Here is a 120,610-nt window from a genome sequence, read left to right on the forward strand (position 1 = left end):
AATGCTGCTGTTATTCTCCAGGCAGTCCCTTGATCCTATTGAACCGAAGGATGTAATTCCCTAGTTCGGTACCTGGGGAAGGCTGCTGTAGGGGAAAAAAACAACAGAGAGACAACTGAGAGCCAAGAAGGATCACAAGGCTTTATCATGCCTTGTATTAAGCTGCTGAAGATGGAAAAACTAAGAGGAGCTGGACGGTAGGTCAGTTATGGCAGAAAGAGGTCTTTCTCCGGGGAGCTGAAGGTGTGATGAACCCTCTGCTTCCCCTGGGATCAAAGCACGATCAGTAACTCAATGAAGTTCAAAAGTGAGAGAAAAGAAGATGGTGGAGCAGATAGGACGCCTGTCTGACCAGCCAGCTCCCTCCTGAATTTACTGCTGTACACAGACCACCTGTTGCTGGGGCCATCCCAAATCTCTACTAAAACAGGGCTTAAAAACAAGGCAAAGGCTACCGCCATCCCTTTGCACTCAGGTTGCCGGAATGCTGAAGGCAGGATCCTGTTTGACCGAGGCTTCACTTGCGGTCAGGGAAAGAGGCAAGCCACCATGCTGAAGGCCCAAATCGCCTCTGGGAAGTGTCCCTGTCCCTCTGCTGACTTCTGAGGCTGAGCATCCAAACTAAACATTTCCGCTAAGCGTCTCCTGAGATGCAGTCAGCGTGCGTGCCGTCCACGTCAGCAAGCGCAGCGACGAGCCGCCTCGCTCCGTTTATGTGCGGGACTGAAATCCCGGCACGACCTGTGCCGACATAAATCACAAAAGCTCCCCCTGACTTCAGCGAGTTCAGGGTCATACCACACAAACAGCAGCACATTTGTATGAAGTGCAGGATTTATCATTTATTGCTCCAGTATCACCTGTTTAGTTCAAACTGGGAGAGGCTGGGTTATATCAGGGGGAAGAGCAGCTTCCAGAAAAAGGACCCGTATTTCTCCTCTTCCTTGGCAGCTCTCTAACCACTTACAGCACTGATCAATCTCATCGCTCTCCTCCTCTCCAGCTTGCAAAAGACTGGTTTCCTTCTGCTTATCTGATCACACGTATCAGCCCAACGTCTATTACGCCTTTCTGCTCTCACCAGCAGCGTTGTAGCTTTGAGGCCTTAAAGATGGAAGCGGTTTTGTGGGGAGAATATGATTTATTTGACCAACTCCTGCTGTTGGAGGAAAGAAAAAAAAATGATTTGCAAGTTTCAGGGCAAACAAGTGATCTTTGTTATTCCTTCTCTCTCCCGTCTCTCAGACAAGGATCCTTCTACCAGTTGCTCTGGTTGACTTGCCACCATCCCACACACAGAGTAAATACATCTCTCGCTGCACAGTTGGGTGCCACTCTGCGGTTAACGTACTCCCTCTAAAAAGCGTGCTTGGGCTCCAGTTTGTTAGAAGGATGCATTAAAAGACACACTGAAAGATCTTTTAATGACTATGTGGGAGGTTCGCTAAGAAGAAACTGGCAGTTTAACACGTTCTCATCTCCGAGAGCTAATAATAGACAAAAACGTCATCGCCACTGCAGAGATTACTACAAAACTACACTTTCCCTTTCACAAGGACTAGGCGGCTGGGCTCCAAACACCGACAGTTGACAGAAGGATGGGAGGCAGGAACAGCCAGGGTCCTTACACTTGAAAAGAAAAACGCTCTATTTATACTTTGTGCCAAAAGATTGTACACTCAAATGAGCCGGGGCGGGGGGCTGGGGGGAGGAGGGAAGTCATTTCAGGTCAAGAATTGGGAAGTGATTCAGCTGACACGCCTAGAGAAAATTTCAAAGTCTAAATAAAATTGTGATTCTTTCGTTGGGAAATATTTTTTAAGATTTACTCAGTTTCCACTTTTTAAGAAGTCCAATAAATTCACTAAAACATCTAACTATGGAGTTGAAATTTAACGCTTATTCAGAATCATTTTGTTCAGCCTTGAAATTAAATGCCTTGTGTGGAAAAATATTTCAACTGGAAAAAAAAAATGAAAAATCAGTGATTTGCGTAGCTCAAGTGATTGCAGAGAGTCCTTTGCTGTCTCAGCCTTGTCACTCCTCTTGTGTGGCGCTCCCACTCCAGTCTCACGTGGGAAAGACGACCTGTAAGTACGAGGAAAAGCTTCAGTACATTCTGTCTGCCTTGAATATATTTGGCTTTGTATTACAAAAATAAGAAGTCCTCCTCTTCGATTTGCAAAGTACCTGGCAACCCAAGAAACCACTGGCCCGACGCAACTGCTGTCCTCATGGCCTCCTGGAGATAAAGAATATTTTTCTCGCTTCCACGAGGATCGCTGTGCCTGTGGTGAAGGTGTGTTATGGGCTGTTATAACCCATCCTCTTTGCGCCCACCCAGCTACCAGCAGGTAGGAGGGCGACCCATTCCCTGCGAGAAACATGCCACCCCAAAGAGTCACCTGCTATCTATGGTTATTGCCGTGCTAAAGCCACAGGTCCTCTTACCAAAACCAAATTTCACCCGTGCCGCTGGATCATTCCTTGTCTACGAAGTGTCCCCAGGCGCCAGGTGGATGCCACATTTTGGATTTGTAATATTTTTTTTTTTTTTTCCTTCCTACGGTTCCTGCAAGTTGGATGTAGACAGAGGCAGAAGCGTTACTGCTGAACAAGACTTTTCTGGCACCCATTCTTTTGGCAAGTACAGTAGTTTCAGTAATTTCTGTTCAGAGGGGGGAAAAAAAGCATAAGGAGGGTAGAGTCCTCACAAGTACTACTTTCTTACATTCATTTGTCTTGGTTACTCTTGCTTAGCCCACGTCACTCAGAGACCTAAGAAGTCAATGCATTAAAATAAACCACTTTTTCTAGATAACCGCATCAAGTGTGTTCCTGTGCGCAGGTGCTCCAAGTATCTGCAAGGCTGCAGCCAAACGGTTGTACCTCTCCTGGGGAAAGCAACACACCCCACAGCCAAACCACCCGCTTGGCCCTATGCCAACCCCATCCCACCAGAAAAAAAGCTGAGACCAGCAGGGCTTTGCTCTTGACCAGCCCACAAATGCCCTTGTTGAAAAAAGCACAGTCCTCCCACCCCATTGCATGGGCAGGACCCAACAGATGAGTAGATCTGGTAGATCTTCACACAATGCCAAAAACCAAGGATCTGTCTCTTTGATGACTTAAAAGTTTTGCTCTAAGGAAGGATCCTGCAAACCCTGCTCAAGGCAATGCTTTCGGGTGTTCTCTTCTATATGCACATGAAAAACCAGGCTCCATTTCCCAACGCAGATGAGGACGTTGAGGAGCCAGGCAGGATTGCAGCTGAACGCTCAGCAGGAAGATGCACAGAGGAGATCATTACTTTTGCTGTCTATTCTTTATTGGTAAATTCTGCCAGATAGCAGCTTTCATTATGTTGCCACATAGTTTTGGCTACAGTTCCACTACTTCTTACGTTTATTCAGTCAGACTGTTAAAAATTAATGAAGTGGATGCACTATTGATTTCAAAAGTGCACTTTGCATCGCATCCCAACCCAAATGCCCCTCCATACTGCCGGGGAAGCCCATGGAGAGGAGGTACAGTTAGCATGTAACCCAGCCCTGTATTTTAGAGAACAAAGAAAGCCTTCTCTGCAGACACAGCATACACAAACTAAGCTTAAGAAAACATTTTGAGAGGCAGAAGACTTTTTTTTTTTAAAGCAAAATCCCTCCCTATAACTTCAAGCACAAAAGGTCTCACATTTAAGCATCCAACGCACAGGTCACCTCGGGAGGGGAAGTCTCCCACTGGTCCTGGTTAGGTGCTAGTAATTTTTTTCTGTTTCCCTTTGCCAGCATTTTAGTTATTGCTGGCAAACAATTAAATGTTTTTTTATCAGCTACACACGTTCTACTTCCTATGTAAGCTGTGTTAATGTAGAAGACGTGGAACCAGAGCCCCACGTGGCGCAGAGCAGGGTGGGGGAGGCTGCAGGCACATGAAGGCTGTGCAGAGGGGAAAGAGGAATTGATGTTACTCCAAAAGTGCCAGGAAGGATGCAAAGGTCAGACAGAACCACAGGAGGGAAGAAGTGATGGAGTGAAGGGAAAAATCAAAAGAATTTCACAGACACATAAACTCCAATATATAGATATATACAACATATACAATATATAGATATATTCAAATATATATATGAGAGCAAAACTGTGAGTCTAACAATGCTTATCTGTAATCACACACCTGCTGGGGAATGATCATATCCAGGCTGGATTTAATCACTACTGTTAATCAGGGCAATGAAATAAAACAGTACTAAAAATTAAATCAAATATCACCATACCATACTCCGCAGTAAGACCACTCTCAGGGCGATGGGGAACTGGGGACTTCAATCCTATAACTATGGGGCAGGGGAAAGGGGGCTCCTGTACTGTGGGAGAGGGATCTGCCCCAGTCACAAGCGTCACCAGGACGGATCCAGTTGTACTGTGAGTCTTCAGTTGCTGACAATGCTTTCATTACACTGTAGTTAACACCAATGTAAACAGGCAGTTGAAAAAATTAGTCCACAGAACACATACTCGCCCCCACATTAACACACAAAATCCAGAATCATTGTCACATGATAAAAGAATGATTTATTAGAGCGACTTTATGATAAAATTATATAAAATAACAATTTATTTTTTTAAAGACGTCCACAATATCACCTTGAAACAAAATGTACAGATACTGCCTATAATCCAAACAAAAATAAATTACCATTCAAAATAAAAACAAAAGCAGAAAAAAAAAAAACAGGGCAGGAGAAACAAATCAAAATTGTACACAGCATTTCAAGAGGGTGTGGAAAAGAGAAAGTCATTAATTGATTCAAGTTATACAAACGTGTTTCAGCTTTACTCTCAGACAGCTCAGCTTGCACTTGTGTTGCATGCAAATGGAATGATCCAGTGAACAGTTCAGAAGAGCAGAATCAGCAGCATAACAACAGCAGAGAGTGAAATAGGCACAACGCAGCACGGGGCACATCGAAGTGAACAGGTAGTTCTGTCTGGTCTTTGCAAAAGTTATACACATTTACTGAGCTTCAAAAATAGCTAGTGATCTGCAAACCAAGAAAAAACTAGCAGAATCTTGCACTTAAATACTTTACACTTTTTAAAATCTTTTTTTGTCTCCTCTTTTTCTTTTTCAGTAGGCTGTATGTAAACATTCCACTAGTTGTACCTTTAGTAAAATACTCAAAGATGATGCAGACGTCCTTTTCTCCTGGAGCACGACCACCACATGACATCACCGTAGATACATTTAGGTCCTCCCTCACAAAGCTCGTACACATTCTCGCAGGAATTTACATTCACGCCATCAGAACAGAGTAACAGGTTTTTTACATTTGAAAGCGTCAAACTGAGAACATGGTTTTCAAGTACAGCGGAAGGGCTGAGGGCTGGGATTTTGAAAGGTGCTCACGGCATTAGGCAAATCCAAAGCATATGGAAACCCCAAAGGACCTGAGCACTTCCTTCCCTAAGACTTTGAAAATCCCACCCTTCATTACATTTCTTTAGTCAGATACAAAACACATGAAAGCAACACGGTGCAAGAGTGACCCACAGGTCAGCGTCACCCCTACCAAGCTCGATGCAAGGCCCATCCGTAGCTCACAGAAGCTAACGGGTACCTTACGCACTGATCCTGGGTCACCCAGATACACCACTACACATCTGTTACGGTCACACTGGAGTCGCACAGAGGCATGTTTTCATGGTTGCATACAGTACTGCTTGTAAGAATGAACAGTCGATGAAGGAGTAATAGTCAGGTGGCTAGCTCTTTGGCTTATCTGGAGCAGACAAGGGCAAATGGGATGTCCTTCAGAAGCAGTGAACGCAAGAAAAAACATGTTGCGTTTCATCATTGACTAGCGAAACTGTTTTAAATGCAAAGATCCAAGGATGAATGTTGTGTCAGGACACAGAAGCATTTTGTAGTTTAGCTGAGTCACAAACAAAAACAAATCAAGCTATGCATCCTCCCCACCCCTTCACACACACATTTCCGAATTATAAACAGACACCGATTGTTGTACCCTTAATTAGCCACTTGAAGAGGTACCACGTTTTGCAGGTTGATTTAATTGATGTAAGGTGTCTGTGGGCTCTCTCTCAAGTTCAGAACAGAGCAACCAAGGAAGAAAATCAAATCCATTCCTGATGTGTTCATGAATGAAAGAAGAATCAAGCCATTTTCGAGTGAAAGTAAACAGAAGTCCCACCAAGGACATATTGTAGAGAAACAAAATCCACAAGAGCATAGCCAAGAAGATGTGGAAACATGGGTGACAAATAACAATAAAAGTCAGATGTCTGAGTAATTCACATGTCTCTACAAGCAAAACTGAAACTAACATCAACACCTTATCTGTGAAGGTCCTTCAACTCCTAGTGAGTTGGGGTAGCACCTGGTCAGTTCAAACCCTAACCAAGAAGGGCTTGAAAAATTGTGTCTCATATGTCAGGAATGATACCACCACTTACGATATTCATCAAGGACACAGTCAGGTATTTCAAGAAAAGACAGGTCAGAATAAACAACTGAATGAACACATTCAGATAGTGCGTATATTACAGGCAGAAGAACACCAAGGTCAAATTACTTTTTTATTCTGCATTCATCTATGTGAAATCCAGCAGATTTCTTCACAGAAGAGCATCTCCACACAAGCAGATGAGTCTTATAACCTACTGGAAATCTTGGAAGGATATGTGCACCTATTGTTTACCAGCCAGCATCTTGCACACTCAAAAGAAACTAATGGCCTGTTGGCATATGGCCATTTGGGACCAATCCTTTTTCTGCTGAAATTGCTAGGAAGCTCCCACCGGCTTCACCAGGAAAGCAATCATGGTCTTTGCCAGTAAGATTAAATACTTTGTGAGCATCCCTACTTATTTAAATTATTTTAACAGTTATTTTAACAGGTTCCCACTGTTACAACGTTCTAGCAGAAAAGCTCAGGTAACTACTGAAGCTAACTAAGGAATCCACTACCCACCCCAAAATATAAAGTCAGCACACAAGAAGCAGTCAAGCTTGGGAAACCATTTTCACTGGTTAAACTACACACTGTATGAGGGCAAAGTGGAACTCATCTGCTCACCTTCCCCAGTAAACCTATCCTCCACAGCTACAAAAGAATTTCTTTACCTGATTACTGTTTATTGACCAGGAAGAATGAAAAAGGAATTGATACAACAGAAAAAACTGGGAGCAAACACATCTAGAAGAGGTCCCCTCAAAAACAAAACTTTTGCTCTTAAAGCAAAAAGAATTGCTTAGTGTTCTGCAGTTTAACTGAAAGACAGAATACAAAACTCAAATTTTTTTAAACAAGAAATTGTTCAGTGCAACTGCACATAATTCTTCGCTTTTCTAGGATCATAACAGACCAAAAATAAAATCGAGACAAAAATCCCAAATATACCAAGTGCTTGATACTGTTGAATAGTTTCTGAAGAATACCACAGAACAGCGGTCTTCAAGCACTTTTGCATTGAAAAAAATTCATAACAGAACTAGCCATAAAGGTGGAGCTACATTTAAGCCATTATTTTTTCAGTGCTGTCAAGTGAACTCTAGTTCACAGCAACTGTGCAATTAAGTCTATTACATGAGCCATTGGAACAGGTGTTTTTCTTAGCAATTAGCTAATCACAAACACCTTAGTCTTTGGCCCAGCCAAGAGCATTTCTAGCTCATTTTAAAAAGATTTATATTAACAAAAAGGAAAAAAAAAAAAACCACCAGCATTTGTACCGAAATCATGAAAATTTGGCAAGCTAAACTGTAAAATGTGTCTTTTTGTACCTACCCCAACTTTGGGCCTGAAACATCATCAAAAATAGAAACTGTATTAGTAGTCTTTATATTCATACCATTATTAATGTTTACACTTTCCCAAGAGAAAAAACAAAGTGTTTATTCTGTTTTGTTTTGCTTTTTGGACTGAAAAAAGGATGCACAACCTCAGTGTGGTTGCCTTTTTATGACTGCTGAAAAGGACTTCTTACACAACTGTACTAAGAGTTTCTCCTAGAAACCCCTGATATTGCACGATCATTCTGTTGGATTTGCACGTTGATTCCAACAGAGTTGTAATGCTTCACTTGTACATTAAAAAAAAAAAAAAAAATCAAACAAACAAACCCAAACCAAATATAGTACCAGAAAAAGTGTTTTTAAATTGCGCCTCATTACAACTGAATAATTATAAACAGGCCAACGCAAGAACACTTTCGCTTCACCAGTACTGAATGGAGCGTATGCAAAGCCTGTTTTCTTATGGCACACTGGAAGAAGTGAGTAATTTTCTAAAAATCAGTTTACCTCTATGCTGAATGTGTGCTGCTCCACAGTGCTAGTCTTGTTTAAAAGGCATACGCAGACTTTCCATTCACCCTCACAGCATAGAATATTTTTTTTGTGCAATGTGTTAGCAATCTAAACAACTGCTCCACACAAACTGTCCACAAACCACTCATACACAATACTAATGCGACAGTAGATTACAATATGATAACAATACAAAATATTCTATCAGATCACATATTTCTCTCCATCTGGAATGAAATTTGAATCTTGTAAGCTAGAAGACCCACAGTTCGATTTCTGTGTGTAGTTTCTCATCTGTGCTGGGGACAAAGTCTCCAGGGTGGACCCAGAAGTGCTAGCAGTCCTGACTTTATTGGCTGTAGATTGTTTAGCAGCAGAAGATGCTTTGTTACTGGCAACTATATCCAAGTTTCCAGTAGGGTCAACGATAGCGTTTATGACTGAGAGGGGAAGAGGAAAAAAAGAAAAAAAAAAAAAAAAAGTGAGACATACACAGACATATTAGCAGTACTCAGCAGAGTTTCTAGACAGAAGGATGATGCCTCTATGAGGACGTTCAACTTTCTGGTTAAATCACAAAAGACAAACTACAGCAGCCAAATAGCAAGCATTTAGCAGCGGCCCAAAATGACACCTGTATGGTTCTGCGTCTTTATTAAGCTTCCAGATGATGCAAGAGCTTGCCTTCCCTCTTCTATTGCACAGAGCTCTATGTGCAAATTCAAGTTAAAAAAGCATAGCACAGTGTATTGGCTGAAAGAGCTGCTAAATATTATTTCAGCAGAACAGACCTTTGCCAGTTCATCTTATGGGAATATGCTAATTGCCACAAACAAAGTACTGCCACAGCAACAGCTTCCACATTGCAAAAGTCAATAATTTTCTAAAAAATTGGCAGCACAAAATAAATCTACTGTTATTCCATATGCACTCATCAGTAAGCACTATGCTAACAAACCAAACTTCCGCATCCTTTCCCAGCTTTCACTGGCAAATCAAGCCACGTTATTTTAAATTTGTGCAACTTACTGGCATTTGAGAGACAAAAAGAACATTTTACGTGACCAACCTTCAAGCTGTTTTTGAACTCTTCTGAGCTCCTTCAGGATAGAACTGATTTCCTAGAAACAAAAGCATCAGAACAGAAAATTAAGCAACAAAGAACTCAACTGACACAGGAATCCAGTCTTGCTCCCTCAGCCTTATCTGATCAAGCAGATGCAAACTCAGTTCCAACCTTGCTTATTTAACAGAAAAGACAAAGCTAGTATCCACAAAAACCATCAGAGGGATGGAACAGCCCTCCTACAAGTCAAGGCTGAGAGAGTTGGGGTTGTCCAGCCTGGGGAAGGAAAAGCTCTGGGGAGACCTTAATGTGGCCTTCCAGTACTTAAAGGGGGCTTATAAGAAAGACAGGGACAACCTTTTTAGTAGCAGGCTCTGTTGTGATAGGACAAGGGTTAATGGCTTTAAACTAAAAGAGGGAAGATTTAGGCTAGATACAAGGAAGAATTTTTTTATGATGAAGGTGGTGAAACACTGGAGGAGGTTGCCCAGAGAAGTGGTAGATGCCCCATCCCTGGAAACATTCAAGGTCAGGTTGGAGGGGGCTCTGAGCAACCTGATCTAGTTGAAGACGTCCCTGCTCATTGCAGGGGGGTTGGAATAGATGACCTTTAAAGGTCCCTTCCAACTCAGACCATTCTATGATTCTGTGATGTGTACCTAGGTGCATCTGGTCAGTGCACAGGGACCTCTCCTCTGCATCATTTCACCAGTGCTATTACACCACTCAAGTTCATAGCCACAGTGGATTTTAGATTTGAAATGATAGCCAGATTAACTGCACAAGAGCTCCTCCACATCCTCCTTAATACCAAATGCGTATTTGCAAACTCAACTCCTAGACCAGACAAAGCAATTGGCCTCATAATATATTGCTGTAGCACCAAGCTACACGGGTCCCGCAGAGTTATATGTTAGCTTAGCACTAACCATATTTGCTGGGTCCATTATTGTACTTAAATCCCTACTGGTAGTCCCCATAAATGACAATAAGACATCATGATAGCACTAACACAACCCGAGCGCTGAAGCTTTTTTATTGCCCTGTTATTGAACTGTTACAGGTGAAGAAAACAAACATTTATGAGAAACACCTGTCTACAGCTGAAGCTGTGGCAACTGAATGGTTGGTGATGCTTTGGTAGATGTTTAAATGAGGCCTAATGACCCTGCACATGAATATCTGTTAAGGGACTGGGTCTTTGAAGATAAATCACAAAGGGAGAGGGAAAAATTTGGGTGAAACACAAAAGCTGGAGGAACTCACTTTGTCACACTTGAAACAGCAACAAAAAACAGCAGTTCAACACATGTAAACAGACTAGAAATTTCAGAAGTGGATTTGAGAGGGGCCAGAGCTTGTTATTTTAGTTTCTTACAAAGCTTTCATGGACATGAGCCTTCGATGTTTCACTTGTTTGCATAGTCTTACCTTGTTTGATGTCTTCAGAATTGGCACTTCATTTTCTGAATTAATTTTGGCCTCCATCTCCTCCCAGGTCCTTTCCGAGTTTTGAAACAGAATCCTACAGCACAAAAAGTTGAGCAGGTCTTAAAATTGCCATCCAAAAGCTGCCTGTTTAAAAGACTTAATTATTACAAGATGTGGCAACAAAGGAGATTAGTGGATTAGCCATCGGACAAAGCGCCTTTCAGCTGATTTAGGAACAATCCAAAGTCCTTCTCTCACTGATGTGTCCTAGAGCAACAACACATTTTGAAGAGCTTTCACAAGCCTTGGTGACCTGCAGGCTTTCTAAGAGCCTTGGGACAGGGGAGGAAAGAGGAGACAATCCATCCACAGGAATACATTTTCTGCTAACTCTTTGCAGAGGCAACATTTCAAAGTTAAGGCATCAACAGGCACTACAAATCCAGCAATAAAATTCCAAAGGCCAAACATATGAAGAAAAGCGATGGCAAATAATCATGTTACCTCTCATTCCCTACACACATAGTTTTCTACATCTAGATTCCCTGCAACTTGATAACAAGACTTTCCAAGACAACAACGTGTTATCTTCCACAAGTAGCAAGCCTCAGACTCAGCAACAAGTCAACGTTTTAGGCCAGGCTAAAAAGTTACTTACTTCATTTTTTCAGCCAAGTTTTCTGTATTTTCACGGATTGTATGTGATAACTGGGACACCGGGTTCAACATCAGATTGTCAAAGATTACCTAAAATATAAGGGCAGATCAGAGAACTTTTAGCAGAAGTGGCATATTACAAAACTGGAAATTTTTACATTAAATGATCTCCACTGAAACATCTTTATCTTTGGGGATGATATTTGAAGTTCACGGGAGATTAAGATGACATGCAGCTTTGCTGCAGCACCTTGACAAAAAGATTAATACCTTGTTCGGTTTTGGTTTGTGGGTTTGTTTTTTTTTCTCTCCTCGAGAAGTGTACAAAGAGACAGAGTTGTCTCCAGTAAGATAACTATTTAAGCATTTCTGAAAGAAAAAGTTTAAGACTTTCCAAGCCTCACAGGCACCTTCCCCCTCAAATATAAATCAAAATATAAATCAAAGCCAAATCACAATGCAAGAAGTTGCACAAGCAGTCTCACTGAAACCATCTAATGTGATTTATGAGTTCAAGCCACTTTCACAGCCCTGTAATCCCACCCTGTTACATTCTGCTTTATTAAGAACAACAACAAAAAACCCACCAAACTTTGTGGTTCAAAAGGGCCCTCTGGCTTCTGCCAGGAAAGCCCACATCAGCTGGGGGCACACTGAACCTGCACCTTTTTTTCAGCCTTGGCACGTCTGTACAGGGGAGTGAGGGGTTGCTTCAAGTCAGTCACAGGACAGGATCGGCACATCAGTGGCTCAGCCAAAGTTCCCCTCCATCAGCCTGTTTGAGTCACACTCCCCCTCCAGAGCAGCAGAGCGACTGTGCAGGAGCTCAGCTCTCCCCTCCTGCCTGCATTGCCTCCCCGGAGCCTCTGCCCCAGCTCTTCCTTCTCAACCACAGCCAGCAGGCAGAAAGCGAGCAGAAGCAACAGCAGAGCGTTGCATCGCAATAGTAGAGCGTTGCACCAGCAGCCTGATACTCCACTCTGTCACCATCACCTCGTTACAGCCGTCACTCTCACACCTTCCCCAGCCTCAATTTTCAGGCCAGGCTTCCTCACCTTTTAGCATCATCCCAGGGGTTTCCAGGTTACCCTGCTCTCTAACCCCAGAAGAATTGCATCAAATTGCACACTTAGGAGGGAACAATGCAGAACAAGTGGCTTGCTGTGCAGACAGCAAGCCGGCTGTGCCACGGCACTCAAGCCCAGCTGCAGAAACTCCCCATAAGGTGCCACTGCTGCTGTATGGGCAGCTCTGACCAGCATGCCCATCGCAGAAAAACAAGGTTCTTTTATTGATTAGGAACAACGATTTTCATGTCATGATTTCTTGCCATTAAACTATCGGTGCTGCAGGTTTCCAAGCTGACATTTTTGCACTTTTCTTTAAAAGAGCAGTGAAATAGCCTAAATGGGCTCTGACATTGAATGCCTCCTCCCAAACAACAAGTGACCAAGCCTCAGGTTTTAATGGAGTTTTACACAAGACAGGAAATTTCCAGTTAGTATTGGCAAGAAGGGAGATTCTGTTCCTCTTTTTTTCTTTTTAAACACTGTTTCTATACCTACAAGTCAGGGCTCCTGAGAAGTGCTTTTTTTTTTTGAGTAGCCTTCTTTGGCAGCTTAGAAAGAGGGGGTATACATACTGCAGCTTAAAGCAATGTCATATATGAAATAAAGAAAAAGGTGGCCTGCCTCCTCACGGTTTCTTGTCCTTGTTTTTCTTGAGGGATCCTCTTCTCTATTATCATTCATATTTTGGTCAAAATCCTTCAGTTCCACTGATCCCGGAGGCACTTTCTGGTAGTTCAGACTTGCTTCTGGAATGTGCTGCACCAACTTGGAAATAATGAGTAATGAGTCATTAAAAATTAGTAGGGAAGGAGGCACACAGGCACTCACTGCAGGTATTGAAGATTTTCTGGCAAGTCCCAGAGGAACACTGATTCGTTTAAGACTTGTTCAGACAGGTATGGGTCCCTAAGCAAATTACTAGACCCCAATCCTGCAATCTTCTACCCACTGGAGTCATCCTACGAAACTCAGTGGGGCTATTCCACTTTATAATTTTGAGACTCAAGCACATAGTTGAAAAGTATGTCTTTGCCTTTTTCGAATTTAGGCTAAAACTCAAAAAGGCCCTGTTTTCCCATATCTTATATTTTAATATATCAATGCAACATTAAAACCACACTAAAATTAATCAGTAACCATTTAGTAACACATGGAAGAGATGAAAAAGCAATACAAAACCACTGATAATGCAAATAGTTAACAGGAAGAACAGAAAAGGCAAGACACCTACTCCTGTCTGGTTGACTGACAGACAAAAACTCCAAAAGAAGGGGAGGAAAATAACAGTGACAAGCCAGAGATACAAAAATAATGGGATGGAAAGTGCACCTGAGATGGATATGCCAGCCGAAAAGATCTACGAGCAATCTGTGTTAAAACAGAAACAAAGAGATCAATGCTAGTGAATGACTGTGACAGCAGGTATCAAAGAGAACACGTGGTTTGGGGTTATTTTGGGTTGACTTTCCCAAAAAGCGCATTCCTGAGGACCAGCAGTAGATGCCCACCCCCCAGCATGCACTGAAGCCCATGGAGGTCCTGGTCACCAACCAGTTCTGCAGAGGTGGTCTCGGGCAGCTCCCCAGTTACTTCAAAACGGACTGTGCTGAGTGAAATCCAGCAGCCCTCCAAGCACAGAGAATGGGCTGAACATACAGCTCAGGAGGCTCTTTGGTTGGCAAAGCACACAGCTCTTGTGAGAAAACCATGTGCCATCCAAGGTCCAGGCTCCCCACACTATGCAATAGCACTTGGGTTACACACAGGCAGAAGTTATGAGACTTTACAGTACAGGGGCACAACAGCCAAAATGTTTAGCTAAAAAGCTTCTCTTTTTTACGCATCCTTTAATGAAGTGCAGGAACAGTAAGTTAGGCTGGTTGCAGCAGTGAAACAGCGTCAGAAAGGAATGAGATATTCCTACAGTCCAGCAGTTCTCAGCACAACCAGTTAAAAACACCCTAAGGGCAGCACCTGCTCCCCCATCACCAGGAGATTTTCATATATGACCTGGTCTGTTCTCATGCTTTCTGTTGTCACACCTGTAAGCATTTCCTCTCTCATACCAACACTCATACTGAGTACATTAAACAACAACTTAACAAACATAATTGCGCTCTTAAGTATTTGCTATATCATTATCAACTCTAAAAAACTACCAACCAAAAGAATGTTGTGCAGGGTTAAAATTTGCAGAAGTGGTCAGTGATTAGGGATGACCCACTTGACTCTGCTTGCAGCAGCTGAGCCTTCAATTTGACTACTCTGCTCTACAGAAAGCTAGGTCCTGTAAAACCCCAAAACCCACAACCCAAGGAATCCCAAAGAAACCACAGCTTTGGTAAACAGGAATCACAAAAGTTTCACCCTTGCTGGACCCCTTTTTTGTTTCGTTTGGGGTTTTTTGCTTAATTTGTAGCAGTACTTAGCTCACTATGCCAAGAATCTAAGTTATTATAAACTATACCACTACAAAAACAAACAAAAACATCCCAAACATGCACTGGGGAAATTGAAAACCTCCCTGGCAAACATCCAAGCCAACACTGGACGTGAAAGGACAGAACATGAAGAATAAGGTTTAAAACCAAGGCTCCATCTTAACTTTTAAAGGGAACACTCATGATTTTAATCTTTAACCAAGCTCCATAATAAAAGTAATTTAAAAAGCAATTCATTTGAGGCTGAGAAATGCTGTGCCACACGCTGGACCCAAGTGAAGCTTCTAGTATGGCACTAAAGCCTCAAAAGTGATTCCAGCATCAGCAATTACTTTTCCTGCATTTTCCCCCACTGTATTAGAATAAATATAAATAGTTAGTAGTATAAAATAAAGAGCTAGCAGAATGGCATACAACACTGCAAGAGCCAGAGCAGTATAAGAGACAGTCACACACAGCAAATATTTCTCATTTACATATTTCCTTTTATGAGATGTTTCAATACATTACTATTATAACTATAATAGCTATTTCTCATCACTATGTCCTTTTCTAGAATATTTAATATAAAGTTGTTTAATAAATACTCACAAAATTCAGTGTTTAGCATCATACACACTGATCTTCAGATATTTCCTAGCAACTTCCCTGCATTAAGCCAAAATAATCATTTTAGCACAGATTCCGCAGCACCCAGACTGAGGGAAGCGTGTCCACTGATTCTACTCCAGTTCCATAGACATGATGTGGGTTTAATAAACCCACATCAGTTTTTATCACTCCCATTCATAACATGACCCCAAGACACACAGTTCAGGATCCCAAGCCATTCAGGATTCAACTCTACATCTCAGCGTTGCCAGTAGAAAGTCCTGCCAATTTAACCTGTTCCTGACTATTGTTAACATACAGCGGCTCCACTGATGCATGGTGGCATTTTGGGTGTAACTCCAATGGCTTCCCAGCCGCTGGCACTGCTGAAATCACAGTGCCGTCCAACCCTCTTTGGAGGAGTCTAGTTAAAAGCCTTTATGGCGTTTTCAACCAACACTGGCTGAACACACCAAAGGTTATGGCTCCTGATCCATCTTCACAGGCTCCCACCAGTGCTTCTTCATTTACACTACTGTAAGATCTCAAAACGTGCTCTAGCAGCAGGTACTGCCAGGAGCACTACCTACAGCACGACACAGCCCTACGTTTGCTCTTCCGACTACTGTGAGGGGACTAACCAACACGTCCCACGTCCCAGAGAAACCCTCAATTCACCTGGGTCCAAGCAATCCTGGCTTTGTGATCCTGCCATTCGGCATCACAACCATGTGCTTTGGAGCCCGTCATTTCGCACAGAGTAGAAATATTGTGTTTTGCAGGTGCTCTTCCTCTAGTGGCAGAGGACATCTCTCTGTAAGCTAACTTAATCGTCATACCGTTCAGTGGCACCGGACAAAAAAGCAAGTATGCTGATTTTCTGGAAGGAAGCAGGAGCTGAGTACTGGTCATTGCCAACCCACTGCAAACATTTCATTTGCAAGTCAGAAGTACGGTAGGTTTGTCACCTTAACTGCTCAAAAAGAATACAAAAGGCAGTTTTGCAGGTGTGGCACTTGCATGGACACAAAGCAATAAACCACTTTATCTCAGAGCCTGAAGTTATTGCGAAACATTTGTGTACTGTGGCTCCAAACGGCCTGAGGAAAAACCCCTCCCCGAGCAGGCTGTAGTTGACATGGATTTAACATAAGCACAGCCACACTCGCCTGATCTTGTGGGCATCTCCCTAAACTTCTGCTCTGCATCTTCAGTGATGAACACAGCAGGGTCACAGGGTCTCCATGTACTCCCTTGGCAGGGTAAGAGATTTGGTTGTCAGCTTCAAACCCTGCTTATGACAGGTCTGCAAGTCTCACAACAGTCAAAGACAACAGAGGGCAAAGAGGCCCATCTGAACAGCAAATAAAAAGAGCTGTGTATTTTTTTAAGCCCACGCTGGTGGTAGACAGGAGGGAATTTGGATTTAAACAGCAGCAAAGGCAATTTTGCTTTAGCAGCTGGAGCCTCCTGGTGACCTTGCAGACAAGTTCGAGCTGAGCAGAGTCCCTGCGCTGTGGCACTGGTGAGCCAAATTAAGAAATCACTCCCTCCTCCCCACTCTAGTGCAAACAAACTGTGTTACAGAATTCAGGAAGAAGCCACAGCTTCACTGAAGAGCTGGAGGACAGCACTTCCCAAGTTAACTACCTTCCTCCTTGCGCACCTCGCTGGCTGGAGAGCAGAGTCTCAGCCCTTGCCATCAATACACAGATGGAGGGAAGGGATTCGAGTAACATCTGCGCTGCATTTGAACAGCCCTGGCAGAAGGGAGACAGCAGAGGTACAAAATACACAGCTGATACAGAGTGTGTAACCAGAACATGTCTTCAGTGAAGCACGTCTTCAGTGCCTCGTCTGAAACAAGGAGGGAGACTGGCTCCGTAGTACAGCAGCACAGCACAGCATGCCCACCCCATTACGTTCCTTGGATGCAAACTTCAGGGACCAAAGTGCAACTACAGGCCATGAAATCCTTAGGAAATAATATGAGGAATCTCTAGGGCCCCTCCTGCTTCCTGGAGGCACAGTAAGGAACCCCCAACAAAAGCCAAACCTGCCCAGATCTGATATAGCTCTTGACTCATGCAGCCTGCTCCCACCTCTTGCAAGGCTGGCTGTCGCACAGGGGAGGGCAAAATAAAGAGCACTGCAGTCAATCTTTCTGCTGGTGTTTTTTTAGAGGGAGCAAGTGGTGAGATTTCTTTAATGCTGCAGCAACTGGCGATGCTGCCCTGGTCTCCCACCGCAACTGTACCCTGCACACTTGCTCGCATTCAGAGGCGGAGATTTCTGTCATTCAGGATCTTACCTCTTCTCTCGCTGATATGGTAGAAGCAGGAGTGTTGGGCACAGAGCTGAGGGTGGTGCTCGGTCCTGTCCCCGATGAACTCTGTGAGTCCCCATCTCCAGCAACATCATGAATCTCTCGAGCAAGGATGGCCACATCCTTCACCAAGGTCTGGCTGAGTCTGAAGCACAGGGCATGCAGCAGAGCCATTAGGACACATGACACAAGCCTCGTACTCAAAATATAAAAGAAGCAGCCACTAAAAGTTTGTATGAATTATAATTTCTGCAGAGGCTAGGGAAAGCAGTTTTTCCAGGGGGTGCCTTGGCAGAGAGCTGAGGAATACTCTGGCTGCATACAAGAGAAACAAACTAAATCTCTTCCCCTCCTGAACCCAGCTTCAAAGTAGAGATTTGATAAAAAGCAAGTTGTAGCGACTATACACTACCAGAAAGTATTGGAGACAATCCATAAAGAAGTGTTATGTTATTCCTCCCCCACCCATCCACTCGACTTCCTCCTTTTTTCTTTTTTTATTTAATAGAACACAGCCACTTTTTCTTCTTGATACTTCTTTCTTTTCCCCTAGAAAGCCCACGCGAGGAAAAACTTTTTTCTTTATTACTTGAATAATAAAATTTCAAACTCTCTTTCCTTCTCCTTTGTGGTTTATAGACTGTAAATCAAAGTACACCTCCACACTCTCCAGGAGGGCTGAGGGATTACCAGGGTAAGCACAGCACACCTTAGAGGGATCTGGTTTTCAGAAACCAAGTCTTGAAAAACTTCAAGCCTCTTTGACAGGTGTCCAGTTAACACTCAGCAATTGCAGCACTCTGCTCTACTTGCTCTAGATCTCAAAAACAGTTTCTAAGTCTCTGGATTGTTGCTAGAAGAGCTTAAAAAAAAAACCCCTTCAGACCAAAAGTAGCTGTTGTCGTAATTCTAAAGAAAAGCTTCTAAGAGAAAAAAATAGTCTCCCAAGTCTCCCAGCTAGCTAGCTTCATCTGAAAGAGACTTTCTTCTTTAATTTGAAAAACCAAGCAATGTAATAAAACTGTCAGTTCATCAAAATATTTCCTCGAAAAGAAAATGTATAATTGAATAATAAAAAGCAGTTTGATCTGCCTGCCTAAGGTGCCCCCTATCCATGCTGATTTGGATAGAGCTGTCACGGAACACATCCATTATGTGATTCACTTACTGTAAACAAGTGACATGTTCCCTTTTAACTCTCTCCGACTCCTCTAAACCCCTCCCAGTTAATTTGGGAGCAGCAACGGAAATCAAAACTGCAATTATGAAGCAGACTCTGTGACCGAGCCCTGCAACATGCATCGCCAGACAAGTCTGACGCAACCATTTATTTATAGCTGCTGCAACCCAAAGCGCTCGGAACGCTGCTAGGAGGGAAGCCAGAGTCTCCCACACGCACGCTTCGTGCTGCACAGGTAACACAGCTTGGTTTGAAGGCTGACACGCTTTCTAGCAACATGACAGCAATGTTCAGGCAAGAAAAGCCCGTTCGAAATCAGTGGGCCAAGTGATAAGGGTGACATGGAAATGCTGACCAGAAGCAGACAGAAGACAGCTTTCTCAGTCGAAAGTATTTCAAGTATGGCCAGTACAATGGAAGACCAGTATTTCTGGAAAGTTGGCATAACACAGTTGCATATTAGAGATGTCAAAACTCAAATGCCACTGTTTAAAAAAAGAATCTATTTGCTTTACTGCCGAGGTCCTCCAGGCAACCATCAGACCACCAGTATGCAATAGGTCCCGTATCCAGGGACATCAAGCTAAGCAACAACTCATTTATACACAGGGGCCAGACAGATTTGGATTCAAGTGTGCCAAGCAAAGAGGTTTCTGCCCTGCAGCTACTGCTTACTGCTTCCTCACTGTCTTCAGGCAAAGCAGCTTCAACAGTTTACATGTTCAGTCTTTGCTAATCCATTTGACTTCCTCTGCAGAGAATTAGGACAGTTCACGCCAACTGGTCTGTGCACACACAGTGACTTCCAGCAGAAAGCAGAGATAAGCAGGTATAGAAAGTTAGATCTTTTGACAAACTTCAAGCTACAAGAGGAGACCCATCCACAGCTTGAACAAGGAACAAACCAAGATACAATGCCCTGCACCTTGGCACTTTCTAGAGAGAAGGTACAACCAGCACATCCGAGCACAGGCTGTAAAGCTTCATGGAAACATTCCAAGCCTGACCAAGTTGATGTTCAGACATGAAGGAGATGGAGGGCACACAAACAGCAGGAAAGAGTACCACTCCTTCTACCTCCAGAACTGGATTTGACTTGAACACCAAGGAAAACTCAACCCATTTTCAACATGTGGGTCAACACATAAAGCCCCACCTCACCTGGCTATTTCTGCTATCTCTGCTGTTTGCGCCATGAAGTTGTAGGGGTCAGGGTGGTCATCAAAATCTTCATCATCATCAGTTTCTCTGCCATTGTGCTTCTGCTTGCTCAGCCCAGAGCCACGTATCCTCGGTGTTTGTGTGGCTGTTGAAGTATGGGAGCGTTTGTGTTTAGGGGAGCTGTGATTTGAGCCATATTCCTCCTCCGAAGTAGAAGTGTAATCTGAACCCTGTGGTCTCCGCCTTGATGCTTATAAAAAATGAATTGGTTTCAGACCAAGGAAAGTAGTAAAGAATAACTACAAAAGGGCAAAAAGGTAACACAAAACTAGCCCAAGAACACAAGGAAAGGAGAGTTTCTGTGCAGATTTTAAGTTAAACAGCACATTCTCAGAGCTTATTTCAAAGTTTAGAATTTCTATGGCTCCCATTCACTATACAAATTTGTAGTGGGAAATTCCAATGGAAAAGCAAAGTGACCGTGTTAACACCTCCAATGTAGTAAATTATTACCACAGACTTGGCTTTCCATGCACAGAAGCTCTGTGTAAAGTAGCGCACATTTCAGACTCCTCATAGTCCCAGAAGTCCTTTTCTAAAAAGAGCCCAATTTTCAAGCCTGCAGACACCTTTCCAATTAGATGTGAGTACAAGCAAAAGGAGGGTTTTTTGAGTGAAGAAAAGACTATAGTGATTGGTGTTATTTGCAATAGTCCACACCCCCCCAATTTGCCTCCTGCCTCACAATTCACCATTAATGACATGCAATGAGAGTCAGGATCAGCTCTAACCCCTGGAGCCAAGTGGAAGCTGTCCACTTATCCTGAACAGTTCTGCAGATCTGTAGACACCCAGGTCCTCCTTGCACGGGAAGCACTGAGATGTCCTTATTTGAAAACTGGGCTCCAAGTGCTCACTGCTGCACTACACTCTCTATGGATACTGCTTCATTCCTTTCCGTCTTTCCCTGAAGAATGAAGACCCACCAAACACAGAAGTAGTCGAGTTATTTAAAATTACAACACCTAAAAGCTTCCCTGTTTTACCAAGAGTATCGTAATGCTGAACCACTGCAAGTGAATTAAGCCAGCATCATAGACCATACAAACAAAAATAACTAATTTGGCATATAAGATGCAGGTAGAAACTACAGATACTTACTGTATAGTGAAAAAAACATTTCTAGACATTGCTATCTCAGCTATAGCTATATAAATGTCTTGTATTAGGATTAAATATATATATATGCAGATAAAAAAATTGCTCATATTCCAGCAGTAAAGATTTATTTATTTTACTTTTTAACACAGGTTTAAAATCAAGGTCACCCTGTCACTGAACAGCAGTTTTAAAAATAAGAGCCTTATTTTCCATCCCTGTACGCCAAGGGAAATCAGTATCAACTCCCTCAGTACCATTCAAATAATACTGAGTAAACAAATCGTGTACACAGAGGAGCAGGGGAGACAGGCCCTTAGCTTTCGGAACTGGTAAGGTGGATTATTCTGATGTTATCTGTGCATTTCACAGAAAGTTACTTCAGATGGCCTGACAATCTACTGGCATTTCTGTCTCGTAGCCAGATAGTTCATTCTGTTCCTCTGTTGGCAAGATTAACTTTCTCCCACTGGGAGAGTTGGAAACTATTGTGGTTAGCTAAATGCTTTAAGAAATCCTTGAATAAATCAGCCACATCTGCCTCCTTACTCCCAAGGCTTGACAGTCAATGTTTTCAAGGGTTATTGTATCGTGCTCAAAAATGTCTTGATGGTACAGTGCAATAGTTCAGTTTATCAATGTTTCACTTTTGTTCCAGGAATGGATGGGATGCTAGGTGTTGATTCACTATAACAGCATTAGTATCGGAACATGCATCACACACTTGGTACAGCACGATGAAGCACGAGGTACACGAGTATACCTAGAGCTTGTGCAAGGTCCACAATCCTATCAAGGAATTAGGAGGTTAGTATTTTAAGAGCAACTAATTCAAAGAAAGGATTAGCATCATTTGCTGCAACTATGCACAAAGAAGGGTGTTAGCATGCTGCTACAAAGCTCTGGAAATCAAAAACCAATTCATTTAAACCAAGAACTGGCCAACACTTATCACTTTTCTCCAAATGATTTGAAGTCTGTGGTCCAATGGCAGAGGGAGCGCAAAGAGTGCCTCCTGTTCGGAAAACTCTGACCACATTATTTTGTTTTAAATTTGTTATTGTTTAACAAGAAGTCAACATCATCTCAAAACAGGCAAGAGAAGAGACTGTACATAATCTTTTAGCTTATTCCCATTCTGATTTACATGCATATACAAATGTGTAAGAAAAAAAAATCATTAAAATAAAAGGGAAGCTGGATGCACTAAAACAATCCAAATCAAAACAAGCAGCAAATAACATTTTTAGCATGCAATAAAAATGAATAGTGCAAGATGGATAATTATTTCAACTATATGAAAGTATATGAAAAAGATACACCCAGAATTCTAAGACTCCTTACAAAACACAGATCTGATGAATATAGCATCCCTCTCAACAGGCCTGAGCAACCCAGCCAAAGGGGTTCTTCCCGTTCCCATCACTACTAAAAACTTAAGCAAACAGATCTGCTTTGCCACATTCATGGTAGGTCAAAGAGTATGGGCACAGGCCAGGACTTAAATCAAAGGTGTCGAGGACAATTTATGATTACCAATTACCATCTTAGAGTGGTCATCTGCATTGTCCACACCATTTAATTGAAGGCTGATTTCAATATGACGGATGCTGATATTGCAAGGGTCTGTTGAGTGCACAGCTATGGGGCAAGACAGCCCCCAAACCACTGCTGCGTGGGAAACTACTGTGCACCTGCCTTACCTAAGGCAAAAGTGAATTAAAACACACAGTAGAGGGAATTTCTTGGGGCAATCAACATGTGTCCAGCCTCGCATTTGCATTTACAGGAAGAACAAGGGAACAGCCTTCAAAACACAGGGGCATATTTTTAATGTTTTCCTGTTTCAGATGCCTTTGAAACTGCCACCTTAGACATCAGCTGTCATCGATACCATAATGAGCTTTCTTGGCGCAAACTTTGACTCTCAGAAGTCAAAGAAAAGCAGAACAGAATTCCTTGTAGCACTGGAAAGGCATTAAATTCTCCTTTTTTTTAACAGAAAAATGGCGAACATGCTCTTGTCAAATGGCAACTGGGTGCCAAGAAGCAAATTCACTGGTGGTGGCAGGGGGGGAAATAGCCATTTGCAGTATCCTCACAGACAGCACCACAATAACAACTCACTGGGTATAAGAAATGCTCTGCTGTCTCCAAACCCACAGGAAATTTCAACCACCCTAACGGTCATTAATGCAGACTTTTGTACTCACCAATGCAGCACTTGTATTACTGAGATACCAATCCTTGGCAACCATGTGCAGCCTATAAATCAGAAAGAGGAGAATAGGGGAGAAACATAAAGCATGAGCACTTACTGGACGAGGAGGAGTACTTGACACTGCTTGAACGAGTCCTGCTGAAAGGCTGCTTCGCAGAGGCAGCGGCCGCTGTTTTTCTCGCTGCGGTTCTAACCTCTGAAACACCCGTCTTCCGATAGGACTCCATGCTCCGGCCTGAAAACCCTGACTTTGACTGCGCCGTTTCGGAGTCACTGGGCACTGTAAACGAACCTGCCCGTTTCCTTGGCATGGCGAGGATGTCCAGCCGGGAGAGCTTCTTTGTCTCTGTGGACTGCTTGGAGCCTGGAGTGGCAGCTTCAGGGTTGGAGGCTGTTTTCTCAGTATCAACGCACTCATTGTCCGAAGCATCTCCCAGCCGGGCACGACGTAACTTTGAGGCCCTTGTGGGCCGCGGGGTGGATAAACTGTTGGAGCGGGTGAGAACTTGCTGGATCTTCTGCACATTGGAGGTTGTTTTGCTGGGGTCCTCCTTGGCAGCCTGAGTAAAAGGTTTCCTTCTGGGAACCGGCCGGGTTACTGAGTGCTCATGGTCAGACACAACTGCGTCAGGAACCGGCAAGTAAGGCAGGCTCGAGCTTCTCTCGTCATCCGTGAAGTCGAGCGACCCTCGAGTCCCAGCACTCCGCTTCATCTGTAAGCGTTTGGCAGCCTCCGCGCGGTTTGTTACCTCCGGCGCTTGCGTTTTCCGCTTCTCCGTCAGCCTGTCCCGAGCGCTTGGCTGCCCACACTGATCCTGGATGGATGGCGTGGAGGAAGATTTCTCCTTCTGCAAGCTTGCGATTGCTTTGCGTTTCGGGGCGCTTGTCGGGACATTTTTGCCACTCACCAAGCTGACCGTGCTGGCAGTGTCCACGTCCGAGTCCCCCGACAAGGAGTCCTCCAGCTGACCAGCAGTTTCCGAGGGCTCCAGCTGTTGACTTTGACCAAGTAATTTGGCTTCCAGTGCCGCCAAGGCAGTTTCAGTGTCCTTAAGGAGAAGATGAGTCTCCTGACCAAAGTCCATACGGGTTGACCGAACAGCCTCTAAATCTTTAAGCAGAGGATGACTTGAAATATGCGGGAGTTTATTTTGAGGAACACCACTGCTTGATTTATCTTTGGTAAAACTTTCCTGCCTAACAAAAGATGATGTCTCCTTTCCTGCCATGTTTTCCTGATCTTGAGGAAGACTCTGATGAAGGGAAATAACCACTTTTCCTGCTGCATTAATGTAAGCACTAACATCTTTGACCTGTGGCTTTCCAGGAACTGGCACACCAGCAGTCTTGAAGGAAAACTCCTGATCCTTGCTGTCTTTGTCTGCTCGAGCATGGGATATGCTTAGAGAGAGCTTGGAGGGAATGCCCACGTCATTGCTGTCATCACCAATGTAGAACGAAGTAGAAACTGGCTCACTTACAGCTCTCACATTTGAGACCCGGGAGGCTCCTGGCTGCCGACTCTCTGATTTTGTGTCTTCCCCCATCTGCTCTAGTGTTTTATTGTTCTCTTTATATTTCTTGCCTTTTTCCATGCTGAAGCCATCGTCAGATCTGCTGGCATCACTGAGGCTATCTGGATCCAAGTCTTCTTGGATGAAGAGGCGGCTGCTGGGATCACCATAGGCTTCCACGCAGTGGTCCTTCACGATGGTTCTCTTGGTAACCTCAGAGTAGGACTCCTGGCAGACCAGGACCGCAGGCGTGGGACTGTCTGATTTATCGCTTGGTGGGAGTTGGGGAAGAAGGCGCCTTGTTCTCAAGGGCACAGCATTTTCTGGTTCCCCAGATTTTGGGGCTACACTGCTTTCTGAAGAGAGTTAAGTGGACAAGAATCAGCTGTTGTACAACTAGACCACTTTTTTTTTTTTTTTAATTTAGGAAGAGCTTGATCTGGTAAAGTGCAAGTCCACAAAAGCACTCACAAGATATGTGCTTAGAACTCAGCTTTTATGTAATATGAACACCAACAAGGCCTGGATCCTGTTTGGTCCCTCAGGTTTATCGATACAGACACTTAAGGTAAAATTGTACTTAATTCCTTTGCTGGATCAGAGTGCTCAACACCTTCCCTCTGTCAAGGTACGATTTCAGATTCATTCTCCTATAGTCTACCTCTCAGTACATGCACATACGTTTAGAGGCTAACGGCGTTGCTGGCATCAGTCTACCATAAATCAGGCCACAGGAAGGAGATGAAAAGCCACCAGACAAACCATTGCAGTGATGCACCGGTTTAAGCGCCATTCTACACAACACAGACCATTTGACTAAGTATATAGCATTTTTCACAGTACAAGTTTTCATATGATTATATCCCACAGGAAAGTCCCAGAAGAAAGACCCTGTAACAACGAAGAGGCTCTAAATTAGAGCTCACCATCCCAGTGTGGGTGGGCCTCTCAGTATGGACACACTTCATAGAAAGAGTGCTTTTATTTCTCCCATGCCGCTGGCCAGGACTTCATATCTGATACCGCCTTTAAATACCAGGATAACTGGTTATTTGACTATGGTAATATTTCAAATGCTCCAGGAGTCAGGTTCTCACACAGTGTGAAAACAGTAGCAGTGACCTCCAAAACACAGGTTTCTTCTAATTTTACTGAGTCTATATATCACTGTTGATGGCATGAAGGTAATAAGAAATATTTCCAAGCAAAAAAGGGTGAAAATGTTTACAAAAGACAACAAAGTGCTGTTCTCCCTTTCTCACATACTAACAGGACCAAGGGGTCTGTAAGCTGTCTGGCCAGCTACGATGGGAGCCTGATCTCCTCCCACTCCCCTTTTCCGCTCCATACCCAGTTTTCTACACTAATCTCCACACTTCAAACCTGCCACCCAACAGCAAACCCCAGAACAGCCTAAAATTCTCAGCACAGCCAGAAACAGAAGTACACAAAAAAAGCACAAGTCAGCAATGAAGTCCAAGACAACTTGCAAAGGGCTTTCATCTGGCATCATAAGGCAATCTAAAGAATCACTTCTTGGGGCTAGTTAACACCAAGGCCCTTACAATCTTTCTCCTTCCCAGGTGCCCTTTAGTCATGACAAACATAACATTTAAGAACTTCTTGGATGACTCTGAAATGCAAACCAGAGGCTCTCTCCATCTTTACTCCACTAGAAACAATTCACTCTGTCCTTCCCACCCCAAGTACATTAGCTAAAACAGAAAATAAGCCACAGCCAGATTCACAGAAGCTCTTAATGCTTGCCTTTCATATCATCCTGGCTTAGATTCAGCCACCTTCAAACAGTAATGTCAGGATGACTTACCTGCGCCTCCATCACCCTGCCCTGAGACAGATCCAGAGTCAGAATAACTGTCCGCAAGGCTTGCCCACCTAGACACCCACTTCTGGCTCCCTTGAGATGCCGCAGACATCTACAACAAGATGGGGAAGGCAGTGTCAGAAAGAGGGTTTGTAAACCAAATCCTAGCTGCAAAATCTCTCCTCTCATACACACATCACTCAGTCTCCTCAAAATGGAAATCTATCTATGCATCACATTTCCATCCAGACAGAAAACCCATCTACATCTCCACCATCCCAGCAAATCCACCTGGACTGCCCGTACCTGCGAATCAGCCTGAGACCCGTTCACAGCTTTTGAGGCAAATGCCTGGAGCAAGGGTGACTTCTGACTAGTGCCATTTTCACTGATTAGATGCTGATGAGAACCGGAGTCGTCTTTTTCACCTTTAATTATTGGTCTAAAGGCTGAAGAGATTCTGGAAAATTCGGGCGACTCAAGAACACCAAAAACCTGAAAAGGTGTTTGCATGGGAAAGATTAAAAACCAAGAAACTAGAGAAATATTAGCCCAAAATCCAAATCCACAAAACATTAATCACACACAAACTATGATCCCAAAGGGCCAGAAACGCTTGCCAACGCTTCCATACAAACTATGTAAATTACTTTCTTCTGTACTCCACAGTAGCAGCCCTAAATATACTCATTCATAGAATCCCACTCACACCCACCTTTTCTCTCACCCTCATTATTTCGGTGTGTTGCCTTTAACAGCAGTAACTTTCACTGAGGAGGACTCCTTTTTCAGCCCTGAGAAATTTAGGATGAGTGTCAGGAAAGCTATTTACCAGCTCATTCACGGAGAATTAGAAAAAATATAATGGGAAAGCTCCATCTCCAGGTTCTCTCATAGACTGTAGCAGAGAGTGAGGTGGGCAAAGCAGCCTTGAGCTGCCACATGAGGACCTGGGAAAGGATGGGCCTCTGAGACAAGCCAGCATTTGAACTAGTTGGCCAGATTCTCTCTGGAGATAAACAGGCCTTCTTAGCAGGGTGGCCAACAGTCATGCCTAAGAAGGGCTTGACTCTCTTCCCTGACTACAAGCTCAGAGGAAGATGCTACCACGGGGGGTGCCTCGGCTGGGCAGAGCTAGCCATAAAGTTCTCCACTCTCACTTCTATTAAAAAAAAATGTGTGCAATGATGGGGGAATAAGAAACAGAGTCACCTCAAAACCTCAGCAAGTCCAGAATTCATACCATCTTTCTTCCTGGAGAGAAACACTGAGGTCCAGTGATGAGTTGTTTCCTAAGTGGCAGGTCTGCACTGCACCAAGTCAGGAGAGTCAGGAGCAGAAGTTGGCCAGCTTGCCTGCCCAAGTCACATGGCTGCCAAGACTACTCCCCAGAAATAATTTTCATTTTGTGGCATTTTCCCTCATATTTCCCCACCAGAGCAATTAACCATCTAATGTCAGGACTAGGGCCTTGCTGTGGCTTAAACACCCTGCCCTGAAAGCTTCCGATCACATTTCAAACAAAATGTAAGGAAGAAATGTAATGAATAAACAAACGAGGGAAGCTAGAGCCAGGCTCATAGAACACTGTATACAAAGCTCTAAAGCCAGGTTCAATTAAGGCTTCCTTTAAACCTCACCATCCTCCTGCCTACACTTCACTAAATCTTCATAGCAACTTGCCAGTTTTGTTTTCATAATAGACCACAAATGAAAGTTAAACCTGAAAATCAGCCAAACTTTGGTTTGCCCTGCGGTTGCTTAGTTGGGTGGGTTTTTTTAAGCCTCTCCCTCATCTCTGGGGTTTTGTTTTCAGGCTATCATTCACTTTGCAAAATCCAAACGAGTGTAGATTCATCTAGGATTGCCTCTGCCCTACACCACACCCTTCACTATCTCAACTTGCTGCCACTTGCCCTGCCAGCAAGCACTCCCTTTCTAACCAAGCACAGCCAAATACATAACCACCTACCATTGTGGCTTGTGAAGAATCAAGAGCACCAGCCCTTGATCTGCATTTCCTTTGGCCTACCACGGGATGCTGTGTCAGTGATGGGCTACAGCTCCCATCCTTGTAACAGCAGGCAGGAGGTGATGCAATGCCAAGGCAGAGGCTTGGGAGCAGTTCTAGAAAGCAGAGCTGCTCCCAGACATGACTCTTGGCAAGATCAGCCCCATCTTTATTCTGCTGTTGCCTTTCCTCTAAACAGATGGCAAACCCACTGTTGTACTTTTACATCCAAATCTCATTTTGGAAGCAAGGCAGCTCCTTGCTGTGGGTTTACCTTGCCTTGCAGTCTGTGGGCTTTTTGTTTGTTTGTAATTCTTTTGTTTTGTTGGGGTTTTCTAAAGATCACCCTCTCCATTTTTTCAAGGTCACCCAGGATGATTTCCCACCCCTAACCATAAATCCCCGCTGCATCCAATTCAAAAGGGAGCAGTCCTTCATGGCAACAACTAATGAAGTTAGGCCCTCCAGCACGGCACGCAGAAGCCCAAGCCTTCAGCCCTCAACTCACTGGCCAAGCACAGAAAAGCTGCATTTACCTGATCTATCATTTTTCGCGCTTCCTCCACCTCTTTATCCTGCGACTCTGTCTCGATGGTGTATGTGCCTGTTTCACTCACGCTGTCTTCCTCATCGTTCCTCCTGCCCTGGGCAGACTTTACCTCTGGAGGTGGAGCAGAGGCAGACTCTGGTTCTGATGATACAACCACGCGTGGAGCTACCGGCATGGGCAGAGGTGCTGGTTTCTCAGCACTCTGCTTCCCAGATTGAGCAGTCTCCCGCAAGTACTCGGCCATAAAATCCTGAGCCATTTTAGACTTCCTCCCAACACTCCCATAAGTTTTGGCTGATGCTCTAGAAGCAGAAGAGGATGAAGAGTTGATTCGATCCTCTGTCTTCTCCCTCTTGAAGGAGCTAGTTCTTTGGGTCCCGGAGGAGCTGTTATTGGGCTTGCCTGCCTGGGCCCCAAGGTGGGATGGCGGTACCGCATTTCCCAGCTTCTCTGCTGGCAACACGTTCTTGCGCTTTTCCACCTTGGTCTTCAGCCCTGGATCGGTGTCACTTTGGGAGGAGTGAGCACTGTGAGTGAAGGACTGTGACCTCTTCTTCCGCGGCGTATCCTCGAAGAACTCAATGACGAAGGCCTGCTTGCTGTGCAGCATCTCGTGGGGATCTCGCCTCATCTGGCGCTGCAGCCTGGTTTGCTCTGTTGCACGTTCGCTGCCTGTCGTCGTCTCCTTCTCTGGCTTGGGCGCCACAGGGTCTTCAGAGTCGCTCTGCGTCCCGTCCTCGTGCCTATTGCCTGGAAACAAGGTATGAAGATTTGAGTTTCATATTCTCAGTTGCTGTGGCCCTGTCATTGCCTCCCAGTTGAAATTTATCTTTTCAGTTAAAAGAAAAAAATCCTATAGGATTAAACAACTCCAAAGACATCTGCTGTGGTACAGGGACTGCATCCCACCAGAGGAAATAAAAGAGAATGCAGTTGTCTCCTGACCCCACTTTTCACAACTGCTTGGCTATCAAGTTATTAAAAACCCATTCACAAAATCATTTCAACCCCAAGGGTTTCTGATTTTGTAACACTAATTGTTTTAGATACTTGATGTTTTGTTTCTTTCTTTTTTCCATTTAAATAAAAACTATGACATTATTTTGCCGCTCTGCCCAATCACTGTAGTCCAAGATCTCCTCATTAGGTTCTCTCTGTTACAGAGCAGAAATATCTCTGCAGGATCAGTAAATAAACGCTGCATGCTGTATCCCATGAAGCCAAATCCCCACAATGAAAGACCAGTGTTACAAGTGCATGCACCTCTGAGCACCCATGTTACCCCACTCTACAAGGGAAAAATAAACCAGAGGCTAACAAAAAAGTGATTTTGCAGGATTCTTTACTTTTCCTGAAGATTTAAGAATCACACCATAACACCCCCATGAGTTACACCATCCTATCACCAGCCAAGCAAAGGTTAAATCATTACTTAAGAGTTCACTAAGATTAAATAAGTTTATAATTATTTTCACTTATGTTAGCGACAACCATCTTTATAACCTTCTCTTTGTGTCAGTGATGCTCTGCCCCTCAGCGCCTTAGTTCAGGACTCTCAGAAAGTAAGTTAAACAAAAAGTTAAAAGTAAAACAAAAAACAAACCTTTTTTTGGAGAAGGAAACGGGTGTGAAGGCACACAACACGATTCAGTCAACGACCAGGAACCTGTCATCGGGAGAACGGGGAAAGAGGTCTCTGCGCTCTAGACTGTAACATGCAGCAAGATATACTGGCTAAAATACCACGTGTTTGAAAGGAAAACTGCTCAAACCTACTTTGCAAGTTCTCCAGACACATGGGTGAAGACCATTTATTACCTCGAGTTAGCTGTGAAAGATTAGAATTTAATACAAGATCCATTCAACCCAGGAGTCAGTCCTCTGAAGAGTTTCCTAACATCCTCTTGAAGGAAGCCAGCAAACTTTGCATTGTGCCCTGAGGGCTGATAAGCTTCGTCCTTGGAAGGGAAAGTTCTTAAATTAAAGGGTCTTGGCTAAGAACTCTGCTGAATGCAAAACGGTGAGGACATAAGGAAAAACACCCACCGTGCCCAGGGATGTCCCAGCAGAACACCATGCCATCCCCTCAAGCTGCTAAAACCTGAACTCTCTAGTCTTGATACCAGGCTTTACATTCACCACATTGCTCCTGAAAGTGAACAAATGTTACTAATGAACCCTGACGGTGGGCGTCTCTGATCCTGAAGACCCAAACCTGGTAGGCAGCCAGCAGTAGCCTCCAAGACATCTTCAAAATTAGCCCTGCCAGAACATGTTACACAGCTATCGCAGATAAATGACACCCTGTCTTCTGCCAAACCAGAGGTGGATAAACTCCTCAGGCCACCAACACTGTATGTTTTAATCAAATGTCCAAAGAGTTGATTTCTTGATATGCAAATTATGTATTAAATTACCTCAGCTTCTTTCCGTGCCTTATGGACTACAAAAAGGCAAGTACAATCAGCACACTGTTCCTGTGCATTGCTCAGGAAAATCCTAGGATGAGCAGCAGCTGCCTACCTCTCTAGTTTTCTCCAAGAGAAAAGAGCAAAACTACTGAAGCACATTTGTATCCCTGACAACGTTCTCCAGGAAGTCAAAGTCTAATATCACAATAACAAAAAAAACCCCAACCCAAACCCCAAAGCCCTCTATCAGACAGTCACAGTAGACTGAAACTAAGACCCTAAATAATCACGCAGGGCACCTCAACACTGTCCCTTATTGGGAAGAACTAGAAGCAAGCAACGACAACAAAACAGTTCAATTTCCATGCCATGCCAAACCTCAGGGCTGCATAGGAAAGACCATTTTGATCATAGGGGCGTCTCAAAAACCCGTACACAAAACAGCAAGTTGGAGGTGTAACAAGTAAAACTCTTCTTATTATGAGGAGGTTTTTTTCCCTACAAGGACCAAGCAAATACTCCTTTAAGGGAAAACAAGGTATTGCTCTTTTTTAATAAGGACCTCAAGCACAAATAGGTCTGGTAACCTTCAATATGACTTCATCGGTTGAAGTTGCAGTTCAGAACAATAGCTTTTCCAGCGGCCTGCAAGGCAGTGAAAATGCAGGAATCGGTGGTCCCTTTCTAGCTGTTCAGTGCATGGCCCAAGACAGACATCCAAGCAAGCCCCAATCTTGCAAAATATATTCAAAGTCACGTGAGAATCACGTGAGTCCCACCAGCTGCACTAGTTGAAAGAGTTATGAAAATAACTAAGAACAGAGCTCCAAGCTACACTTCAGACCTTTGAAAATCCCCAAAGAATTCCTCACAGTGACACACTTAACAGGACACAGGTCCACAAAACCTGAAGTTTTTGAACAGAGCAGGATTTCAGAGAAGCTTTACTTTAAAAGAATAAATGTTCTTTTACAAGCACAATTTCCTCTATTGGTGATCATGTGTATCTCAAATCAAATCACCAGTCTCAACATCTTTGATGACCTTTGGTCATCTGACCAAGTGGCTCTGGTCACTACAGCCATGATGATCACACTTAGTCTCTTCTGGTCTACAGCTAAAAAGAAACGTCATTCCTTCAGCTAGCAGAAGCCAAGAGAAGAAAATCCACTGAAATACCAGTGTTTACCAGCCTGCCCGACTGCATGGAAATTATTTTAGACATTTAAAAATCAAAATCCTTTTTTGAATCACTTGTTACTGCTGAGCTGGTGTTACAGATGTAGAGGAACCAGATTAGAGTGTCCCCAGGCCAGCATCACACATGATTAGTTCAGGGCCAGGTGAAGAGCCTTCTAGCTAGATTCAAAACCATTAACAGTCTTTAAAGAAATACTCTTCGTCTTGCAAATCTGGAGCAGACATAATTAAGTCCAGTTCTCCTTAACAGGAGAAGGGGTTTCCCCCTTTATGATTATGCATTTGCATGGCCAACAGAACTATGTCCCCATGACAAGACATTCACTCACCTTTAAGTGTCCTCACATGAACTGGCAGGTCACTCTTTGTACTGTACACATCATCTCCTGGAGATTGCCGTCTCATCAAGCTTGGGTCATTCTGGACAAGCCAGTCAGCCACTTTGCTCTCCGCTGACATCACTTCTGTATGAGCTGGTTCCTTACTATATGGTCTTCTCTGTCTGAGCGAAAATTTAGTGACATGGTCTTTTATCTTTATTTTACCGGGGGTACCATCGTCAAATTCAATAGTGAAAGAGGCATGACTCTGTACAACGGGGGCTACTACAGCATCAACATCCTTTGTTGGGATCTCATGGACCTGTGCTTCTGGAGATTTTGATGGCTGCTGAAATTCTTTAGTTGGAATCTCAAAGTAACTTGGCTCTCTCCGGAAGGCAAACACAGACTGTTCTTGGGCATCTCTATAAGCAGAAATATTACCATTCAGTTCCTCTTCATGTTGGGTTATCTCTTTTGATCTTTCTACAAAAGGGGGGAAAAAAGGCAATAAAATCTTAAATTCACAAACATTAGCTGAAATGAATTAAAGAAAAAGTACAAGTTCTGCTTTAGATAGCTTTGTACTCTGGCCTCATCACCAAAATCAGTGCTTATTGTACTGCTGTGGTCTGACCAACACTTGTTATATTCACTTTGTCCTTTCTTCCATTGCTCCCTAAAGAGAGCGCCGAGCACACACATGCACAGTTGTATGTTTTGACAGAACCTATGTGGTTGATGGCAGTTTAAGGTTTCTATATGCCTGGGCTGATGTGAAAGGAAGATCCTGTTTCCCTTTGTTGAATTCACTTACATGCACACCTACTCAACTTTCCACGGTTAAAAAAAAAAATAAAGCTTGAATGTGCAAAGCTAATCACAGGCATGGTTTTGCTGGATCAAAACCTAATTCTGTAACATCACCAAGGATAAAACCACATTTTTTCAATAGTACTTCTTGGCTAGACGGTCACTTACTTATTTCAACCTCTTGGGAGGGCTGCTAGTCACGACCCCTCTCTACTACAGAACAGATAATGCTGCACATACATTGAAATAAAACACTTCTTTGTGCAGTAAAGCATATGCTTGATAGAAACATCAAGTTTTCTGCACAAGTGAAAAATGATGCATCTTCCACGCATACAGATTCACAACAGCAGGGGTGGTAAGACTAAATGTCTCCCAAGGGTGACGAGGTGAGAAACAGATTGCTTCCACATTAATCAAATCCAGTCAATGCATCAAGTCTTAAAGTGCCTCTTCGACAGGAAACTCCCAGGAGACACAGTGGATGGTTTATTCAGGTGGGCTGCATACAATTGCAGATACAGCACCTCTGTATAACTAGATCTCAGACAAGCTTAGTGAGGTCTTTCTCATCCATCTCAAATTATTCCACAACTGCTATTTCTAATGTTCAAATATTTTAGGGGAAACATTTTACTTTTCCCTTATTCTGATTTCATCATTAGCAATCTACACATAGGAATGTGCAAGTACAAGCACAAAAAAAGTGGTAATTAAAGCCTTGAAGCCGGATGGCTTCACACAGTAAAGATCAAAAGTGCAGAAATTTCATTTCCCCCCATCTTCTCCCACCCCAAATCACCTCCATTACCTGAGTAATGTTCCTCTTGCCTTCTGTCCTCCTTGTTATTGGCATCATCTTCCCCCCACCAGGAGGGCTGTCCATAAAGAGGGGTGCGGTAAGTATTGGTTTCTAGGAAGAGGATAAGCAAATACTTTGACACAGAAAATACCAATTTACCAGGTTCACAGAAGCCAGCCACATGTCAAAAAAGGAAAAAAAAAGCAGGGTCAGATAAGATCATGTACCTGTTAAAATGCAGTTATAACAACAGCATATTATACATAATAATGAGTACTTTCAGGCTTTTCTGTTCTCTCCCCTTTTTTTCTTTTTCACATTCTGCTGCAAGATGCTGACTCCACCCCCCTTCACTGTCTTTCATAGCTGTGTCTCCTAAATTCCTAAATGTTTCTCCCTCTCTAGCCTCATTATTCACAGGAAGTGGAAGATTTTTGGCAGGACAGACTGCAAAACACCAACCACAAAATTGTCTGCAATTCACCTGCAATTCAGGTGAAAATCAGGCTTTTGTCCTGATCCTAACTGGGAAGACTTTAGCTCTGCCCTTTCTTGCCCGCCCCACCATGTACTTGGATGTTGTGAGGCCAGGGATTTTTTCAAACTATTCACCACTCCCACTCTAAGTGACACACATCCCACAACAGGAAATTCTTGAAGTATTACAAATTTAGGGAAAATGGTAAAACCATCTCCTTACGCATACGTGAAGAAGTAAACTCTTGCTTTCTAAAGCTTAAAGTAAACCAAGCGAATTCCAGAGTCACTGTAGGACAGAGGTTTTTCTCATGAAGAAGCTTCCTCTAGAAGAGCCAAACTTCTATCGTTTTCTCTGCTCAGTAAGCACTCACTGGAAGATCAGGACTTCACTGCAACAACTGGTACCCAAAGGAGCTGATCCACTCCTTCTTGTTTTGTCTCCCACAAAACAAGATTGTGTTTTGGCAGTGCCTTGGGCTGCTGCTGTTTATGCAACAAGTAAAAAGAATACACTTCAATTTAGCTGTGGTATAGTTATTATGTTTTTATAATAGTTTAAGAGAAGCAAATAAAGTAGCTTTTGTTCTTTCATCTAGAGGTGATAGAAACACAAGGATAGGTCAGGGGCTGAGGTTAAGCTCCAGCTCTGTTAGCTGCTTCTGCCTCTACCCGTAACAGCCGTCAGCACACGCTCTACCTGCCATGTCTTAAATCCTGGCTCCAGCTACAGAGCCAAAGCTGGGCTTCTACCCCCAGCTGCTGCTCGCTCAGCTTGTGGTTTTAAAGCCACACACTGCTCTGTATAAAGCAGCCCTCAAACAGCCGTGCAATTTTGCATTCCCTACTTTAATATAGACATGACAGAAAATACTCATTAGCATAAGGGAAATTAAGAGAGGAAGGGGAATGAAATAATTCTAAGAAAAAAAGAAGGTTGGATTTTATGCTGCCTTTTCTAAAGCTACACAGACCCAATGGCCACTACTTCAGATGTTTTTTTTTCTAGAATAGTTCCAGAGATATATAATCTCATACATTGACAGTCCACAGGCAAAAATTTTGCTTTACAGATGCAGCCTACAGGCCCTTTTCAAGAGATCTTCTTCGTGTTTCAAAATCAACCACGCTGCCTCCCTTCACACCGAGGATCAAAAGAGGCTGAAAGTATTACTCTCTGCCTAGAGTGCGTGGAAGATAAACTGTGTTCCCATTATGTAGGCGGCCTTTGAAAGTTCAAAGGAGGAAGCATTTCTCACCATGAATAAATTGGAATTGCCGAGCTATATGTTTCATAACTGAGGATGGGTAAACCACTCAAAGGAGAGGGGAAGGAAAAAAAAAAAAAAAAAGGAAAAACCTATTCACAAGCTTGTCAACTAACAGAGGCACCCAGATGTAGTGTTTGGTCTCTGCTAGACTGAGACCTTCTGTCGCACAGCCTAGCAGAAACCTACCACCCTCTCTTCATGCCGTGACTTGCCCACTGGACCCCAACCACGTGGGATCTGCTCCACCAATGTTCTTTTGGGCACATACTGCAATGGATTATCATGGTCTCAAGTCAGTATTGATCTTGGAGTTGGTGGCCAAGAGGCAGTCAGGGCTGGGAGAAGGAGAACAATACTTTGTGTGATGGGCAAATCTATTAACAACAGCCAGCTATGTCTGGGGGAACTCATGCCTAAAGGTCGACGGAGCACAGTGCAGGGCTCAAACCTGAAGAAACACAGATTTTGGACATTTGTCTCAAATTAATAAAATCAATTACGAAAGCTCATCGGTGGCTTATTTAAAGTTGCTGGTGGAACATATCCTGAGCATACTACCTTACAGAAGAAATGCAAAGACCATCTTGCACCCAACTCTTACACAAGCAGCATCTTTCCCAAGCATGGGTGCTGTTACAGCTTGCACCTTGCAAGGAGTTGCCTCATTACAGCTTGTATCTCCAGCACATCCCAGCCTCTCACAGGATCACAAAAGCCCCCTAGTCTAGAAGATTCTAGTTACCTGTTCCACGAAAATTTTGTTTCCAAAGGGGCAGAAGTGAGCTGAGAGAGCTCATTTCCATCCTGCAGGGCAGACTTCTTCCCAGAAGCTGTTCCAGCCCCAAGATCTGTGTCCCACCTGTATATTGAACACAGGAGCTACTGCCTTTGTCCCCCACGAGCTTTTCTACTACAGGGAAAAGACAGCTAGGGGAGCAAGTCAACCTTGGTCAGACTTTTTCTGTTGATGAGGAACCTTGGGATTGTAAGGAAAGCTGAAGAAAAAGAGGATTTATACAGAATAATAAGATAATAAGACAGCTCCTCTGCCTTCTCAAATTTCCCCCTCTACCCTATCGAGCCCTAATAGGTGCTTGGAATTCCCCAAATTCCCCCTCTGACAAAAGCTAGCACTGAGCCAAAACCCGAGGGCACAAGGAGCACCTACAGTGAGCGCATCAGGCTGGGCAGAGTGCACAGACCTGGGGCAACCAGTGTGGGAGCCGCTCTGTTGCACTCGCTGCATGGCAGCACAAGGTTCCTCCTGCCCCATGACAGAGCTCACACAGCCCCACCTGCAACGGTCTGGTACCGTCTGGGTAACACATCTGCTTACTTCTGTGGAGCTTTTTTTTTTTTTTCCTCCTCATTCCTTCCCTCTCCCAGCCTCCACGATAAACTGGAACTTCATTTTAAAGACTGCAAAAAGCACAGAGGGGAAGCCAAGGAGTCAGTATCTTGCTATTTGGGGACAGTTTCAATATTTTAAGAGCAATTAATGTTTCCACTGAGCCTTCATTTTAATTTGCATTTTGAATAAAATTATCAAGTGACACAGACACCCTCATTCTCAGCTACTGCTGCAAGCAGCGAGATCCTGAGCCAGAATAAAATTTCCCTGACTTCAGAAGAGCTACGTGAATTTGCTACCCTGCTCATGTCAGAAGACTCTGTCCCTTCTAATTTGCCAGCACAACCGATCCGACGCCTCTCCCCACTCCAGCTCTAACACAACAATATTGTATAAAAGGGGGGGGGGAGTGCGATAGGAAAGCAACTAAACCAGATGGCTGTGACAGAAGCGGGCCAGGGAGCAGCTACATATGCAGTTGCGCCAGGGGGCTTTGCTCTTCACCAGCTGGGATGCATTTTATGTAGCAACCCCAACCTGGACCTGCAGCACCCAAAGCGGCACGTCTGCCTGTGTCCCGAGACACACACACCACCCTGAAGCAACCGCCTGTCTATTACATTTTAGTGTAAAATGGAAGCTCTTGCAAGGGCAGAGAGACTCAGGGCTTGCCCGAGGCAGCGGTGAAGCAAGGAACACCAATGAAAACTAACTGCTCAGTCGCTTTAACGACATGAGACTTCCTCCAATTGATGGCAGCTCGTTACCACCTCTCTCCACTCAGTGCCAGGCTGCCCAGATGGTGCCAATTCATTTAGACATATTTCTTGGCTCATCAATTCAGGCAGACAGCCCGAAAACCACCCTTTTAGATAACTGAATTGAGGTCAGCACAGGCACTCAGCCAGATAAACACTGAGCTATCTGTGACGGTGTAATACAGGGAAGACCACTGACATGCACATGTTCTGTTCCTGGATTTCAGTCTTTGGGGCAGTCACTCAAAAGAAAAAATGAAGGCTATTTTAGTGCAGAACAAGTAAGGTTCATTTGTTTAACAAGTCTGACAACAACGTGACCAGTTAAATTAATACAGAACTATCGATCACCTGAAGGAGAGGCACCACAACAAAAGAAAGTGAGACATGTCAATACAAAGGATGAGTTTATGGAGAAGTGAATCAGACAGAACACCACAAGGGCAGGACCAAAAATACAGTTCAGGTGATGAAAGGGAAAGGAGAAAGCCTACATTAATGCTGCTTTCTATCAGTGAGTGGTCAGAAGAGCTTTCGTGACCAGTACACAGCTCCCACTGCAGAGGGGTCTGATTTCCTTTGAAGGTGTCCCCCTGTGGTCACGACGGGACTGAGGGCTGCGCTTCGCTCAGGTCCTCACAAAGCTTCAAACCATCATGAGAGAGACAGACAGCAATGACAAATTTCTTTGCTGACAGAAGCACATGCAGCTTTGAAGCTGTCTACAGCAAGTCATAACAAAAGCATGAGAAATCCAGCTTGCTTTAAGTCAAATAGGTTTTGATTCATTATTAATAACAATAACGTCCATCTTCAGAAGATGCAGAGTAGGCTTCTTACAGCAGAGGCCTTGAGGAAAAAAAAAAAGATGATCTAGCTATAACATTTTAAAATTAATTCCTTACATCTCTGCTTTTTAACGCCTTTCCAAAATAGAGAATTCAGACCTAGTAGGAATAACCATAAAGCAATTCTCTGACTCTTTGCTGCAGTATTTATTTCACATGTGCATAGCAAACCTAAGCCCTGGTCTGTTGTACGTGCTGTGAACATACACAGATCCCAGAGGCTTTCAAATCTGGCTGATAATCACAAATTTATTTGTAACAATTACATGGTCAAACCTTTAACATACTGCAGATACCACCACCCTAGCTCAGACAAAAAGCAGATACACCACCACCACTACCACTCCCCTAAATTAAAGGCTAGGGCAGAGCTGTGTGCCTAAACAGCTATTACCATGATCTCATGGGGAAAGCAGCCAAAGACCATGGAAACCACTCCACAACTAGGCACAACTCCCACTGCCTCTGTCCACACTGCCTGCTGACCTCAGCCCCGGACACCAACAAGACTTTCAAGTCAGCCACTCTGATGACAGGACTCCCTAATGACGCGGACACCAAAAGAAAGCCTATTTCATAAATCCCAGGAGAAGCTCAAGTCCTGCTCCTGCAGCCGGTGATGTCCATTTCAGCTAGACGCTGCGGGCAGCCTCCACCCCTGGAAACTCAGGCCTGCAGCAGTTATTCAGAAGTTAGTCAGCAGACTCAGCATGATCTAGTGCCATCAGCCTGTGAGGGCTTTAAAAAAAATAAATAAATAAAGATCAGCCCGAGGATTAACTATGTATTGAGAACAGAAGACCACAAAGTGGCTTATCTCATCCATTACCTCAACTCAGGTAGTAACAGATGGGGATTGTGACAGTCTTAAAATCTGCTCAGTTCAAGGCTGTACCTGGCCTCCTGATCATTTAAGGCTTTAACCACAAGAGCTGATGACTATTTTTAGCATCAACTAGCTAAACTGTGGGCACTTTTTTTATTCATATCCACATCCAGCCCACAGGGCTTACCAAGCTCCTTGCCTCAAACGTTTCAAAGAGACTGATGATTTCTGCTTACAGGCAACATACACCCAAAAGCTGCAAGTTCAACAGCATAAAGACTAAACGGCTGAGCTGTTTCCCATTCACTCTGCTGGATCTCTTTATCCTCAGCCCCTCACCTCCTCCCAATTCTAAGCAGCTCTAATTGTTCACATTGTTTTGTTAAACCTCTTTCCTGAAAGCTTGCATTCCCTCTGCCTCTTTTCCACCCGGGCCCTGGGAAGCGATCCTTCTAAAGGCTTTTGTCACCCCAGACCTTGTTTTAATTAGTCAATGCAAATTCCTAAATACCTATGGGCTTAGCAAAACAGCTCTCTCCCCAAAGTCTCTTTCTGCTGCCACTAAGCAAGCCCACTCCCCGTAAGAATACTACATTCTTCTTTCCACTAATCATTTTAAATTGCTGCCACTCCTCCGAGCAACCAAGGAAAAACTGTGCATGTGTGCAGCTGAAGACAAGGTGAATTAGTCACATCGCAGATGAAAAAGGCATCCACTGATCATTCTGCTCACGCGACAGAGATGCTTTTTGGAGAGTAAGACGCTGATTTAATGCTCAGACTCCCTCTCTTGCTTCCACAGGCTTCAGTCCAACACAGCAAAATACTTCCAACAAAAAGTCCTGAATTCCTCCATCTTTCAGTGGGGTTAGGGGCACCTCACAGTTTGTTTTCTTTATATCTGTCCATCAGTCCCACTGCACATGACATACTTCAGCACTGGCCCCCAATAAGTACTCACAGCCCTTTTTGCCTTAGACCTACAGTCTGTGCCTGTTAACGATGACAGAACATAATGCAGGTCTGCAAACCACATGATAAGAGAAATGGGTCACCTTGCTGAAGAGTCACTCAACATTCTGACTTTGAAGATGTTCCAAATATCAACCGCTTATGCTATGTAGGTTAAAACCAATCAATGTGTATTTTCGAAGGTGGCAAGAATAAAAATGAGAATGCATCATGCAATCAGGCAGCAAGCACAAACTGGTTCCAGTTACCGGCAATGCTTTTCAAGAACCCCTACACCCCTTGCAATGCAGCCGGAGAGCTCTCCCCCCAGTGAGGTTCACCTCTCCTCACCCTCTGCGGTGTCATGGTTAATTATCACCAACTTCATCCCTTTAACTGCACGTTTGCGAGGCAAAGTCACAAATACCGCACCCACGGGGGAGGGCAACACACAGACACAGCTAAAGCAAAACAAAGAAAGGTTTTGCGGTGCAGAAAATAGGAGTCGGGCACACGGGTGCATGTGCGTGTGCTTCCATGCACAGCTGGAGGCAACAACGAGACCAGGGAGAAAAACTACACTGTTTTAGTACACTGTGTCAGCTTAGAGGGATTTTCATAAAGACAATACATGGGAGATTAAGGTCAGCCAACCCACTCCAATTAGTTATCAGGAAACCTTAACAGATTTACCCAGAGTTGTACACGCTTCTAGAAAGCTGCTGTACGTATCTCTAGGTCACCTCACCCAAGATGCTCTCTCACTCTTTTACTTGCCCATCCTCTTCCCTCCACTCACCTCCCTGCTCTTTCCTCCAACAGACCCAGTGGGCAGTCTCTCTGCTAACCCTAAAGCTTTCCAATTGCTCTGCCATCCTGGTACCAGAAGACCATCCCATCACTGGGATGCTTTAAAACTGTATTTGTTCCTCCCGTGCATCATCAAGATCTAGAAGGCAACCAACTGATACCCAAGCACAACTGGGGAGGGACCTGCCAGGTCAGTACATACAGGGGGTAGGAAGCTGGGTGAGATGGGAGAGACAAGACTGCTGGGAAGGTCTTGGCCCATCATGATGGGGAATGGGGAGGAAACAAGTTTAACAAAGGGTCTTTAAAAAAAGGTAGCAGTGGATAAAGAAATGGAGAACAGAAGGGCTTTTTCCAATGGAAAAGGTTTGGAGCTGAAGAACAGTGAACCTGAAGCAAATGTCTCCCTGTTTGGCAGTCAGTTTGAACCCCACATATTGGCACATCAAGAAATATAATCATTTAAAACCATACAGGGCTTTTGGAAAGAAATGGCTTGTTGCTTCTTTGCCTGCCTTCCTGCCAGCAGCACACCGCAGCAGCCATACATTTTCTACTCTGAGTCACCGTCTCTGTTCAAACACCAGCTTATGATTAGGAAATTAAAAATAGACCATACAGGTGCCAAAGAACTTCCCAAACCTGCTCAGCCTACAGGTTCTCCAGCACACACATAGCGACATGGCATGTGTAAGCCATCATGCCAGCCGATTTTTTTTGAGTCTGAATCTCCAAAAACCAAGAGTCTGGAATACACAGGTTTAGAAAGATGACCCTTCTGGAACTGCTCGTAGACACAGCCCACAACACTGTACTGTCAGAATCCTGACCCAGTGCAGGGCTCAAGCTGCACTTTGTTCTGAATCTTGATTAACTGGTTCCTGACCCAGTACCTGTAATTGCTTTCCTCTCTCCTTTCTCCAGCTTTGCTTGCGGGGACTCAGCATAGACACCATGCTCCATGGCCTGCTCCGCCCTCTTCATTGCCGTGCCTTTGTAATTCATCTGAAGTTGGCTGGTGTACTTCTCATGCTGCAGAGACACAAGGAACAGTTGCAGGGTGCCCATTCAATCCATGTGCCAGCCCGTGGAAAAGATAGACCACCCTCCCCCACAAACAGATCACGTAAAGGGAAATACTGCAGCTATGTTCTGCACTAAAAAGAAAGCACACCTGAGTAGACCCTACAGAACAGCAGAAAAGCCAGCTGAGAGGCTTTCAAATACCCCACTTGGAAGACATTACATGATAATTGTAGTCCATGAGAAGGTCATTGTGACTTAGCTCTGCAAAACAGCTAATTAGGAAACCCTTTAAAGAATAAACTAAGAAGAATCAGAACTTAGGCCATTTTCCATTCAAGATTCGAACCCTGAAATCCCCTTTGTTCTTAAAGCAATATCATAAATTCTTTCAGGGCGCTCATCTGCATTATCTCAGTTTTTCAGCAAAGGCAATTAAAATATATTTTAATTATTTCTCTCCAAACCCTCTCTCCAGCTCGGAAAGTGATTCTGCCTTAAAACAGGCTCCACATGAAAATAGTAAATGAGCTATTTAAAAGTCGGTTTATTACAAGTAAATTAATAAAGGGGTGTAACCATCCAGATTACCCCTGAGTAAGTTCAATGAATCATTTACCCAATTCTAGCTGTTACATTTCCGAGCCTCTCAAAGTCCTAAACATGGAACAAGGGCCAAGAAGAAAGTATCTGCTAGCCAAGAGGTGATGCTTGGCACTGATAGCCCAGTCCCTAGCTGAACATGCCAGCTTTCTTGCCTAGAGGGGGTTGCTTTTCTGCCTTAGATAAAAGGATGCTTGAATATTTCGTACCTGCTGCTGAAGTCTTTGTTTAAAAAACACCTCACTCATAAGAGGACTGCTCAGTAAGTAAAAATTGGGAGCTTGAAGGCAAAAATGAGATGATATACAGGAATAAATTAAGCAAACTTTACCCTGTTGGAGGAAGTGTCATGGAGCTGGCCTAAGTCACCATCCTCAGGAAAAGTCACCTGTGCTCCACTTCAGCAAGGGAACAAGTTCTGCTGTGCTTCACCCACAAGTTAATGTGCTGACTGTTCTTTAATACATTACACCTCTAGTAACCTTTTTTGTTGGCAGTCATGAAATAATAAATAATTTCATCTACATGTTAGCACAGGGATAAAGATCAGAGCTGAGATAACTGGGAAATGTCTCTCTCCTCAAAGCAAGGTTTTATTAAGCCCCAATCCAAGGAGAGCCTCATGTTGTGGAACATTTCATTGCTGTCAAGAGTATTTTAATATTTCAGTCTGGTTGACCATTACTAGAGCACTTTAAAAAAAAATTAAAAATGGACCTACACCCCAACACCCTTACCTTTAATGCTTCTTCTGGGACTTTGTGTTGAATTTGTTCCAGGACATACATGTTCGAATGTACAGCGCTCGTTAAGGAAACTGCAAAGGAACTGGATGGACAGAGAAATCTAGCACTTAGTCACAGAAAGAAAACAAGATCATAAACCCAAAGAAGCTGGGTATTAAAAGCTGACTGCACTGTATCCCACCATAGTATTTGTTGTGCATGTTTTGCAAGAGTGTGCAATCCCATCTGCTGGCCAGACCCCATGCCAACTGAAGGGCAAGGCAAGGGGAGCAGGGCAGGAGAAGCTTGGGGGAGCACTAGCAGCTCAGTGCAGGACCCAGGGGAGTAACCAGAGCCCTGACTCAACTCACACCCCACTCCTCTCCAGCCAGCTGGCAGCTCCAAGCTGACCATTCTCTCCCCATGGTATCCTGGCCAAGATGGGACACGGGAACAGTAGAGTTTAGCTCCCCGTAGGGATGTCTGGGACTATGGTGCTCGCTTGTCCTGACAAAGCCTTTCAGCCACTCCAGTTTCCTGGATGAAAAGTAAATCAGGTCATGAGCTGCCATGACCTCCTAGGAAGGGAGGCATTCAACATGGTTGAGCCTAGGCAATAATCCTCAGCAATGCCACATTAAAAAAAAAAAAAAAAAAAAAAAAAAAAAAAAAAAAAAAGAGGAAGCATCTGGCAATGTCATCACGAACAGTCCAATCAGCACAGCACAGAGCAAAGGGGAGGAAAAAGGAAAGATGGAAAATGTTAGACTAAAAATAAACCAAGTGATACTGGCATAGCAGGGAATCTCTGCACAGTCTGCAAGTGAAACTGTAAATGGAAGAGAGACAAACACTCTTATGCAAGAGTGCATAGCTGACCCGGAGACCTCAGGAGATGCTGCCATCCACACCGAGCTGAACGTGGTATGCACAGAAAGCACTGCTAAAGAGAGTTGCACTGAAGCAATAAAGGAGAGGAAGAGATTGTAACTGCCATAGAGTCATCTTTTTACTTCAGTGTAGTTGCTAAAACCTACATTCTTTAAAGTTTTCCTGTTGAGGGCAATAAATTCTACAATTCATAAATGCAATCATTCATTTCACATGAATATCCATGTAAGGGCTGTAGGACTAAACACTTCAACTTGGCTGCTTAGTGCTCAGAATTGCTTTCTATAAAATGTCTAAACCTGTATCGCAGCCATTAAAACCTACCCACGCTGTAGGCACTGGCTTATGTCTTCACTAGACTGCAGTTCACAGCAAATCTTCAACGAGTTCCCCCACACATCCAGAGACCAGAAGACACATGACCAGATACATCAAAAAAATACTAGCCAAGTTGCAAAGTCAAGAAAAGCTAGAACTGAGGTTGCCTATGGGACTGTAACAGGCTTCTGCACATGTGCACTGAGATGCCACCTTTAATGACACGATCCCACATGACAGTCCTCTTTTATTGGGCAGCACGCAGTAAGGAGCTGCTCAGTACTTTTCACCCTCCATGTATGCCTGAACCTGCATCAACTGCAATCTGTTCAAATACTGATCATCTTTTAAAAAAAAAAAAAAAAAAAATTCAGTAACTGCCTCCCTTAAAAAAAAAAAAAAGAAATACCACTGTGAAGCAAGGATTTATTTCTAAAATGGCAAGAGACAGAGCGAGACCGAGACCAAAAGTATGATCTTACCACAAGGCCTAGAAAACAGTCTTTTCCAGCAGATCCAGGATTGCACACACATCACTTTAAGCACCCCTGTTACAACAGGGCGTGCTCCTGCACTGTCACTGCCTAGAACCGAGGTACCTAGATCCGTGGAAGACCAGGGAGGCTCAGCCTCTCCTCACCGCTTCAGCTCTCTGGGCTCCAGCAAGGTTTAGAGCATTTCAAGGGCTACAGCATGGCCATGCACAAACTGATTATCATGGGGACAGCGAAAGGCGCAAGAGTGTGGCCTTGGGGTCAAGGACACACATGAGTTTTCCAGCCAAACACTTCCTCCCCTCGCAATGGTGAAACATAGTCTCTGCCTCTATTCTCAGAAACGTCTGGATTTTTTTAACTGAAATTTCCGCACAAAAATAAAACGGGGAGACAACACTTGCTACTTCTAAATTCAGCATGAGTGAGTAAAGTTTGGCAGATAGAAGCAACAGAAAAAAAGTGAAAAAAAAAATATTAGATTACATTAAAAGGCAGCAATAGGAGCCTCTACTTACCACTGTTGCTCTGCAGGCTCAGAAGGGCATTCCAACATCTACACTTACAGCCAGTCATACACTCCCATCAGGACAAAAAGGGATGAAGGCAAAGGTTTAGCAGACACTAGCAGGATTTGCAACTCTGTAAACAAAGCAGTAACTGCAGCCTAGCCTCCCTCAACAGAGGTGAAATTTGCTATTGCTAAAGAAAGATTTACTCTTGCATTTTGTGGCAGAAGCAATTTGCGCAGGCAAACTTCAATCGATTCAGAGTCATGTGTCTGACCACAAGCCCCAAAGCTAAATGTTTAAGGCTGAAGACCTGCAAATTGTCTGAAAGCAAGCATTTGGGTGAAATGATTACCAAAAACACAGAAGTTGGATGAAAAAAAAAATAGGAAGATGTTAGTTCATACAAAAGCATATTAAATATGTTTGCTGCCTGGCTGGTACTACCTACAGTTGCCACCCAAAAAAAGAGAAAAAATGCAACCCTTCCTTAAAAAGAGACTGAAGAGGCACCTCCACAGTCACTACTGCCACTGCAGGGCCTGATTCAAATTCCAAAGAAGGTAGCAGGCATCATGATTAATATGCTCTGAATCAGGTCCATGGTGAAGAAACAAAAGTTTATGAGCCATCCAAAGGCTCCAGGAGGCAAAACAAACACCCTTATTCATTAGTCACAATTAGCACTGTTAACTCTCCATGCAGCAAACACCACAATACCCAATCAAAGACCGCATCCCACTCCCTCTTCAGACAAGAAGGATATCATATCCAAAGCGAATGACATCATTCAGTTTTAGGGTGATGTATTTCTGGTCAGGAATCCTCACGTCATTGACGAACGTCTGCAGGAAAGAAGCACAGGAATGGTTTTTGACTTGAGGGTATCAAGGTGATGCATCTCAAATGGACAGGGCTCCTGGAGGGCACCCATGCCCATCTGTCAATGGCACTGCATACATTCAGGGTGCACCTGCACAAAGTCAGCCAGGCAAGGAGCTAAGTTGCTTAGAAAAATCAACACCAGCAAGTAGCTCCCATGGGCAAGTTAGAGCACCCCAATTATGCTTCAAAGCAAGATGCTCTGAAGGGACCTCTGGGGAGATTTACCTTTCCACCAACTGCAAGTGAAATTTTAGTTCCCAACGTGAACACGGAAATGATGTGCCTGAAGTTAGGAACTTCAGATACTCTCAGTTCTCCTACACCCTTCACAACCAGCAAGCGCAGCAAATGGTGCAATTCACACCCTAATTACTGAGCTGGGCATCAGCTTTCCACTGGATATCAAACAAGACTGGTGTCAGCCCCAAGGCCCGATAATTTAACAAGCAAAACCTATCACAGAGGAAGGGGGAAATGAAAATACAGAGGAAAACATGCATCTGCAGTGGCATCACCATGACGTCTGAGGCCACATTGTCCAAGACACCATGTATCAGTACAACAGGCCCCTCATGCAAAAGATTTGCGTGCTCATTTTTCCTATGCTCTAGGCAGTTAATTGAGGCCCAAAGAAATGAAGTTATCCTTATAAACATGCAAGAAATCTACTTCATAGCTGTGAACAAACATCTCATGTCTCAGATGCCTGCTTTCCAAGGGGAGCCCCTAAGGAATAATTCTCGCAGAACAATGGAGAAACAAATCAAGTACTCATGGACATCTTTCATAAATAAACCCATGTAGTTTTGTAACAACCTGGGCCAAATAAACTGAAATCAGGAACTCAGCTGAAGAAGCACCAGCATGCTGATGAGGATTAGACACTCGGTTGCACCCAGGACAGCCACAGACACCAGGAGTTACCCTACCTCCCAAGGTGGGATTCACCCAGCCTCACAGACCAGGAACCCACTGCTGGGTCTTTGTAGCCTCAATACAAATGCAGCTATGCTCTGATGAATCACAATTATGCTAGAAAATGAATTTACATGCTTTCATCACTGAGGCACAGCCTTCTCTTCTGCCTTCCCACTTCAGCCAAGCCAAACATGCATGATAAGACCAAGTATTAACCACAGGGGAAAAATAAATGCTAAAGCAGGAAACTAGAACCTCAGCAGACAACAGCCCCCAGCTTCCTTGCAATTTACAGAAGAGCCAGGGAAGAGTCCTGTAATTTCAGAATGAAAGCAGTAAAGCTGGTTAAAAGGCAGAGAATTCCTATTTGGACGATTTTTTTTTTTTAATATTTAAAAATCCCACAACAGTCAGATCTGGAACAGGGATAATTATTTGCTGAATTTTCTGCAAAACAAAAGTCTGCAAGAAGACCCATTTGGATGTTGTTACCTATTTGTCCATGGTTACTTCAAATAAAATAACTCAAGGAAACTGCTTATTGCAGATAGAAATGCTACTTTCAGAACCAAAATAGTGACTGCAGAATCAGCTGAACATTATAATAAAAACAATACAAACCTTTTGGACAATGAATATGAACCAGATTATACAACAAAGCTTATAATTAATGCATTGTTGACAAGCTATAAAGTAAACAGAAAATAAAAGCAAATTCTGAAAATGGAATTAAACTCAAGGTCCTCAAAAGTTATTTCTTTAGTTTCAGGATGGAAAACAACTTTTCATGAAAGTTTTCAAAACAGGACCTGTTTCTTTCATGCAAAATAAATTCAGTTTGGCCACAACAGTCTTCTCCAACAGAAGTGTGCTTGACCAGCTGCAGAAGACGGGCACTGCTATAACTCCTTTCACTCCACTGCCCCTTTGAGCACAAATCTATTATTAAAATGTTGTAAATTCATATGCTTTAACATATGAAGATAGAAGATCAGAATTTTCAGCTGCTATTTTGCTACCATGAGTTAAATACCACAGGTTTTGAACCAGGGATATAGCTAGAGCCCAGACCAGTTACTGGAAATAGTCCCATTTCAGCAGGGCTTCTGTGCCTTCAGCTACTAGGCTGAGAAGGATTAACACTCATTCTCACCGTTTTCAGATGCCAGAAGAGGCAGAACAGTTGAGGACTGCTTTAGCCACTGTTTTTGTCTAAGTTTCTGGGTTCATCTTGTGGTTTGGTGGTTATGATGGTGGAGGGCTTCTGTTTCTAAGCCCAGAACAATGACTGCAGTAAAACTCCTACTGGGAAGACAATTACATGAATCTAGCTTAGACCTGCTCCAGCAGAGGAATAGCTCTGCTGGTATGAAGCAGCAGCCAAAAAAGAGGCATGCTATGACATTAGGACAGTTTAACTAAGATGGTGTATTTAAAAATCATAGAATTCAGGTGGGCAGACAAAGCCCTCACTGAGCTGACTAAGACCACTGTGTCAATCGGGACCAGAGCAAGGGTTAAGATTCAGGCAGTCTCAGCTGCCTGTTCTGGGCTCACATTATCCCTCCGTCTTCACACAAACCAGGCTCAAGGCAGGCAAAAGAGCAATTTTTTATTAGAAAAAAAAAGAGGTGGTTTGAAATAGTTTCTCCCCAAAGAAATTAAATGTCTCATCATCCCATAAATCACTCCATGCACTGACAACTGAATTGCCAAAAGGTCAGCCTGCTCATGCTGAACAGCTGCTCCAGAATCTTTACCAGTTTAATGTTAACATCCCCAAAATAAGACTCAATTTCTTTCCTCCTCTTTTGCAAAAGGCTGTATGATTTTGTGAGCCCTGAAGCATTCTGCAAGGACACCAGAAGAAAGGGAAAAAGAATACAATATTCACCAAAGTTTTCCTCTTCGATGATGACATACTACATGACCTCCATCTCAGGCCTTGCAAATATTTATGTATGTTTAGCTTAACTCATGGCAACAGTTGCAATGACCCAAAAAGGCCTAACAGTAGAATTAAGCAAGCGCTTGCAGACTCAGCATGCCGCATGTTCGCCTCCATCAGCCAGGAGGTTTGCTACTTACGCCATTTAAGCTCCCGAGATCCTTCACCCAGTGCTCATCTTTCTCCTTGTCATAGTTGATTACAGCATGCTGCTTATCAACACTGCGGGACTGGCAATGAAAGCACAATGAACATGAGACTGGTCAGGCATAAGAGACATTGTTAATCAAAGCAACATTTAGACATTACACTAACTTGATATGGAGTAGGGGGAGAGAGGGGAAAAGGCAGGAATGATTAAATATTACTTACTACCATAAATAACCAAAGGATAAACAGTGAACACTTCCACGGTTGTTCAAACACTTCACTGAAGACAATACACTATTTGCATGGAGAGTGAAAATAAATAAATAAATCACTGAAGGCTGTCAAGACTACTCCATAATTTCAATAAATTATATCAATGCACACTGGAAACAAAACCAGTACAACTGAAAGCCTATGGGGTACGATCTCAGCCACTGCGAACTAGAAGAGCTCCAGCTGAAGCTGATGGCCTCATCACTAGGGAACTTCCTATTTGGGATGATTTCTTCCTATTTGGGATGATTTCTTCCTAGTTTTCAAAAAGAAAAAAAATCATTTTCTTAAGTTACAAACCAAACTTATTCACAACAATGTATACCGTTCCCAAGATTATGTCCTGGAGTTGATTTAAACTCTAGGATGTTTTCCAAGTTGGAGAGAGGTTAGTAAACTTGGGATGAGAAAGAAAGCAACTCTGGGAAAATTCAAATTTAAAGTTAGGTTTGAGAACACTGAACTGGGCAGTGATTTGTTGCCACTGGCTTTGCCACAATGCACAAGTACCAAGTGCACCTTATTTTCAAAGCAGAGTATGACACTTCAGCAGGAATAGTGTCAGACTTTTGAGGAAGAAGTGTTAGAACAAAACCTCTGAATAATTTTGAAATATAGTGTGTTACAACTATAAAGACAACAGACTGTCTGTATTTAAACCTAATGCCTCTCGTAACTTGAATTCTTGCTGCAGTTGACCTTAACCAGTCACTGGAACCGGTCACTCCATCAGCACGCACACACGAGACTGAGACCTCCCTGGTATCTTGGGCCAGGGGAGGGTAGGACAGGCTACCAGAGCAGGGAGACAAGCCAGGCTTTAAGTCAGCTAATCCTCCTCTTCCTGGGAATCGACCAACAAGTTCTTGTTGAAAAGCCCTCTCCTTTTCCCAAGTATAAACACGCTGGTTTCCACAGCACCGCTCTAAGCAAGCCATTATCTACTTCCTCGCAAGCATGCAGAGGCAAAGATTGTTTCAGGGGAATTCCTTGGTGAAAACACAAAGGCTTTTTCCAGACAAACTGCTCCCATTTGCAGGGATTTCTGCTGCCCCTGCCAATGTCAAGCACACTGGTAATATCCCAACAGCTGATAAATGGCACCTCCTCCCTTTGCAGAGCATATGTCAGCCCAGGAGACCTGTCCTCCAGAATAACCCTGAAGTACCAATACGAAGCAAGCACATACTTGGCCAGAAGACTGCCCTTCCACCTTCCAGTGTCCCTCCCGCTATTCATGACATGCAAGCACAGGCAGTGAGGAGAGGGGCAGGTGATTCCAAGCCTCCAGCTGCCTCACTAATACAGTTATCCGTACACTGCTGAAATTACAAGGTGTCAGCTCTCATGGGTCCCAGCTGAAAAACAGAGCAGCACTCTATGCTTTGCTGCCCAGTTGGTGATGCTCGAAGAGCAACTGCTCCCCAAAGAAACAAACAATTGGTGGGACAGGCAGAGGCAATGCAGTCAGGGACACCCCACTCGTATCTCCTGCTACACCAAGCCCTAAACACTGGAAACTAAGCACAGCACTGCCCTGCCAGGAGGGGCACACGCAAACTTCTTGCCTGCATGCAATCTCCGCAACTGCTGTCTGACCCCAACCTCAAGGCAGGGAAGGTCTTAAGCATTTACAGTGTGAAGCTGCTGCTTCTCTCTGTTATTATTCACATTAGATGAATAATCTAATTATTTATGATTATTTAATCAGTCCAATTTGCAATCACCCAAGTGGCTGTGGCAGGTATGTGCAGCATAAGGTAAGGATGGTGGAGGGATGCTGCCCAGGACCTGCACCTCAGCGCACAGCCCTGAGGACGGGAACATCTCCAGCCGCAGCCTCACATATCACAGCAGCTGATGCTACACAAGCTGGGGTTGTACCCGACCTGCCACATGGTCCCTCACACCCTTCGCGAAGATGCAAGAGGGTCTCCTTCCACCGCCCTGCTTGCCCAGGGGCCATCCCCACAACCATCAGGTAGAAACCCCCTTTCCCCATCGATGGGCATTTATATAACTATGTTTCTTTCTGCTGGACTCAAAAGACAAGCGCACACAGGGGTCCTGCCTTCACAGCACAGATGCAAAGTCTTCCCCGTTCCCTCTGCTACACAAAACACTGGACATCAATCACTGTTCCCAACGGGATGTGAAGGAACATTGATTAACTGGTGCAGCAGTGTTTGCTTTAGCTTTTTACAGCATGTCATAGAGACTCATTTAAAGATTAACAGATTTTAAAGGCAGAACAATCCCTTCTCTAGGCCCCTTCCAAGGGCAGAAAGGCTTCCACCCCAAAAAGCTAATCAAGATGAAAAATTAGGGTAGATTTTATCTGGTATCTGATTTTAAATGAATCACAGGTCATTTTAAAAAGGGTTTATTTCTGGGAACCAGCTGTCTCCCAAAAATTCAATTTGCCCTGTATCTGACCCTGATGTAAGTCAGCACAGCCTTTTGGCTACTGTATTTTACAACAGCTGACTACAGCCAGTCAGGGGTCCCAAACCAGACAAGGGTCATCACAGGCAAGCAGAGATGTTTTCCAGCAGCATGATATTCCCCTACATAAAATCAGGAAGAGGTCATCAAAGGGACCAATTCATGCCAAAACTTCCCATCTGCCAAGGAAGTTTCATCTGTGTTCAAGATGGCCCTTTGCAAACGGAGTCAAAACAATATGCAAAATCTGACCCACAGTCTTGATACTGCCTCTCAGCATCCCTTTAAAGAGCACACCAGGAACATAGCAAACTGTTACACAGATTGCACTTCTGTGAAATTTTATGCTTTTGTGGAGAAGAGAAGAATTGTCTTAGTTTTGTTTATGTTAAACCAGCAAACATCCCAGGAACTGGCAGCTGGAGTTCCTAAGGGCCTGTCTCCAAGGAAACTCAACCTAAAATAACTAAAATCACACCTTATTTATTTTGATGCAGACTTGCCAAAGGTCACTCTTACTTGAGAACTGAGGTGTGGTTTATTTCAACATAAGTCACATTTAACATAAACTGCTCTTGTGTGCAGTGACAGCAGCAACCCAATGGCCGATTGTGCTTTTGTTCTCAGAGAAGAGCAGACTGCCTCAATCCCACTGTTAAGAAAAGACTAACCAGTTTCCAGACTGCTAACAGCCAAGAGCCCAAGACCAGTCCTGCAGAAGTCACTTCAGCCCAGCAGGCCAGTGGTTTCTAAAGCATGACCCAGTGAATCACAGAAAGTGATTTAAGAAGCTTGAGTCGACCTGTGTTACAGAGCAGCACACAGGTGCAGAGATCCCAACATCTGCAACGCCACTGGAAAGATTTTAGGCATCTATAAATTGAAAAGCTGCAGTTAAGATGACTGAATCACAAATATAAGAGGACTCCCTAGCTTAAATGCACACTTTCACCAAATACTAAGCTTTGCTTCTGATCAGTCACAACCTCCACAAGGAAAGGCAAGACTGACCCATTTGCTGGGAGGGGACGCAGATGTCCCAGAGGGAAACAACAACAAAAAAATTTCCAATTAAGTGTTAAAAAAAACCTGAAGTGCCTATACCCAGATGTCAGCAGCAGAAAATAACTGGTACACCCTCGCAATTGATCTGTTTCACTCACGGAAATGCAGTTGCAATGGGGTGAGCAGAACTCCTGAGCTATGGCAAGGATCACTGAGACTCTGCTTGGATACAAAAAAAAACAAAACCAGAGCTGGAGCACCTCAGATGAGATCAAGAAAGGGAAAAGAAGGCAGGGAAGAGAGGTGTCCTCCTGAGCACTAGTGAACTGCAGGCAAGAAATAAGTCTACACTCCAAGAGGCTGGGAATGAAGGAACAACACAGCATCTTCACCATGTCCCAACACTGGACCTGTTATCAAATGAAAACAACTCTTGGGAAACACAATGTCTGCTTTTCTGATTAACAACATTTACACTTCTTTGAAGGGAAAACATGGACACTGATTTATTACTACACTAAGCTCATCCAGGGCTTGCATTTCCAGACATTCAAATAACTTCCTAATATAAGGCTGTCCTGGTTCCCCATCATACTATCTACAATGCATTATGTTTTAAATACCTAGTAGACAAGATGTGGCACACATCTGAAGACAAAGGTATTTTATAGCTTTTCTTTCTACTAAGGTCATATTAAACAGATAGTCCAAATCACAGATAGGAATGGCACCTGCCAGTCCCACACTGGTACCATTACCTTGGATCATCAGTCTCCAATCAGACATGCAACCAGGCAGCTTACCCGCGATTCTCAAAACTGCACACATCAAATCAGCAAAAAAGCTCCTGCTTAGCATGGGAGCAGCAAAAGCAGTTTCAGAAGCATGCAGGAGTCTCCACAGAGGTACATATCACGCTGGCTACATGTGCTGCAGATACCCTACAGCTTTGGTTTTGGTGAAGGGTCTGAAACATAGAACAGGGCACTAAGGATAAAATCACGAGCTGCAGAGACACCAAGCAAAATCCACCAGGAAACAAGACCTGCTTAGGAAGGCAAGAGGAGAAATACAGCCAGACAGCCTGCGTTTCCCCACAGGGCCAGGGAGCAGACGCAGCTCAGCTGTCTACGTAGATACAGATGCTGCTTCTTCCCCAGGAGAATTACCATGGGCAAAAGCCTGCTGCTCAGGGTTGAGATTTGGACCTCAGCCCTGCCAGTGCCACGAGGCATCGAGGTATTGGAGATAAAATAAATAAACGAGAGCAGTTTCCCTGTTCCTTACTGCAGCCTGTTCTGCACTTCTGGCACGAGATAACTGCAGCATTCTGGTGGCAGCACGCAATAAACATTTGCTCAAATACTTTCCATAGTGAACAGGTTACATTTCTTCCAGTACTGTGCTCTGCACTACTGTCCCAGTAAGGAAATACAAACCTCTCCCAGTGGCCCACTTTAGAAGGGCGACAGATGAAGCCAAATTAAAAAAAAAAAAAAAATCCCTTGCATTCTAGCCTGAAATATGATTTTTTTCCTCCTCAAAAGTAAAACCACAGTTAACACTAAATGACAGACACGAGCACTTTGTCTCCCTCTTCCACCCCGATGCGTTTCTGAGAGTTGTGTATATCGGCCACTTCAGTACTCTTCCAGAATATTAGTGAATGATCCATCCTGACCCAGACTGGTTGCAAGTGAGACACCCCCACAATAGGCAGCCTGATTGCTCCCAGGGGCATGTGCTGCAGGTTTCTAAATGACTCTGCCTAAGCGGACGAATGTCTCTTCAGCAAGTGTAGCCACCTCATCCTGGGGCTGGACTCACTTTACAGCTCCCAAGCTGCAGAGGCTCCTGCTGCCTTCAGCTCTGCTGCACTCAAGATCACAGGCTTAGTGGATCTGTGGCAGGACTGGGGCCTGAGTATTCATGCAAAAAATAAGGCACTGAACAAAAGAGAGAAATCCCCCAGGAAAATGAAACTGTAATCCCCACAGCTTGGCAAAGGGATTTGGAGGCTGGCATAGTTCCCATAACTACTTAACCCGTTATTTTGAGGTAGAATGGGTTTTTGCTTGTTGGTTACCCTTTCCCAAAGTGGAGCACCGGTTCAAGTGACCCCAGGTCAGATCCTGACCATAGGCAGGCAACACACCGCCCACAGATGCACTGGCTTTCCCTTCATTTTACATGGCCACCCAGGAGGCACAGCAAAGCACCATCTTAGGTGGGACAAAAACCTGAATTTCTATAGTATAGTCGAGCTGCATGCTAGTGCCTGGATCAGGATCTCAGACATGGAAGGGGTACCCTTTTCCCCTGCCTGCTCTGGAGAGGGACAAACCCTCCCTCCACAGGCCAGGCTTCCAGCACCTTGCCAGCTGCGTGCAGCCCTCTCACCCCTAATAACCACCTGCTTGCAGTGCCACTATCACCTCTCCCTACCCTGCCTCCAGCAACGAACTCCCCTCCCAGGTTTCCCAGTCCTGCCATGCCTCCAGCCTCCTCAACCCACATTTCATCAGACATCATAGTCTTCCCATCAACTGCACATTAACAGGAAACAATGGGAGAGGCAAGAGTCAAAAAAACAACTCTAGGCATAGAAATACGGGATGTGCACCCTTCCTTCCACAGCTGCTGCCCTGGCACATGAAAACATTACCCGTCAAAAAGCAGAGCCTTCCCAAGGCTAGATGCTCTCCCTTCTGCCTGTAAGACACCTACTTCCCTTGTGACACCTAATGAATGACTCTGGGGATCACTGCAATTCTCAGCGCCCTAGGACTAACTTAGGTGCTGGTTTACATCCTCTGGATAACTGCAGCAAAACAGCATGAGCAAGGCACTGCCCTGTCCCGATTACAGCTTCCCACTCCAGCCCCGTGTTTCCATGGGGAAGGAGGACTGGACACAAAAGGCAGCAGAGATTCCCCATGGCTTCTACTGGGAGCTCCCAATGCAGGAAATACCTGAGTGATGGAGGGATAGGACTTCTGCACCGCAGTGGATTCACCTAGAAGTACCAGGAAAAAGATAATCTCCCAAGTTCACACCGTCTGCTTCCTCCCAGAATAATGCTGTAGATAAACTACACCACGCCTATTTGCACTTGTTTATGTATACACTCATTAAACTACATAGGAGAGACATCGTATTATCAAGTACAGCCTGAGGAAGGTAGGATTTATCAGGTCAATGAAACCTTAATTTGACCAGATGTCACATACACGCAGAGTTCACCATTGCACTGTATTATTTGCAGAGTGCGCTGTGCACCCTGCGTACCAAACACAAAACAGATCCTGCAGGGAGAAAATAACTGGTAATAACACAATAACAGATTGCATCTTCATGCCCATGTACATAGGGGCAGAAGCAGGATTACACAGGCAATCTTCACACTGGTGCATCGTAACTGCTCTGCAGTTATAAACACTTGCCTTGGCATCCATTAGATGTTCCTTCAGTGCCTAGAACACTTGTAATTCCCTAGCTTTTTACCAAAGCAAGCTAAAAAGAGGGAAATACCTATTCAAGCACTATCAAGTAACCATTTATCCAATTCACCAGCAGAATTAATTTGTACGTTCAGCTCACAAGCCCCTACACTAGCACCTGAACCAACTAATTGATACCATAAGCAGCATGCAATATCCCATATGGGCCAGATGCTTGGCTAGTAGCTTTCACAGCTATCTGCTGACACCAGAATTAAAAGCAAGTCTTGAGCCCGGCTCAGGCCTAAGGGAGATGCTGATCAGCAGTCACGTCCTGTAATGCCCACTTTTCCCACACTGAACAGCTTCTGCCCAATATGCACCACCCTCCACTTTTCCAAGTCCTGCTGCTCCTCCTCTCACTCTGCACAAATGACAGACTCCTTGTGTCTCCCTGCTCAGCCAAATCTTAATCTCTTGGTGAGGGTTTGTAGAGTAGAAATCCAACAATTAAATCCAAGGATCTGGCCTCTGGCTTCCTGAAACACAGGTCAAGAGGTTGAGCAAGTATTCTGCAAGTATCATTATACTCTTGGCTTGTGCTCGCACTTTCCTCGACAGCTGCTTTGACCACTGTCTGAGTCAGGATACTGGGATAGATGCACCTTGATCTAAATCTAGCGCAGTTGCTCTTACATCTAAACCCCAGTCTTGCGCATCCCTGCACCTAGTTCCTCTTTGCCCAACCTGCAACAGTTCTGTCCCCCAACCCGTCCCCTCACCAACCTCACTCCAGCGTGAAACATGACCTAAGACAACAGTATCAAACAAGTCCCTGCTGACCACATGCAAACTCCATCTTTTTTCAAAGTTTTGGAACTTGCTCAAACACATTTAGATTATTGATTAAGGGGGGCAGAAATCACCTCTGACCTAGGCTTTCACTCTTGAAAAGCATCACCTCCCAGCTCTACAATGCCAGAACTTCAGATAAAAGGTTAAGCATACTTCCAAATAGTTCACATGAAGAAAACTTTTCTCAGACTGAAGAAGGAAGCTGATCACCTCCAGAACACACTGCCTAAAACAGATGCCTGGAAAATAAACTCTCATCCCAAACAGTTACAAAGTTTAGCAGAGTATAAGCAATTGAAAACAGTGTCTCCTCATAGGAAGTGTCAAGCTCTCTTAAAAGGCACCCAGGACAAAGGCATAAAACAGAAAGCATCATGTCATCTGCACCTACTCCTACTGTAACTCACACTCATGTGTACAACCTCACTGGCATGGGACAATAGCATGCCCAAACCATCACTCTAAAGAGAGGGAAATACTCAAGGGAGCACCAGTTAAACATTTTGCTTTCCCAAATTTTCCAATAAACATCTCTTGCTCAAACAAAAACAGGGAAATCATGACCCTGCTTTTCCTTCTGTTAAATATTTACATTTAGCAAAAATGCAAAAGAGGCTTTGTTTAGGGGCAGAGGGGAAGATTTTAATGGCTAAGTGAAAATTTTGAGTTTGCAAAATGTTTGTCCCCTGAGTAAATAGCCATCACATTAAGCAAATGATCAAAGCTGATAAAAATGGCAACTGTATTTTCCAAGAAGAATGTTGAGGAAGGGGGAGGATTACTTTGTTCAAGATGGTCTAAAACCCCTCTTATTTTTTGGTTAAAAAAATACCAGTAAAACTTTTCAGAGAATTACTTCCTACCACCACCAAGCTTCACAGAAAAAACACGCTACTGCAAGTTGGTGAAGGTTTAGATTTCCACACTCTGACACCTGAAAAGAGCCAGTGAGACTGTTGAAGAAATCAAGCACTGTTTTTCAGAACAAAGGCAGAACTGAGCCCTTGACTCTGCATAACAACAATGCATGCCAAGCTATGCTACATGGCATTTTCACCCATGCATTAACATTCAATCCCAATGTAAATCTTGCATTTACTTGTACTAGAAGCTTTACAGTGCTGCAAAAACATTTAAAATATTTCTAATCCTCTTAGTAGGTATAGAAGATTTCAAGGTAGATTATCACTAATAAACACTATCAATCCTACTTAATTTTAAGATTAAAGACTCTGGTTTTCTTCACCTCTTTGTTAACCAGAAAGCAAACCTAGTACCTGTATGAAATGAGCAAACATCTGAGTAAACAGGCGAAACTAAAGCTTGATTGTTTGGTGACAAAGCCATCATTTTTTGCTGTTTAGGGATCTGATACCTTGAGACAACATGTTCCAAGAAAATACCAAAAGACAAGACACTCCTAAAACAGTAAAATGAGAAAGGCAAGACTGCAAGGTCTCCAGGACAAGGGTTATCTCTGTGTCATATGTTTGCACGCTGCCTAATACACATGGTCTCAACAGGGAACCACAAACTGTATCATGATGAAATCACTAAGCAGTAACAGTGTTAGAGATTAAAAAACACCAACCAGGTCATCCAGTCCATTCCCCAGACACTGCCAGTCTGCTCCCAGTTGTGCACTTTATGGGATCAAGTGACAATATCTTGAAATACATAAGCAAAATAACTGTGCAGTTATACAGTTTCATGGTCAGTACCACAGAAATACTACAAGTGCGGACACTATGGCAGGACCTCTGTCCATCTGCTCTGACAACTACCCCACTTCTTAAGCTTTCCACAAGACAAATGATTGTGCCAGTCCACACAATGATTTTGTGACATGGACAGTCACAGTAGGACAAAAGTCTATTTTTAGATCTCATCCTCCATCTGCTCACACACAACTTTGCTTGAATATCAAGTCTCTGTTCAGTCTGTCTTCCACACTGGGTCTCACTACAATCACCTCATTTGGAGCCCAAGGTAGCTCTGGAAAACACCTTTATAAGCAAATGGCTAGGAAAATAATGTGCTGTGCTGTTCAAAATAAGACCCTACATGTGATCCTAGAAAAAGCTTTAGTACTGGAAATAGTAAACTAAAATGTTCATAGTCACATGTAACTGACCCCATGAACACAAGCAGCTGGTTTTTACAGACAATCCAGAGCCTTCATTCTGGTGAAATAATGAAAGCCTCCTTTAATATCACCACCACCTATGAGCCCCCGTATACAACCACTTCACTCACAGATACTGCTGGCTCCTCCAGTAATCCCAATTCATTTACCTTGTAGAAAAGACCAGGGCAAACAGAGCGTCACAAGGTTGCTAGTCAACACGCAACACTGACAAGCCAGCTTGCAAAGAAGCATGAAATACTCTGTGTGGTATGTAGTGGCTCACAATCCACACTGTCCAGTTAACCCCACAAATAACCAGAGAAACAAGAAATGCTTTTTAAGCTTGACTGATATTTGAGTACTTTTATTTTAGGGTACACAACTTGAGACATGCAATTCTCAGACTGCTGAACCCTGACAGTTAAAAAAAAAAAAAACAATCTCTGGTACCTTCAAAAGGTATTAAGATGGGCACCTTAAAACTCAGGCTGTTTTTGGAAACCAAGGTCACTGTGTATGTTTTCTCACTTCAAGTCACAAGAGAACACATTTTTAATGTCTCACCTTTACATGCCTCACCAGTCAGACACGTAGAAACATGTAAGAAGAGATAGTGTGATTCATGGAAAAACCCAAACAAACGATCTGCTGTCAAACAGGAGCATACTTCAGACTCTACCACTGCAGCACAGCTATGCCATTCACCGCCAGCCAGCAGAGCAGTACAAACACTGCAAGCTCTCCTTTTGCGGACACTAACATTTTATTACAGCCAGACAACACCTTGCCTTCCAAGCACACCTTATACTTCTACTCTTCTACTTCTACTCCCCTAAACAAACCTTCCGCTAACATATCATACAAAATCCCTGCAGTAACTAGAAACACAGCCTGCCTGGTAGAACATCAGCAAAGCATTTAGGACATACCTGTGGCAGGGTTAGCAGGGGGAGGTAGTCCCTGTTAGGCAGCTTCCTAATTTTGCCAACAGGCACATTTGCCACCTTTGTAAAGGGCCAAAGGGGAACAGGCAGGTGCAAGCTATCATTTTTTTTGCATTTAAGTACTTATGACATGGGTCTAGCAGAAACACTAATTTAATTCTGAGCTTCTATAAATTCCTGAGCTAAACTGCTAAACTGCTCCTGTCAAAAGCTCTTTGCGAGATTCCAGCTCCATTTCTTTGGAGTGACATCCATTACATTATGCTGTCAAACATCAGACCACATTCAACACTTCAGATATGTTGGATTAGGACCAGCAGAAACACATGGTGGTATAGGAAGCACTAACAGAAGCTGCAAGTTTTCCCAAGTAATACAATTACTCTGGGAAGAGGTCACCGCCTTACTCACCCCACTAAAACACGTAGTTTCTTTGCTAACCATCAGTATTTTGTACCATGATAAAAAAAACCCTAAGTGACAGATACAAGCACTGACAACTTAATCAAATTGAAAGGGAAAAACAGGCAAACAAAAAAACTTTACCCTGTCCAAATCACACATACTAGCAAACAGCGCGTGTATTAAACACTACAAAAAAACAGCAGCATAATCACAGATCAGGACTGAATGGTATGTCTTTGCTTACTACTTCTAGGAGCATCAAGGTAGGTAATCTATTTGATTAATCTCCCACCACTACAGCTCCTATCCATCTGATGACATAGCAATTTGAAAGAAACCTCACTTGCACTTTCACAAAAATATGAAGTCTTCATGGGAACCACAAATTCCACACAAAAAAGGAAGTTCCTTTTAAAAGATGTCCTTTGAAGAAAGCATGCAACATCTCTACAGATCCCCAGTGTTACATCCACATCTACAGACAATATAACAAAAAAAAGCCACGTTACCTGGAGCATCAGTTCACAGTCATCTCTGCCAACAAATATCATCTCCCGAGGGAGCCGATGGCGAATGCCAGTGCTGCTCACCAAGAACCACGAAGTCACGCTCATTTTGGCACTTGGCACTTAATCTTTATACATCCTAAACACAAAAAAAAACACGACAGACAGTGAGCTATTAATGAAGCTTGGAACTACACCGGTAGGTAGTTGCAGTTCCCAAATTTCCCAGTGCCATGGGACTCAGTGCTGCCTCTTGCACTTTGTGTTCATGTCATAAAATGTCTCGTGGCAAGAAGCAGTTGTGAAGTGTGTGCCAGGATCTGCTGTCCGTGTGCCATGTGTAGGAGCTCTGCAGCCCTGGAACTATTCAACCAGCAAAGTAAGAGTAAGGATGTGACGAAAGAACTGTTTAAAAAATGAAGCATGCATCTGAGTCCAGTCAATGAAATGATGAAATATGGAGGGAAGTAAAAAAAAAAAAAAAAAAAAAAAAAAAGACATCTTTTCCAGAACATTTCCTCATTGTTAGCACTGTGCACAAATCACAGCTCGAGCTTCCCCCAGCATCAAAGATCTGGACCAGCACATCAGTAAGGTGGCATAACCTGGCTCCTATAACCTTTCACAGCACACTCCCAGGAGCGGTTACACCAGTGCTGGGAGGAGAACAACCTCCCTATTGCTCATCCCACTTCCACGCTGATAGAAGTTGGGAGCCCACAAATCCTTCCTCCCTCCCTGCATGAGCTGGTCCAAAACCCAAACCGCGCTGCCACCCCAGGACAGGAAGCCCAGGTTGCCATTCCCACCGGAGGGTTTTGGCGTACACCGCTCCCCCCTCCCCCGCAAGAGGCAGAAGAGCAGGCAGCTGTAACCTGCGAGGGCAGCAGCACTTATCGGGAACTCTCCCTCCCAGCCACACCTGTTTGTTGTCGCTGCTACAGCCCGGCTGCAGGCAGCCGCGTCCTGCGGCCTCTCCTCCTCCCTCGCCCACAATATCGCGTTTTCCTCTCCCCGGTGGAAGCAAAATAAAAGCGGCGCACACCGGCCTCTCGCCTTCCCCTCCTCACCCACCTCCCGGGATCGAAGCTGCGTTCCTAAACGCACCGAGGGAAGGAGATCTCCATTTTATCTGGGGCCGCGCTGCCCTCCCCGGCCTTACCGCCGGCCTCCCCCGCCCCGGCGGCTCCGGAGAGGCGCAGGTGACACCCGCGGGAGGATGAATGACCTCCCCCGGCGGAGCGCAGGCCTCAGGTGGGGGTGGTGAGGTGACACCACACGCCCCGCCGCCCTCCCTGTCGCTACGGACACGCAAAACCGCTCCGGGAGCCGGCGGTAAGGGCTTCCCTGCCCGTGTCGCGACATGCCAGCGGCCCCGCCGCACGGCCCTTCCGGAGAAACGCCGCCTCCCCGACAAAGCGCCCGGGGAGGGGAGCCGGGAGCTGCCGGCCGGGCCCCGCGGCCGCCTCCCCAGGGCCCCGGCCGGGCCGCGCTCGCTGCTGAGGGGCAGTCCCGGGCCAGAGCCGCCGAGGGGCCGCGGCGGGCCAGGTGCGGCGCGGGGTCCCCCCACACACCACGCAGACACACATACAGCGCGGGGCGGGCCCGGCCCTTTGTCTGCCGGAGCCCGGCTTCCCCCCCCCCCGGTCCCCCGCCCGGCCGGTGCGGCGGGAGCCGCCCGCCCCCCGCCGCCCTACCTGCTGCGGCCCTCGGCGCGGTGGCAGGCCGGGCGCCGCGCCCCGCCAGCCGGCTCTGCCTGCCCCGCGGGCCGCTCCCGGCGCCCGCCCCGCCCCGCCCCCGCGCGCGGCAGGTTCCCGACGTCAGGAGGCGGCTCCAGCCTCCGGGCCCGGCCGCGGCCCCACCGCCTCCCCCGCCGCCGCCCGGACCGGGCCCAGCGGCCCGGCACCACCCCACACCCCCCCCCCCAGCCCGCCCTGCGTACCCGAACGGCAGGTGTGACAGAGGCGGGCGGGATGTCTCGGTTACGGCCCCTCAGCGCGGTAACAGCCATGCCCGGGCTCAGCGTGACTCGTTTTAGGCTCTCTGAGGGGCGCGACAAACGCCAGCAGGGCCTTACCACGGCTTTCTGGCCAGGGTGCGGCCGTCCTCGAGTTCGGAAGGCCCAACGGACAAGCTCGAGGTTGTGGGACAAGAGTTGCTGCCTCCGCCAGCCCCCGGAGCCAGCCCCAACACCAGCCTCTTCTCCCACCCGAGCCCCAAAGCCAGCCTCTTCTGCCTCACTCTCCACCGAGCTTCAGGTGTTAGGTTGACATCCATCTCCACATGCACACCTCAGGTCCTCCTACAGGGCGGTACCTGAAGGCGTTTGACAGGACAGAGTTAATTTCGAGGATATGACCATGAAATAAGAGCCCGAAATGGGTGCTGTGAAAGGACGTGCTATTTTATGCATTCTTTTCAGTTGTAGGTAGCTAGAAAATTCCTGAAGAGCTATAAGTGCAGAGAGCAATGGCCACTTTTTTTCCTATCAGAAGGAAGACTGAGTATTATGGTAATGGATCCAACTATTTGCCAATGCAAAAGCTTTTTCAAGAGAACCCCCAGCTCCTGCAGAAGTCAGTGGAGCTACAAACAGCAGCAACTTCCCACTGGCTCCCTGGCTCCAGCTGGCATGGGCTGATAAGGAAAGACTATAGGAAGACAGCAAGATCATCATGATGTTTCCCCAGGCTCATATTCCAGCTGGAAAGGCACCATAGAATCATAGAATAGTTTAGGTTAAAAGGGACCTTAAAGATTATCGAGTTCCAACCCCCCTGCCATGGGCAGGAACACCTTCCACTAGACCAGGTTGCTCAAAGCCCTATCCAACCTGGCCTTGAACAGGGACGGGGCCTCCACAACTCTGGGCAACTTGTTCCAGTGTCTCACCACCCTCATAGTGAAATGTTTCTTCCTGATATCTAATCTAAATCTACCTTCTAGTTTGAAGCCATTACCCCTCATCCTGTCACTACATGCCCTTGCAAAATGTCCCTCTCCAGCTTTCCTGCAGGCCCCCTTCAGATAGTGGAAAGCTGCCATAAGGTCTCCCCAGAGTCTTCTGTTCTCCAGGCTGAACAACCCGAGCTCTCTCAGCCTGTCCTCATAGGAAAGGTGCTCCAGCCCTCTGATCATCTTTGCATTTGTATGCTGTATGGGTTTGAGTATTGTTTCAGAGTCACCTGCAGGAGCTTCCCTTGGTGTCTTCAGTGCTGTCATTTAGAATTTTGGCTCAAAACATAACCTTAATAAAGTCTGATGGCATGGAAACCATAGGTCCAGTACACCAGTTGCTGGGAGCAGTCCCACAGCAGCGTCACTCTATGGGCTTCCTCCTGGCCGACAGCCTTACTGCAAGGCTGAGGAGCCAGGGAGAGCGAAACAGGCTGCAGCAGGACCGTGAGGAGGGAAAGAAAACAGCATTTCTTCTTTTCCTTCCTCTTTCTGAAGAGCAGTAGGACTTTGTTACCATTTAATTAATAGTATTGTTGCCTTTTTTAATCAGCATTTGATTTCTTCCCTGGCAAATACATCATGCCCCAAGGTGATTTCAAGGTGTGATTATCTTCAAAGGCTTCAAAGCTGGCTGAAGCTGCAGCATCTGTGTTTTATTGGAGTGCTCTTGGTACCTCCTCGGAGCGGAGCACCACGCCCTTGCAGCACGCCGTGTCCCTCTGATGCCAGGCAGGAGGGTAGAGGGACCAGCAAGCCACACACAGGGCGCTTTAAAGGCTTTTGCATTGAGAGCTGCCATAAAGTAATAGAAATCCTTTATAAATAAAAATGGACTTCCACCATATTTGCCAGCATGTCCTGTCGTCGAGTGATGTTTTATTATTGATTTAACTGACCTATAGCTTAAGTTTTTATAAACGTTACTCACTTCTTTCTGAACTACATCTGTTTACTGGAGAGGCTGCTCTATAAGCCGATCTGTAGAGCATCTCTATACTGCTGTAAGGACGTAGGATAATTTACTTCTTTATACAAGCCTGCCATCTAGGCAAATCTTTGTTATAAGTTACTATATAAAGGTTAGTGTTTGCTTTAGTCTCTCTTTAAGCCCAGGTTTACTGTTCATTTAGACATATGTATTTATCTGAGCAGTCAGTACTTTGCTATTTATAGAGACAAAAAGTAGTCCCTGTTCCCACCACGTGTCTTCTGACCTGATTGAAGATGCAGTTTAGGCCAGTACACTGGGCCTGGCCAAATGCTGCATCACAGCCTCTTTATTTTATTCTGGTAATGTAAAGGGATTAAAAAAGCTAATAATAAGTGGAGTCCTCCCTTCTCCTCTCTCCTCACCCCTCCCAAAATAGTGTGTGGGCACCGGGGGACGCAGAATAGCCTGGTGCTACATCATCATCTTTACATCCCAGGCAGAGGGTGCCTCTGTGGGAAAGAGAAGCTGTTGCGCCGCTGTACTTTTATTTTTAGTTTTTTTTTTTTCCTATTGGAACAAGCCCCGTTGGCAGCCACTGCAACCCGTAGGCTGCTCTAGTTTACACCACAGGTTGACCAAACACACAACTGCTTTTGAAAATATGATACTATAGAAGTGTCTTAAAACAGTCTCTTCCCACCGGGAGGAGGGAAGGCCTGGGAAAGACCTCAAGAAGTTGGGTGCAGCAGCAGCGCAGTGTGGCTCACACTAAGTTTGCAACAGAAAGTGCTTATCGTGCAGGTCTGTCTACGTTCATCTTCAGCACTGTCACCTCCAACTACAAGGGACATGCCCACAGCTGTATTAACCTCCACGACCCAGGTGGCAGGAGGTTCGTTGTACTGTACATTGTGCAGATGCAGAGTAAGGAACAGTCCCTGTCCCAAAGCACTCCAGTAAACAAGGAGTCTGAAGGGGAGATAAAATGTCCAGGCAGAAGAACAACAGCAAGTCACAGGGCTACAGGAAAGCCAGATTTCTGTATCCAGACCTGTTGAATTAGGTCACCTGCTCTACTGAAATACCTTTTGTATGACACCCTGTGCTCACAGCTACCACAGCTTGGAGCAGAACGGCTTTAGATCCCTGCTTCAAAACAAAGATCCCACCATCCCCAGAGGAGCTGAGTTAAATCAAGCTCTTTCTGCCAGATTCTGATGTAAGGGAGATTTTTGACAGCGTTCCCAAACACGAACCATCTTGCTGCATCTTGCTGCAGAGGAGGCTTCTACTCCAGCCTGATCGTAGCCTGATCCAGATATCCCTTGTAGCTTCCCCCTGAAAGGCAGTTTTCCCTGTGCATGAGGTAAGGGAAAGAAATGATTTTGTTTATTGTTTAGATATTGACATGATGGGTAGCTTATAAGTAAAGGCGTGCAGGACTGCTGGGTGAACTCTGCCCGATTAACCCGTCACAAGCTGGCTGAAATCCCCTGTCTGCAGCTGCATGCGCGTGTATTCGCAGGCACGGGTGCAGCTCACGAATTCCTGGCTGCTTTGCATCGAAGAGACTGTAGAAGTAGTCGTCAGGCACTGTTCCCCAAGATTATTTCATTTGCTCTTTGCTAACGAACTTTGAGATGCGTCGGGAGAGGTTCACAAGTAGGCCACACAGGGTTTCTTCACCCCCTTCTTCACTCGGGTGGATTCTGCTTCCCAGTGATGACTTTCTTTCCCAGAAATCCAAAATTGCAGCCGGGCCAGTTCTTTGCCCTCCGCTGCAGGGAGATGGGCACTCCTGCTGTATGCCTGCAGCGTTCTCACTTCGGATCAGGATTTCTGCCTTGGTTTTTAATGCGAGCAGGGAAGATCTGTGGACTTTTGCAAGAGGACACTGCAGGTCTGAACCTGTGTCCTCCATACAGGTAATGGTGCCATTGCCTGCCAAGTGAAAGTGTGGGACTGAACCCTTTCCTATAGGGCCTGAGACCAAAGCTTGTCATCACTGGTTCTGCGTATCAGCGCGAGCTGGATCATCATCAAATGCAAATAATCCTCCTTCTGAATATGCCCTTTTCAAGTGCCATTTTTTAAATCTTCCCTTTTTTTGTTGTTTCTTGTTGATTGATTGATTTTTAAATGACTAGGTATTTGTCAAGAGTATGGATGTTTATCTTAATTTTAGTTAGACTGGTGTAACAACGTTGCTGAGCTGAGTTTGGACTGGCAAAAGCAATCTGCCCCTCCTCTGCCAGAGCATCAATCTTTCGCTCTGCTCAATATCTCGGCTGTGCCGGTTGCCAACATTCCCATCTCCTGTACAGCCGGGAACAGGCCCCAATCCTGCCCAGTCAACTGGAAAACAATAAGACCATTCATGTGCATGGTTATTCGCTTGCATAAATGTTTACAGAGATACAGTCAAAACTGTGACAGACCTCTGTCGTCTGGATGGTTCTACAAGACAGATTTTTACAAGACTAGTATTTTTAACCCATTTTTACCCAGCTATAGGCACAGATTCTGAGCTGGAGTGTAGTAGCATTGCACAAAATGGCTTCAGTTTGGTGTCCTTGTTTTATACAAGCTGGAGAGTTTTTCCTGTGTTGTTTTTTTTTCACCCACAACGCGGTCCTATGTACCAACATGACATTTAATTTTACTACTATGGAATTTACTAAAATAAAGCCTTATATGCGTTAACACTTCTTTTCAGAATGTGCAGTGTGGCCTTCTCCAGTCATCCTCTTTTATTCCCCTGCTATGCCACAGAAATTATTTTCTTTTTATTATGTAGCCTAAATCGTAGAGCTATTTTTAATTTATGACCCTCATAACTCAAGGGGGGGCAGGAAGAAATATCAACTCAATAAAAAAGTGGAGCTGGTGTAGTGTGAACATTGTCAGAATGTCTCATCTAGGATTTCTGTGGTATAAAACTTTGCTGAAAGAATTAAAAACATACGCTTAACTGATCTCAAATTTGGCATTTTTAATTAGTAAAAGCTCAGCAATGATGATGTCGTGCAGTCTGATGAGATTAGGTCAGATGATACATGGTTGTATGGTGTGGCATCTTAAATAGGAATCACCTTATGGCAAGTTGGAGCTATTTCGATATCACATTTAGAGAAATAGCTTCTCAGGGAAAGTTGATTGGTTTCATAAGAGGAGCAGCAGGGTTTTGAGGACTCCTGTGTGGGAGAACAGGAACAACGGGCAGCTTGAGATCATCTCTATTTCAGTTGTTTTACTCTTATTCATTCAATTAATTTTCATGTACTTGCATATTTCTTATGAGAAATGTTGCAAGCCTACGTAGACAGAAAAATGATTTCATGTGGCCCGGAGAATCCAATGCAACATGCATGGCCGGAGGGCTGTACTTTGCCCTTCAAACCATGAACAAATTCCTTCTCCCGTTCCTCCGTGGTTGTTGTTATAATGGTAAGGCAAGAATATTTGGTTGAATACCAGAGATGCAAGATTTCCTTAAGGAGTTTTGCTCCAGTAACCACCTCTGGTTTTCTTTTTCATCCTTTTCCCCTAGTACTCCACTCATGCACTTGTGCATTTTCAGACCCAGCCCAAGGTTTATTTCGGAACTACATTCCCTGCAGACTCTGCTTTGTGCAGCTGATCCTTTGCTACCCTGTCCCAAGGGTTTGCTTCTTCAGAAGATGCTTTATGGAACTTCTCCCATTGGACCGATTTCAGGCCTTTCTAGGAAAATCCTCTTGATACTTGGTTCACTGGGGCCATTTGATTGACATTCATGAAGAGGATTAAAATCTTTATTTGAATTAAAATACCAGTTTACACTAAAGAAAACCAAGATTTTCATTCAACAGGAGCTCGCTGATTCATGAACTGCACAAAGATGCTCCTTGCCTGAGAGACTTATTAAGATAACACTTAGAGACTCCGCAAGGGGAGAATGAGAACTCATGAAAAAGAAGCCATTCCTGTATGTTTTGATCAAATTAATGTATATTACTGGAAATCCAATGTTCCTGAACTTTCTTTGCTGGCCTTATAAATAAGGCAAATAAGGAAGGGAGATTTTAGGTTACAATAGACAGTTGCATCTGTAGAGGAATCATTACTATTGTCTCTGTAGCCAAGTGTTTGCTTTGCTGACTGATACTAGATCGTACCATCCCTGTTTAATGAAAATGTCAGTTCCGCTTGAAACTATCTTCTTGGTTTCTTGCATTCTATTGTATTATAATTTTTGCCTGCAAAATGAAAAGCTTTGATGAAATGCCTAACAGATACATTTAGGAAAAAAAAATAAATTCATAGTTCCCTTTAAATTGAAGGATATGTCTACAGTAACATCCAATGTAGAGGCGAAGGTCTTACAGGAAGAGAAGGTTCATAATTTGCTGGCCTGCAGGGAATAATGTACTAAATCACTTGGAGATTCACCTGTTTTCTGCCCTGTGAAGTTACTACCATATTCCGCTATGTTCATCTTCAGCAATGCTCTTCTTTCACTTGAGAATGGCGGGGAAGAACATTATGAATATGGATGAAAAGGTCAGCAGCGTCAGGACGTGCCAGCTTGCTTCGATGGGGTCAACTGTAAGGGCAGCTTCAGTAATTTATAGCATACAAGCTATCGGTTGGAGATTTATATGCTTGCCAGGCATTTTATAAGAACTCATCAGAGCAGTATTTATTTCTTTGAGGGAAACAGTTGGATTAGCAGCACCATAGGAGAATAAAAGCCACCAGAAGGAGACCAGCAGAGCACTATTTTTGAGATGTGGCAGTAGCAGATTCATTACATGATGATTCTTAAAAGCTTCAGGATACTTTGGGATAATCTTCTTTAGTCAGCAGGTGCATGAACTCCCATGTTCATGAACTTCCATATTCATTAAATCATCTTAAAACCCTGCAAAATATGTGTGTTAGCTAACTGCACACACATGCTTGGGGCTGTCCTTCTCACCATAGGTTTTATAAGTAGAAGCTCCATCCATTTCAGGTAAACAGTCTGGTCCCTACTGACACAAGCTCTCAGGCAAGCTGAGCATGGATCATTGTATCATTTCAACACTCCTGGCAAGTCTCAAGGTCCAGGGTATTTCCATGCTAGTGAAATTAAATCCCCAAAACAAGTTGTGGGTAGGTGAGATTGAGGAAGGCAAAGGGACATCTGAAGAAAAAACAGAGGTACCACAGTGCTGGTTATCTGGCAAGCACAAAGCAACTGATACTTCCTACACACACAGGATACTTTGTTTAAATTGTCCAGAAGAGACTCAGAATACGTCTTACCTCCAGCGACTCTCAGTATCTTGCAGTATTTTTTGAGATGAATAAAATTCTGGGCCCTTTCAGTACCTATGCCTGCAAGATGGATGCCTGCTGGGAGATAACAGCGCCTTCCAACTGCAATTGTTGGTATCAGCTTCAGTGTTTGGGGATGAATTGCATTTTCTGCAGGAAAAGCTTTAGCAGAAAGGACTCTGAACTGATGGCATCTGGCCACCGCAGGCGGAAGGACCCTGTTGTAGCTCACTGGCCAGATCTAATATCAGAGGGTGTAGGAGCTCACAGAGCAGGGTCTGGTCATCAGCTTTGGCTGATGCCTCTCCTTTCCCTGGAGCACAGCAGATTTGTGCAGGTTTCCTCTTTTTCAATGACTTGTGTCCATGGCACCAGTTCCAAAGAGAAAAAGAAGCAGATAACACCAGCAAACAGTGCCTCTAGGAAAAAAAAAAACAGTGACTGTAACACCAGTCACTGCTGGTCACACCTGCCCAACAAACAAGTACTTAGCGGTGAACACAGATTACACTACTAAATCTCACTAAGGGGCTGTAGCCATCCTTTTTATACTGGGATGTGCAGAATAGCTTCTTCATCACATCACAGGGCAGAGCCTTCTCCATGGCACATTACCTTCTCAGTCATGTCTAGCTTCATTTTGCCTTTGCCACTAGCTACTACAAGTCAAATTTCTTCTCTTGGGATCTTGAAGAAACATCCTAGAGCTTTCCGCCCACTCACCATAAGTTGAATTTAAATACAGAGACATTCATTAGCACTGTATTTTGTCTTAATTTTTCATTCATTCTCAAGGGTTGTTTTCCCCACTCTACATTTTAACATTAGACTCATTAGGCCCTCAGTATCTGGGCCTACATATGCATCAACTCAAACACATAGTGGAGAACGGAGGAGGCAACACAGCAGAGAGAAGCCATGCAGAGGTTCCCCAAGTGGTGTCGAGACTGGATGGTCAGGAAAAAACAAGCACGAAAGAAAGTGCAAGGAGAGCCACAAAAAGTCTGAGTGTACACCGAGGTGTTGTACAAGAGCGAGAAGTAGCAACAGCAGGTGGGACATGAGAGTTGTCCCACTTTGCATCTATTTTCCCTCCCGTTTTCTCTGGTACACAAGTAGACTATGAGCATTTTGAATCAGGGACTGTCTTTACTTTGTACTATGCATGGAGCTCCTCAGCACTCCTCTAATACAAATGATCATTCAACAGAAGCTATTGTACGCCTGGAAAAGTTGAAAATCAGATCCCTTTGAGACCCTAGGTAAACTGGAGAGAATGTCTTATTAGAATTTAAGTATGAAGACAATAAAGTGAGGAGGGGAGAGAGATGGTGATATAGTTAAGGCTGATGACATGGTCTATAATTTCTTTCTTTGATCGACTGGTAATAGCTGAGCAGAAAAAATGAAACTGAGCAAGGTCTTTTACACAAATGATTACATTTATAACAAGTCATCTTATTAACATAAGGAGAAGATGAATTGGAAATTCTCCAGTGTGTAGTTCGACTGGTCCTATGATCTGTTGTTCAGCCATAAGCTGATTGCTCAGGACACGTCTGGACAAGGAGAGGAGCTGAGGTTAACCGTGCTCTGCGGAGAGCTTGCTGTGCCCTTTCACAGTCAATTCAGCAAACATTATGCAAATATCTTTTGCAAGTATTTGAAGGCAGGAAAAAACCCGGTATAATACTGTCCTGGTGGCACAAAAGGACTTTTGAAATTTCCATTTAGTACTTGAAAGCGTTTTGAACTCTGACTAGTGCATTGGACAATTATTTGCCAGGTTTCATTGTTCCATCCTGCAGGATAGGAAGTCACGCAGAAGTATGGCTTAGGCTTCCTCACCCCTACAGGTCAGCCTTTGCAAACAGAAATGGGCACATCAGCTTTCAAAGAGACATTTCCTGCTTTAAAGCAAAAAAAAACCCAAACCACCACCCAAAATAGCTATCTTTTAAAATGTTTTTAATTTTTCCTTAAAGGAAAGGAGGATGGAGATGGAGGACAAGAGTGACTGTATCAGTCTTAGTACGCCACAGAGCCCCATGCACCATGAATAGGAGAAGAGGCACTGCAGTGGTGGGGCCGGGGTGCTCCCACCACACGAACCCTCTGAGCAGCAGGACCACAGCCCCTTCCCCACTGCCCCACTCACAGCAGCACAAAGCTTGAGCCCAAGAGTGTCCAGGAAGAGGGAATTCTACCTGATGTATCATAACTCACAGGAAGGGATGTCGGTACCTTCAGAGCCCTAATCACAAGGTCAGGTCATAGACCACAGATGTTAACAGCGGCAGTGATGATGTCATTGGCCATCAGGCACTTCCTCATGGTGCACTTTTGTAGTTCTGTGCCATTGCTGTGCTGTGCTATCAGAGTCAAGACTTTTTCTTCTGTCTCTGTGCTACAGCTGGTTAATTTTTTACATTAGAAGCACTTAGAGCGGATGCTGCATAGAAACCAGCTTTTTAAAACGTATGAAAGATGCCCGCTGTTGTAAAATAAATTTAAGACTGCTGTTGGCTTAAGAAAAGTACTGTGCTGCCTTTCCGACTAATGTAAAACTTGAATTGCGGCCATTTTTAGCTTTAACAAAATCGATAAGACCATACGCTGTGTCAGTCATTGCCCATTTCAATCTTTGAAGTAATTTTGGCAGGCAGCAGCAAAGATACTAGAGAATTTGTGGAGGCCCCATCCCTGGAAGTGTTCAAGGCCAGGTTGGATGGGGTTTGCTTTGAGCAACCTGGTCTAGTGGAAGGTGTCCCTGCCCATGGCAGGGGGGTTGGAACTAGATGATTTTTAAGGTCTCTTCCAACCCAAACCATTCTATGATTCTATGATTCTATACCAAAATCCCGGGAGGTTGAGTTCACCCCTGAAGATCCATTAGGATTTCAGTGGGATTTTCATATTGCTGCAGTCTTTAAAAATCAGGTCCTAAATTGGTCACAAGTACATTAAGTAAAATGGGGCAATAAGCTGGCATTTGGCTCTAGTTTACATTTAAGATAATGCTCACTTCACAAGTGCTTGCATCACTAGACGGAAATGGTAAAATTGTTGGTGATGATGTGAAAAGGACTGAGGCGTTCAATAAATATTTTTGTTCTGAATTTGGAAACAAGAGGAATCATGTGCTGATGTCATGAGGACAATGCACTTTTCCATCCCATTAGTAACCAAGGAGGCTATTAAACAGCATTACTAGAGATAAACATTATTACCTTAACAGGTCCAGATAACTGTCACCCTCACAACTGAAATTAATTGGCTCGAGAGACCTCTGACCCACTCCCACTTAATCTTGGAGGACTGCAAATGTTTTAAACAACCGGAGAAATGCTGCATTTTGGGAAAATTATTTAAAAAAAAAATCACTAGGGCAATGAAAGTAATTCTAAGACAGCCAATTTAGCAATTCTGGGCAAAGTAATGAAATACTGCTATAGATGTCAGCAAATAAAGAATGTCGGTGGAAATAATAGGGGTCAACAGAATTTACAGGGAAAAAGTCTTGTGAAAGAAACTTGATTTGTTTGATAACAGATGCTAAGATATTTGCCTTTTGTAGATTGCTTGATCGTTTGCAACACTCTCATTACAAGTTATCACAATAACTAAGAAGATTAAGGTGTCAGGTAAGTGAATTAAGAACTGACAAACTGGCAAGTCTTAAGTGAAATACAGACTTTGGTGAAGACTCAGCAGGAAGCAGAAGTGTAAGAAGCAGTCCCTGATACTGCAGCCAACACCACCCAGCTGCTTTTTCTGAGGTGAGTGGTTCGGGTAAAACTGACTCCATTTAAAAAAATGGGGAAGTCACGGCTTACAGGAGGGCCAGCCGAAGCTGGTTTTGTACCACCGCCTCGTCTGCAACTGGCTATGAGAAAATATCATTGTATAACTGGGCTGCAGCTGGTCCATCTGGGTATCTGAAATCCAGAGCAAGTGCAGGGCAGGAGCTCAGCCCCGGGGCCCCTCTCCTGGCCATGGCAGAAGGGACAAGTGCTGGTCAGGCGCAGAGGAAGTCGGATCTGAACCACTCTACCTTGACACCCGTGCAGAGCCCCCAGATCCTGCACCGACCCTCTGTGGTCAGGAGAACACCTGCTGGCTGGAGACGGGCCGTGTCCTCTCATGCATCACTCCTGGAAACCTCCCAGCCCTGTCTGCTGCCGTCCATCTTCATGGGCCCATGGGAACGTGAGAGGCTCAGCATTTGGGATTTTGGTTTTCGGTCACCAAAGCAGTCACAATGGGAATATTTAGCACAGCTGAGTGCTTTGTCTGTGCTCTGACTGCTTTTTCTAGACAGTGTAAAAATAGAAAGCTGAGAAGTAAACGTGGAGATGTTGACATCCTTACACAGCCAGATTTTGCATCCCTGAGAACTTACGTTCCAAATTCCTCTTCTGGGGGAAGAAGAAGGGCAGGACAGACTTTGAACACCCTCATCTAGTAGGAATAGACCCCTCAAATTCTATTTATATTAGCAGAGCGTGCATTTCTTCTGCTCTGTGTAATTGCCACTCTTGCCTCCTGGTAATTAGTTTACTGTCCATGAAGGATTAGTTTAACCTGGAAGAGAAAAAGAAAAAAGCAGGGGCATGTGGGGAAGACTTTGAACACCAAATTCATTCACCAGTTAGAAACAAAAGTGCGTGTTCAGAAGGTTAATTAACAAAAAGTCTGTCTCAAGGCAACTTCTGCTTACTACTAATGGATACCATGAAAATTCATAAATTCGCTGCTCCCGATGGGAGGATTTGCCGACTGCAGACTGCTGCACGGGACTGCGCCTTGCTGCTCCTTTGCGATGGAAAGGTAGGGGGTGGCCAGAAAACCCCCTTGTTCAAGTGAAGGGGTAAACTCCTGCTGACTTCAGGGAGGCAAGTTTTTACACGCGGTGACCTTGTCTGCCAGGGACACACATCGCCCCGTGCTCGGGGAAGGGTTTAAACTGCAGTCTTTGCTATTTGAAGGGAAACTTAAAGCTCTTGACCTAAAATTAGCACTGCCAGCTGCGTTTTGGGCAGCACACCAGCTTTTGCTTTGCTTTTGACGTGAGGCAGGAAGGTGCAGACTACAAAGGCTCCCGCTGCCCCGGGGACCTGCTCCCACCGAGGGCAGCCGCGCACAGGCAGAGCCAGTCCGTGATGAGACCCAAGAGCTCACACGCGCTTTGGGAAGCGACGTCTTTCCTGGGAATGGCCATATCCCATCAGCCAAGGGGCCACCTAGGCAGCAGTGCCTCTCTTGACACAGCCTGAGTGAATTCCTGGAGAAAATTTCAAAAATACTTACTTGGCCTGGGTATCGCCTGGCTGCCAGCTGTTCACAGCTCAGGGTCTTCCTGAGGTCTCTGTGGTTTCTCTCTGCTAAAGAGCCTTTTGCTAATCTGTCCAGCCTCTTCTCAAACTCAGGATAATTTTTATCATGCGCAATGTAATATTGCACCAAAGAGATATAAGGCACATGGGACCATGTTTTGCCTTCCTTTTCCAGGGTACAGTGGGCTCCCTGGTACCGGTGGAGGCAGAGGGGATTTAGGACAGCCATACTTGAAGGGCTCACTGCATTTGAAGGCTGTTATAGATCAGTTTGCACTGAGTTTTCCTTCAGGCATTTATGCAATTACTGTGATTTCTTGGCACTGAGCGCTAATGATTCACCTGAGTTGAGTCATGCACAAGGCGAGGTGGCTCTGGAAGGCTTCCCACCACAATCTCCGTGCTCAGCAAGTCCACGAGGTGAATACAAAGGATCTTGAGACTGCTAAGCCTTCTAGGGAAAGGGAGAGGCTTAAAAGAAGTTCAGCAGTCACCTGCACTGATCACGACCATAGGCTTTATAACTCCAGCTTAGCTCCTTTGCTGGAGAAAAGCAGCTTCTGGATATCTGAGACCTGAAGGGAGCTACAGCATAGCTAGAAGGCTGGGTTTGGGAGACAGGAGCGGATGTTGGGAAAGTAGGATGGGTTTCCACAGAAATGACAGAAGCCAAGGAGCCAAAGAGCAACACAGAAGTGACTCCAGAGCCCAGCCTCCTGCAGCAGGCATGAGGCAAGTAGCATAGGCTGGAGAGATGGATAAAAACCCCATTAGAAAGACAGAGACATGCCAAGAAAGCAGCAGAGATGCGGCATCTCTCAAGATCCAGAGAGCAAGGCGGCAGTCAGTGCTGATGGCAGCATTACTCATTAACACAGAGAGTGGAAGAAAATACGGCGTTGACCAGCACCCAATCCAACACCCATTTCGATCAGCAGCTGAGCCGCTGCTCTTTTCAGCAGGGCACGATGGGACATGGCAGGGGGTTGCAAGATTTGTAATAAGGTTGAATGAATAACTCCGGCAACGTCTCCCCTCACCACTGTTAGGCAGCAGCTCTACAATCTAGATCAAGTATTATTTAAAGGTTTTCTATTGACCAAATGACACATCATTTGGCGCCACCTGTGTCTATTCATGACATCCATTAGTTGCAATGCCTCTGCTGTCCATACTGTCCTACTGCCGGTATAAACTGAATGCTACCTGTGTGCTTTCAAGGTGGGATTGCAATAGAATACCCAGAGGATATGGCAATGAGGCAGGGCAGGAGGTGGGGAATCAGCCCTGCAAGTCCACAGGCAAATATACACACACACACACTTACGCTCTCAATGCACAGGACCACCCCAGCTGCAGATGGGAGGGCGTTGGTCCACAAAACTCAGCAACCTGTGATTGAGTTAGCATCTTCAACAGGCAAAATCCAGAGTGGCCTTGGTGTCATAAACATATCTGCTTTTGTTTTCAAGATCTGCATTCCTTGAACCTGTTTATCTTGTGTTTAGCTCCGTGACCTGATTAAATCACAAGTCAGCAAAAGAAGTAAGCTCAAAATTATGGTGTATGCCCAGCAGTTCTCTTTAAGATATTAGAATAGAATAGAATAGTTCCAGTTGGAAGTGACCTACACTGGTAATTTAGTCCAACTGCAATATTTGCCTATAAAAAGCTGTGCGTGCTCTCCCCAGAGCCACCTGCCTTGCCTGGTAGATGTGCCCTGTAGATGGGGCTTTACTCAGTTACTTGTAGTTTTATCACAAGAAACATTCATTTTAAAATTTGGCATGCCAAGCACCTTCCTTAGAGGTGCTTTGCTTAAGTTTCTTGGTGCCAGTGAAGAGGGCTTTCTGGAAATCCTGCTTTGTCATGGCTTGAAACAGCGTAAAAGTAGATGGGGACAGGAAGCTTGAGGTGTAAGGAATGGGCCATATTCAGATGCTCTGGGTTCATCCAGGTGCTGTCTCGCTCCTTCATAATCATAGAATCATTTAGGCTTGGAAAGACCCTTAAGATAATCGAGTCTGCTCTGAAGACTCAGGCAACGGGAAATGGCAGGTGAAGGCGCATAGGTGGCAACTTGGCTATCTCCATTTGGTCATGTCAGTGTGTCTGAGTAAGGAAGATGGGTCGGGTGTGGAAGAGAGACCGGCGTAAAGACCAAGCTTCTGCCAGATCCCCCCATCTTGGTGAAACACAGCACATTGCTAGAGTTTCCAAAGAGAGAGGGTTGCCAGTGTTTCATACAAGCAAGACTTTTCTTCTTCTCCCTTCTTGTCTTTCTTAGAAATAGCTAAAAAGAAACTTGGCTTCAATTAGGGGCCTGAGGCAAAGAGAGGATGGAAGGGGTTAAGCCAAATGACTAAGCCTTAAACAGAATATAACTAAGTGAAAACGGGTTTATGAGAGGAAGTTAGAAGTAGCGCTGCCAACCTCACCTATAAAAGGTATTATGTCAACTGAGCTCAACATTTTGTGGTTTCAGTCCTCTCCAAGATTTATAATAGCCTATGAACTTGTTCATTCATATATTTGATCACATCAAGAGATATCTTCCTTAGAAAATCATTTGGAGAGTGCCTAAATGAAATAAGGGATTTAAAAATTCCCTTGTGTATAATGGACTTTCTAAATTCCTGCTTTTGCTGTCATTCCTTCAGCTGTTTCAACACTGATTCTGTACGGGGCAACACATGAATATTGCAATGATGCGCTTTAAATGTAAAAATATACATATTTGTATACACTAGTGTGTGCTTAATAATAAAATAAAAAACCAAAACAGCCTTGGATCTTTAAGAAAGTGAAGTCTATTTTTTGAAAACTAACTTAAAACCAACTTACTGTAATGTAGCTTGCCAGTGTAAAGGTGGCTTATGCCTGTCTAGCCACCTTCGCTTCCAAAAATAAATAGAATTGTCACAATCCCGTTCATGCTGAAAACTATGCCTGCATGAAGGAGGGAGATGGGTGAGGAATTGTCTCTCATAGCAATGCCAGTATAGTTAAAGAGCTAGAAACAGAAATGGAAATTGCTTCTTTACCTGAATTATTGTGACTAGAATGCACTACAGAGGTGAAACGGGAGCAGAGAATGCCTTAAAGTGAGCCCTCCTGTGACGGCCACACTTGCTATGGGGTACATAGATGATCAGTTCCTTTCAGAGCACTCATTCAAAATTGCCTGATTTTGCTTTCTCACTGCTCAGTATTTCATGTCCCTTCCTTGAAAAACAAATGCCCTCAAATTTCATGTCCTTTTCCCTTCTGCATTTCTTTTTTTTTTTTTTGCATAGATTTTGTTAGGTGTAGTATAAAGTTTAGCTGCCTCCCATGTCGAGCCTGGTCCTATGTTAGCCTCAGGCAACCACATCACACATATAAAGGGATCAGGCTCTACCTTGAAAATCACTCTGGGCTTCTCTTCCTGGTACTCATCCCCACAAGGATACTTTTCCAGCCCCAAGAGTTAGAAGCTGGCTCGTTCCCAACCAAAACTGCTCATGGGACAACCTGGATCTGCTGATCTTGGTGCCACCATTGAAGCCAGAAGCCAGCTTCACCCTCCCTGGTGCATGGGAAACCAGCTTCACCCTCCCACACCACAGCAGTGTGGCCACATGGACACAGCCCCTTCAGCTCCAGTTTGGTGGCTGGGTCCCACTGGGCACCTCCAATAACTTTTGCATGAGAAGTGATGGTGGAAAAGCATGCTCCATGCTGCGCAGTGTGACACCATCCTGGAAACCGTGGACCCTCCTCTTCCTCACCAGGGCTGCTGCCTCTCACGCAGATACTCCTAATTTGTGCTAGAGCAAAATTCACAATGGACTCATAAGCAAAGAGGGGAAAAAGAAAAAAAAGAACAAACCACATTATTTTAGCCCAGGACAGGTCTTCAATGGCAGGACTGCTCCCTTTGGTGGCCCCATCAACATCAAGAGCTCCTCTCTCATTGCCGACTCCTACATTTGTCTTCCTTTCACACAAACGACCTGATTGAGCGGAGCATCCCAGGCGAAGTCTCACCAGCCTCTGCACCAGGGTCTTCATCCCTCCTTGTATCTACTGGAAATACATCTTCACCCCTTACATCCTTGGAGTAAACACACGGGTGTCAGGGCCGTGGCATGTTGGTGGCCCAGGGCCTGAGGTGTTCTCCTTCCCAGTCATTCCCAAGTGCCAAGCACCTGTTTCATGGCAGAAACTCTGTTGTTACTCCATGAGCTCACACTCACAGAAACTGAATTTCAACCCCTTCTCCTACTCTTTCCCTCTGTGTGTGCCCCACTGAGACACACCAGCGCCCCTGTATTGGCAAGGGTTTCCCAGTCTCCTTCTTGAGGAACTGCTCCAGCAGTTTCCCCCAAGGCCTTCCCTGCTGCTTATATTGCCCTGGCCAATTCCTTACCCCACCAAAACACTCCTACTAATTCCCATCTTAATGCATAATTACCCACTTTATCAACTGCTCTGAGAGACAAGGTGGGTCATGTATGGCTGCAGTAGATCTTATCTGGAAGATCAGTTCTCTTATCAGAGAGAACTAACAGGTTAGGCTGGCATGGTCGACTTTGGGTGAGCTCTGTTGGATGTTATCTCATTTTGTATTTGCTTCCATGTCAGTAAGTGTTCATCCCTTCAAAGTTTCTTTAAAAGCCTTTCATCCCACCGAGGTGAGATTAATCTAACCTGCAGCTGTCCTGATCTCACCCTTCCTCTCAACTCGTTTCAAGTTAGTGCACAAATAGAGCGTGTTACTTGCCCTAATATCTGCTCTTTTCCAAATCAGAGTGTGTGTGTTGCCTTCCTTTAATGCAGAAGCTTTCAGAGGTGTTTTGCCGCACACTTTTGGCAGACAACAGCAACAACCAAAAAAAACCAACCACCCTGATAACAGGATGGTTTCAGTACCTAAAGGGGGCCTACAGGAAAGATGGGGAGGGACTCTTTATCAGGGAGTGTAGTGATAGGACGAGGGGTAATGGTTTTAAAGTGGAAGAGGGTAGATTTAGATTAGATATTAGAAAGGAATTCTTTACTCTGAGGGTGGTGAGGCACTGGAACAGGTTGCTCAGAGAAGCTGTGGATGCCCCATGCCTGGAGGTGTTCAAGGCCGGGTTGGACGGGGCTTTGAGCAACCTGGTCTAGTGGGAGGTGTCCCTGCCCATGGCAGGGGGGTTGGAACTCAATGATCTTTAAGGTCCCTTCCAACCTAAACCATTTTATGATCTAGTCTATGAACATGCACACGTGCACGCACAGAGTTGGGCTTGCAGTAAGCTTTCTGCAAAAGGAGGTGGCAAGAGAAAACCGTGTCAGTGTGGTGATTTGATTGGAAAGGGTTTGTTTGCTAGCTGAGGAAAGCCAAAACACTATGGTGCAGTGGGGTGAGGAAGGAAAGTACGGCATCATTTCTCCTGTCCAGACATTGGAAGGTAATATATTGTCATTGGCCACATGTCCACCCACCTATAATGTTTATAGAGCTCCCCATCATCTTTTAGCTGAGCACTCAGGATAATAGGTTTATTCCCTTCTGAGGCAGGGGAATTAGCCTTTTTTCCATTTTACAAGAGAAAAAATAAGGCACAGGGGGACTAGATTTGTGTCATATAATACCATAATAGCATAAATACACATAATAGCCACGTAATGGCTACTTCAAAATCTTTAGCTGCACGGTGCAGTGAAAATCAAAATGTCCCAGGGCAGGACAACTGCTTACTGTTACCGAAAATATAAAGTAGGTTTTCACAGCAACAGAAAAAAATCCCACAACCTCAAAGGTGGTTTCACTTAGCTCTTCTCATTCGCAAAATACATTTATAGTCAAAACACACCCCTGTAAGTACATAATATGCATTTTAATTCATTTTCACACGTTAATCTGCAGCAAGTCTTCCATTTTTAATATAACTGGCCACTTTGAAACATTTCACATGGCTGGCTCTCAGTTTCGCTCGGAGTTTTTGTAGAGGAGAGCTACCCGACTGCCCCATAGAAAGGCTCTTCCCCGGGGGGGTTTCGGTGCTAACTCCTCCTGAAGCCAGCCTTAAATGGGAGCAAGCACTTACCGCCTGTGCTTGCGTTTGCTTCCTTAGCTAGCATCTTGTGCTGCCTTTTACCAAGAACTTCATGCAGGGTTTTTGCTCCTTTGCTCTGACAGTGCAATTTTTCCTAAGGCAAGCAGGCAAGGGACGTGTAGCTATTACCTTAAATATACACTAGAGGATGCTCTTGGGTCAGCAGTGAGAGACAAACTGCTTCCTTCTACCTTCCATCTGCAGCGCTTCAAGACGTTTCAAGGCTTAGAAAGTGTTTCAAGGTTCAGCCGAGGCTCAGACGGTGTTTCAACGCTTAGAAAAGATAAGAAGAAAATGTTCACATAGGGACAAAAGTGTAATGTAAATGACAAAGTAGTGACAAAAAACTACTCCCCCCTGCTTTTGCAATGCTATTACCGCTCAATGTATGTTTAAAATACGCATGCAGGCAGGGACTTAGACAAGCCCAATAGTTTCTTTCTTTTTTTTTTTTAAATTGCCTATTATTATACATTATGTGGGATGTAATTTTGAGAGACAATATAGGGCAAATATCAGATAAAGGGCATTTCTAAATCCTCACGTGTTGCAAACGTTACTGTAGACAACAAAGACGGATAGGAGGAAATTTGGGGCTGACGTGCATTTCTGCAGCGCTGTGAAGAGGCACCCACCCCACCCCAGCACCCATCTCCCGCCAGGCAAGAGATCCCAGGACTTGGGGAAAATCCTGAATTTCGGCCTCAGGGGCTGTCTGCTCTCAGGCTGCTGGGTGCAAGCAGGAGCCCCCGTCCTGCCGGCAGCTCTTGGAGTATCGTAGGGGCGTTTCTGGGTCCAAGATGCGCTCACACAACAGGCTGGGGGATGGAGGCCAGCAGAAAGTTTAAGCACACCCTTAAACACCCGAGTGCTCCCGTTGAGCCAAGGTCACATCTACGTGTACAATCCAGCCACGCAGCGGTGCCTTCCCTCCCACCCGTAACGAGGGAACTTCTGCAGAGATTTGTGTTTGCACCAAACGTTTGTTTAAAACAGCAATAGTGCCTCGCTCCGCCACGGTTTTATTTTACTGGTTTGAAAGACTTTCTGTAAAAGCCCCCTTTTCAGCAAACTGCCTCATTTTGAAGGGTGAAACCCATTGTGGTGCACTGGAACAAATCCAGTGTAATGAAACACCTGGATGCAAATTCAGACTGTCAGGTGAGATTCAAACTAATAATAAAAAAAGGATTTTAAATGAAGGGCTTGCAATTTCAGGGGGAATTGGAAAACCCGAGGGGGGGGGGGGGGGGGAGGATTTTTTTTGTTTTATAAAAACAGTCTTGGCATTCTCAAAACGAAAGAGAAAGGAAAACCCACATTAAAAAACCACATCAATTTCAACACCAAGGTGACTAGAGGGTGCCGTGTCCATAATAACCACGCTAAAACTCCAGCTCAGGTGGCTCTTTGGGGGCCCAGTGCCTGCAAGGCTGCAGCCAGGAGAAACCTTTCCCAGGAGCAAGGCTTGCTCCAGCCTTCAGCCTTGACAACCCATCCAGCAGAGCTTATTACCTACACAAAGCTTTCTGTACTTTGCTCTTGTCTGAAGGGAAGGCAGATTTCCACCTCTCCCACAGCACAATGGGGAGCGATGGGGAAAGCTACCAATGCCTTTGTCGCCCACACACAAACCCATCAAGCCCAGTCCATCATAGTGCTGGTCTGGCTCCACGAAGGCAGGTAATGTAAACTGTACTGCTGCTCAAACCGCTCCGGTGGGGAAGTTCGTGCTGCTGGGTGAACCACTGGTAGGAAAACCAATTATAAAAACAGATTAATGGTGTAACTGGTAGTCGTGACGCTCACCTAGGACTTCAGGTTGCAATTCAAGACCTTGCTGCAGTCCAGAGCGCGTCTTAATCGCTCAAACTGAAGCTGAAACTCCTGCTCTGAACTTCAGACCCCTCATTCAAATGCGAACTTTTTTCCTCAGAAAATCTGCTTTCCATATAAATCCCCAGATACCCTTTCCCCACCCCCCAAAGACGTGCGAAATGTTTAGCCTAAGCAGCTCCATGCGGTAACAAATCCCAAAGGCTAATTGTGTGGAAAAGCATTTCCTTTCATCAGGTTTAAATTTTCTGCCTTTTAGCATCGACTGCGCCCTTTTCCTTGCATCATGGGAAAGCAATGCTTAATGCACAGAGCTGGAAAGAGCCCAAGACCACCGAGCTGTTGCGTGAAGACCAGCGAACTGCCAGCAGCTTTAAACAACTGTTGATCATCACCACCACCGAATTCCAAACAGATTACCGAAAAAAAGGCCAAGGCCAAACCCCCGTTTTTAGGCTATAAAAACAGATTCTTCCAACTGTTGTTACGGTGAGGAATTCAGCGCATTCGCAGATGACAGGCGGAGCGGAGCTGTCAGTTGCTGGCAGGAGGAGAACACCCAAGGCTTGGGAAGTTGTACCTTTCTCCTTTATTTTGCCTGGGTAGCTGCTGACATCGCAAAGAGCTTTTCAGAAAAAAATGCCAAATCAATCCTCTTTTATTTTGAAATGCAGCAGTAGTTATCCTGACTCTCCCCAGCAGCATCTCTAGGATGTCTTTGCAATGTGAAGAGGTTTCCTCCTCCGACCCCAACATCACTTTGTCCTCTGAAGCGTCCGCAGGGGTTGGTGGCTCCAAGGGTGCGTTGAGGAAAGCTAGACCAAGGGACAAAGGGAAAAGCTGGTGGTGCCCCTGCTTTGCTCTTGCTAAGGAGCAGCAGCAGCTCTGGGTAGAAGTTGGTTCAAGCCCACCAGCCCAATCTGGTCTGAATGGCTTCAGGCCTGTCTCTCATGGCAGTGAAGCTGGGACGGCAACACAACAGGCAGCTTCAAGCCGTTCAGCCCACATCAACCTGCAGGCAGGGGGTGAAGGGCCCTGGATGTGGCCATGCAATAGCAAGGGGCACCCAGGCTCAGGCCCCCGTTCCCGCTGCCACCTCCTTGTAGGTGCTCAACCCTCAGCCTACGGCAGACATGGTCCCCAGGGATGGGGCAGGGTGGAGCACATCCATCTTTTCTTTAAGAAATCCAAAAGCAGGCTTGCAAAAGAGGACGTGCACCCCATCCCAGCCTTTCCAAGAGCCTGGAGAGCACCAGCTACACCAAGCATTCCCCTATCAGCCCTCCAAACACAGTTTTTTTCCCATTCTTGAAGCAAGACAACTTAAAAAAAGGCAAACTGGCCACTAATAAATCCAATCAGTGTGGTTTCCCCTGCTCATTTGCGTGGCTGACCCCGGCCAATGAAGCCATCACTCCCGGCTCCACCTGCTTCTACCCAACGTGTGCCGGCGGCAGCGAGCCGTGCGCCTCTGGCCGTGCCTGCGCCAAGCCCTCCCCGGGGCACGGACCCGCGCGTGCTGGGCAGAAAGGGCAGCAGGCAGGTCGGGAAGCAGCAGAGCCCGTCCCACAGAGCTCCCAGAAAGTTTCCTTCTTTCAGGCAAGGACTCCTGTGTCTGGGCTCTGCAGAGCTCGGGCAGAGACACGGAGTTTGTCCCTGCCGGGAGAGAGTGCTGCCGCGTTTGTTCGGACCAGGCAAGGCAGAGGATGCCCTTGCGCACGTCGCTCTGCTCATCTTCCTCCCTGCCCAGACACTACCGATGGGGATGACATAACTAGGTGATAATCCTAATAAAAATGCAATTAAAAATGAAGCATTACCACCCAAATCCTTTGCTGTAACAATGTACAGATGAGTCGGCAGCTCCCACCTACTCCATATTCACGTGCATAAACTCCACTCATCAAAAATAGCTGTTCCTGTAACCTGTATCCTCAGATAAACCAGCACTGCTTTGCTCCCTTCCCTGAGAAGATGTGGCGTGTGGGGGACAAATGCTCAGCAGAGGCAAGAAAGCTCTGGGGTAAATCCCCTTTTATTACCCGTGGACGTAAACAGAAGGACTGAAAAGAAGTCAGCTCAGAAAATATCTGGCTACTACAGATGAAAAAGTGGTGTTTGGGGAAGTTATCTGAAGGGGAGCAGCCTTCCCGAGGCTCAAATGTGCTTCCATTTAAGTCAATAAACACGAATCTCAGCTAAACTACTTAGCAGAGATTTCTTCAGAGATCCTTCATTCAAAATCTTTGGGCGAAAGAAAATACAGCTGTGATTTTTGTGGGTTTATGGCCAAGAAAATGTAACTAGGTTATTATAATGGAAATGGTGTCACTCGTATCACCACAGGGACAATGCCAAAGTTGTGGTTGAGACGGAGCTATGAATATGCATTTTTTTGGTAAAGTAAAAAAATACACTTTTGGCTCTATAATATAGCCAAACATAGAAGAAAGCAAATTTCAAACGTCATAGTTCTGAGGGTTTTTTTAGTTTCTGAGGGTTTTTTTTGCTATTCAAGTTTGAAAATGGGTTGGGGGGGGGGGCGGGAGCTGGACTGGCTGAATTACAGTTTTGAATACAATCGCCTTATTTAACTGGTCTCATTTCCTCAAACAAAACTCCTCTAGGATAAAAAAAAAAAAAAAAATCATCTACTTCATCCATCCTCACAGTTATCTTTGTTTTAAAAAAGTTTCCACGTCCAGTTCAACATGAACGTCCTTTCTGCACACGTCCCACACACATTCGGATGGGCAGTTATGCACGTTCATAACCTCCGCAGTTCAAATTTTGTTTAAACACGGCTCACCTCAGAGCGCTCTAGAACAAGCCAAATTTGTTGCCTGCTCTACGCAGGCTTCAAAGCAAGGTCTGTTTGCGTTCACATGTCATCAAAGACAATATCGACGAGTTAATGAAAGGTAGGAGTGGAGCAAGGCATCAAACACTTGACAATAAGCCGGGGACAATTTTATATTGAGAAAAGGGCTGCTGTAGTCTAAAGAAGCAGAGAAAGAAGCTGAAGCGGCAGCAGAAGTGCGAGCAGATGCTAACGCAGCCTCTGCGTGCAGAGGTGGGGACAAGGGAAGAAACTGAGCTCCAGGTTCTGCTTGTTGTCCGCTAAAACCAGCTGAAGACAGGCAGATAATTTTCCCATCACAGTTTATTTCCCTTTCTTTCTGCTTGTGATACAAGTACAGATTAACATGATTTTAAACAAAACCTGAACTGTTGCATAAATTCAAGTTCTGCAGATAGTCTTGAGGAGAAAAAAGGGGATGAGTATGTGAAAACCAAATATTAGCACAACTGGGTTTTTTAGGAGTGTGGAGGTGATTTTGTTGTTTCTCTCTAACAAATAGCCAAAAGGATATTATTGCCTTGTAAGGGTAAAAGGGTAAAATCTTGACCAGACTCAGCTTGAGGCTGGGGAAGAACCCATGTTTTGTAAACATTCACCTCCAAGATACCTTCAAATTAATTTTCCTCCTGCTTTTTCTGTTGCCTTCCCACCGCTTTTTCCTGACTGCCTTCTATAAAGAGGCCTGTGCTCATGGCACCCCAATACCGGGGTGGGGGGGCTCATCTGGGCTTGCTAATCACCAGCTATCCCTTCTGTGCTGGAGTGAGAAGCTGGGGTTGGCTTAGTTCAGCTTGTTGCACAGTTTTGCACATGCCCGAGGCTTGAGGAATCGCACAACAGGCCTGGTTTGATTTTTTTTTTAAGGGATTAAGAGGTAGTACGGGAAACAGCACATCAAGAATCCTCCGTGGCCCGGGTTTCCTTCTCCCACATCCCACACTACAAATGTTTCATGCCCTCAATTTGGTTTCTGGGTCGTTCTGGCACTTCTCCCAGCCCCAGCCTCAGCAGCGGGGTACGTGGAGGAGCTCAGCGCGGGGACCAGACCCTGATCTATGACTCTTCCCTGTTCAGGTGCTCCCAACCCCATACGGTGCCCGGTTTGGCCGAAACTCAGCTCGTGCAGGGAACACATCCACGCCATCTCGCCTTGCTCCATCACCGCTTTCCGTGTAGCACGGAAGCCCTTCCCAGATGTGTCTGCAGGGCCAGGCGCCCAGGGCAGCATCACATCCTACTGCTGGGAACAGCAGAGTTCGCCTTCATTTCACAGGACCCAAGACATCACCTAAATTTCTTTCGCTGTTTGCTATTCTAGGCAGAGGGGGCTTTCAGTGGGACGTAGCAGTATTGCAGAAGTGACTTCAGCATTATTGGCTCTACCACAGCCAAGAGACAAATGCTTTCTGTTATTTACCCCTCAAACTCCGGTCAATATTTACTGTATTGCCCTCAATGCATTAGTGAAGATGTTCACTCACATCCACTGCTTGCCAAAAAGCAAGTTAATTTAGCTTGGTGATACCATTCGAAGCAGTTTGAGTCATCTACATCCCTGGCTATCAGTGTCCAGACAGACACCGCATCCATCCATGCATGCATTAATAAAGGCTTAAAAATAGACCATCGATTCCTCTAGACCTGAAATAACACATCTGATCCCAGGAAAGCAAAAGACCCGACAGGGACAACCTCAACTCAGGGGGTACAAAGCAGGTGGTTTTCCTAATGTATCTTCAAGTGGTGGTGGCTGGGTCCTCCTGCTCTCCAGGAGCCCGCGGCTGGGGAGGGGACACTGGAGATGCTCCGGCAGTGCCGGCGCTGCTGCCTCGGCTGGGCTTAGGTGCTGACAAACGGCAGATCAATTATTCATCAGCTAAAAGGCAGACTTCTATTACAACAGATGTTTCTCCGAATGTTTGACACTGCCCATTAACTCACCCTTTAATTTTAATTGCTTAACTAATGGCTATGTTCAAGGTTAAATGAGCTTAAATCTTCATTCTTCTCTTGCGCCGCTTAATATAAAGACACCACCTAACGGGGAAAAGGGAGGGAGAAGGAACCAAACCAAGTATCATCTTTGATGGGATACAATCAAGTGGCCAGTTAATCCTCCACGCACCTGCCCGGGGGTGGGTACAACACTCAGACCTGGTTTTCTCTAAAGCAGAGAAGCGATGGAAGGATCTATCAGCCTGAAGGTGGACGTGGGGTTGCAAAGCCAGGCTTGACCTGGGACCGCAGTTGGGAAAGAGGTGGTGTGGGGCAAGCATCTTTCCAAAAACCTACACAGAGAGGAAGCGTCTGCTCAGGGAGGCAGGAAGCATTTGTTTCAAACGCACTCTTTAGGCAGCCTCCAAACTAAGAACTCAATTTGCATGAGTAATTTAGGTTTGCAAGTCTTGGCGGTGTTGGCCCAGCACAGTGCTCCCAGGTTTCCTCCAATAAATATTGGAGGAGTGGAGTTTGCTGTCTGAGCCGGGAAGGAGCTCCCAAGGAAGAGGAGCGCTTCGCTTCTCTGCTTGGGGCAGCAGGGAGGGGTTTGTCTCTTGGAGGATATGAACCTGAAGAAGTGCTGGGCTGCGAGGCGGGGGACGCAGTCACTGCCTTGCTACTGCCGTTGCATCTTTCTGGCTGATTTCTCCACTCGTTTTTTACCAGGCGGGACTACGCAGCTGGTGTTCAGCGTCTTAGCGAGATCACAAACACATGAATTTCTGCAGCATGTGTAGCTATGGTCTCGCTGTCTGCCAAGCCAGTAAATACCATGCATTTTAGCTCTACCACTTGGTACCCCCCAGGAATGAGCAACATAGGTGCTGCTAATGCCACAGAAAGAAGCGTGCCCCTGTCCCGCCACTGCTCCCCACCACAGGATGTCCCCACAGCAGTGACCACCTTCAGGGCCAGGATCAGTCACCTCAAGTAACACTAGAAGAAGACATAAGGGCACGCCCTGGAGAGGCCCCATCACCAGGCAGGAGGCTTTCCCTCAGCTCAGGCAGGCTCAAAAACACCCTTCGGCATCGCATCTGTTGACGCAACTCAAGAATATATTGCACCATTTTTCTAGCAGGGCCCATGGATTTAGTCTGGATAGTCCAGATCTGCCCCCCCCAGATAAATTACCAGTAGCAGTGGGAATAACAGGGGAGGCAGGATCAGACCCAGCCTGCCCCAGACCAGGGATTAGCAGCACCACCATCCCAGGAGAGGACTTGACACACACGATCAAGGAAAACACCTTTTATTCTCTGCATCTGACCACACTAAGGACACGAGGGAAGGAAAGAGGAAGCAGGCAGAAGAATAAACATTTTTTTTTTCAACATAGAGGAGAAAAGGAAGCACGTCTCCTTCCTTTCCTTCCTTTTGTCCCTCTTTCGAGAGGTGAAGGAGCAGAGATTAATGCACATCGTTCTCCAGGTTGTTCTCACCCTTCAGGATATGTGGGTCCAGATACTTCTTGTCTGTTTTGTGAACGATTTGGAGACTGAAAGGCAAGCAGTTCCCATGCTAGGGCTGGAGGCCAGGGTCTGATCTCTGCTTTGCTGGTGTAGGTCTAGCTCAAATCAGCCATACAGCCAAACCAGGCTGTAACACCACATTCCTACCAGAATTTTGTAAAAACCTTTTGGTTACACCACTCACTCAGATTCAGGAAACGTAGTCCCCACTTTTTGTCCTGGAAACGTTCAAGATGAGGTTGGACGGGGCTCTGAGCAACCCGATCTAGTTGAAGGTGCCCCTGATCATTGCAGAAGGATTGGACTGCATGATTTTAAAGGTGCCTTGCAACCCAAACTATTCTGTGATTTACTGAGGAGGCTATAACCCGGTGCTTCACTGCCATCACGCATTAGCCACCACTAAGATCAGGACCTAGAGCATGCCCAGGCCTGGTTGTCCATGTGGGAAAAGGGGAAAATCATTAAAGGACATCAGCCTGTCCCCTGATGCCACAACCCACATTACACCACGACTGTTAAAATCAGGGCTGGCCACGGTTAAACATCCCTCTGCGTTCCAGGGACAGTTTAGCACAAGAAGAGACGCTCCCTCCTTCCTGCCAGAGTCTCCTCCACCTCAAAAGGGTACCAAGGAGAGACAGGTGAAAACCTGTCACCTTCCAATTTTGCATGCAGCAAGAATGTTTCCCAGCCCTTCTTCCCAACTAAACAATTATAACCTCTTTAGTTTAGTTTCTAAACTGAAAAGAAGTTCTTAGGTTTTTTTTTAAGTTTGATTTTTATTTTTTTATCCCCCCCCAAGCAGGCTCACGAGGACATCCACTCGTTTGATTTTTGGCTCCAGCTCAGCAGCGTTCGGTAGTGACAACCATCAATCCTGCCAGACAGCCGATGGCACAGACTGCTAGGAGTGGGCGAGCTCAATTTTTTTTTTTTTTTTTTTCCCTTTTTTTCCCCTTTTGCCGCTCCGCTGCAATTTGCGTGGCGGCTCAACGCGAGCTGGCAGGCAGCCAGGCGTTCGCCATCCTCCTCCCACCCACAAAGGTGTCTCTGCAGAGTAAGGTGCCGGGGCTGCGCGACGCCTGCCAAGACCATGGCGTGAACCCTGCCAGTCCTGCAAATAGATGCCGGATCGCAGAGCTGTTAATCCTACGCGTTTCGGTGTCGCAAAGTTCAACGGTGAGATTTATTTATTTATTTTTTTTCCCCCTCCCCCCGCCTCCCACCAAGTTCAGCCTGAGTGGTATAAAGTTTAATTTGGTTCAGCGCAGCCCAATTTTTGGCAGAAAAGGGGAAGGCTGCAGGAAGCAGCGGAAATGTCGAGGTCCGGCTACCGGGTCGCCCCTACCCTTTGGCGAATATCGGATTTCTGAGTGTAGAAGTGAGGATTTCATTCTTTGTTCTTGAACTCATTCTTTCCATCCCAGGGGCCAGTGGAATGTAATCTCTCCAGATGCCAGCACCTCTTAGGAAATTGTAATATAGCAGCTATGCACTGTAAGTGGCTTATTCATACACAGAGAGAAGAATAGTAATATCCTTGGGGGACGGTTTTGAAACGGTGCGCGGTGACACAATCCCTGGGACAGGCGGGATTTACTTCAGCGGAGGATCTGTCCCCAAAACACGCTCATTTTCAAGAGGAGCAGCAGAGCAAGCATTTCATATTTTACTCTTGGTTTGTTTAAAGCCTTTTCTTGCTGTTTAAAACCACCAGTGCTTCCTTCCTGGGGAGGGAGGCAATGCTTTTAGGGTTACTGTAAATAACCAGAGCCAGAACAATTGGCTGAGTAAATTATCCTGTCCACCGACACTAACAGACTCCACCGAGCTATTAGGAACTTGATCAGCCTATTTTCCCCCTCTTGCTACTGTTATAATAAAATAAAGGTTTGCTGAAAGTCCCTCTTTGGAGCAAAGCTAAAGAAACGCCTCGTGGAGAACAATTCCAAGGAGCGTTCTCAAAGCTCTCATCTACCGACTCCGAATTAAGAGGTTTGTCGAGAAGGAAAAGCACGCAGGAGAACAAGGGAGCCTGAAGAGCCAACTGACAGATTACCACATGACAAAGCTAAAAGGGAACTCCGAACCCTGCCAGCACGGCTGCCCGCAGAGCCTGCCAAGAGCCAGATGCTGCCACGGGGATAATATCCTCCAGGGCTGGGGAACCGGGCGCTTCTCAGCCGACCGAGCTGAGGACGAGGGGATGGAGGGGCAGCTGTGCACCCCCAGCCCGTCAAGTCTATAAGAAAAGGACTGGAGAGAGGCATAGGCAGGTCTCTTTGGGGGGGAAAAAAAAAAGGAGAAGTTAAAAAAAAACCAGCGTATCTGCTTCTTACCCAGAAACTCCTTTGGGGGGAAAAAAAAGCTGCAAAAAAAAAAAGTTGTGAGTCCTTCTGAGGAGTGTCTTTCCTCCTTACGCAAAGCGAGGGGACAGCAAACAGGTCAGGCAGGGGAAGAAATGACACATAAGCAAGGGAATAACCAACGCGCTTTGCAGAATTAGGAACCAAACCGTACCTAGTCGGGAGCTCAGTGCTCACCCCTCTCCAAGAGGACTTCTCTTCATAACCAGCTCCAACGGCTCTGCCGCGGGATTATGCTGAGGAAAAGGCAAACTAACACAGATGCATCGGTGTTAACATTACCCTTGAATGGAAGTAGCATAAACACAAAAATATTTGTTTCGCTGCTACTGTGCAACATCTGTTCCCGATGACTTACTCATTCTCCGCTCTCCCTCCCTTGGGGTTTCAAAGTACACGAGGAAGAGGGAGAGGCTCGCAGGTAGCCGACGCCGCTGTGCCTGCTTGCAAGTTGCGCAACACCAGAGCCCGTTCCGCAGCCTTTACGCGGGCAAAAGTCTGCACCGCTGCGCTGGAGTTTGCCCCACCGGGGCAGAGCTGCGCAGGACACGGCCGACGAACCAGCGGCTCGCTATAGATAAAGTACATTACATTTTCTACAACTCGGCACCTCCACGCGAGAAAATCTACAGGGGTGGCAAACCTGAAGACTTTTACCTGAAAGGCTGCAAATCTTTCCTTAGCAGATTTAAGGAAAAAAAAAAAATCTTTTAAAAAAACTTATTCTAAAATGATATTTTTAAACCCATCGAATCAGCCAGCTTTGGCTGCAGTGCCGAAAGCCAGCGATGCAGTAAGAGCTCTCACTACATCTATTTTTCTTCCACAGAGCCCTTTAACACCACGCAGTTGTAAAAGCTAAGGGAGTGTGTGCCAGGTCACAATGTGGAGACAGGCTCTCCCAGGGAAACTCCCGGCACTGACATTTTAGCAACAAGGCTTTTAGATATGTCAACTCGAGAGGAGAATTAAGAGATCCAGATATCATGACTGCGCAAGAGATCATCCCAGAGGATGAATTCGGGTTTCGTAGTTACATGCCCGATACCTCCCTGCACTCCCTCGTGCTCCATCAGCTGCACACAGCCGCATCGCGTACCCTGAAGACCCAGTAAACGGAGAAAATCACACACAAAAAGGCATATTTTGAAAAATCATATTCCAAGATAAGTCTCCCACAATTTCTTATTCTGAAAGCAGTTGACATTTTTTTAGTTGGGTTTGAAATAAATGAAACGAAAAGCCAGAACTTGTGATGTGAAGGTGAATAATAAAACATTGCAAGAACTTGCCCGTATGCTACTGGAGGCACAGTGAAACACTGCAAGAAAGTCACTGTGCTCATACTATACTTCAGAGCAGCGTTTAGCAACTTTTGGCATCTTTTGATGTTTGCAAATACTGTAGAACAAAGTGATGCCTGATCTTTTAAATTCTCGTTCTACAATCAGCAAGACTTTTTTTTTTTTAAAAAAAAAAAAAAAAAAAAAAAAAGAGCCCAATAAAACAGGTGGCTTCTGTTGTTGAAAGTCTCAGGTGACTTTTTAGCCTAATTTTAGAGATAAGAAGAGTTTCTGATTCTGCTGATGGTGAGGAGCTAAAGGCAGCGCTCAGGAAGTATTGCAGTCTCTCTCTGCCCCGCTGGCACTGGGTGCTACCAGGAGCCAGAGCACCTCAGCCCCGTCAGCACCAGCAACGAGAAGCAGCAGCACCATTACCATCATTTCAGGGTGAGGCCATGCCCAGAGCCCTGTGCTTTGCTCCAAAACCCAATCGCCCTTTTTGCGTTTGAGCCCGCAAGCCCAGAATCCTCCCTCCCCAAAACTGGCCTCATCCGCTGGGTGCAGAGCCTGGCTCTCATCTTTGCTCCTCTCTTCTGACCTCCTCCATTGCCTTTGCAGGAGGGGATGGAGAACCACCTGGAGACACTGCTGGCTGCGCCCTAAGCAATGAGGCACTCGTCAAGGTTGGGAACAGCAAGTTCAAGTCCCAAAATGCTGTGAAAGACCTGAAGCTGTATCTGCTTCCCTCCCGGGCAAGCGCTGCCACCCCTGGGTTATTGCACTGAACGGCATCGCTGACTCCAGCTCTTTTCCTTCCCCAGCTTTGAGAAGGTCCTGATGAGACAATGCCAAGTGCATGAGACTGCACCACCTCCAGATACGTGGAGCTGAACAGAATTCAGTGCTCCAGTTTCGTGGCATTGAAACTAGGACCGGGTGGCAGCCAAGCAGCTCGGCAGAGCTCCCTCAGAGCTGCTCGCCAGCTAGACCAAAACTCAAACCACTGGGTGATTTTGAGCTTAAGCGAACTCTCCACGCTCCCTCAGAGACATAGAGTTGAAAGTCTGTGCGCCAGGTGTAGGAGAAGCACCAGGGGACAACGGTGAGCAGGCATTAATCCCACTTCACCCTTCCATCAGCCCAGAGCGGAGCAGAGACGGGGGGACCTGCAGCGCCAGGTCTCACAGACCAGGTGTTTCCTGGCAGTCCCCCAGCAGCAACTGACCCTTCCTCCTCCAGCACTGAGTTTCTCCACCATACTCTCAACATACATCAGCTGAAACACTTGGACCTCACAGGGCACAACACAGGAAGGACCGTCACCTTCGCTACCTCATTCATTCACCAACACGACCACAGGCTACGCTGTCCTACACTGGTCCGGCTCCACTCTAATGGGTCTCACAATAAGTCCTGGTGTAGCCTGGCCCCTGCCTCCCTTTTCCTAGCATGATCTATCTGAATGCCCACCTCTCAAGTTAATGCAAGAAAAATTAGTTTCATTAGTAAGAGGCTAATGAAGTTATTTCTGAAGTCAGAATCAGAGGTTCAGTGGGAAGGCTACAAGAAAAGGAAGGCAACCACACTCAGGGTTCCAGCCCCCCCCTAAAAAATGTTAACGGTGTTCATTACCAAGAGATCAAAATTCTACCTTAATGAGAAGTCTAAGACAAACCACAGGAGACCTCAGCCTACTGTTGGCTGAGCAGCGATCGGTTCCTAAGAGTTTCCTGAAGAGCAAACGTAGCGCTGAGGCCTTAACCCTACACAGTTTACAGAAGGCACCTGTGCACGCGTTGACCCAATGCCCTATTTCTCATCCTGCCCACCTACAGACACCAGCTTACGTCCTGGGGCCTCCTGTATCTTTACTGGCCGTGAAATAAAACACCCAGGGGGCTTTAGAATAAGCTTGTTCTGCAGTTCGGCTGCTTTGCCCAAAACTCCCCGTCCAGGTTTAGTGCTTAAGTTGGGTCAGTTCACCACACAAGCCCATTTTCACAGCTCAGTCATCCCACTGCTGGTAGAGCCGCCCTCCTTACCCACCTGGAAAGACAAAACATCAGCGCACATGACCTGGGCTAGAAATTAGGGGGAGAAAAAAGCTTCCCAGGCTAAAGGACGTGTAAGCACTGCAATAGATTGCCTGAGGCGCTTCCCACAAGCAGGTTAGACACATATTTGCTGGGTAAAACTAACGGTGAGTTGGCCCTGCCCAGTAGCAGAAGGACAGACCAGATGCCCAGACAAGATCTCTTCCCATCCTTTTCCAAGGATTTTGTGTATGTTCTTTGAGAGCGGTGGGGTGAAAGGGTTTGCTTAGAAAACATTTCCAGAAACAAAACTGTTAGATGTGTAAGAATATCTCTAAGCAAAATTATTAAAAGGAAACCAGCTTCTTCTGAGAGCTGATTAGACATCAGAAGGGTTGAAATCCTAGTCACTGTGACGACTACCGGTCTACCAAAATGAAGATATTTTTATTCAATTTACGAAGGAAGGGAGAGAGAACCTTCTGCTCCTTCAAATGTCACTCCATAAAATAAAGGTGGCTTCTGGTACACAAGAAATGTCACGACCCATTCCTGGTCCTTGTTCAGTGCTCATTGCCATAACCTATTGCACAGATGTGATGGATTTTTGAACGCAAGATCTATTATGTTTCCTGCCAGAGGCTCAAATGTGTACAGGCTTTCAAAACACCTGGCCAGGTAGTTACTTTCCGTACCGGCTGGCGGCTGCTGCCAAGCATTAGCTCCAGCCTTACCGCTAGGTTGGGAAGTCAGCGCTGCTGATGCACCTCTTCGGATTATCGGAACAATCTTCCTCCCCCCACCCCGGAGCAAAACTCAAGTGATTCTCACACTTGAGGACCTACCCCAGGGCAAATGAGTGGAATTCACGATACCCAAGGCAGAACTGGCATCACCCTTTCCGTCCCCCCTCTTCCACCCAGCCCCACGTAGTGCGTGTGCTGGGAAATTCTGCTGGGCTGGAGCTGCCTATTGCCCCACTGGGGAATTCAGCCCCTCATTTCCCCCGCTTTGGAGATGCTGTATTTTTACACTTGTACTTTCGACTCCCAGCTCCTTCGGTATAACCTTGGGAAGGGAGATGGCACTGTCTCGTTCCCGTCTTGTGCCAGCCAGGAAGCCCAGCGCCTGCCAAGCGCCGACCAGACACCGCAGAACATTGCAAAGTGCAAGGGAGGTTCTTTCCTTCCACAGCCAAAGCCAAAACAGCCATTTGATAATTAACCACCCGGATTGAGCCAGACACGTCATGACAACGAAGGTGAAGATCGCTGGTGCTCCCCAACACAACCTGTGCCCCGCGGGGTGGCCGGGAGGAGGTTAGGGGCTGACCCCAGACCTCGCTCGCAGACACAGCGGCAGATGTGCCGGGCTTCCCCACAGTCTCCCCCTTGCCTGGCAGATGCTGGCCTCTCTGGGAACACGCTAAATGGATTCTGCTGAATCACTGCAGCAGATGGTTCGTAACACCACCTGGATAGCACAGAGAAAAAAGGAGAGATAAGGAAGGTTGGGGAACAGAGAGTACCTAGTGTGTGGGCTGAGTTATCCCCAGGGAGAAATAACCTGTGGATAAGGTCGTCATTCGAACCTTTGTTTCCTCAAATTCCTATGTTATTAAGATTGGTAACATCCCTTCCCTGGCAATTCTGTCCCGCGGTCTACGACGTACAGTGCTTCAAAACCCTTTGGGATGCTGGAACCCACCCTCTGCCGCTGGAAAGCGCTGGCAGCGCTGCCCGGCGCAGGCTGCTTCGGCTGGTGGCAGCACCAGCCTTCATCCCTGCCTGTGCCAAACTCCGCGTGCTGGGGTAAGGCACGTACAAGGCTGATGCACGTACAAGACCCGAAAATACTAACAGGGGGTTTCAGGTTTGGTTTTGTGTTTTTTTTTTTTTTTTATTCTTTCTTTTTTTTTTTTTAAAAAGGCAGTTTGGCAAGTACTTTTCCACGACAGATCATTCTGAAAGGGCAGAGGAGCCAGCTGTGTACAGAAGTGTGCAGCTGTACGAGAGGGAACAACAAACAGGAAACAGGTAACAATAACCAATGTGTTTGCTCGCTCTCCCCCTGTTAAACAGCCTGAGCAGTTTTGGTTTTTTGGGTTTTGTTTTTGTTTTTGTTTTGTTTTTTTTTTTTTTTTTTAATTGGGATGAAAAGAGCTAGCCAGGGGGAGAGCAGAGGGCTACTGCACATACACAGCGGGTGCACACCTGGAAAGCACTCAGCATCCTTCTGCGGCAGCTCATCCCCACGTGCGGTAAGCATGAAACCAGGATCCTTCGGTCTGCTCGTTTTGAGAGACCCTTTGCTGCACAAAGTTGCTCAATCTGCGGCGCTTCCAGCCAGATCCTCCCCGGCACAAAACATCAAGTCATTTGAGACAAAAATGTTCTCTAGGCAGGTTGTTCACAGCCCCGTTCACGATTCTTCCTCCTCCTCCTCCTTCTCCCAGGACAAGGCGTTTTCACACACCAACTGCACCATAGGCTCGACTGCACTTCACTTGAGCCCGGCTTTGTCCTACATAGGCTGATTTTGCAGGGTCACACCTGCCATTGATTTCCTCAGATAGCAGCTGCTGTTTCACGTTCTGCTGTGCGCCTTCCTCAGCAAAACAGCGCAGAAAGGCACTCGCCGGCAAGCACAGCTCAGGGTGGCACGATCCAACCCTGAGCACCAGTAGAAGCTGGATGGTGACGGTACTACCAACAAGCTGGGCAACGCGGCGATCCCTCTACCCCTCCACCCCAACTACTTCTCATGGGGGACCTCTCTCTTTAACAGGTTCAGAGGCTTATTTCACCCACAAGAATCTAATTTAAGCAATAAATACGGTCCATCTACAAACCACTTCCCACAACATAGGATTCAACAGCACCGGGGACCTCACCTGGTAACATCCCCATGGGCCAGCGTGAACCCTCCTCAGTGGCTGGGAGGCACTCGGTCCAAACCCACACCCCATCACCCAAGCTAGGAAAAAGCCATTCCTCCGTGGTCTCCAGTTGCACGGTGGCATTTGGTGACACATGGCCAGATGCACCCGGACATCCCCAGCCACCCCTGTGCATACCAAGGCCAGACCACCTCCAGAAGGCTCTTAACACTTCAAAACGAAAGCTAAAAATAAATACAAATGTTTCACAACACTCACCCCAAGGAGAAAGGGGCTTTGGAAGGGTGGCAGGAACCCAAGCTGCTGCCACAGGTTGGCAAGGGTCAGTCCTACCAAAGGAGCCCGTTACGTGCTTTAATCCTGGAAGATGACAACCCTTGCGGCCTGGGGTTAGGACAGCAGATGCTCCCGGGGGTCACCCCCTTTCCCGCAGGGAAGAGCAGGATCGCTCCCGGCATACCCGTGAGCTGGCAGGCAGGGAACCCTGCCTAGAGGCATCCCATCGCTTATTCAGTACGTACACACACACACACACACCCCCCACACCCCCCTCCCTTTCCAGTATCCGCTTAGTGGCCTGGTTTCTTCTCAAAGCTTTTTATATTTCACATTCCTAAGATTTAATTATGTTATCAGAACAACAGGCATCAGGATTTGGAGTGCCAGAATTCACATTAGCAATTGCTATCAACAAAGAAAATGGGCACAGCATGCCCATGCCAAAGTAGATGTGGGCTGCTCTCCTCAATCTACTCACGGTTATTTATAGCCCATTTGCAAGCCATCCACCTCCCAGGTTTAGCTTCAAGCTCGCTTCTCTCTGCACACCCTCTGCCTCAAAGAAAAGCCTTTTGCCTCTCCCTTCCCTACCACAGCACCCAGATTTGGACACGTTTAGTTAATTTTTTGGGGGTAGGGAGGACAAAACACCTTTGAACCTTCCTTCCATACATCCACAACAGCAGAAGAGTGAAAATAGAGGACGCCACAAATAAGGAGCTGCAGGGACACCCGCCCCCCAATAGTAGGGATTTAATAAAATTAATAATTCATATATTGATAGTTTCTAATGCTTCACCACATCGGAGCTGTGCATCCCCAGCAGCTTCCTGGGATGGAGACAGGGATGGAGGGACAAGCTCTGCGAGGCAGGACGCATGCCTAAACGCAAGAAACGCCTACCTATTTTGAGATCCTTGCGAAGAAGCGGCTACGCCATAGCAGGAGGGGAGAGATAGCTGTTCCCTCCCCCCCCCACCACCGTTAACTGTTATTTGCCCATCCCTCAACGGGCACCATTTCGAGGCAGCCTGATTCCGCCAGGATCCAAATAATTAGGAAACACAAGATGCAGCGCGCACAGTACAGGTGCAAACCTACCCACCAGCTTATTTTCCTCCCCTGAGCAGCAGCTGCCACAGGCAGCTCCTGCCTTCTTCCTCCTAATCCCAGTTCCCACTGAAGTCGACGCCAGTTTTGAGGCCGACGTTAGCGGGAGCTGGGTCAGACCTCGGGAGAGATTCGGCGCGGAAAAGAACCCCTCCACGCAACTTAGCCGACGTGGCTCCAGTCAGCCCAATGGCACTGGGATGCCAGCGGGCACCGGTGCCCTTTGCTGGGCTGTCCTCGCCCGCTGCATCACTTCTGCACCCACAGGCTTTGTCGCCCGGTCCCCAGCACCCGCCCTGCGGCTGCAAAGCGCCATCGCTCGGGGCAGGGCTGGTCCAGAGCTCACCCAGGGCATCGCAGGGAGAGCTGAGCCCGTTCAAAACCTCCCCGATACTCTGGTTAAAATGCAGAAGTGGTGCTGGTTTTAGTCCTGCCCAGTGACTAAGGAAACGCTCGGTCAGGCTCTGACTGAGATAGGGCAGCTCCTCACGTGCCTAAAATTCCACGTGCCCCTGAAACAGAAGGAAACATTAGAGTATATAATAACAACTTAAAAAAAAAATAAAGCAGCACGGCCACCTGTAAAATACTACTACTAAAAATAAAATAAAAAGTAATTATTAATAATAAACAACCCAAACCCCACACCCCTTCCGCTAAAGGAGGGAGGAGGAGGAGGAGGAGGAGGAGGCTCAAGCTTACAACTCTAGCACGTTTTATTTTGTGTAAATTTATAAAGACAACAATCCTAGTCACGATTGTCACATTGTACAGCACATACCAATACAGTTGCAAACAGAACTCCACGCAAAACTAAGCGCTAACAGTAGCTTGAATCACTCTTCCTGCGATTGTCGTATCTAGACTAACAGTATTACACTAACACTGAAGAAAAAAATAGTTCACTATAAAACAGTGATAGAACGTTTTTATAAAATATATTCCATTCCAATAGCTTTTCTACATACTGTATACTATAAAACTCTCCCACAAAAATTAGTGTCTTTAAATATACATATTTAATCTGAACTGCACCAAGATTAAAAACAATTAAAAATATCAATGATTTTTTTTTTTTTTACATTAACTTCACAGTATTTGTTTGTAGTAGAAGACAAATCCAGTGTTTAAAATGCAGAGCAGGACTGTCCCCCACAGAGACAGTAACCGCCCCACAGTGAAATAGTTTATGAAGAAACGAGCGTTAAGTGTGCAATGTTTTTAGTACTTCTCTGTAGAGCCATGAACCATTTTGAAAACATGCTCCGAGCTATTGCAACTTAAAAATAAGAGACACACAGAGAGATAGCCAAAAAAAGTCACCTTAAGAACAAAAATAAGTGCAAACATTTTTTTTACTTTAGAAATTCAAGCTATGAGGAGTGGGAACACAAATACCAGACTATGAGAACAGCGTGTTCATCATGTAGTAAAGAATGAGAAAGTCTTTTTTTTTTTCTTTTTTTTTTTTTAAAAAAAAAAAAAAAACTTTTGCCCCATATTCACTGCAGTACAGAGCATGCTCATAGCATCAGTTTAATGAGTTATTTCTATACTAAGATCAGACACAAACTTATTTCAACTTTTCCCTGCTCCATACGCTAACGGTGTTCTTATGGCACATCCTATTTTATGATCTTCTTAAAAAAAAAAAAAAAACCAAAACAAGAAAACAGTAACTGAAGACTGAAATGCAAAAAAAGTGTCACAAGAACGCAAAATTAAGATTACCAGCTTCAGTAATGCTGACTCTAAACTCTTTACATGTTGCTCAACATGCAAAACCCATCGTTATAAAATTTAAAGTGAAGTGTAAATTAACTAGTTTTGAAATAGATTAACAGTAATAATTCCACTTCAAAAAAAAAAAAATCTAATAAATACTATATCAAGTATCTTCAGGAGAAAAAAAATAACTTAATTTTAGTAGAAAGAAAAATAACTTAATTTTAGTAGATTTTGTTCAGTGCTATTTCCAATCACAGCAAAAAGGATGAAAAAAAAAAAAAAAAGGAAAAAACTGATTAAGTAGAATAAGACCACAGTACCAAAGCCACTTATGTTCAAGATACAGTACTCTCCCACAACTTTCATATGTAACAGGTACAGCAAAAATATTTTACAGTTGAGAAATTAGACTGAAAACAACAAAACCCAAAACTATAAATAGAAGCAAAATTTCACATTACATGTACATTCATAGTTTAAGAGATGTATAATAACAGGAGGCTGTAACAAGTATATCCTGATTTTCTTTAAAAGAGGAAGTACTTATTTGAAAAAAAAAATAAGAAAAATAATCAATCCCATATTATTTATGTAGGTAGTGCTCAGTTTTTGGACCAGAGGGGGAAGGCATTGGGAAATTTTTTCTTCATAAGATGAAATACAGTATTTTAAGCACAACTTTTTAAAATAATCTAACTCAGTGCTTCAAATCCATTTTAAAATAAACGCTTAAGTTTCACAAAACAACTCCAGGAGTGTCAGGAAAGCTGGTGCAGCAATGCTAACGCAGCAGAACGACATTCAAAACCCTCAGATATTATTATTACTGAAACATTTCAGTCCCGTCTACATGTACCTTGAATGGGTAATTTGACTGGAAGGGAATAATCTGATATTTACCGACATGCACAGACCAAAGGATGCTCTATTAGGCGAGTAACTTGAATTATTTGGAGTAAAACTGGTTATAGTTACAGGCAGCCTCAGTTTACAAACCAACGTAAAAAAAAAAAAAAAAAAAATAAACAACCTAAAGATACCCCAAGAACGTCCCCTAAAAAGGTGGGACGTGGGGGGAAAAAGTTGGGCCATGTTTTCCCTCCAGCGGGAAAGGGGATCTTCATACCATCCCTTCGAAACACCGACGATTGCACAGAATTTGGCCCAACGGGAATGACCAACTTCCTCAAAAATAAAATAAAATATAATTCCGAGCTGCCGGTTTTAGCGTAGCAGCAAACTTTTCGGACAAGATAGCAGGGCATCTCCTAACACATGGTACGAGTCACCTTGAACTAAGACACCCCGGGAGCCCAATATCGAAAGGGGTTACTTGACCGCTTTAGGGCCGCTGTCCCCCCCATAAGCGGGACAGGGTCAGCCCCCGGGTGTCAATATGGGAATGAAAATATTCAGATATTATATGATTATTTTTTTTTTGTAAGTCCTAGCTCGCATCCTTCGACGTTTTGGGAGTGAATGCGCTTGCAGACAGAAAGAGTTTTTCTGTCCACGTTTTATACTCAAAAGCAGCTTTTCAGTAGGTCAGTCCATGGAGGGGGATGGGTGGGAGGGGAAAATTTAAGTCAAGTCCCAAGGCAAAACCTTCTCATTCGGATTTTAGGACCGATTGCAGAACTATCCTAATATAATAAAGAGAATAAAAAAAATGACCAGTACCAGAGCCACAGCCAGGAGTCCTCAACCCCCTTTATAATTTGGGCCAATTTAAGATCTCGTCTAGCGCTCTAAAATAAGAGTACAGCCACTTACTCTATGATATGCAGATAAGTTTCTCTATGCTGAAATGTATTTAAATCATAGTTCATCTCTTCGGATGTTTCTACACAACACGCAGAGAGCATTAGGGGAGCTTAATGGAATCAAAATTTTTCTCTGGAATTTGCCAATAATCTTTTTTCAAACTAAATAAAAAAAAAACAACCAAACAAACAAACAAAAAAAAACCCTGACCACGAAGCAAGTACTTCCAGCATGAAAACAGAAGCTAAATCGTTGCAGAAATACTTAGATCATTTCACATTAATAATGTAACATGGGTGCGCAGGAGAAGACCTAAAGGACAGGACTGGGAAGGGAGGGCGGCAGGGGAAGGGGGGAGACGGAGAGGTGGAAGGATCGCATTAAAAGGCCTCTGGAGTGTATACCTCTGCATCTTTTAAAGATCATATACCTGAAGTGAATATCACCAAGAATAAAATAAAGGGGGGGGGGGGGGGGGGGGAAATAATTAAAATTCAGATACTGCCTTTTTTTCCTGTTTTGTTTTAAAAGGGTGAGGGGGGGGAAATAATTAAAACCAAAAAATTAAATAAGCCACGTGTCTCAAACCACCAAGGACTTTACAAGGCCACAATGAAATTTGCGGATATGTCTGTACAAATCCCCCGACTGCGTGAACCGTCTCTCGCACCACTTGCACCCGTGGGGCTTCTCCCTGGTGTGCACCACCGCGTGGCGGCTGAGGTTGTGGGAATACTGGAAGCTCTTCCCGCACTGGCCGCAGGTGTAGGGCTTCTCCCCCGAGTGAGTCCTCTCGTGCCTCTTTAGCGTGTACATGCAAGAAAAAGTCTTTCCGCAGAGGGTACAAGTGGGGACGGAGCCGTCGGGGGACAGGCGGGTCCGGGAGCCGTCCTTGTCGCGAAAGTGCGAGCTCAGGTGCAGCTGAAGGATGTGCGGGCTCGGGAACACCTTGCTACAGAGGGGGCAGATGCAGATATGCCCGGGAGGCACGAGGACGCCCGAGGAGGAGATGTCTGACGAATCCATGTCATCCTCGCTCTCGTCTCGCTCTTGATCTATATCCTCCTCTCGGGCATGAGAGCTGCCATTCCCCGCGAACATGTGTCCTAACCCTGTCACCAGGCTTTTGGCTGAATTCCCAAAATGCTGACTCTCCGGACTCCTGGCTTCGCCGTCCTCCTGATCTGACAGCAAGTCTTGTTCATCTTTAACAAGTGGCTCGGTACCCTGCTGCTGGCTGTCGGAAGCCAGCTGTCCAAAGACATAGGAGGGGTGTAAGGAATCTCTCCCCGGCACGGGCTTGAAAGACAAATCCAGCGCGCAGTCCACATCACTCGAAGCCAGAGGATGGTTAACAGACCTTTGGGACAAAGGTCCTGTGGAACTATTGACATTAGCCTTTGTTTTTCCAGCTGCTGCGGCGCACGGTTCTGCCTCTGTCGGCACAGAGCTGACACTTATATGATCAGAGGACCAGGCGGGGTGACTGCTGACCTTTTCTTTGCCTGCTGCTCTCTCGTATTCTGCAACGCTGAATTTTTGTTTGTTTCCTGGGTCGAACTCGTGGACCAGGGGCACTCCGGCGTCTAGAAAATGCTCCGCTTTCTCCAAACCAGCCGCCTCATCATTAATCTTCTCTTCCGAACATAATTCTTTATCTTTCAACTTGCCCTTGCAGACTTTCACAATGTCATACATGTGAAGGTAGCTAGCCGCAGCCAGCACATCTTCCACCGGGAGACTGTTGAATTCCAGCTTTCCCTCGTACATGAATTCGAGCAGCAGGCTGAAGGCAGGGGCTGTGACAATGTCACTGTTCAGATGCACAATATCCCTTTTGTCTAACTGGTCCCTGTAGAAAAGATGGAAGTACATACTGCAAGAGGCAAGAACGGCTCTGTGAGCTCTGAATTGAGCTTCTCCAACTAAAACAGTACAGTCACACAGGAAGCCCTGGTGACGCTGCTGACTCAGACACTGCAGCAACTGGCGGCTATGGTCTGGAAACTCCATTCTTCCTTCATAACCTGTTCAAAACAGGAAAAACTTGAATGCTACTGTAAACTAAAGCCTCCTAGCAGCTGTAACAAACAGATCGGCTTTTCGGTAACACAAGCCAAAGAAACAGCCTTGGAGATAACGTTTACTGTTAATTGTCTGTAATAGTTTTACTGGGGGGGATGAGGGAGGGGGGGCTGGGGGGGGGGAGAGAAAAAAAACCCAAAACACAACACAACACAACATGCTTCTCATCCTTTCGCACCTGCTCCGAACAGGAAAAACTTGATTGTAAGTAAACAAAAACTAGTAAAGCAACAGCAGCCCCTCCAACCTTTGTTTCTCCCACTAAGCACTTTAATAAAATTAAGAGGAGGAAAACACACACAGGAAAAAAAAAAAAAACAAAACCAAACAAACCCAAGATAAACTCCCCGGCTGGCTTTCCCAGCAGTGCCAACGCGGGGCATCTTTTAATAAAGCACATTACCCGCGTCACGCACATACACACACGCACATTTAAACTTTATCCTCAGTCGTTATGCACCGAATCACAACAAAACAGTCGCGCTGGCGCTGGGGAAGCGCCGGTTTTGCAGGGGTGAGGGGGGGGGAGGGAACCGGGGAGGAGGTATGGGGGGAGAAGCGCCCACGGCCCCCGCCTGCGGCAAGCGGGGGGGGGGGGGCGGGGGGGAGGATAAAGGGGAGGGGGGTAAAAAAAAAAGTTTCCCTTTAAGTTATGAAAAGCCAAAGATGAAAATAAGCGGCGTGAGGACAGCGAGCTGGGCAGGGCTGAGGCTGCCGCCGGCTCCCTCGCCGCGGCCGGGCGCTTACCTTCCCGCGGGGCGCGGCGGAGGCGGCCGCGGGCGCGGAGCCGGGCGGGCAGGAGGGGAGCGCGGGCGCGGGTGCGTGCGCGAGTGCGAGGGGAGCGGAGCGAGGCGCGGCGGGAGGGAGGGAGAGGGGAGGGGAGGGAAGGGAGGAGGGAGGGAGGGAAGGAGGAGTGCTCGGTTTGCTAATTACACCGCAAGCTGGAGAGTCAGCTGCTCTGACTTCACTGCGATGGAAATGCTACCTCCAGCTGTGCGCCTTTTAATGCCATATGTTACTCCAAATCTCGCTACCAGCCAACCACAGCTTGCTGCCTTTTAAAGTTCCAGCAGCCCCATTTATAGCCCGCGATTAAATCCCACAAACTTGCCCCGAGTCCGCCCCCACCTTTACATACTCCCCCCCCCCCCCCCCAACCCTCCCCCCGGACCCCACCTCCCGCCGCAAAGTTGCTCCCCGCACCCCGCCGCGGTGACCTTCGCCGGCTCCGCGGAAGGGAGGGGGGGGGGCACCGCGGAGCCGCTTTTCGGAGCTCCCCCACCCCACCCCCCCGCAACCGCGCTCCCCAACTTTGCAGGGAGGACTTTCCCCCTGGGGGGGGAGGGGGGGGGTCGCCCTCCCGACGGGCTCTCCGCGTACTCACCGGCGTGCAGCGGCGGCGGCGGGGCTGTGCGTCCGCATGTGCGGGGCGGTGCGCGGCGCTCCGCGGGTGCGGCGCGGGGCCGGCGGCGCGGCGGTGTTGTGGAGCAGGTTGTTAGCCGGCCGCTCTCGCGATACTTTCCCTCCGAGCCGCGGGTGTGTGAGAGTGTGTGTGTGTGTGTGTGAGCGTGTGTCCCCGTCTGGTGCACACAATAGCCCCCGCCGCCCCGGCCAGCCCCGCCGGCGGCGGCCGGTGCGCGCTGCCGGCTGTGCCCTCCCCCTCTCTCCTCCTCCTCCTCCCCTTCCTCCTCCTCCTCTCCCCCTCCCGGCCGCTGCATTGGCAGCGCTGCCGTCCCGCTCCCAACTCCGCTGCGCCGCCGCGGAGGGGGCGCGCCCGCCCGCCCGCTGCAGCCCGACGTGCCCGCGGAGGGCGGCGGGGTGGGCTGCCCCGCCGGAGGGGCAGAGCCGCCTACCGCGCCCGCGGAGGGCGTTGGGGGGGGGGGGGGGGGCGGTCTGGGGGTGTAGGGGTCGGGGGGGGAAGGAGGGAAGAAGCGCGGCAGCGGGAGTTGCGCGGCGGCTGCCCCGCGGTGGGGATGGCGCGGCGCTCCCCCGGATTTATCTTTAGTTGCGCGTCAGCTGATTAATAGCAGATGCCGACGGATTATTTTTTTTATTATTATTATTTTACTATTTTTTTTCCAAGATGACCTTTTCGAGCGTTGATTTGAATTTTAAATTTTAATTAGCTGTAATCCCATCAAAAGTGAGCGCCTTCAGAGGGGGAAGCGCGGGGCCGGGGACCGGCCGCCGTTCCCAGCGCAGCGCCCCGGCGTCAGACCCCGCCGCCGCCGAAACCCGCCGCCAATCTCCGGCTGCCGGAGTCCCGGGTGCCCAAATAGCCCCGCCGGGAGCCGGAGGGGGGACGGGGGACGGCAATCGTGGCCGTGGGTTGTCCCGGGAGCCTCCGGGCTGCAGCAGCGCCGGGGGCGGGGGGAGGTGGAGGTCGCCGCGGGAGTGAAGGGTTGGGTTGGGGCTCCCGGTGGAGGTTGATGTTTCGGGTTTTGCTGTCCTTGTCAAGAGAAAGGGCTGAGTGAGTGCTGCCGGGTTTGGGGGAGCGGAGCAGTGGGGTCACCGCAGAGCTCCCCTGCGAACAGCCTGCGTGGTGGCAGTCGCAGTCTCTGGCCCGTGCTTTAGCCTCCAAGTAAGGCAGGGAAACTCCTGTCTCTTCCTTCCCATAGATTGCCTTGTTTGGATTATAATATCTGCAGGATAGCAACTTTTTTTTTTTTTCCTAAATGTACATCTTCTTCAATGCACGATGGTAGCATTAGCACCTTAAAACATCACTTCTGTTGATTGGTAGATTTGTTATTAATTTAATCCCATTCTTCGGTATTTTATCTTTAGGCTCTGTGTCACAGAAATCAGGGTCTACGTTGCCGACACCACTTTTTTCTCACAGACCTCAACTATCTAAACCCATTGGCAGCGAATGCAGGATATTTGGGTGGGCTTTGGGCATTAAATGACCGCATCATCACAAAGTTCTTCTCAGGTATTTGGTAATACTGTCATCCATACTGTTTAAATTGGGCAAACTCCAGCCCAGAATATGGAGGTGCGCAGCTCCAGCGAAAGAGTTAAAGGTCCTGGGGTTAAATCTGGCACCGTTCAGTAAAGCCGAGAGCTTTATGCATTTGTCCACGATCGCAGACACGATTTGGGGAACGGGACCTCTCTGTCCTTTTAAAGACAGTATTATCCCCCAGTCGCAGCCTGATGGTACAGGCTCTACCAAAAGTGGAGCAATTTCTTCCCCAAAATGCCAGAAGTGGAGCACTTTCTTCCCCAAAATGCAAGTGCAATTTCCATTAAGTCACTGTGTAGATTTGTTGGCTTGTTGAGTTTCGCTGTCTTTGCACACTGGAAATGTTAGGCAGTCTCTTCTATTCATATGAATTATGCTGCTTGGCAGAAATCCCTTATTTTGTGTAATTCATTGTTCATTTTCCCCTCTCCCCTTTAATAATAAGGGGACAAAAAATAAGCTTAAAAAAAGAACCAAGGTTTTAATTCCTGTTTGGGTGCTGTAAGCTAGGAATAATTGTCTACGATCTAGCAGTGTCTTATTTTTAGTAAACCAATTACAATTTCACAGTAAGTCTGTGGTCATTACCGTGTTTGAAATGTCAGAAAACACAACCAGCATTCCCATTCTCTCTAGGTACCCATTTTGCGCGGGGTTGGCTTGCTTTTTCAGGACTCGGAAACACTATACTCACCTTCACACCGAGGCAACGACAGATACAATACGGGTGTTGTACTGATTTAACTATGGCTGTATAAAATACTGGTAGTACAACTCTGTAATGTAAACAAGCCCGAAGTCATTACTGGAGGCAAGGCAACAGGACGAACTGCCCCACAAACTTTATTCTCAGGGCTCCTGCGTTCCTGAAGGCCCCGGTGAAAGCCCGACGTGGTACGCAAGCCGTCTGCTTTCATCGCTCTGGCCGCCGAGCCCTTTGCAGGCTGAAGGCTCCCCTGCCACGAAGGCGAGAAGAGGCTCCGTTTTCAGTCCTTCCCCGAGGGAACGGAGCCAGGCAGCAGCTGCTCGGCCGGTAGGAAACTCTCCGACCGGCGTCCGTGTTCGGGGGAGATCACGGCCATCGCGCCGCCGAACATGAGGACGGCTGAACGTGAGCAGGGGCTGATGGAAGATGTTGGGAGCCACCACATTTGGCATCCTGGTGCGGCCACGTGCGTTCCTGGGTCCAGCTAAAATGCTCCTGGGTGCCAGCCAACCTTTTGCTGCTTACGGAACCTTCTAGAGTTGAACAGAAAGCCCAGGTTTTGGGCAGAGAGAGTAAAAACTAGTGGTGCTGGCAGGGCTCTCGTTTGCCAAGCAAGGCTAGCCCCGCTCCTGGTTGTTTATGCTGCCTGGACACCAGCCAAAGCCCACAGAAATTAGTAGAAAAACCAACTGGATCAGGTCCATAAAGCCTGAGGACTCACTTCCATTCTTACCCCTTTGATCCAACAAGAGTGTATATTTACCGAGTGGGGCCTCTCTAGACCTCTTTGTTGGCCAAATGCAGAAGTGGTAGCAACAGGTTTTTCATGCAATTTAATCGTTTTCTCTCTCACCGCATTGGGCAGAAGCCTCTTTGTGTTTGTTTCTACATGATTTCAGTGCTTTTATGTTCTTTTTTTTTTTTTTTTTTTTTCAGGGCATCTTCTTTGTGGTAGTTGCATTTCAGAGGGAGAGTCGGGGCCTGAGACTATTTGATACTTGCAGGGGTTGAAGAGATTTTCAGGGCATTGGTCATAGCGAGTTTTATTTGCAGAAGTTCTTCCAAACTTTTCCAAAGGTTGATTTATCCCATGCAGACAGCAGCAGGCATTAAAAGGACTGAATGCTCCATTCTCTCCTCCAAAACAGGGAGGAATTTAACCCCAAAGGATGCTGAGCCCCGTAGCGTTGAGAGAAGGAGCTGCCATTGGTGTACACACATCTTCCCCAGTTTGCAGTCTACTTCGGCACTTACCCGTGGTCAAATGCAAGGTCAGCGTTCGGGAGGTTGCTCCATTTGCAGTCAAGTCACAGAAGTGGGCATGACCTTCCCGAAGATCTTTTCTAGCACGTCATCTAAGACTCAAGGAAGCATTAACTTGCGCTATCGCCATTCCAGACATTAATCAGAGCATATATTGCAGACAGTCTCCTGAGCAGTGTGCCTATGTGAGTCGTATCTGGTTTATGGCTGTCCTGCTGACTTCTCCCTGATAATGAGACCCTGTGTGTGCACTGGAGTATTTATGCGTATATATTGAAGCGTCTGAGGCCTTACATCTCCATTGTCAAATCATCCTACCGAACGGATAGGCTCATAGCACTAAGCTGCATATGTAAATTGCATATTAACTTGTATTTACTATACCGCGGCTATCAATAAGGATACACCACTCTGGTGGCACACGTTAAGAGCGCAAAGGACTCTGCAGCGGTACCGCTGGCACAGGTCACGTTCGACTCCGCAGCAAGAGCTTGCGACATCCCTGTCCGAAGCAGCCAGGCTTTTCCCATCACACCTGTACTTCGGCTCCCGTCTCAGCGGCTGGGGGACAGCTTCCTCGCAGTTAATCATCTTCTATAGTTTCACCCAGCTTGCCTAACCCTCAACTTCTGGGTGGTCTTCATTACTATCTGCCATGTTCTGTATTTCTAGAAATGGTAAAAGAAAGTACTTTTTCAGCCTTTAAAAATCCAATGTTTTCTTTTTTTCCATAAAGGGAGCACACTTCTCGGTTTGCAGTGGTGAAGGAAATTTGCATGGCATTGCTAAGGCACACTTTCCCCTTTGAGAGGTTTTTTTTTTTTCCTCTTTCACCCTCGCTGATCACCCTGGCAGCCATATTTTAGTGTTGCTTCAGTTTTGTTTGGCACATTCAGAATATAACATACATTTACTTTAAAAAAATCTAATACAATTAAGCAAGTTATTTCCTTTTTAATATCTGTTTTATTTATTCATCTATCCTTTGCCAGGAAGGAAACCTGAGAACCTATGTTATAAATTAACAGGTGTATAGAAGTTTGTAGCAGGATATATAGAGAATGACAATGAAAGGCCATAAATAATACTGGACGGTAAGAGACAAAATTGGTGTCTGCTTTGGGACCAGGCGTAAGATTTATCAGACCCAGACAAAGGTCTCTAAATCAGAAGCTGATGTGTTCTCAGATAAGCTGAGCAGCGCTGGTAGGGTACAGTGTAGACTTACTAATTTCCTATTAAAGGAGAGGTTCTTAATTGGTGTTGCTCTATTTGTAAGCAAATAATACACTGTGTTAACAATGCACTTTATTTTAGTAACTCCCAGAAGAAACCAGGGCTAAATACTGCAGAAGTGTTTTGCTAGATTAGGACTGGGAAATCTCACAATGGAAATCCTTGCTAAGCAAAAATATAACCTCGAATAAAGGGTTTAGTACTAGAGGTGTCCGGTGCCAGTTTAGCAGCAGTTCCTCAGAAAATGTTTTGTCCCAGGATAAATCAATTTTATCTCCAACTGTTACCCTGAGCTTTGTAATGCAGAGATTTGGTGGACCTGTCCCACTGTCTGTAAAAGGTCTCTTAGCAGGATCCTCTCTTGGGACTTGTGGGGTTGGCCAAACGTATTCTTGGAACGAGTGTTGTGATTCTCGTTAGATAAATCTGCAATCTCAGGGCATAAAAGACGTTATGTTTTCCCTTGTGTGTGGCATATAATCTCAGTCTTTTCTTGATTTTTGCTTTTCCACGAGGTTTCCAAATCAGCCCAGCCTGAGCAAATATAAACAAGCGTAAGCATCCCAGATGCAAGGTAAAAAATAAAATCTCAAACATTTCACTCTTCTCCATTCCCCATACTAAAACCTTCACGTGCTACACAGTTCGCACCATCATTGCTATAACATCTTTGTTGTTGGCCTTAGTGTTGATGCCCACTTCTGCCCTTTCGAACCCATCCAGATAGCTACAGCAATCACCTCTGCTATTTCTTTATCCTTTTATCACATAGTGAATCAAAACCAAGTTCCTTGTTCCTGCCTCCCAGACCCTCTGTAATTTGGAGCATTCACAGTGGCGTCACCTTCTAGCCCCCTTCCCTACCGTCCCTCGATATTTTCCGTTTCCCTTACCCCTGTATCCTTTCTGTGCTGTCCTTTGGGACTAGAACTGCCTCCCTGCCTCAAGGAGCCACACTTTTTCCCTTACAAAGCACTGTTTCTGTGTCCAGATCCATAAACAACCAATTTTTAAACACATTAGGTCCCTTCAGCATGGAGACCTGTCCTCTTCACCATGTCTCAACCCTTCTTTGGTGTCGTTCTCCTCAGTCTAGTCAGAGAAGCAGGGATGAGGATTTTGGGAGGAGCGGCACTGGATGGGAAGGATTTTTGGGTGAGTCTGGGAGCTCTCTGCGGAGAGAAGCAGGGCTCGGGCGTGCTCCTGGCTTCTGCTTGACTCCTTTGGGAGCCTGGATGCCAAGCCCATGCCTCTGAGAGCAGTCCAGCCCCCAGGGATGGAGAGAGAAGTGGGAGGCTGGGGACGGGGAGAGCCAGGCACACCATTTCTCTAGTCAAAAAGAGCTGGTGCTGTCTCCGGGCTGTATAGTAGCCATCACACTGGTCGCTCCACTTCCCTCTGACGCGTTCCAGGTGGAGGGGAAGTCCAGAGAATGTCATGTAAGAAATGCAAATAAAAATATCTTTCTAGACTTCCTTCTCTTATGTACTGTCTGCCAAAACCTTCGCTCCTCTCCTTTACTGTTTTGCCTATGGATGTGTTTTATGCTTTTATCTTGCTCTTCTGGTAAAAGAAGAAGTACTCGCTGCGAGTTTACATAACTTGCCTTTTACTGCTCTGGAAATGAACGTGGAACTTTGGTCTTAATTAGACTCTCAGCGTAAGTCCTGTTTTAATGAATCACTGAAATATGTGAATAACATTAAGCTTAAGAATACGGCTGCAGAGTTGGATACTCAAAGGCGGTTGCGTGGCTGAGTCCACGGGGAGGTGAGCTCTTAGCACCCCGGTGAAGGTGTAGTAAGGGGGAAAGGACTCCCTGAAACCAGGGCATAGATTTGAATTTAGCTGCAGGTAGAGCTCTCCGCCTGTAGAAGAGTTTGCATTTCAGAGCCAGTACTTGTATGCTGAACATTTTGCTCCTGCATCGCAGCTTCACCCCGACATCGGGGGTTCAGGCTGCGGTTCAAGGTCCAGACTATTACGTTACTGAGTTCCTCCTGCAACACAGCAAAGAGCCCGAGCTCCACCTGCACCCGTGGGGCAGAAGGCTTTTAGTAGTTTGCCCTGGGAAGTTAAATGCCTCAGAATATGGGATGGTGGAGATGTTGGGAAACGTGCAAAACCTTGTGAAAAAATACCGGCTCATTAAGACACGCTCCTGATGCTTTTGCAGAGTGTCAGTCTTGTCTGGCGAACCCGGTGACACTTATTAAAAAGCATTTGGAAAAAAGGCTTCCAAAAGACACTCAGCACCACGCTTAGCTGGAGGTCAGCCTGTAACAGTTAATAAGTGAAAGGAAACAACCTGGAACGGTAATCACCTGCCAGGGACCTTCGGGTGTCACTGGTGGGATGTCACCTGGTCAAAGCAGGATGGGATGAATGGACCACTGTCATGGAAATGCACTAAACGAAAAGTAACACTAAATGGACAAGGAGAGTTGCAGAAGAAGTAGCAGTGGGCCAAAACCTCATGGTTTTTACTTCTCCCTTAGTTTGGCTGACCTTCAAGACCCAGACCTGAGGATGTGCCTAGACGGTCCCTTTGGCTGAGGTGACTGTAGGACCTTAGTTTGCATAGCCAGCAGCAAACACAAGGTGATGTGCTGCTGCTCATGTCTGCCTTTAATTCCATAGTCCAAAAGGCTAAGTACTCATTTTCAGCCGAGGGAAGCAGAGATAGCCTCCAGCTCAAGTCCAGAGCAACGTTCAAACTACGCCTTTGTAATCGGGATACTGTCAGGCTCTCTGCTGCATCTCAGGGATGAACACGGGGAGGATTTGTGACTACACGCATTTCGACCAGACTGGGAGAGAAAAGGAAAGCAGAGGTCCTTTTAAGATCAGTTATGGTAAAAAACCCCTGGAATTTGGTTTTTCGTTTGGTTATTCGGAGTTACACCTGAACTCTTGCAGCTATAGCAGCCTTCTGGTACCTAAAGGGGGCCTACAGAAAAGGTGGGGAGGGACTCTTTATCAGGGAGTGTAGTGGTAGGATGAGGGCTAATGGTTTTAAAGTGGAAGAGGGTAGATTATGATTAGGTATTAGGAAGAAATTCTTTACTGTGAGGGTGATGAGACACTGGCACAGGTTGCCCGGAGAAGCTGTGGATGCCCCATCCCTGGAGGTGTTCAAGGCCAGGCTGGATGGGGCTTTGAGCAACCTGGTCTGGTGGGAGGTGTCCCTGCCCATGGCAGGGTGGCTGGAATTAGATGATCTTTAAGGTCTGTTCCAACCCACATGATTCTATGATTTGGATGCAGAATCTGTACTGAGAGGACAGGCTCTGATGCAGAAACTGAAATCCAAACAATCTCCCTCTCCTAACTAGGAGATCAAACTGCCGATTTAACGCATGTCTACAGGTAAGGTGGAAAATGTAGAGAGATTTATATAGAGGAGAGATTGGAAAGAAAAAACCTGCAAGTTAAATGGTGTTTGAAGTGACAGAGAGCTCTGGGGAAATAGGCAAAACCTGAAGAGCAGCAAAAGGATTAAAATCGTGAAGTTCTCTAAAGAGGCTGAAAAAAAAAGACTGGAAAAATAAGATGGGTAAAGGCTAAATCCCACAATCCCTTACTCATGCAAGGAATCCTGTTGACTTAAATACTTGTGTAAAAGTATTTCTGTGGGTAAAGGATTTGTTGGACTGCATCCAAAACCGGGTTAAGGTTGATGTTTTCACAGAGATGGCAGTCTTTCGTATGCCACCCTGGGTAGTAAACGGCAATCATGGGACACATTTTACAGGGCCCACCAAATAAATAAAAAAAAAAAACAACAAACCCTCCCCTTTTGCTGAAGTGCATGGGAGGTTCAGGGTGGCGGGGGGCTAAGAGGAAGGCGACTCAGTGCCCTGGGAGACAGGGGCGGTGGTTACGACTGCGCCGCAGCCGAGTGCGGACCCTCTGCCGGGGAACGCCGCCGCCAGCACAAACTCGCACAAGTTGTTTTGGCGCCTGGCCTAGAACAACACGGGGCTGTTTTTTCCCTTTTGTGCTCAACTCCGTTGCACTGGGACAATGTGAGATTTTAAATGTTATACACAGGAGGAAGAAAGAATACCACCTTTTTTTTTTTTTTTTTTTTCCCTTTTCCTTTTTCTCTGCTGTACTTATCTTTGCGTGTGGTGATGTTACAATGCCAGGTCAGCAAATATTTTATTCCGCTGCCAAGTTTTTGTGCAAAGGGCACGAGGGGTGGCTGTGAGTGACCAGGGCGCCTGTAATAGTCACAGACAGAAGAGAAAACCCAGGATGTGCGGCCCCCGCCTTCAATTTTCTTGCAATGGGTTGGTTCTTCAGCTGCAGGCTGCCAGGTCCAGCTGATGCAGAGAGATGGAGACAGTGATGAGAGGAGCAGGAGAAGGGAGGTGCTTAAAGCCCGATAGGCAAATGAGATAAAAAGTCCCGTCTCCCCTGTGCCCTGCTCTTGGCACCAATGACTCAGGGAGCCAAGTTGCAAATCTCGCACTTGTTCAGGTGTGCCTGGATGGAGATGAGTGACTCGGGCCATGCATGACTCTTCCCACATCTTCAGGGCAGCCGGTGGAGTGACCCTTGCGCGTACCTGCCCAGCAGCACCAGGAAGGGCTCCACTCTGCCTACATAAGCCCAGTTCAAGGAAGCTGGAGGAAGAACTGCTCATCGCCCTCATCCTCCTCCAGGACTTTGCAGAAGGTGCCATGGAGGCGCACAGCCCTGGTGTCACTGAGGCTTAACACTAGGCAGGTGGTCCCTGGATCAGGACCTAAATGGTTAATTTTCAAGTGGCTTCTTAGAGCAGATGTTCCCATGAGTATCCCCTCCTTCCCTCTTCTGACACATTTCCTACACAAACAGCAGATTGCATTGCTGCTGTCCTTTTGATCTGCGGGAGGGGGAGGAAAATCCCACACAAATTATATTAGTTCTCTTTTCAGGCAGGCTGGTGACGGGGCGTACGGGCATGTACCTCCCTCCCACCTCTCCCTACCCAGATGTCTCTTCTGGGACTTTCTTCTTTAGCCTCTGCCCACTTCTGCACCTTCTTGTAAGGGTGCTTACCTTAAAGCCTGCAAGGAAAGAGGAGGTAAGGTTGGGCAAATTGTGGAAAAGTTGTGATTGCAAAACATTGCTGTCTGTCTGAACACATACAGAGGCTGGTGGGCAGGCTGAGCCCTCTGCTGCCACGCTGCAGGCACTCGTGCAGTGCCTCGCACTTGTGTACCTGCACGCCTTGAGGGCAATGATGAATTAAGCCGCACTGCCTGGGCACGGCATAAGATCTTACCAGACAGGAGACTGTCTTTGAGCTTGTGTCCGAGAACATTCCCAATCCCAAACTTGCTGCCCAGGCTGGTGGGATAGCAACCCACACACCTGCGTAGCCTCAGGGTGGTCGCAGAGGGATGGCTCTTGCAGCCTCGGTGTGAGGCGGCTCAGAGAGGGATGGCAGGAGCCTACAGGATCAGATCAGTATGGGGAGACATGCCCTTCCCTCTTTCTTCCAGGATAAGAACGAGGGACAGCAGATAAACTTGGCAAGACAGCAGGTTCAGGATGAATTAAAGGAGGTGGTTCTTTATGGGATTGTAGTACGTGGATCTCCTTGGTACAGCACATTCAGGACACTGAGACTGCATGGGTTTGGAGGACCATGAGAAAATTTCATGGTCAATAAATTCACCAAAATCTGTTAAACACAATGCACTGGCTTTGGCTTAGAAAGCCACACAGTGCTGACAGTGTGAAGGATATTCTGGGGAAGCATCACTGATTGCTCACCCTGTTCTCACATTCATCCTTCCATATCACTGTTGTTCTTTGTTGGAGAGAAAACACTAGGCTGGGTGTACCTTCGGTCTGCCCCAGGATGGCCTTTTTTATATTATTATCTGGAGATAGGGAAGATGACTTACTTTCGCTCTGCTACTGGTGGCGGTTGCAGAAGTCCTCTAGACATATGGTGGAGATGATGGAAGTAGGTGTGGTGGCCACCAATTTTTCTAGCATCGTCCTCCTAATTCCTTCCTGTGCTTGACTTGTGTGAAAAAGGCAAACACCTCTGGCCAAGCTCTTTTCTAGAAAGACCAGACATCATTGTTCAGGAAGAGCCTTTGGGATGGCAGGGATGCTTAAAGCTGCTGGTGTCACTGGCCTTGCCACAGCAGCCAGGTGGATGCGCTGACATGGGGCAGGATGCAGGACGCAGCCTAACACTGAGCTGGCTGCCACTGGGAAATCTAAACGTAGCCAGCGGAGTTTTGGAAATTGGATCTTTTCCTTCATTTAATTTTGTCTTCTTTCCCTGCTTTAGCATCATCCTTTTTTCTAACCCCCAGCAGTAGGCTTATAGTATCAGGGCTCTTTCCTGTTGTCTTTGGAGGCTTCTATAACAAACACCTGATTATTATGAGAATGATGTTTCTTGAGGCAGGAGATGGAAACGCTCAAACGTGACGCTGTGACCAGCCAAAACAGCAAGCCAGGGAGTGACTGATTGAAATGCTCTAAATAACAAATTCTTTTAAACCAAAAACAATTCCAAAGAGACTCGGCATATTTGCAGATGTTATTCATACAGAAGTAGAGTCAAGTATCATCAAATAACCCACTAAGCCTGACTTGCTCACTGGCTTAGAGAGGATACACTAAGCTTTGCGCTTTATTTCACTCGGTTTCTTGAGTTTGTAACCAGAACCAGTCAGTTTGCAGCAGTCACCCCACAGGTTCAGTTCAGCTCCTTTTTCTGCAGTTAAAACTGTTAAAATTGCACGAGAACGTATAATGAAGCCATGTCCCTGTGGCTGCTCACCAGCAGTTCTGCAGAGGCATAAAGTGCCTGTGGATGCTGGGTGGGTCTGCGCGGTTGGGTGTATTGGGGAAGGTGCGTGCAGTGGCACGGGCTGGCAGGGGCAGTGCCGGCACCTCTGCTTTCCCAGCGCCAGAACATCTGGCTCCGGCACAGGGCAGTGCCGGCACCTCTGCTTTCCCAGCGCCAGAACATCTGGCCCCGGCACAGGGCAGTGCCGGCACCGCTGCTTTCCCAGCGCCAGAACATCTGGCCCCGGCACAGGGCAGTGCCGGCACCTCTGCTTTCCCAGCGCCAGAACATCTGGCCCCGGCAAAGGGCAGTGCCGGCACCTCTGCTTTCCCAGCGCCAGAACATCTGGCTCCGGCACAGGGCAGTGCCGGCACCTCTGCTTTCCCAGCGCCAGAACATCTGGCTCCGGCACAGGGCAGTGCCAGCACCTCTGCTTTCCCAGCGCCAGAACATCTGGCCCTG

At 45.9% G+C, this 120,610-nt stretch overlaps 2 protein-coding genes across 2 annotated transcripts; both read right to left on the reverse strand.

The window, feature by feature from the left end:
- Positions 1 to 7,827: 7,827 nt before the first annotated feature.
- CEP170B (centrosomal protein 170B) lies at positions 7,828 to 62,944 on the reverse strand (the record flags this gene model as incomplete). The annotated part of the gene is made up of 20 exons (XM_082485451.1): positions 7,828 to 8,771; positions 9,401 to 9,452; positions 10,829 to 10,922; positions 11,487 to 11,575; positions 13,177 to 13,320; positions 13,885 to 13,923; positions 17,899 to 18,058; positions 20,255 to 20,504; positions 23,731 to 25,503; positions 26,976 to 27,084; positions 27,279 to 27,467; positions 29,520 to 30,283; positions 31,137 to 31,199; positions 33,474 to 33,950; positions 35,089 to 35,190; positions 43,265 to 43,403; positions 44,735 to 44,814; positions 47,701 to 47,779; positions 50,826 to 50,915; positions 62,840 to 62,944. The coding sequence occupies 20 exons, from the start codon at positions 62,942 to 62,944 to the stop codon at positions 8,536 to 8,538; spliced, it is 5,034 nt and encodes a 1,677-aa protein (XP_082341577.1). The 3' UTR covers positions 7,828 to 8,535.
- Positions 62,945 to 105,664: 42,720 nt separating this feature from the next.
- ZBTB42 (zinc finger and BTB domain containing 42) lies at positions 105,665 to 107,981 on the reverse strand (the record flags this gene model as incomplete). Its single annotated transcript, XM_082484849.1, has 2 exons — positions 107,915 to 107,981; positions 105,665 to 107,109 (listed from the first exon to the last, which is right to left on the reverse strand). Exon 2 carries the CDS (start codon positions 107,093 to 107,095, stop codon positions 105,665 to 105,667), a length of 1,431 nt encoding a protein of 476 aa, XP_082340975.1. The 5' UTR covers positions 107,096 to 107,109; positions 107,915 to 107,981.
- Between the last annotated feature and the right edge of the window lie 12,629 nt (positions 107,982 to 120,610).

This window comes from Vanellus vanellus (assembly GCF_965231255.1).
Source record: "Vanellus vanellus genome assembly, chromosome: 6".
Classification (NCBI taxonomy): domain Eukaryota; kingdom Metazoa; phylum Chordata; class Aves; order Charadriiformes; family Charadriidae; genus Vanellus; species Vanellus vanellus.